Source organism: Pipistrellus hanaki (genome assembly GCF_964339955.1).
Source record: "Pipistrellus hanaki genome assembly, chromosome: 5".
NCBI classification, from domain to species: Eukaryota; Metazoa; Chordata; class Mammalia; order Chiroptera; family Vespertilionidae; genus Pipistrellus; species Pipistrellus hanaki.
Window position 1 is genome coordinate 99,761,739 of NC_140507.1, and position 141,658 is coordinate 99,903,396.

At 50.7% G+C, this 141,658-nt stretch overlaps 3 protein-coding genes across 12 annotated transcripts in view; 2 read left to right on the top strand and 1 right to left on the bottom strand.

Moving 5' to 3' along the window:
• Positions 1-5,977: 5,977 nt before the first annotated feature.
• On the bottom strand, positions 5,978-73,072 carry ZGRF1 (zinc finger GRF-type containing 1). 8 transcript variants are annotated; one of them, XM_084883319.1, is made up of 29 exons: positions 72,088-72,265; positions 70,879-71,235; positions 70,657-70,751; positions 68,722-68,802; positions 59,421-59,480; positions 57,674-57,859; positions 55,170-57,357; positions 52,790-52,860; positions 48,941-49,003; positions 47,638-47,721; positions 45,542-45,727; positions 42,214-42,337; positions 39,844-40,469; positions 38,149-38,287; positions 37,551-37,735; positions 35,869-36,065; positions 34,041-34,180; positions 23,294-23,437; positions 21,837-21,951; positions 20,145-20,407; positions 16,759-16,921; positions 14,046-14,123; positions 13,703-13,850; positions 12,883-13,010; positions 10,895-11,018; positions 9,037-9,213; positions 8,789-8,923; positions 7,867-8,128; positions 5,978-7,702 (listed from the first exon to the last, which is right to left on the bottom strand). In XM_084883319.1, the coding sequence occupies exons 3-29, from the start codon at positions 70,675-70,677 to the stop codon at positions 7,524-7,526; spliced, it is 6,267 nt and encodes a 2,088-aa protein (XP_084739445.1). In that variant the 5' UTR covers positions 70,678-70,751; positions 70,879-71,235; positions 72,088-72,265; the 3' UTR covers positions 5,978-7,523. The 8 variants fall into 8 exon arrangements, with proteins under 8 accessions (XP_084739445.1, XP_084739443.1, XP_084739444.1 ...); XM_084883317.1 differs by lacking the exons at positions 70,879-71,235; positions 72,088-72,265 and adding an exon at positions 72,967-73,072; XM_084883318.1 differs by lacking the exons at positions 70,879-71,235; positions 72,088-72,265 and adding an exon at positions 72,967-73,067 and having other exon boundaries at positions 70,657-70,746.
• On the top strand, positions 72,941-89,931 carry LARP7 (La ribonucleoprotein 7, transcriptional regulator). Of its 3 annotated transcripts, XM_084883334.1 has the most exons (13): positions 72,941-73,101; positions 78,021-78,224; positions 78,739-78,839; positions 78,914-78,997; positions 79,083-79,247; positions 79,337-79,430; positions 79,506-79,856; positions 79,930-80,074; positions 81,537-81,688; positions 82,481-82,599; positions 85,332-85,491; positions 85,699-85,790; positions 89,653-89,931. In XM_084883334.1, the coding sequence occupies exons 2-13, from the start codon at positions 78,023-78,025 to the stop codon at positions 89,731-89,733; spliced, it is 1,746 nt and encodes a 581-aa protein (XP_084739460.1). In that variant the 5' UTR covers positions 72,941-73,101; positions 78,021-78,022; the 3' UTR covers positions 89,734-89,931. The 3 variants fall into 3 exon arrangements, with proteins under 3 accessions (XP_084739460.1, XP_084739458.1, XP_084739459.1); XM_084883332.1 differs by having other exon boundaries at positions 79,337-79,856; XM_084883333.1 differs by lacking the exon at positions 72,941-73,101 and adding an exon at positions 73,293-73,496 and having other exon boundaries at positions 79,337-79,856.
• A 40,525-nt stretch (positions 89,932-130,456) lies between these two features.
• ANK2 (ankyrin 2) overlaps positions 130,457-141,658 on the top strand; it is a 277,590-nt gene continuing 266,388 nt past the window's right edge. Inside the window, exon 1 of the mRNA XM_084883347.1 lies at positions 130,457-130,620. The gene's annotated coding sequence lies outside the window, so the exon portion shown is untranslated. The remainder of the gene's footprint in view (positions 130,621-141,658) is intronic.

Below are 141,658 nucleotides of genomic sequence, written 5' to 3' on the forward strand. Positions count from 1 at the left end.
GTTACCCCCACCCTTCACAGCTGGTTACCCCCATCCTCTCACAGCTGGTTACCCCCACCCTTCACAGCTGGTTACCCCCATAATCTCACAGCTGGTTACCCCCATCCTCTCACAGCTGGTTACCCCCCACCCTTCACAGCTGGTTACCCCCATAATCTCACAGCTGGTTACCCCCACCCTTCACAGCTGGTTACCCCCATAATCTCACAGCTGGTTACCCCCATCCTCTCACAGCTGGTTACCCCCCATCCTCTCACAGCTGGTTACCCCCATCCTCTCACAGCTGGTTACCCCATCCTCTCACAGCTGGTTACCCCCCACCCTTCACAGCTGGTTACCCCATCCTCTCACAGCTGGTTACCCCATCCTCTCACAGCTGGTTACCCCCATCCTCACACAGCTGTATCCGTGGTCAGCAGTGCAGCATCTACAGAGGAGGGGGACACGCCTGGTGCCCCCTCTCTCACTTCCGGTCCGTCCGCATGGTGTACATGAGTTAGAATTTCACAAAAGCTTCGGACCCAGGGCGAGAGCAGACAGGGTGAGACACCAGAAGTTCCACTGGGCGACCCGCACACGTCAGCACTGCCTTTACCGGGGTTTCCCTTCCGGCAGCACCTCCAAAGCCCTCCGGGGTCTGGGCTCCCGGGCCCAGATGGAAGGAGCCCCAGGAATGGCAGGGACTTGGTGCTGGGAGCCGGCACCCAGCTGCCCGCGCAGCAGAGCCCGGTGCGGGCGGGTCCACCACAGGCGGGGACACCGCACACGGGCACCCTGGCTTGGCTGTTACTGCAGTGGGGCTCACCACCCCACTACCTCTTCTCCCAGACCGTGTGCCTTTGTGTGGCCTGGAGGTGCATGCGGGCCCTCGGAGGTCCGTGGTGCACAGGGAAGTGTGTCCGGCATGAGCCGCGAAGTATTGTCTGGGCACATCGCACGTTTCTGATTCCAGAGAGTTCCTTCAAACCGAGCAAATATGCCAAGAAACGTGCGATTTCACACCTGCCGTGGTCACTGTGAGCGTGGAGATGCAGCGGGCTTGTGGCATCCGTGAGGCTGCGGCCGCCTGCGGAGCCTCAGGAGGGCTCTGCGCTGCAGCCGGGGGAGCAGCGCCTCTGATGCCAGACACTTGGGGAAACTTCTCTGAGCAGAGGTCAGCTGCAGGGGATCGCCCCCAGCAGGCTAGAGGCGGTTTGGCTGGAGGAAAGCCACGGGCGTGCCCCGCGCACACACCTGAAGTGGACTCGAGGCGCTTGTGTGGTCCCCGCCTGTCCCAGGGGTCACACTGCGTCCCCAGCCCCCGGCACCGCGCTCCCCTTAAAGGGAACAAAGGCTCCAGCGGGCGGTGGTCGGACGGGCTCGGCTCCGGCTGCGGCTGCGGGAGGGCCGGGCAGGGCAGGAGGCCGCCTGTCGTCTTTGTTGCTCTGAGGAGCCTGACTCCGCAGGTGGGTGTTGCCGCGGGGCCGCCAGGACAAGCGCCCACACTTCCCCTCACAGATGGCCAAGCAACCCTCAGGCCACAGGCTGGGCACCCCTCACTGGGATGGGCGCAGCGGCTGCCACCCACCCGGGAGCCACGCGTGATGGTGTCCAAGAGCGCGGTGGAGCCGAAACCGGTGTGGCTCAGTGGATAGGGCGTTGGTCTGTGGACTGAAAGGTCCCAGGTTCGATTCCGGTCAGGGGCATGTACGTTGGTTGCGGCACATCCCTGGTAGGGGGTGTGCAAGAGGCAGCTGGTCGGTGTTTCTCTCTCATCGACGTTTCTAGCTCTCTCTCCCTTCCTCTCTAAAAAATCAATAAAAATATATATATTTTTAAAATGTACATTAAAGAACGCGGTGGAGACCAGCGGCTGCACTTCCTTGTGCAAACTGAGGTGGCAACTGGTCCTGAACATTCGGGTCCCTGTGGCCCCCAACACCCCCACCTGGGCGGGCGAGGCCTAGGCAGTGGGTGGAAGAGCCCGGCCATCGCTGGTGTCACACTTGTTAGATGACATGGCACTGCCAGTGTGATGACGCTCCCTCGCGTGCCCAGCGCTGGCGGGGGTGGGGGGGGTAAGGGTGGAGTCCCCACGGAGGCGGGCCGAGCCCACGGGAGGCGGCGGTCCAGGGCCTCTAAGTGCTCCTGCACACCAGGATGCCCGTGGCGAGTGCCCGCAGCCTGACCCTGGGGCAGCCCAAACCCCTCAGCCCTGGCGGCAAGGCGGCCTGGCCCAGACCTTAGCCCTGAGGGGTTGCCTGGCCCAGGAGGGTGCCCACTTGGCCTGGCATTTCTGTTCTGCTGAGTCATCGTGTCAAAGGCAGGGCTTGCAGGCTGCCTTAGGTTCCGCCCCTGACCTAGCCTCCACCCCTAGCCCGTTTCCATCGCTTTCCCCCAAAATTTACTCTCCTCCACGTTCTCAGGCAAATTGTGCTTTCTTTTTCTATTTTTATTGATCTCAGAGAGGAAGGGAGAGGGAGAGAGAGAAACATCGATGATGGGCGAGTATCAGGAATCGTTGCCTCTTGCACGCCCCACACTGGGGATGGAGCCCGCAACTGGGCATGTGCCCTGAGCAGAATCAAACCCGGGACCCTTCTGTCTACAGGCCCTGCTCTGTCTGCCAGCCGCGCTGGCCAGGCCTGTATTTTATCTTCTTGTCCGAATCTGCCTTTGGCTTCAGTCTTATGGAACTGGCATCAGCAATGCTTACTTTTCCCCATTCAGATGCTTGGAAACAGTAAGGAATAGCGTCTGAGAGTAACAGCCTCCCCCAACCCAGAAGCTCAGTGCGTTCCCCCTTCCTCACAAAACAGGTGAAGGCAAGAACGCCACAGAGAATTCTAAGCCAACAGGGACCTCACAGTCATGTCCCAGCTCCAGGCATCGGCCGAGGGGAATCCTCGGGGCTCCCATCAGCTTGCTGGCCTCCGCATTCCCTCAGCCTCGGTGTTTAGCGGGGCGCGAAGGCTGCCATCCCCGTAGGGCACAGTTAGCACTCAGGCCAGCTCTCCCCGTGCCACGCGCCCCGACAGGCCTGCCCTTTGAAGAAGTGGCTTCTTTCGCAGTTTTTCTCCAGATGTTTGGGCTGCAGGGAGGCCGCCAGCGGTGACTGGGCGCTCTCTGAGGCGCCGGGCAGATTCCTGAGGCAAAGGGAGGGAGCAGGGCTGGGTGTGCAGGGACGCAGACGGCCTAGCAGGCCTGGGCCAGGAGCCATCCCGTTCGCTCAGTCCTCACTGGATCCCCAAGGACAACAGCCATTCCACAGATAGGAAACCGCTGCCCAAGGTCAGTGCTGCCCCAGGCTGGGCTTCTGCTCGCAGGCTGTGCCCTTCTCTAGAGCAGCGTGTCGGTCACCCTTCTGGAAAGGAAGACTCCGTGGCCCCTCGGTGCAGAGGCCACGACTGTTCCCTGAGACGTGAGACATGAGCGTGGGGTGAGCGCCTGTGCCTCTCTCTCTCGGGCAGCCACGAACACCAACAAAACGCACATGAACACAAACACACTTCGTATGAAGGCAATTCCATCCAAACGGATATGACCTCAAGGGGTAGGTCATACACACACGCAGGCACATCTGTTCTAAATATCTGAGACACTCATGGCTGGGCCCCTCACGTCACGGCTGCCAGCGCTTTGCTGTCAGATGCTGAGAAATCTAGTGTCACTGGCTGTCATCAAGTGTCAACAAAGGACATACATACTCTGTTCCCTTCTTACTGGCTTTTAAGTCACCACTTTCAGTTGTGATCAGAAACGTTAAGTGCACACAGGTCACAAGTACCTCCCGTGACCAGTGGCCACAGAGACCCCGTGTCCTCGCAGACTCATGCTCAGGCCCATGGTCCACACACTCTGGGAACGCCCTGAAATGATGGAAATACCTCTCCTGACAGGACTGAATGGGCCCTCTGAGGACACAGCGGGGATGAGCCGTCCCTCTCCCTACAGGACGGGCCCTGCTGCCAGCGGGGTGCCTGCTGCCAGCGGGGTGCCTACTGCCAGCGGGTGCCTACCGCTCCCGTCGTGCAGCCAGTTCTGACAATGAGGTGGAACAGAAGTGGTCTATGCAATTGCAGTCGTTTTTGTTTGTTTTTAAAATTAACTAGATTAGGGTGACATTGGTTAGTAAAATTATGTAAGTCTCATGTAAACATGTCTATGATACTTGCCCTGTATACTGCATGGTGTGTGCCTCCACCCAGTCAGATCACCTGTCACCATATAGTTGGCCCACAGTCACACACACACACACACACACACACACACACACACCTTCACTTGGGGAAGTAGGACCAGCGTTGTCTGGTCAGAAAGGCCCCGCACGGAGAATCAGAGATTAGGAGAGGTGCTCCAGACGCCGCCTCCCTCGTGCTTCAAGAGGAGCTCGGGGTGGCAGAGGCGCTGGGTGGTGCCCCTTCACTTTAGAAGGATGGCGAGCTGACCTAAACCAAAGCACAAATACAGTTCACTCAGGACTAGTTACAAAGCAAGCATCTCAAATCAGCGTGAGCTAACGTTTTTAGAACAGTTATTTAATTTTCAGGATCCAATATCTGTCAAGTAAACCGCCGATTTCTGTTTAGTTCGTGTTGAATGGGAAGATTGGGTTAGCACCAGCTGCTCGCAGCTGCCTTCCGCCGGCGGCAGAGGGCGGCTGTGGTCTCCAGCTCTCTTCTGCTCAGACAATGAAGAACTCCCAAGCTTATGTTTTATTATGAGGTTAGGTTCCATCTCGGACTGTAAGCTGATTTTTCACTCCAAAGCTGAAATGCCTGTCCATGAGAAGTTGGCTGAGCTGAGAAACTTATTTCCCAATGGACTGTTGATGTGAAAAGAATTGCCAGCTTAGCTGTTAACACATTTGTTATCAGTTTTTCTCACAATAACTAGCAAACCGGATCTTCTCACAGAAAACGCAGACCTGACCACATCCGAAGGGAAGTCATAATGCCGCTTCTCCAGTGAGGTCCATGGCCAGGAAGCGGGGGGGGGGGGGGGGGGAGCAGGAACTGAGGACGATGGACAGACAGGCCGGTGGTGAGGGAATGGTGCGAGGCCTGGCGTGGGGCTGCATGCTCACCTCCAGGTGCAGGTGGCGGGCGAGCTGGCAGCTGCTCTCCTGGCAGGTCAGGTGGGTCTCGCTTCGATGTCTGACCTTGGCCTCATCGGTTATAGCGGGAAAGTGCTGTCCTCCGCCCTCCGGGAGAAGGCCTGGCCCCAACCTCTCCGTCTCCCCCATTCACCCACACACTCGCCTCGGCCTCTCCTGCAGGGCCTATGTGGCCAGCACAGCCGGCATGGCAGCCCAGAGCGATCCTGGCCATCAATGCTGTCCTGTCCATCAGGCCTTAGCACACTGGTACGCTAGAGCTCACTCGCCATAAATCACACAGCTCACGCCCATGTCACTGCAGCATCCGGTCCGGTGCCTGGCCGGAGCAGGCCAGGTGTCTGCCAATGGGTGAGTGAATAAAGATGTGCATCTGCATCATATTTGTACACACACAACGGACTATCACTCAGCTATAAAACAGAATGAAATCTTGCCATTTGCGACATGGATGAACCGTGAGGGCATTATAGTGAAGTGAGTCAGAGGAGACAAACCCGTTTGGCCTCACTTATGTGTGGAATCCAAAACAAGCAAGCAAGAACAAGCACAGACACACACAGAACGGGCTGGTGGTTGCCAGGGCTGGGGTAGAAATGGGTGAAGGGAAGGGGTCAAAGGGTAAAAAGAAAAAAACAACACCTGAACATCAACTTATCAAAAAAGAAAAAAAAGATTTTGCCTTAAAGAAAAAATAAGTACGTATTCTATAAATAGAAAAGTAGTTGTCATAAGACAGAGCCACTCCCAGGCCTAAACAGTCTGTCCGCCACCGAGCCTTTCCACGCCACATCGGACCATCCTGTTCTGGGCAGGAGCATCGCTGAGGAGCGGGAGTGCTCTCGGAGGCCAGGCGTCCTATGTGGAGGCGGCCCTCGCACGCCTGCGCACCGGCGATTGTGCGCTCAGAGCTGGCGCCCGCAAGGTGCCAGGAACCGAGGACGGGCCCCCTGCCCTGTGGGACCAAACCCCTCTGGGTGCAGTTGCCTCTCTGGAAACAGGTGGGAGGCTGGGCCCGGCTACTCAGGACACGCGACAACGTCTGGGACATTTCTAGGTATCACAACGTGGGCAAGTACGATGGCATCTAGTGGGCAGAGGCAGAGGTGCTGAGGCCCAGGGCAGCTGCCCAGAGCTCTCCCTCCCGGTGTTGGACAGGACATAGCACCTCCCCTCGCGGCAGAGAGCACTCTTCTTGGAAACTGGGGCAAGGAGGCGCGTGGGTGAACTGATGCCAGCACACCAGTGTCACCAGACTGGACTCTGTCATCCAGCTGCACCTGAGAAGGGGCTCGAGTGTCATCAGATGTCAGGTGTGGCCAGGAACTCCCAGGAGGGCCCTCAGGCTGCCTCCTGTGATGGCGTGCAGACTGAAGGGTCACAGGCTGTGTCCCCGGCCCTGGTTGGGTACATGCAGCAACCAATTGATCTGTCTCTCTCACATCCATGTTTTTCTCGTCTCTCCCCCTGCCTTCCACTCTCCCTAAAAACCAATGGAAAACATATTCTTAGGTGAAGATTAACAGAAAATAAATAAATAATAGCTCCAGCCAGTTTGGCTCCGGGACTGGGTTTGATTCCAGTCAATGGCACGTATCTCAGTTGGGCTCTATCCCTGGCCCTGGTCGGGGTGCATGCAGGAGGCAACCAACCGATGTGGTCTCTCTTGCATTGTTTCTCTCACTCTGTCTCCCTTCCCCTTTCTCTAAAAATCAATGGAGAAATTAATACTCTGGTGAGGATTAACATAAACAATAAATCACGACAAATTGTTTAATTTACTCTCACACACACAAACATAGAACATAGCATAGAAAAAGGATGGAGACAGTAAGTTAGCAATGGTTTTCTGTAAGCAGGTGAATTCTAAATTTTTATAATATTTTTTAAAAAAATCGATTATATACTATATACATTGGGCAAATAAACGCATAGGAAAAGGCCCAAGGCAGGCAGTTCTTCCTTCACTGTCCACCAGGGGCCGCCCGGCCGGGCCTGGGCACTGCCTCTCCACCAGTGAGCTCCATGCTTCTCCTCGGGGCAGGTGGGCCTCAGCGAGAGCCCTGCTTGCTACTGTGGCAGGCGACGGGCCCAAGCTGATGGAGCCATGGCTCAGGAGGGCGCCGGCAGAGCCGGCCCCACTCACAGGTGAGCTGAGAGACTGGCTCACTTTTGAAGCAACAGTGAAAAGCCATAAGGCTGACCCTGCCCCATGTAAAACCTACTTTTTAAGCAAATTCTTAATTTTTAGAAAAAAATATTTATTATAAGCTTTTATGTCACCATCAACAGCTTATTTCAGTGTAAGTAATGTGGACTCTTGCAGAGAGTTTATGTGCATTTATCTGGTGTGACTGACACAGCACGAGTCTTTTTTGAGAATGGGTCTGGGGTAATAGAAACAGTGAGTGTGAGGGGGCCTGCGCCCCTAACACAGAGGCCCTATTCCAGGCCCATTCGTTTGCGAACGAGACGCATCTTGACGTCTGTCTCTCCCACTGGCTTTCCTCTGCTTTTCTTCGGCGAGCTTCTCGGCGGCGTGCTCCGCCAGGAGCCGCCTCAGCTGCGGCTCACACTGGCTGGCCTGCTGCAGTCCGTCCTCCCTCCCTACAAGGCACGCGTGAGGCAGGTTACAGCCGCCCTGGCTTCAGCCACTCCTGCGAGGCAGGCGAGCTGCTCCCCCCGAACCCGTCAAGCTCCAACCCCGAGGCCAGATTTCATTCCAAGGGCTCAGGTCACCCGTCCCAGCACCCTGGAGGCGCAGCACCTACCTTGGCAGTGCTGGATCACGCGGCCCCACAGCCGGTTCCTCCGCAGGCAGGCCAGGTGTCCCACGATCAGCAGGTGCCGCCTCCCTCGGGTCAGGGCCACGTTCACGCGCTGCTCTGAGTCGATGAAGCCCACCTGCCGGGTGCGCACGCAGGACAGCACGACCACCTCCTTCTCGGCCCCCTGGAAGGCGTCCACGGTGGACACCTGCACGGTCGCGAGGTGTGGGCGGTCCAGGTCCACGGCCCCGAGCAGCTGGCACAGCTGTGGGGAGAGACGGGTCACGCATGTAGGAGCCGTGGGGAAGCGGCCGAGCCGTCACAGCACGTTTTAATCCGAGTGGAAAGTTCACTGTCTTCTGGGGCGCCACGGATCTGCCTGGTTCTAAAGTAAGTACGTAACTAGATGACAACATAAATCAAACAATGAATAATGATTTATCTGTTGCAGGGAGCTCATTTATATATGCTAATTTGGGGTTGATAAAATAATGAAACATGGAAAGTACTAAAAAATTAAAAATTAACAAAAATGTTATAATAATGGACTCATATATACATGAATATCGGGTATCTATCTTTTGTTTACTGGTAAAAGGTAGTAACAATAATGAGGGATAGTTTGGGAAACAGAGATCCAATCCCATCTTCTCAAAACACAAAGCACACGCCACATTTCCTTCCCTCTAATTCGTTTATTTGCATTTTTGCCCCAACAGCTGTAAATGGAATTTCATTAAACCTTGTTAGGTTTACATTTAATTATACAGAAAAAAGCCAGACAGCCAAAACTCAGAATGCTTTTTTCTGAATGCATTCATTGTGGTCCCAAAAGATTTTCAAGCACCAAGTCAAACTCTTACAAATATAATGTCAAACGCTGCGATAGAAAACGAGAACGTTTGGTACAGGATGGGATGCAAACCTTGCCCAGCTGGGACTTGTACAGCGTTATCACCCCGATCATGGTGCCTGGGACTCCGCCTGCAACCAGAGCGCGAATCAGCATCAGGGTGAAAGCGGCTTCCGCCTCATTGTGAAAGCTGTTACCTCCTTCCATCTGGAATGAAAAACAGACCCAAAATTACATTTCCCAGAAAGGCAAGCAAGGCTGAGACAGTCACACCACAACCACAGACAACGGGCGGGCTGCGGGCCTGCGGACGCACGCACCTGCTCCTGCCCCGGGACGTTGTAGAAGCACAGCGTGGGCAGCCAGGAGAGCAGCGGGCCCCTCTCGGCCGGCAAGACGCCATTCCTGAGGCCACCGCCGTAGAACAGGTCGTTAGCCACAGCAGCGATGGCCGGGTGGCAACGGTACTGGGTTCTCAGCAGGACCGGCTTGTGGCCCTAAGAAGTTTAAATGAAGAAAAGTAAAAACTTAAAACAGCACCTTTTTCTTAAGGGAAAAAATATAATATTTTCAAAGTTAAAAGTATTGCCGTATTGTGCTCTGACTAAATGAATTAGAAACATAATAGAGTAGACCACTGGTCGGCAAACTGCTGCTCGTAATCCACATGCGGCTCTTTGGCCCCTTGAGTGTGGCTCTTCCACAAACACCACGTGTAGGCGCGCGATTGAAACTTCGTGGCCCATGCGCAGAAGTTGGTTTTCGACCTGGGTGAGTCTATTTTGAAGAAGTGGCATTAAAAGAATTATAAGTTTAAAAAATTTTGCTCTCAAAAGAAATTTCAATCGTTGTACTGTTGATATTTGGCTCTGTTGACTAATGAGTTTGCCGACCACTGGAGTAGACAGTAAATAAAATTTTTAATTACTAAAAGTATTCTCGTGGTAAATGATTACCACACCACAAAATCATAAAATATAAAACACATCAAACCTGAGACTCATGATCTAACAAGCAACATGAGAAAATCTTCATTTCCGATCTGCCCCGCCCGCCATGAACCAGCCCTTCGCTCAGCGCGTCCCCCTGCGGACACCGCCCGCCCACGAGTCACTCAGCCTGTTACCCAATGGGCTACCACAGTGCACGGGGCTTGTGCTCACGTCACCCCGATTTCCTAATAATGGGCCCCAAAGCACAGGATGCTGGCAATCTGCATATGCCACGGAGCCATAAGTGCACATGTGCAGGAAAAAACACGGTGTGTATAGGGCTCGGATCGCAGTGGCAGGCATCCCTGGGGACTTGGAGGGTACCCCCTCGGATAAGGAGACCATAATGTAACAGTACGACATGTGCTACAATGTGGAGGGGCCTCAAGGACGTGCTGAGTGGAAGAAGCCAGGCACAGGAAGTCACAGGTGCATGGTTCAAGCTGCCTGGTGTGAGGGTGGTGAGCGTGAAACATGAAGCACCCAGAGGGGACAAGCCCACAGACAGAGCAGACTGTAGGGGCTGGGCAGGAGGGAGGGAATGTGTTTGGGATCAGACAGAGGACTGGGAATGTAGTGAATGCCACCTAAGTTAATGTGGCTAATTCTATGTTATGTGAACGTCACCTCAGTTACAAATAGATAAATGGTTCATTTGTTAAATTTTTAATGTGAAGTAGAGCTCTAAAACAGAGCATGGGTAATAGAGCATAGGTGTTTATTTTTATTTTAGAGCAAAAGCAATATACTTTCTTCCAACTACTAAAATATACATAAAAACGGTTCATTTTATAAAGGAGCACTTAAATTATGGGGTTCTGCTTTTCTTTAGAATGAGTGCTTTATTTTTATTTCTAAAAACTTTTTATTGATTTCAGAGAGGAAGGGAGAGGAAGAGAGAGATAGAAGCATCATGATGAGAGAGAATCATGGATCGCTTTCTGCATGCCCCACACTGGGGATCAAGTCTGAAACCCGGGCCTGTGTCCTGACGAGGAATCGAACCCTGACCTCCTGGTTCATAGGTAGACGCTCAACCACTGAGCTATGCCAGCTGGGCGAGATGAGCACTTTCTAAACGACTCCAATCACAACTGTTTTAGGACAGGACTCGGTCTTCTTTCCTACCAGCCTACGCAGTTAGACCAGGACGTGATCATGCTGTGAGACTGGCGGCAGTGCCTACCATTAAGCAGAGTCGATCAAACAGAGTTTGCTCCAACCCGTTTTCATGAGCCGCGTCCGATCCCTGGATAGTGGGGGGAAGCTGCTTGGGATCCCCAACGAGAACCAGCTTTTCACACCCAAACCTAAACACAGATCCAAAAGTTAAATGGAGCGACAGGAAGCATGACATATACTGTTTTCTAAAATGCATTTCAAAGAATCTGAGGACTGTTCTGTTCGTGGTGTGAAGTGTATTCCAAGGGCCCGAGGCGATGAGTGAAGAAACCCGTATGTAACTTTGTTTTCCCACATAAGCCCTACGTAGTGTCCACTCCTCTGCACAGAAGCAGCCTTTCCCAGAACGCACTCTGAGAAACAGTGACTTCAGAATTTATAACTGTAGACTTAGGAGCTTGTCTTGGGAAAAATCTAGTTTAAACTACTGCAAGGAGATGTTAGGCTCTCAGGCTTAATGTCCTTCCAAATAGGAGCAAAGTGGGGAGACGGGGAAGGGGGGGATGCCTGTGTTTGGTGGAAAACAGCGGATTTGTGAGCACCAGAACTGCATGTGGTCACTCAGATGACCAGTCTGCCGTACGTACTTGGTCTCGCCCACAATTCCTGCTCGAACCCTGGAAACCCTGGAGTTTCCCAAGAGGTGAAAGGGATCAGGTCCTTTGTTCTGTGGAGAAGGCGACCTCAGCACAGCACCCAAGGCGGGCTGGTTGCCAGGGGACTCTGGGATTGAGGGATGGGGCTTCCAGTCCCAGCCCCAACCCCCGACCTCCAGAAAGCTGACTTGGCTCAACAGTGGTCAGAGAGCTAATCCATCACACGCAGGTATGAGCCTCCATGGGAACAGGAGGGTTCGGAGCTGGGGGTGAGGGCGAGGAGTGGGGAGGCAAAAGAGGGTGAACTGGGGATCAGGAGATAACATGTTTCTCCGAGTTCTGCAAATGCTCTGGCAAACTAATGGAACCCAAGAAAATCAAGGAAACCTCTGGTTTATGGCCAGTCTGTCAGAAGTCCAGGTACCAGGCTAGACCTGACACCGGCACTGAGTTGGAACCTCCGTCTGCACCCAGTAGGTCAGCAGCCTAGGCCTCGCCCTGGCGTCGGAAGTGGGTCTGGAGGACAGCCCTCACCATGCGGCTCTGCGGGTGACCATGTCAGAGCTGAGGGCAGGTTTTGGTCCCTGCTGGTGTCGGAGGGCTGCTTGCTGGAGGGGTGGGGAACCCTCCCCCGTCCCACACCAGGAACTGGGTCTGAGAACCCCTATTTCAAACACCTACGTTCACATCCCAGCTCTATGACCCTCTATGAACACGTAGGTTATCTATGTGAGCATGAGCACTCAGCAGTGACCTGGATGTGACCATGCCTGTAAGGCCGTGGTGAGGACGTAACAAAGCACATGGACAATGTGTCAGTATGCAATGGGTGCTCCAGAGAGTGACTCCTCTGTCCCTGGCTCCTGGCGGGGAGACTAATCCTCCTCCTCCGTCCAGGACAGGAACCTGCCGTCCCGGCCAAGTGCGACAACTGGGACCAACGCCCCCTCACCTGGGGACAGGCCTCCTCCCGCCACCTCGGGATTCATGAGTGAGAGATGCTTTAAAAGCACGTTTCAGTGGCGGAGATAGCTTAGAAAATGTCAGTCTTCTACATTTTACGACAAATTGTCATTTTTATTTATTTTTATCTCCTTGATATCCTTTCATAATCTAAAAGCTATTTTTAGAAGTTGAGCAGGGGAATGAGATGCAGGGAGGTAACTGAAGGAGAGCCTAGAGCTGGGTCCTCAGATGGCGGCTAGAGGCACCTTCCACAGTGAGCAGCCCGGAAGTGCAGGGCCATCCTCGGGGGCCTACATGGCCCCTAACAAAACACTGGTACATTAGCCCTCCAAATCCCGCCCCCCCCCCCCCCCCCCCGGGTTCTTTAAGACATCAGTGTAGCACTTGAATTGCCAAGGATTTCCACCAGAGCTGACGTGCCTGCGGTTACCTGGCGATGGGGAGGAGGGAGGCGGGCTCTGTCATCTGGCTGCTCTCATCCAGCACCACCAGGGGGAACCGCAGGCCGGCCATGCAGGGGAACAGGCAGGCTGCGCAGGTGGCGCCCACCACACGGACCTGGGCACAGGGATGTGAGCGTCATCAGCTACTTAGAAAACAAGAGGGCATATCTACCAAAGAGCCTGCAGGTGGGATCAGAACTGAAGGTGGGAATCCCTGCACTCAGGGACACAGGCCTCTCTGTCCACTGCCCTCTGTCCCACCTGAGAAATGGGAACAGGCACAGCTCCCAAAGCACCGCCTACTGGCAGGACACAGGCACTCAGACACTCAGAGGGAAGCTGTTACAATCCAGGGTGTTACATGTCAGGGTCCACCCACACTTCATCCTCCAGCTGAGGCTGAACACTCAGCACAGCCGCGTTCTCCGCGGACGCACTGGACACGCGGGCGGACGGGCCTGCTCACGGTCAAGTACACCCCTAACCTGACTCGCTAAGAAGGAATTCCAACAACACATTCCACGCACTGGCAGTTGTAAGTGTATTTGCATCTCACAGACTTAGACATTACACAGAATACCATTATTCCCAAGGCAAAATGCCCAGTAAAAGCTGATAATCTCTGGATTTAAATATAAAAAAGAGGAAAATCAATGAATTTTCTAATTGGATATGGTCACTGGCCTTCATCAGCAGGAATATAAGGAACCTGAGATTTCTGTAAACTCAGACCAAAGTGAGGCAGCAGTTCCCTCCCCCCTGCCCAGCAGTCATGTCCACCCCTTTCTCCCCCAGCAGTTCCCTCACCTGCCCCAAGAGGGTCCTGTTGGTCCCCAGTTTATGCTGCTCGATGCTTCTCCTCACATAGACTCTTTCCATGGGGGTCAGGTCTTCTTTCATCAGTGCGTGAAGTTCCTTCAATTGCTCACTGGCATTTTCTGAGCCAGCGTGCAAGCTAAGAAAGAATAAAATACCCTTCTTCATTCCATTTCCAAAACATTACAAAAAAGTGAAAAACAGATTTCCTAAGTTAACCAAGAAAAAGATAAAGCTTTCTCTCTTCTTCCTCAAAAGACATTTAAGGTAAGAGTTATATAAAATGACTGTGTTTCTGTGAGCACGCTGTGACTTTGGAATTATGATTTCTTACCTGTAAGGTAGGACCGGCTTGGCTATCTTCCTAACACACCCCACTCTGACAAACTTTTCAAATCCGAGACTGAGAAGCCTTTAAACAAAACAGTAAAAGAGAATCTGGTTGTTTAAAAAGCAGAGTACAAAACAAAGTTCCATGTAATATTTATTAAAATTAGTTGGTGTAACAGCATCTTTTAGTTTTGTAAGTCAATGTGAAATGCTTAAGCTCAATGTGAATGCAATATGGCTGAACAAGTTTTAATATAACACATTCTACAGAGGACTTAAAACATGTACTCTTACCTTTACTCAGAAAGTCTGGATAAAGTGTAAGCTTACACAGTATATTCCTATCTTTTATTCTAGGCTGAGGACTTTTTCCAAAGAGAAAATCAGAATAGGAGAAAAAAAACTTATGTTTGAGGATCTTTGTCACCATGATATTTATAACTAGAGGCCCAGTGCACAAAATTCGTGCATGGTGTGTGTGTATCCCTCAGCCCAGCCTACACCCTCTCCAATCTGGGACCCCTTGAGGGATGTCTAACTGCCAGAGCCTAAATGGGAAGTCAGACATCCCTCTCACAATCCAGGACTGCTATCTCTCAACCACTTGCCTGCCTGCCTGACTCACCTAACCACTTTTGCCTGCCAGCCTGATCACCTACTAACCACTCCCCTGCCAGCCTGATCGACACCTAACTGCTCCCCTGCCAACCCAATTGCCCCTAACTGCCCTCCCCTGCCAGCCTGGTTGCCTACAACTGCCCTTCCATGCTGGCCATCTTGTGGGTTGCAGTGACAATTTGCACATTACCTCTTTATTATATAGGAGGATGGGGAACACTTGGAAAGAAGGGCTGACTTAAAGTGTGATATAAGCAAATCACTGCATATACTAGAGCTATCAAAAGTATGTTTTCTAAGATTTAAAAGCAAGACACAAACATATACTGATCATACCAAGTTGGAAAACAAAGTATATGTATAAAACATTTGTGAAGAAATATAATATCTGTACAGATGGTATATTTTCACCATAAAGTTGAGTTTTTTTAAGTCTACATCCTACCTAATAAAAGAATGATATGCAAATTAACCACCACTCTGCTCAAGCCACACCCACCAGCCAATCAGAGGGAGTATGCAAATTAACCCCAACCAATATGGCTACAACCACAGAGAGCAGTTGAGAGGCTTGGGTTTCCCTGGTAACAGAAGCCAAGCTTTCCACACACCCTGGCCAGCCTAGGCCTCGACTCAAGGATACAAAGTTTTAATTATAGAAGATACATAAAACCAGCTGGAGCAAGCAGGAGGTTTGGCTCCACTAAAGGCTACAGAGTTTCAATTGTAGAAGGTAAATAAATTCCAGATATCAGGGCCTCGGCTTGGGTCGCCAGGGGGCGTGGCTGGCCTGCAAACCACCACAGGCCCCTCGCCCAGGCAACCCCAGGCCCCAAGGGAACCCCCACCTTGATCTGGGACACCCTTCAGGGCAAACCAACTGACCTCCATCCACACACCAGGCCTCTATCCTGTTCAATAACAGTAACATACAATATGGCTGCCCCCATGTGGACACAAGGTGGCCAGCAGAGGAGGGCAGTTGGGAGGCACCAAGCCTGCAAAGGAGGGCAGTTGAGAGGGACCAGGTCTACAAAGGAGGGCAGTTGGAGGCAATCAACCCTATAGGGGAGGGCAGTTAGGGGTGGCCAGGCTGGCAGAGGAGGGAAATTGGGGGCAAACAGGCTTGCAAGGGAGCAGTTAGGTGTCGATCAGGCTGGCATGGGAGTGATTAGGGGGTTATCAGGCTGGCAGGCAGAAGCGGTTAGAGGCAATCAGGAAGGCAGGCAGGTGAGCAGTTTGGGAGCCAGCAATCATGAATTGTGAGAGATGTCTGACTGCCCACTTTAACATCCCTTGAGGGGTCCCAGATTGGAGAGGGTGCAGGCTGGGCTGCAGAACACCCCCCCCACCCCATGCACAAATTTCATGCACTGGGCCTCTAGTTTATACATAAAGATTTCTCCTAATCAAATTTTTCATTTATGTTGAAATTCAGATCATTAAACATGGGTGAATGCGTATGTAATCTTTGTTTGGGTTTGCAATAGAATCTTAACCACAAGCACTTTGCAGAACAGGCCGTGCTATTGCTTCCTCAGAGCCTCTGACTGACTCAGAGGCGCAACTCAAGCTGTTCACCTCTGCACTGTGCAGTTCCTGCACCTGCACTTCAGCTCCTTCCGGGCATAGACCCCACGGCACAGGCAGGGCCTCCAAGTTGTCCCAAGGGAGCCCGCACATGCAACAGCCTGGGCGGCCAGAGGAACAGGAGCGTGTGGACCCAGGAGTTTAGATGTGACAAGCAGTGGGCAGACTCTGTCCTGGAGGGAGGCTCCAACTCCTCTGTGGGCGGCTGCCACGACCCTGAGCCGAGGCCTATCTGGGGTTAGGAGATCAGGGCCCCGAGTCCATCTCTCAGCCCATGTGCTTCCTGCTATATTCTTTTGTCACACGGGCGGACATCCTATCCTTGTGCCAAGGCTGTCAGGTCTTAAATCTGATTTCCTACGACTTACAAACGAGCAAGTAGCCTGTTACTATCTCATGGATATGGCTCAAGTCAGAGACAGAGGTATCACATCTGGGCCCAAGGTAGATGGCCCCTCTCAACAACAGACCTCCACCACCAGCTCCTCACGCTCACGTGACATACCCACCCGAGGAGCACTCTGTCCACAGCTACGTTAGTGGAAGAAGAAACCAGCACTTTCCACGGCCGTGCACTTCCCACGGTGGGAGCGTCACTCTTTTCAAACAGCTGCACCAAAAACAGAATCACCACTGCCAGCAAGTAGCTCTTTCCTGCTCCAAAAACTCCTACTTGTTTGGAAGGAAGAGGAAAATAAAGGCAGAATCATAAGTAATTTTTGAAAGCACAAGAAATAATGTCACCATCTCCCTTTCCTTCATTTAACTAATTCATTACGAAAAACATGAACAGCTGAAACCAGTTTGGCTCAATGGATAGAGCATTGGCCTTGGGATTGAAAAGTCCCAGGTTCAATTCTGGTCAAGGACATGTACCTTGGTTGCGGGCACACCCTCAGTCCGATTTCAACCAATAGGGATGACATAAGGTTCAGGTGTACAGGTTGTCACTTGACATCTGTGTGCCGAGTCCAGTTTCCTCCCATCACACTCATCTGACCCCTTTGGCCACTTCTTCCCCCACATGTCATGTCATTACTGTTCCTTCCCTATCCAATCAGAGCCAGTAGGGGGTGTGCAAGAGGCAGCTGATCGATGCTTCTCTCTTATCAATGTTTCTAACTCTCTATCACTCTCTCTTCCTCTCTGTAAAAAAAATCAATAAAATATATATTTTTAAAAACCATGAACTTAATAATATAAATAAAAAAGTAGAGTTTAAATTTGCCTCAGAAAAAATCTAGAGGACAGAATTGAAGCTCTAAATTGATTATGTCTTGTATTTTTCTTAGAAATGTAAAGTGTTATTAATCTAGGAAATGCAAAATATATTTGACTTGCGAGCTTTAAAAGTTCAAAGTGCAAATTAAATGGGGAGAAAATTATATAGTTAAGATGTATTTTCTCCAGTAATTAAGAATTCAAAATAAGTTGCTTATTATTGGTCAAATTAAAAAAGAGGATTAATTCTGTGATCTCAACCAAAAATTTTCTATGCAAAAACTAGTCTAAATCTAATTGATATTTTAAGATAATAATAAAAGGGATTATAATATTTAAGTCATATATGGATATAGATTTGTGCTCAGCACCAGGATAAACAGATGAGTAACCCAAAGGCCTCCTAGTGAGACCACAGTGTACTTAGGAAGACAGCCAGGGAAGGAACAGTAATGACATGACATGTGGGGGAAGAAGTGGCCAAAGGGGTCAGATGAGTGTGATGGGAGGAAACTGGACTCGGCACACAGATGTCAAGTAACAATCTGTACACCTGAACCTTATGTCATGCTCTGAGTGTTGCCCCATGTGTTTAATACAAAGTAGTAACCTGGGAGGTAACACCGTGACTGCATCAGAGCAGGAACACCTTTCTAATCTGGCGGAGCTGGGAACGCTTCCCACAAACAAGCAGAACTGAGTCGCCCGGAGTAAGACACACAAACCCCGGAAGCCAAGGTCCTTCCAGCAGAGGCTGGAGAAGCTCACAGGCCAGAGGCGAGGCTGAGAGGGAGGTGAGGGGCAAGTCCCAGAGCTCTGCTTGCTGTGGGTAAAAGTAAACTTTGTCCTGAAGACTGGGGAGTCCCTGAAGCATCTTAAGGAGGAAACTGACTTACTTAGAGTGTTTAGGTAAAACTAGTTGAGTGGAGATATGAAGTGTGAATCCTGAGAAAGAAAACAGCTACTAAGAAGTGCTCCTGGCAGCTAACTGGTTCAATAAAAGAAAAGGAAGGAAAAAAAAAAGCTTTGCAGCCATTTCTACAGGGGCTTTCCTGAGCACTGCCCTTCAGGGAGCAGCCTGCCCAGGGCCCTGCAGCGGAGCAAGCCCTTATAAAGCACTTCCTGGCGTCCAATTTCAACCAATAGGACTAAGGCTCTCACCATCCAATCAGAGCTGAGCAGCTCTGACCAACCAGTGTGGCTCTATTCTGACCAATCAGGGCAGTGCCTTTGGACCAATCACACTTTGAGGATTTTGAGTCCTCATTTGCATGAGAACAAACCAATTGGGGGCCAGGGGTGGGGGTTCTTTCCACAGAAGTCACTCCCCTCTGGCTCTGGGAGCCCTTGCCCTTTCCAGCCACACTGACCAGCGGCTCCCTGGCTGAGCCAGGATGGCTCAGGGGGCAGAGCAGAGCTCCTGAGCCAGAGGGCTGGCCTAGGGCTGCCCCGAGTCACTGTCCTCACAGCCCTGCTGTCACCATGGAGCTGTTTTCCCTGAAGGAAGTCTCCTCCACCGCGTCCCAGAATGAGGGTTCCTATTGGTGTTGGATTGACACCAGTGACCATGAGCTGACAGACGGGTAAAACTCAATTAGAGCAGTGTGAGGGGATCATGATGATAACACATGCCCACTTTACCAGGTGCCTCCCACATGTCAGGACGAACCCAAGCCTTTACCTAAGTCAATACGTCAATCCTCAACCCGAGGAGACAGAGGCTCTTAGTAACCCGTGTAACTAGGCACACAATAAAGTAGGAATTAAAGCTATGAGGTGAGTAACCTGCCCAAGATCGCAGCACTAATAGGTGATGGAGCTGGGACGGAGTCCAGGATTCCAGCGCCAGGGCCCAGTCTCACTCACTAGGAATGTGGAGGTAGGTGGAGGCTTGGATTGAGGGGTGCAGGTGACCTGATGGGAATCATCATAAAAGACAGAAACAACACATCTCAGTGACTCATCTGATGGGGAGGGATGAACAGGAAGGAGGGTTGAGAGAAAGTCACTTCATCAGCGAGAGACTCACTGAGGATGGATACCTGGTGTCCAGCTTGGTCCATAGGGTGATGTGATACAAACCTTCAGACCAGGACAGAGTGGGATCACTTTGGGGTGCAGGTCTGAGAGGAAAGGGTTGAGGGGGGACAGAATCCAGCTGGAGTGTTATCTCTGCGGCAGAAAAAGTCAAGCTCCTCATGGAGATGAAGCCCAGAGATAAGAACAGGGCAAAGGTAGGTGCGGAGGAGTCTGCTTTGAGCTGCACACCCTGTCTCAGGGCTGGGGCAGGAGCCAGCATGGCCAGGACGGAGGAAGATTTGGGACAGCTGCTGGGAGGATGGGGAGTGAGCTGACCAGGAGTTCATAACAGCTTTGCTCGTCAAAACTGATGCCCCCCATGACAGCCACATGCTGGCATCGCTGTGACCGCTCTAGGCCGATGTCTGGGTCAAACCTGAATACGCCAGTGATGGGCGCAGCACTATTCATGCCCACGCTGCTCTGGCAACTTCTAAAGTGGGTCCAAACATCTCTTAGAGACCTTTGGGATCGCATTTGACTAGGAAGGGGCAAAGGAGCAGACCAAGTCACAGAGACTTATATATGACCAAGTGCTGGTTGCAGGGGGTTCCACACAGCCAGGTGTTGCCTGGCACCCTCCACTGACCCTTACCGTGGACGATGGTGATGGGCAGGGTGCCGGCGGGCAGCCCCTTCCCTTCCTCGGCAGGCCCGCGCGATGCCACCATGCCTGCTATCTGGGTGAGAGCTGAAGCTTGGTCCTCATTCAACTGGTGTGCCTGGATGAACTCCCTGGCTAGCTGCAGGGCTGCTCCTGGGCCGGGTAGCTCACAGTTTGTCTTGGTGTTGGAGAAGGCTGGTGGGACAAATGTTCTTTTATCCACTCTCTTACTGCTAACTGTGGTTGATGAAGGCCTAGTAAAAAGGAGCAATAAAATCAAGGAAAAAGGAGGGGCTTTTGACACTCTTTATAACTTAACCTTCACTTTACCAGCACCTCAGAGAACGTCCTTTTGTGAGCACAAAAGAGAAAAGAGCGAACATTTATTGAATACCTACTACGTGCAGACACTATGGGATCTTCACAACGCTAGCAAGCAGTTAATCTACCCAAATAGAGAGACACAAATAGTAAATGTTTCTTGCCACAAGTACCAGCTACCATGTGGTGTGCTGACATGGAGCCCAGGCTTCATTATGCAGGCTGGCTCAGGAATTCATACAGCCTCTCCTTCAAGTAAAACTGTCAGAAATTAGTTGGCTTTAGTACTATAAAGACAGAGTTCATTTCAAAGCAGAAAAATAAAATATTAAAAGTACATGGATTTTTTTTAAACCCAAGACATCACTGTGGTAAGAAGAATGAAACCAAATAGACGATCACATTCCAAATTCAAAACTAGTTTTGTCACTTTAATTTAATATCACTTCCTATTTTTTTAAAGGCATGATACTTGAGAAACTAAAAATGAGATAAAGATTATGTCAAAGACAAAACTAGTACCAATGTACATGCTAGATTCAAACTGTAAATAATTATTTAAAAGTTTAGTCCAGCTGGTGTAGCTCAGTGGTTGAGTCGATTCCGGGTCAGGGCACAGGCCCTGGTAGTGGGCTCATACCTAGTGTGGGGCGTGCAGAAGGCAGCCAATCTATGTTTCTCTCTCATCATTGATGTTTCTCTCTCTCTCCCACCTCCATCTCCTCTCTGATAAAAAAAAAATATATATATATATATATATATATATATATATATATATATATATAAAAGATTTTTTTAAAAATATATTTTATTGATTTTTTACAGAGAGGAAGGGAGAGAGATAGAGAGCTAGAAACGTTGATGAGAGAGAAACATTGACCAGCTGCCTCTTGCACATGCCCCGCAACCAACATACATGCCCTTGACTGGAATCGAACCCGGGACCTTTCAGTCCGCAGACCGACGCTCTACCACTGAGCCAAACCGGTTTCAGCATAAAAAAGATTTTTAATTGAATAAATCTGACATATAACATAGAAAATAAATTTAAGGTGTGTAATATGATACTTTGATAATGTAAAATTATTCTTTTAAATGTTACATAATTTATGGAATAAAAATACACAAGAATAAAAAAAAATACTCAAATGATCTTAAGAAGTTATCCTGACATGGGAAAATAATTTGCAGTGGCCTCTATTAGCCCAACCACAACGGGGCTAGAGGAACGGATGGTGATGGGAACAGTGTGTGCCTCCCGCAGTCCTCTCACACCAGTAGTCTCGGAGAGACGATGACATTTTGTTGCCAAATGTACGGGATGTACTTTTCCTGGAGACCCACGCCCCGGGAAGGACTTACATGGCCAACAGGTGCTGCGTCAGAGGCAGGGTCGCGGGGTTGAAGTGCTCCTGCATGTTTCTCAGGGTGGTCAGCTCGGTGCTGGCGTTGCAGACCCACAGCGCGTGGACAACTGCTGCGGAGAGGGCGTGGAGAGGGGCGTCAGTGCACAGGACAAGACCGTCAGCACCTCAGTGTCCACGCAGCTCAGAGCCGTGCTGAACCAGTCCCAGGCTGCAGCAAGCCCTCGGCACACGCGCTCCGTGCTGTCGTCTGCACAGGCACACTGTGGGTGGGTCTGTGACTGTACCCTGAGGGGCGCGGGCCACACACAGCAGTCGATGGACAGACGAACAGAAACTGTGGAGTCACATGGTTGACATGCGCAGCTACTCAGCATCCCGCCCTGTCCCTGCAGCATCTGTGTCATTTCTGAGCACTTGGCTGCATTTCTTCAGTTACTTCATAGAGCGATATGGGATGCAGGAAATTAGTGAGATTGCTGAGGACTCTGAAGTGACCGATGTTCACTTCACTAGACAACTCCAGCTGTCCACTCCGTTCCCACAGGAAATATGGAGTTAGCCTGGCCGACAGCTTAGTGCTTGGAGTGTCGGCCTGCGCACCAGAGCGTCTTGGGTTCCATTCCCAGGCAAGGGCATGTACCTGGGTTGCAGGTCCCATCACATCCCAGTGGGGTGGGTGCGGGCTGCAACCAATCGATGTGTCCCCTCACATTGATGTTTCTCTCTCACTTTCCATCCCCCCTTCCATTCTCTCCTCGGGTGAGGATTCACACACACTCTCTCACACACACACACATTAAAACTTATATGAAATACGTGAATGAGTCACTAAATGTTATGTCTTTAATTAGTCATGGGCCAAATCCTGGACGTCAGAAATCCCAGAGCTGCCAATGCAGGAGACCCCAGGTTCACCAACGGTGGCACTGGCCCTCCAGTGAATGTGGCTGATGGCCTGGCCTCACCAGGAGCTCCCAGGGCTAAAGCAACATCCCTCCACATAAAACACCCTCCGCTCACCTGCTCTCCAAATTCCTTGCAAAATCTGAGGACTACTTCCGATGTGAAAGTAAATTATTTGTTTATAATGAGCCTGACTAGAATAAGGAACCAAGGAAATTAAGTAAATTAAGTAAACCAAGAGAATAAAACTTAATACAAGAAATTATTTGACAAAATTCTTGTTTAAAAATCAGGTATATGCCCTGTAAATGCAACCTCAACAAAGTACCTCAGTGAGGGTCAGGGGGTTTGGGCGTTGATAGCACTCTGGGGCTTGAACTGCAGGAACATTTACAGCGTCACCTGTCACACAGGTTTCTAGGGACACAATACAGGAGGCAGAAGTGGGTGCTTTTTCTCGGCTCTAATCAAAGAACCCCAGGATGAGCACTCCAGCTCGCAGCGCCTCACACCTGTCCTCTCTGGTAAATGAGGCGTGGCCATACTCACTGTCTGTGGGCCACCGGGAGGGGAAGTAGCCTTTCAGAGGAAGCAGCTCCACCTCGTTGGCGGACGAGGGCCCGAAGAAAGCACTGCAGGCAATGAACGTGTCCAGCTGGAAGTCCAAGGTTTTGGAGACCACCCACAGATCGTCTGAAAACAGACATGGAAAGGACTCGGGACTATGCTCAATCCAGAGCTACTTAGATTTCTTAGGTGCCTAGTCTGACACTATTTTCAAAAAACAAAATTGGTATTGTCATCTGCAAGATTCCACCCAAATGAGGACCTGAACATATACCACTTTATGTTTTTAATTAGATTACTTTCATGGTTTTAAAGTTATTATAAAAAAGTGTAAATAAAGCAGACAACATCTGACTCCTCTCTTCTAGAACAGCCTTATAGCTACATCAGACTTTCCCCACATATACCATTAGTCTAGAGCAGCGATTTTCATCTCATGGCACACATAAACTAATTATTATACTAAGATTCGGTGTGGCACACACAAAATATTAAAAAAAAAAAAATAGGTTACAATTTTAAATCACTCACACTGGATGGCTATTGTTGGTGGGCTATTGTCAATTTTTATCTGACAATCTGAGGGAAAAGAGGTCAGTGCCCCTGACTCAATAGGCAGGAACTGCAGGTTTTAAACATTCTGCGGCACACAGGTTGAAAACCGCTGGTCTAGAGATGCTCTGCGGGATAGTGGTTTCCATGCTCAGAAAAGGTTGACAATCCATGGATGGAATGCAGTCTCTTCCCAGACGTCTGCTAGCTGCAGAGAATGAACAGTTTGCCTTCTCTCTGTAGAGCCTGCCCACCCATCCCCAGCGCACACTGTGACCCCGCGGCCAGCAGGCCACTGCACGAACATCTGAGCACAGTTTCTACCACCACCAGAATTAAGGCTTGCAAAGAGTCAACTCTAGCCCTGGCTGGTGGCTCAGTTAGTTAAGCATCACCATGTGCACTGAAAGGGCACCTATTCGATTCCTGGTCTGGGCACACATCCAGGTAGCAGGTTTGATCCACAACTGAAGTGTGCATGAGAGGCAATCAATAAATGTTTCTCTTTCACACTGATGTTTTTTTCCTTGCTCTCTATCTCAAATCAATAAAAACATATTTTTTTTAAAGAAAGTTAAAAAAGAGTCAACTGTATTTGTCTTTTTTAAAACTGTGTTAGTTCTAAAACTTATTTATACCAGTTGTATCTGTTATTATAATCATATAACTTAATCCTGTATTATTTCAGCCATTATTAACATGAAGAAAAAAACTGTTTTAAGAAAATCTAAGCAAACAATTTAGAAAGACTTAATTTAAAGGATTTGCTAAAGAAAGGGACCCAGAGAGAAACCAAGATGGCAGCAAAGGTAAACAACTAATCTGCCGCCTCGCACAACGATTTCAAAACTATAACTAAAAGACAAAACGTCATCACCCAGAACCACGGGAAAGCTGGCTGAACGGAAGTCTTACAACTAGAAGGAAAGAGAAAGGAGCACAAGCGCTGAAAAGCTGAGGCACAGAGGCACGCAACTGGGGCTGGTGGCGAGAAACTGGGCACACAGCTTTTTTTTAACCTGAAGGGAAACAAGCTCCCCATCACTTTGAAATCCAGTTTCTGGGGACACACGGGGTATACAGACATCTACGGGGAGAAGCTGGTCTGTCGGCCATTGGGTCCCAAAGTGAGGGTGACTCTTTTGCAGAGGTGCGTGCAGCAATCATTGTTTACTGCATTGGAGCACCAGGACGTGGGGACTTGGACACGCGGAAAGGCAGAGACAGCTGCTGGCAGCCATTGCTTAGTGACACCCGGAGACCCCACCCTGCCCCGCCCTAAGGCCTCACCCCGCACATTCTACACCCCGCACATTCTACAAGCCCAGGCTCCACACAGCACTTTTGCATATAAATGGCCTGCACTGTGGCAGCTTAAAGAAATAAACTGCAGCTCCAAACCCGCCAAGTCCCAAGCAAAGAGAAGAAAACTGTAGTTCCTGCTGGATGGCCTAGACCACATGTGTCAAACACAAGGCCCGCGGGCCAAATCCAGCCCGCCAGGCTTTGCAATGTGGCCCGCACCGCACTGTCATCACTGCACTCCGCTGTCAGTTTATGACATTGTCAGTTTATGACTGTTCAGTAAACCATTCGGCCCGCGATTTAGGCTGGATTTTAGATTTTGGCCCCTTCTCTGATTGAGTTCGACACCCCTAGCCTAGACAGTAACTGACCTGTACCCCATTGGAGACCCAGAAACTAGTGTATCTAGTGGTCAGTGTGAAACGACACCAGATTTCAACTACTCTCATAAGGGACACATTCAAGAGGCAGACTCAGTGAGCACAAAGCCCTACTGGAACAAGTCCTGCCCCATAAACATGTCTCCAGCACAGCAATTATTCCATTATAGACACAGCAGGTCCTCACAGCCAATTGGCCTGGAGGTCAATTCCTCCCAGTGACACCAACAGCAATCAAGACTTAACTACAATAAGGCTGTACACACACTCCACAAAGGGGTGCACCAAGAGTGTCCACATCAGGTAACTGGGAGGCTGACCCATTGAACCATATAGGACACCAAGCACACAAAGCTACCCTACCAACTCAGGGAAGCAGCGAAAATGAGGAGACAAGGAAACAGATCACAAACGAAAGAAATGGAGGATAACAAATGACTGGACATAGAGTTCAAAACCTATAAGGTTTTTCAAGAATTTCCTAGAAAAGGCCAATAAATTTAGCGAGACCCTTGAGGATTTGAAAGAGACCCTTGAGGAAATGGAAAAGGACCAACTAGAAATTAAACATACACTGACTGAAATAAAAAATATTATACAGAGACCCAACAGCAGACTAGAAGAATGCAAGAATCAAGTCAAAGATTTGGAATACAAAGAGGCAAAGGACACTTCTCCAGAGAAGCAAGAAGAGAAGAGGATCCAGAAAGTTGAAGATAGTGTAAGAAGCCTCTGGGACTTCAAGCGTACCAACATCAGAATTAGGAATGGGGGGAGGGGGCGCTAGAAAAAGAGAGAGAGCAAGGCACTGAAAACCTATTTGAAGAAATAATGACCAAAAACTTCCCCCACCTGGTGAAAGAAATAGACTTAAAAGTCCAGGAAGCACACAGAACCCCAAACAAAAGGGATCCAAAGAGGACCACACCAAGACACATCATAATTAAAGTGCCAAGAGCAAAAGACAAAGAGAGAATCTTACAAGCAACAAAAGAAAAACAGTTATCTACAAGGAGCACCCATACGATTATCAGCTGATTTCTCAACAGAAACTATGCAGGCCAGACATTAGTGGCAAAAAATATTCAAAGTGATGAATAGCAAGAACCTACAACCAAGATTACTCTACCCAGCAAAGCTATCATTCAGAATTGAAGGAGAGATAAAAAGCTTCACAGATCAGCAGAAACTGGTTTGGCTCAGTGGTCAGTGGTAGAGCATCGGTCTGCGGACTGAAAGGTTCCAGGTTCGATTCCGGTCAGGGGCATGTACGTTGGTTGCGGGCACATCCCTGGTGGGGGGTGTGTGCAAGAGGCAACTGGTCAGTGTTTCTCTCTCATCGATGTTTCTAGCTCTCTAAATCTCTCCCTTCCTCTCTGTGAAAAATCAATAAAATATATTTTTTTAAAAAAACAATTTTAAAAATTAAAATATATTAAAAAAAAAAAAAAAAAGAAAAGCTAAAGGAGTTCATCATCACCAAACAAGTATTATATGAAATGCTAAAAGGTGTTCTTTAAAAAGAGGAAAAAGAAGAAAAAAGTAAAGATAAAAATTATGAACAACAAATATGTATCTATCAATAAGTGAATCTAAAAGTCAAGTGAATTAAAAATCTGAGGAACAGAATAAACTGGTGAATATAATAGAATCAGGGACATAAAATGGAAGGGGATTGATAATTCTCAGGGGGAAAGGGGTGTCTGAGTCTGGGTATGGGAAGAGACTGGACAAAAATCATACACCTATAGATGAGGACAGCGGGGAGAGGTAAGGGCATAGGGTGGGGTGGGGACGGGTGGAGGGGAGCTATGGGGGGTAAAAAAAGGAGAAACAATTGTAATAATCTAAACAATAAAGATTTATTAAATTTAAAAAGAAAAGAAAAGAAAAGAAAAGAAAAGAAAAGAAAAGAAAAGAAAAGAAAAGAAAAGAAAAGAAAAGAAAGGGACCCAGCCCTAACCGTTTTTTGGCTCAGTGGATAGAGCATCAGCCTCCAGACTGAAAGGTCCCAGGTTCAATTCCAGTAAAGGGCATGTACCTTGGTTGCCGGCACATCCCTAGTAGGAGGTGTGCAGAAGGCAGTTGATCAATGTTTCTCTCTCATCAATGTTTCTAGCTCTCTATCCCTCTCTCTTTCTCTGTAAAAAATCAATAAAATATATTTAAAAAGAAAGGGAACCAAAACACAAAAAAATACTTCTGATTCAAGTACAGAGGAGATCAGTGTACAACGTGAGAAAAGAGAGTGAGCAAATGGAAATTGCTTTCCACTCAGACTGCTTCCAAGGCGTGTGCATGCTTGCCCAGGTCCGAAGGCATGTTCGTGGCGGTGCCCTGTGGGGATGGTTATACAAAAACCCACATCTGAACAAAAGCCTTGACTCTGTCAAAATCTCATTAAATAAAAATGTTCATCCATTTTAAGATAAAATGCTTACTGTTCATATGCATTCTTTATAATCCTGATCTAAACAACTTTTACAATTAACTGATCCAGCGAGGCTCATCGGCCTCAGGAAGACGGCTCGCAGGCGCAGTGCCACCCAGGGAAGCCCAGCGCACAGCAGCACCGCGAGGCTGGCAGGCCTGGCTGAGCCTGTGTTAACTCGGCCCTTTCCCAGCCCATCCAGCCGCAGGCCCCCTTTTCTTTACGATCACTCATCATTGCCCCCTGAGAACTGCCATTTCAGTAAATATGTTTAGGAAACTATTTTAGAAAAAGCTGAGCTACCCTACAGTATATTTTACACCGAATTTATTTTAAAGTATTTTCCAATTGAGGTAACATATCAAAACAATTTATTCCCATTTGCTAATATTTACTTTCTTAAACATTTGTAGAAAGATGTCTGCTTCACGACAGCTGACAGGAGAAGTGTGTTCCCGCTCCGTTCTCCGACGTCCCACTGCAATGACCGCACAGACCAGGGCCGCGCAGGAGACCACCCCCACTTCTAGGAAGGGAGATTCTTATGGAATGATAAAATCTACAAAGCTTGGAAACTACTAATCCCTGCAGATGATGGGAAGGAATTCTGGGAGGAAAGAGAAAAGACAGAGAGAATTTTTTCGGGGGACTTCAGGAAACCCCCAAGCTCAGCAGCCACGGGAAGCTGTGGCTGTGGTTGTGGGAAGTGAGTGGGGCATCACTCCTGAGCCACTGACTCCAGGGTCTGTCCTGAGACTGAAACTGGGCATGTGAACCCTCAACATAGAGGCTCAGGGCCAACTCCGGGGGCAGTGACCAGGGAGGGATGTGAGTGAGGAGGGGCGGCCACATGCATGAGTACTGGGCACCATGACCAGCGATCTGCAGGTCTCAATCGACGGGATTTGCTGCTACGAAGACACACTAGCCTATGTTATATTCTAGGCCAACAGGCACTGTACATGTCAGGTAGGTGTGATTACTATGATTCTCTGGACAGACGTTAAGTAAATTATCCACAGACAGAGGCCATAAACGGAGCCTGGGGCTGAGCCACCTCCCTGAGTCATGGGAGCAGTGAGCCCGGCCAGCCTCCCGGACGCACTGCCAGAGAACAGCTGAGATCCCAGGGAACAGGTCACAAGCCAACACAATGACCACTGAAGGGGCACAGGACCCTGAATAGAAACCCTGGGCCTCAGAGCCCTTCAGAGAAGGAGACAGCAGACAGATGGGCACAGCAGGCAGTGAGCCTGGGGAAGAGGGAAACGAGGGAAGGTGCAGCAATGCAAACAGGAGCAAGAACCCCTGAAAAGGAAAGGAACAACAGTATTCGTATGGAAAAATATGGTAATTAAAGTGTAATCAAGGGGATAAAAAGCAAGCAATTTAGAAGGAAGACAACAAAAACCCAGACAATGTAAAAGAAATGTGAAGATATTTAGAGATTAGATTCATAAGTCCTGACATCTGAATAATAAAAGTCCTAGTGAAATAAATATAAAGAAGAGGGAGATTATCTGAAGAAATAATAGAGATCAGCATTTCCCTATACGCAGTGTCGATCAGGCCTCCCATTGCAATTACCATGAAGGCACAGCATGATGTGCCTTGGTGAGAAAAGACCAGGGAGCCAAAATATTGCCAAAGAAACCAGGAAGTAATTCAAAAGAAAAATAGGCAAGATGGAGCCTGGACCAGAAGCTGTGACTGTTCCAAATCCCCCCTTAAGCCTTGAACAGGACTTTGAGTCCCCTCTGAACCCCAGAAGCCCCTGCTGACCCAAAAACGGAAGTGTGGCTTCACACAAAGAGAAGAGTCCTTAACGTGGAGAGCTACCTGGAGGGGAGGGCGTGGTGATGCGGCACGAAGGAAAGGCTAAGCAGGCCGCCCTGCCCGAGGACAATGACCTTGGTGACATCTTCACTGGAAATGCCAAGCAGACTTGAAAAAGGAAAGCAGTTGCCAGTGTTCGGTTTTGGAACAAAAATCCGCCTAAAAAGTGTTCCCTGAGGAGACATACTTGAAACCTGTCAGGGTAAAAGAAATGACCGAGGAGAAACCAAGCTGGTGGCATAGGTAACCACCTAACTGCAGCCTCACACAACAATTTCAAAAAATACAACTAAAATATAAAGTGGACATTATCCAGAACTACAGGAAAGTTGACTGACTGGAAATTCTACAATGAGAAGGAAAGAGAAAACCAGAAGGAAAATCAGAAGAGCTGTAAAAACCTAAGGTACGGAGACACGTTGCGTGCGCAGAGAGGACTGAGCCGGAGAGGAGGGGCAGCTGAGTGCCTGGCTGGCGTTCCCTAGCAGGAAGGAGATAAAAGCTCCGGAATGTGCTGAACCCCAGTTCTGACAGCACTGAACCCCAGTTCTGAGCGAGACCCTGGGGACCCAGACACATACAGAGGGAATCTGGGCTATAAGGCGGGAAGCTCAGGGGAGCGGCGAAAGGCAGAATCCCGGAGTCGCCCACATTGCACGCAGAGGATTGACTGTTGACTGTGCTGCTACATTGCCCGAGCGGGAAGGAGACAAAAGCTCCGGACTGTGCTGAGTCCCAGTTCCGACAACACGAAACCCCAGTTCTGGGCGAGACCCTCGGGCCCCAGGCTCATACAGAGGGAATCTGGGCTGTAAGGCGGAAGCTCAGGGGAGCTGCAAAAGGCAGAGCCCCTGAGTCGTGCACATTTCACGCAGCGGACAGACTGTTGATTGAGCTGCTGGATTGCCCTAGCGGGAAGGAGACATAAGCTCCGGACTGCTCTTAACCCCACTTCCAACTGCACTGAACCCCAGTTGCGGGCTCGTTGAGGGAGAGACTAGACTGTCTGGTAGCAGGCGAAACTCTAGGGCACCTTTTTCTCAGAGGTGCTTGCAGCAAGGACCAAAGGACACTGAGGAACACTGAGACTCAGGAACCTCATAGGGCGGGGCTAACCAGAAACCAAGGCTGTAGGCTCCACCCTGAAACTCCGCCCCATCCAAGCTGAGCACAGAGGCTCTTGCAGTTTTCCAAGTCTAGTCGAATAAGGCTGTCTCCTGGCATAGATACAGCTAATCCACCCACCCTACCAACTCAGGGAAGCAGCGAAAATGCCGAGACAAGGAAACAGATCACAAACAAAAGAAATGGAGGACAAAAAGCGACTGGATATAGAGTTCAAAACCACGCTTATACGGTTTTTCAAGAATCTCCTAGAAAAGGCCGATAAAAATAAACAAGACCTATGAAGATATGAAAAGGGATCAACTAGAAATAATAAAGGATCAACTAGAAATAATAAGGGATCAACAAGAAATAATAAGGGGTCAACAAGAAATAAAGAATACATTCTCTGAATTAAAAAATATTATACAGAGTCCTAAAAACAGAATGGAAGATTGCAAGAATCAAGTCAAAGATTTGGAACACAAAGAGCCAGAGGACACTCCTCTGCAGAAGCAAGAAGACAAGAGAATCCAGAAAGTTGGAGATAGTGTAAGAAACCTCTGGGACAACTTCAGGCGAACCAACATCAGAATTATGGGCATCCCAGAAGGTGACAGAGAGCAAGATACAGAAAACATATTGAAAGAAATGGTGACAGAAAACTTCCCCCACCTGGTGAAAGAAATAGACTTACAAGTCCAGGAAGCACACAGAACCCCAAACAAAAGGAATCCAAAGAGGACCACACCAAGACACATCATAATTAAAATCCCAAGAGCAAAATACAAAGAGAGAATAGTAAAAGCAGCAAGAGAAAAGCAGGTAGTTACCTATAAAGGAGCACCCATACGATTGTCAGCTGATTTCTCCACAGAAACCATGCAGGCCAGACGGGAATGGCAAGAAATATTCAAGGTGATGAATAACAAGAACCTACAGCCAAAAATAATCTACCCAGCAAAGCTATCTCTCAGAATCAAAGGCCAGATAAAGAGCTTCACTAATAAAAAAAAAAAGCTAAAGGAGTTCATCACTGCCAAACCAGAATTATATGAATTGCTGAAGGGGGTTCTTTAGGAAGAGGAAGAAAATAAAGATAAAAATTATGAACAACAAATATGTAACTATCAACAAGTGAATCTAAAAACCAAGGGAATTAAAAAACCCGATGAACAATATTAACTGTTGAATATAATAGAATCAGAGGTACGGAAAGGGAGTGGACTGACAATTCTCGGGGGAAAAGAGGAGGGGGGGGTGTGGGAAGAGACTGAACATAAACTGAACACCTATGGATGAGGACAAGGGGGGTGGGGAAAGGGAACCTGGTGGAAGAGAAAAAAATGAGGAACTTTTGTAATAATATGAACAATAAAGATTTATTTTTTTTAAAAATGACCGAAACAAGCCAGGGAAGTGGTGAGCACATTTGAATCAGAGCTTTTCCACTCACCTGGATCAAAGAGCTTGGGAAGAAATCAGAGAACAGCCCTCAGCAGTTTGGCTCAGTGGATGGAGCATCGGCCTGTGGACTGAAAGGTCCCAGGTTCGATTTCGGTCAAGGGCACATCCCCAGTAGGGATGTGCAGAAGGCAGCTGATGGATGTTTCTCTCTCATTGATGTTTCTAATTCTCTATCCGTCTCCCTTCCTCTCTGTAAAAAATCAATATACTTTTTAAAAAGAAAGAAATCAGAGAACAGGCTCTGAAAGCAAAACCCAGGTTTTCAGAAGAAGGAACCTCAATTCAAGCGTCAGCTTGCCAGAAACACAGAGGACTTGGACACTCAAAACAGACACTGCTGCTGCTGTCCTCCTGGGGCCGGCAGGAGGCTGGAGGGACAGCATCAGAACTTGCTGTGCTCCCAGGGAAAAGCCACATGTGATGACTGAACTTGACCATCTAAAAATTCTTTTTCTGCCTTTGTTTTTTTTTTAACAAGCCCATTATTTAAACTCCTATTTGAATAAATCTCTTTTGAGGATAGAAATATTTTACTTTTTAAAGCTACTCATGTCTTAAAAATATAATTAATTTTAGAGAGAAAGATAAATCAGTGTGAGAGAGAAACACCTATCGGTTTTGCCTTCTGTACACAACCCACCACTGGGCATTGGGGATCGAACCCACAACCTGGGCATGTGCCCTGACCTGGAATTGAGGCAGTGCATGGGCTGATGCTCAACCAACTGAGCTACCTGGCCAGGCAAGCTTGTTGTCTGTTTCTTTTTTAAGTGTGTTCAAATTAGGCTTATATAAAAAACTGAGAAAACATAAGCTTTTCTCATTTCCCTTTTCATTAATTTTATTGGAGTAGCATCGGTTATATAAATTGATTTTTTAAAATATGCCCCATCTGTTTCCTTTAGAAATGAAATATGAGGTTATAATTCTGATTTTCTCATCTGTGCTTATCATGAAGTGAATTAGTCTGTTTCTTTGCTTGAAAATAAATGTTGAGATACATATAACATAATAATGAAATATGAGGAAATTACAGCTATTTAAAATAGATCACCTTTGCTAAAAGTTGTTGTTAGCATAACTAAGATTAAGATATAATGTTTATTATGAGTATGCAGATAATAAATTATATAACTAAATATTAATTTTTATTATAGTTTTAAATATTTGTGATTTTGTACTTTTTGACTGTTTTAGTTTTCCAGGACAAATTTGGATTTCTGAGTTATATTCCAATTATTTAGGAAACATACATTGTTTAAAGGTAGCAATACAATCAAAAACTGGTTTTATATTTCACTGCATATAAACATTTCTGTTAAATCAGAATGTACAACACCCAATTACTCGGCTACATGTGCTTAAGAGACATTTTGAGGAGCCGCAGGTTGGGATTCAGGTGAATCAGCTGTGTGTGAGGGTGGGGTGGGGGGCATGTCCACTGACAGCGGAGGTGGCTCACTGCGGAAGGGACTGCACTAAGCACCCTAGTCCTGCTCCTAAAAGGAACAGGACTTTAATCCCTTCCAGTCACTTCCGCTGCTCTGAGGGAAATTAACGGTTCTTGGTTAATTAAGTAAAAGTAACAAAATTTGAAAGATAAATATAGAGAGCGTACAGAGCCTGAGGCATCGACACGATCAAACCAACCTACCTTTGCTATAAGCTGAAGAACTTTCCTTCCGACTCAGCTTGAGATACAGTTTGCTTTTAGGTTCATTATACAAGTCAGGATTTACGGTCATAAACTTCTTTAGTTTGCCACACTGTTTTCTTTGAAAATCAAATCCTTTTCTGCAAAATGAGTAAAAAAAAACAAAAATGAATTTGAATATTAAGGTACAAATTTTTTGTTGATTGAAATATAACTGGCACATATTTCATATTAGCTTCAGGGGTACAGCGCAGCAATTCTTATAGACAGTGACAAGACTACTGTGGTAAGTCTACATAACATATGTAGTTACATTTTTTCTTGTGATGAGAACTTTTAAGATTTACCCTCTTAGCAACTTTTAAACAGACTGTATACAGTATTGCTAACCACAGTCAGCATGCTGGACATGACACCCCCAGGACTAATTTATTTTATAACTGAAACCTGAAAGCACAACTGTTTTAAAATACAGTAGGCTAAGAACCAGGATATATGTATGCTCACGTTCTTTCAGACATACATACAAATAAAAACGTACTGTGTCAAAGGAAGGCGGCAGTAGCCCTCCTGTTTTACAAGAGACTGAGATAGAAAAGGCATCTCAGCGTAAGGAGTGTGTGACTGTCAAATGGAAATAACAAGTCAGCCCCTGATTCCCATCTTAGAGGTGAGTATGAGGACTGATAGACACTCAAAGTGCTTAGCAGAGTGCCCAGCACATGGGAGCTCCAGTGCACACTGTTCTTACTGTGAAAGAAAAGAGCCACATGCTAACCTGACAAGCTCAGAGGAGGCCTGTGTGGCAGTCTTGCAAACTCAGAGATCTAAAATAACCACAAAAGATGGTTTGAAAATTAAATATCTAACTACAAACAGGTTATAGTGAGTAGTCATGTCCTAAACCGGTATTTCACCTGACAAAGATCAACTTAGATCTTCTTTCCAGAGCCCATTTGCCTTTTTGCCTCTAAGATAATATATCTGTGAGATGTCTGGGTAACTTGTAACTTCCTTTTTACCCTGGAACTTTCAGGGCACAACAAATAGCCTCGAGACATTCCCTCATTGTTATTGTTATCAAGTTAATTGTCAACTGTTATCAAGTTAATTGTCAACTGTTATTTACGTTAGAGTATCCTGTATCCATCTCTGTGAAAGAAGCTCATGTCCATCATTCACCTTTTACCCTATCCCAGAGGTTTCCCCACTTTGCTCTTTCCCACCTCCCTAATCTATCACCAATGAATGTCATGTAACTCCCCTACGTCCCCTTCCTTTGATTTCAGTGTATAAATATAGAAATGTAACCCGCCATTCTTCAGAGCATTCTCTCAACCCGTTGAGGTTCTGCTTCCCAGCATATGTCAACAGTTTGGCTCAAATAAACTCACTAAAATTCTTTATAGGTTTCAGTGGGTTTTTTCTTCCGTTAACATTACTAAATTATCATGCACATGCTCAGTATAGCTCCCTTTTGGGCAGTCCTGCTGCTATGAAACATGTTTTCAAACGCAGCACTTGCTACCTACATGGGCTGTGGCAGGCCACCACCTATGGCCGACCCTGCCCTCATCAAAGCCACGCTGTGGCTGCTTCAGCAGAGTTTCCCTTGGGATTGGGACTATGTATAAGAACGATTAGAAAAATAACATGCCTGCAGTTACCTGGTATCGCTGGATGCAGAGAGGGGCCAGCATGGCGTTAGGGCACTGTTCCCCTCAGCAGGAAGCACGAAGTGTGCTTCTAGGCACCTTATCTCCTCAGCCTCCCTCGGAACCTAGGGGACCGCTCTCTGTTAGAGACGCTGTTTGCTATGAGAACACACCTCACGGAAAGCTGGCACTCCTCGTAGAGGGCGATGCTCTGGCTCCGGAAGTACAAGCCAATGCTCTTCACGTCACTGAGCACCAGGGCGGGTGCAGAGTCCTCCTGTGTGACGTGTCCTGGGGTCGCTTCTTCAAACCACTTAAAAAAGTTACACCTGTCAGCTCTGGGTGCATCACAGGTATAAAAGAGACGACCCTAAGGAGAAGATAATACAATTCAGTGGGAAAAAATGTTTCTACTTTATACTGTTTTTTTAAAAAGGAAAGTCCTTTTTTAAAAAATTATTGATTTGAGGAGAGGGAAGAGAGAGGGAAGGGAAGGAGGGAGGGAGGGAGGGAGAAAGAGAGAGAGAGAACCGTCAACTTATCTTCCACTTATTTATGCACTCACTGGTTGCTTCCTGCAGGTGCCCTGACCCAGTATGGAACTTGCAGCCTTGGCAAATTGGGATGACGATCTAATCAATGAGCAACCTGGCCAGGGCTTGTATTATGTTTGTTGAGACTCTTCACAAAGTGTTTGGCATTAATGCACTTCAATAAGTTAGTCATCACACAACTCAATTTTTTCATTAGTTTAAATAATAAATTTAAATTTAAAACCAGCTAGTTTTCCACTTGTTTTTTCCCTTATCAAAAAGTAACGTTACATTATTCTGAGAATATAAGTTTGTTTGAAAAATACAATGTACTTTTTTTCTGATTTAAAGTGATCAGGGCTGCCGAAACCGGTTTGGCTCAGTGGACAGAGCATCAGCCTGCAGACTGAAAGGTCCCAGGTTCGATTCCGGTGAAGGGCATGGACCTTGGTTGCGGGCACATCCCCAGTAGGGGGTGTGCAAGAGGCAGCTGATCGATGTCTCTCTCTCATCGATGTTTCTGACTCTCTATCCCTCTCTCTTCCTCTCTGTAAAAAATCAATAAAATATATTTAAAAAATTAAAAAAATAAAGTGATCACTACCGATAGCCAGCCTGTGAGCTGACCAAGCAGCTGCAGATGTGGGAGCACCTGGTGCCCTTCTCACAGCTCAATGATCTGCACATGCGCACACGATACACGTGTATAGATTGCTCTGCTCTTTAAAATAACCCTTATACCAACAACATACTACTAGTATGACAACTATGTCATCAAATAATATTTTAAAAATGAGTGGCTCCATAACATTTTATTCCATGGTTCTAATATTGTTTATGAACTCTCAGTTTTGACAACTATATTTAAACCAAGTTTACGTGCTCAGCATGCAGACAAGGGAGGAAAACTTGTTACTGTTCGAGTCGGGTCCTATAAGGAGAACGCACCACACACTGACAGACATTTCACTGTCTCCCATTGCTGTGCGTATTTAGCAAAATAAACAAGTCGGGGTGTGTTCTGTCCTCTGCCCTGGGGAGTCCCTTCCTCCTGACCTTCAGGCTCTCCCTGGGGCTGTGCATGTTCCTCCTGCCTTACCTACCACGGTGTAACCTTCCTTCCGTCCCTCTCCACCCACCACTGAGCTTTCAGTTCCTAAGCGATCTGAAGGTGGGCCTTCATTCATAGTTTTGTATCCCTGAGCACAGATCATCCTTCGATGCTACTATCGTTTGGGTTAGTTACTAAAGCCCAGGTAGAGGCTCCTGAACCTTTAAGGAGACAATGTTCATGGACAACAGGAGGGAAGAGGGAGCGAGACCTTGTTGGGACCCTCCTTCTTCACCATGACGAGCTTCGCGGGCCGCTGATGGCGGCAGGACGGCACACTGTTTCCCACAGTGCTCCCTCCCTCTCCGTGTGACGACGTGTAAAATGATATGTCGACTGCAGAAAGAGCTTTGTGCAGCCTCTGTGCCAACCCGCACAGCAGTATGTTCAGATGTTCTACGAAAAGCAAGGTGGAAATTAATCACAAAACAATGGCATGTCTGCATCCCATGGCGCTGCTTGTTAACCTGGAAAGAGCCTGTGAGCAGAGAACTAAGGTAACACTGAGCTTAAGGGCACGGCTTGCCCATGGACAGTAGAACGAGCATCCAATCAGGCATCAGACTTAAACTCCCTCCTAACAGAACCACCTGTAACACTCGGAGTTTAAGAGAAAATAAAAAATTATAACTTAAAACAGAATACTTTTCCCATTTCTAAAACAATCTGGATCTGATACTAAGTTACTGTCACGCTCGGGAGTAAATATGGGTGAAAACACACTCCGAGGAGTTTGCCACGAAAGCTCACACGGCAGACACCAGGGCCCACCGCCCACCCCGCACAGAACACAGACAGGGCAGCCGTACCCACGAGACAGGCGGTGAAGACCTGCTTGTAGTGCGCGGGAGACCGGAAGGAGGCAGGCATGCGGGTCTGCCTTCGGGGAAGGAGAGCAGACCGCATCTCCCACCCACTGGGGAAGCACAGCTCAGAGACGTTTATCTCCTGCAACGGAGTCACTCAGGTTAATACAACAACTAAAAATGCTGATTACTAGTGAGTAAGTTATTTCCTATAGACATGTTCAAGAAAATAAGCAATTTTTAAAATTTTTCCAGAAACCTTGAAAATAATTTCCTAAGTTTAAATGAGAAACCAGTAATGGGGAGAATGGCCATGGGAGGTACTGTTACTAATAGGACTTTTTTTTTTTTTTTTAATATTGATTTTTTACAGAGAGGGAGAGAGATAGAGAGCTAGAAACATCGATGAGAGAGAAACATCGATCAGTTGCCTCCTGCACACCCCCCACTGGGGATGTGCCCGCAACCAATGTACATGCCCTTGACCGGAATCAAACCTAGGACCTTTCAGTCCGCAGGCCGACGCTCTATCCACTGAGCCAAACCGGTTTTGGCAGGACTAACTTTTCTTGTAGGCCCCTCGCTAAGTTTTAAATAGTTTTTGGGAGAAAAAGTTAGTAGATGTGAGTAGATCACTATCTTTGCTACGATTGTAATAAAAATTGCTGCTTGGCTGGTGTGGCTCAGTGGTTGAGCTTTGACCCATGAACCAGGAGGTCATGATTCCTGAACAGGCAGGCACATGCCCAGGTTTCAGTCTCAGTCCCCAGGAGCGGGCATGCAGGGGGCAGCTGACAGATGTCTATCATCATGTATGTGTCTATCTCCCTCTCCCTCTCCCTCTCTCTTCCATCAATAAAGATATCTTAAAAAAACAAACAAACAAAAAAAAACACAATTGCTCACGTGTGTGAGATGTACCTTTACCTCAATGATAATCTGATCAATGAATGGAGCTGAGTAAAATAAAGTCATAGTATGGCAGTACTGCGGGTGGCGTGGAACAGTCGGATCAATGGTTAAGAACCACTGTGGCCCAGGCAGGTGTAGCTCAGTGGTTGAGCATCGAACCAGGAACCAAGAGGTCACCGGTTCGATTCCTGGTCAGGGCATATGCCCAGGTTGTGGGCTCGGATCCCCAGTTGGGGGGTAGGGTTGCAGGAGGCAGTCAATCAATGATTCTCTCTCATCATTAATGTTTCTATCTCTCTCTCCCTCTGGAGAGATAGCATCTGGCTAAATGTTGCACCAGATGCTTCCCAATGTGGAATTTCTCTTAACACTCACAACTACTAGGAAAGACCTTAAATCAAAGCAGATGTTATAGAAAACTCAAAAACATAAAGCCTTGCCAAAACCGGTTTGGTTCAGTGGATAGAGCGTCGGTCTGCAGACTGAGAGGTCCCAGGTTTAATTCTGGTCAAGGGCATGTACCTTGGTTGTGGGCACATCCCCGGTAGGGGGTGTACAGGAGGCAGCTGGTCCATGCTTCTCTCATCGTTTCTAGCTCTCTATCCCTCTCCCTTCCTTTCTGTGGAAAATCAATAAAATATATTTAAAAAATAAATATAAACTGACTCTCTCCATTCCGCAATTCATCCTTTAAAAAAACACACATAGCCATCAGCTCCAAGAGTAAATCCTTTCTCTGTTGAAATTCAGACCATACCTACTGGGAGCACTAGGACACGTCCTCACCTGTGAGCCGGTGGCACAGGCAGACTCTTCCCACACATCCCGAACGTCCTCAGCCTTGGATGCAGACTGCAGCCTCACAGACAGTGCTTTCCTGCGGCAAACAAGGTCCCGGGCGCCCGCACCCTGCTGCTGCCGCTGCCGGAGCTCGCCCCTCACCCTCTGCAGAGGCGTGGGGCCCGCGGAGCTGGCCCCGGCATCGCTGCGTCTCTCACCTGCGTCACCAAGACACATCCCCATGGCCGTGGCAGGGCAGCCGTCTGTGCCACTCGCCTCCGCTGGGCTTGGAGTCGGCAAGGCACACGGGGGCGTGCTTTGGTATTTCAGCCACCTGCTGTGAGCAGACATTCGATGGAGAAGTGAGACACCCCCTGGGGGCGCTTCCATGGACACCTGACACAAAAGGGTTTCACTCTGGTCCTCGGGCCCAGAGCTGGGAGGAAGGACGGCTGGCTCCTCACACAGGCTGAACGGGGGAGATCCAGGAGGCGGCTGCCAGCCCCGGGCGGCACAGGCCGCAGGGTCACGGTCAGGTGGCCCAGCAGCTGGGGGCACAGTAGCGAGGGCAGCGAGGGCTCCACTGACTAAAGGAAGGTGCTGGTCCTCCAGGGAACTGAATCTTCCCATCCCTGGAAAAAAGCCAATTATTTAGAAGTGTATTAAATCATTGCTGAGACTCTAAAAAATTGTGGGTATCTACACAAAACAGCAAAAAATACTTTAACTTGCCTTTTCAAAATCATTTAATTTTATTTCTTTTTAAAATAAAACTTTAATGGTTTTAGTCTCAAGGAAAGATTTCAAAGATGAATTAAAAGACTCTGAGCCTGGCAGGTATAGCTCAGTGGTTGAGCATGGACCTATGACCCAGGTTCTATTCCCAGTCAGGGACTATGCCTAGGCTGTAAGTTCTAGCCCCGGTGTGGGCGAGCAGGAGGCAGCTGATCTATGATTTTTCTCTCATCATTTGTGTTTCTGTCCCTCCCTCTCCCTTCTTGTCTGAAATCAATAAAAATATATCTTAAAAACATATTTTAAGAAAAGACTAAAACTATTTTAAGGTTGATGAACTTGAAACTTTTTCTTTTTCCCTTCAGCAAATTATTTCCCCCCAATTAGTACATTCTATTTACATGGCACTGACTTTTTCAGAGAACTTTCAGTCAAGAGGGGAATCATCACCCATTTCACGGACGAGATAATCGAGGCCCAGAGGTAACAAGACCAACTGGCACTCAGGATGAAAACCCAGACAGACTGTCCTCAACTTTACATTCCTTCTCCAGAGACTGAAGTTTGGGGTTCGTTTATCCTTGTCACTGTAACTTCCTTTACATATTTATTACACTCACTAATTAATACGTTGACCGTAAGGGGAAAGATTTTTAGCTTTAGTTTGATCTATTGGTATGTGATACGAGTTTTGGCAGATTTTGGATGAGTGTAATAACAGATAGAGCCCTGAAAAGGTAGAAGGCAGTGATGTGAATAAACGAATGGTGAGAACATACAAGCTTAAGTTTTACCAGATGGCGCCTTTTCCTGTTTGATAACAATGTGCCTCCTGGGAGGTTTCTGTTTTTTGGAAATAAACTGGAGTTCACTTGGGAAGCTAGAAAAGCGGTACTCTTTCAATAAGCCATCAAGCAACACGATGGAGAAGGTAAGGCCGGGGAAATGCAGCGGCTCCTGGTGCGACTATGGAGACACCTATCAGCCTGTCTCAGGTGGCTCCTCTGTCTCAGGTGACTCCTCTGCACTGTTTGCTCTACCAGCCACATCCACGAAACCTGCTCCAAACACCCAGGCACATTGCAACGCTTTTTCATATCATCCACCCCCGAACAAAGTCAGCCCATGCCGCCGCCTCACCCAGAACTTCAGGACCAGGAAGATGCATGGAGATCACGGGAGAGGACAGGTGGGGAGGGTCCTGCGGAAAGCAGGGTTATCGAGAAGCGGGCGCCACTCACAGGAAGGTCGGGGTGCGGGAACCAGGCCGGCACGCCAGGGCAGCAGCAGCTGGAGCGCTGGCTGAGCCTGCCAGGACCCCAGAGCAGAGGAGGGAAGCCCGTCATGCGGGTAACTGATGGCGTAGACCAGACACTCCCGCAGAGGGCGGATCTGGGTTATGCTGGGGTTCTGGGTGCCCAGGAGCTGAGAGGAACCAGCGCCAGAGGGAGGAGAGAGCCACCTGCCACAGGAGAGCCCCGAGGCAGGCAGGCAGGCAGGCGGGGACGGCTTCAGGACGGCATGGGATCTGGTCCAACGTGTTCTTAGCTGGTAACCATCTCTCAAAAAGAAAGCTTCCTTTCACGGCAGACAGACATGAGCTTCTGGAACAACTGTGCAAGCGGAGGAAGGGAAGGCCACCTGGTGAAGGTCTTGCTTGCAGGGCCCCCTCGGGGACTTCTAGCAGGAAGGCCTCATCTTGTGAGCGCAGAGAGAGAGAGGAGGCGGGGCTTGGTGCTGAGCCCTCCTGTGCTGGCGGGGGCACCTGTTCAGAGAGAAACAAGGCTGCAGGCTGGAGGCCTGGCTGCACTCCCAGGCTGAGCGAGCCAGGGATCCACACGGTGACGCCGCCTCGGCCACACCATGCAGATGGAGTGCAGTGGGCAGACTCTCCCGCAGGACAGGGCAGGAGAAACTCACCCAAATCAGCCAGACCAGGGCCCAGTGATAAAGGCCCCAAGGGCTGGGAACCCTGAAACCGTGGATTACCAATTCTGCTCTGAGACATGCATTATTACACAGTTTTTCTAGAAGCTCTGCATCTACCACAAGAATGGAACACGCTGTATGCAGACCTCAGGCCCGTGGTGGGAAGCAACACAGCACACTTCTCGGTGCCTGGGCCAGCCTGGCTTGCTGGCACCCGCTCCAGCACAGCTGGTGCTCACTGCTCCTGAACATGCACGTGCTGCCCTGGACCCTGGGCCCTCAGCGGAGCCTACAATGCCAAACTCAGACACTATCTGCAGGAAACCTTCGTTGACTTTTTTATGGTATCCAAACACTGTGATCGCAAAGAGCCCAACTGACCCAAAACCACGAATCTGTAAGAGTGGCTGGTTTGGAAGGAGACAAGCCAGAGGGTGCCGGCTGCACAATTCCACAGGCCCACGGGCTATGGTCTCTTGCACGTGCCCTAGAGCAGTGGTCGGCAAACTGCGGCCAGCCGAGGTTTGGCTCAGTTGACTAATGGGTTTGCCGACCACTGCCTTAGAGAAAAACACTTAAAAAACATTTTAGCAATGTACTAATGTCTTTAACCTGAAGTCAAAACGTCTGGGTAAGGGTAATGCCTTAGCAATGGTCAGCAAACTCATTAGTCAACAGAGCGGCAAACTGCCCTAGAGGCGATTCGACCTGAGTGATTTGGCATTTCTTCCATTGGCCCCGAGAAAACAGTTCATTTATTTATTTTTTAATATATCTGTATTGATTTCAGAGAGGAAGAAACATCAATGAGAGGGAATCATGGATTGGCTACCTCCTGCACATCCCCTTCCCCCCAATGTGCCCTGATTGGGAATCGATCAGAGACCTCTTGGTTCATAGGCCAACGTTCAACTATGAGCCATACCTATCAGGCAGAAGGCCCGTTTCTGAGGATTAGCACACATTTATTCTTTTCATTTCATTCCTGTCTCCTGTCCAAGTGAAACGATTGTCACTAAGACCATGTACTTAGTACTTACTAATATACTATTTGTTACTTAAAAACAACACTTTAAAGTGAACTACAGAACGTAAAACCTGTTGGTTTTCCTTGAAACATGACAGACTCTGACTTGAACTGACTGGGTCATGGGGTTTGTTCTGAGGATCCATGTCCAGCCTGAGGGGCTCAGGCCAAGATGGCCTGTCCGGAGCAGGAAGACCAAGGACTGAGCAGCTCCCATGATGTCCTCAGAGACCTAAACTTCAAGGTACCGCTCCCAAATGAGTGACCTTTTTGGATATGTCCCAGAACTCAATAGTCATCTTCTTTAGGAGTCTTTAATTTTGTTGTCGCTTCCAGAGATCAATCATCTTAAAATCTAACATGGCTGATGTATGGCCCCCAAATTCATGTGGAAGCCAAGTGCATGTGCCTGTATTTGGAAATAGGGCCTATAACAGGTAAAAAGCTAAATGAACTCACAGGCTAAGTGAGAGGCCCTGATAGGAGAGAATGAGTGCCTTCTCTACCCCCTCCCCCACCCCCGCTCCCATCCACACACACAAGGAATGGTCATGTGAGCGCACAGAGTGGGCAGCCACCTATGAGCCAGAAGGACTCAAGAGAAAACCAAATCAGCCAGAACCTGGAGCTTGGACTTCAGCCTCAGAAATGTGAGCAATAAATTTATGTAAAACGCGCGGGCTGTGGCCCTCTGTGCAGCAGCCAGAGCTGACCGACATCCCTCCCCTTACTCACCTGGGAACCACCTTGGTCCCCACCTTCGGAATCAGGAGTCTCTCTCCCTGTCTTCCCTCCACCCTCCACATCCAATCCAGCAGCATCCACTTCTCCTCCGAATGATACCCGTGTCCCTGTCAAGTCCTCTGCATGCTTCCTGATAAAACCTGCACTTCAAGTCGCTGTCATCCGGGCTCCCTGCTCCCCCTGCCCACCCATCAGATCCCCCACGGCATGTAAATCAAGTCCCAGGACTTTGTGCTGACGCCCCTTCAGGGACAACCCCACACTGTTACCCTCACAGGCAGGACTTGGTGTGCCTGGCCCGCTCCTAGTCCCCATCGCCTCCCCTCTCACTGACCGTCAGCTGGGGGCGCCCACCCACCAGTTCTGCAATCTCAGGGAAGCAGGAGGCCTTGTCCCCTAGAAGTGAGACAGGAAATCCTGCTTCTAGATCGTGTGACTAACAGAAGATGCCTTGTGGGCATGTGTTCACGACACCACATGGATGTTCGCAGCAGCATGAGCCATCAGAGGCATAGATGAGCTGGGGGCATACAATGGCACACGCACCAGCCCAGGGAACGAGTAACTACACCCACAGGCAACAGCAGCGATGGATTTCAAGACTACTTGCTACTTATATACAACTTTAAAAGCAAAACGGAGAGGGGACTGCTGGGAGGCTGGTCCTGCCGTTTCCTAAGGATGGATTCGCTCTGAGATCATTCCTGAGCTGTGTGCTTATTCTGTACATGTGTAGTGATTAATAAAAAGGAAATTTAAACATCTTCTTAACAGACACTGCTCAAATACACCCAGGCATGACTTCTAGCTGGTAGCAATGCGAGGGACTTGGTGTCATACTTGGGGGGGAAACAGAAGGAAAAAAAATCTACCAGCTGCTAAACAAATGTAACCTGCCTGTATGCTATTGTCATAAATTCCCAGAAAATTTCACTTTCTCTGAAGTGAAAAGTGATCTTTTAAATTCCTAATCCTACAAAAGCAATAAATCTTCCACATAAAATGTTTTGCCCTATTTAGTTTGATTTGAGATGTTATGTTTCTTGTCAATTTACTGAATTCCTTTTCAATTTACAACTGTACAAAGATTTAAACATGCTCCCTTTATAAAATTTAGCACTGACATACCAGAAATGATTTTGGGAGATGCAACTAGTATAAAAAGTTTTCTCATGGGGCGAGGGGGGGAGGGCTAGAGGAAAAAGGAGAGCATATGTAATACTTTCAACAATAAAGATTATAAAATTATAAAAACAAAAACCTTTTTACCTGCAAGAAGTCAACTTGCACACGAGTGCGAGGCAGCTCAGTCGCCCAAGCATAGGTGTCGGCCGTGGAACTGTTGTGCTCGGAGTGACCGGGGAGCTGGCTACACCCCAGCGGCAGGCAGTGCCCTCGGACCATCACAGCACTGGTCGCAGATCCCTGCACTTGATGCCCTTGGAACTCAACAGGCTACAGGGAAGTTAGTAACAATGGGTACAAATGTTTCACAATGTAATTATACAGAGAAAACAATACCTAAGTCAGCTTTCTGTTAATATTATTTTTAAAAAATATTTTATTGATTTTTTACAGAGAGGAAGGGAGAGAGCGAGCTAGAAACATCGAGAAACATCGACCAGCTGCCTCCTGCACACCCCCTACTGGGGATGTGCCTGCAACCAAGATACATGCCCTTGACCGGAATAGAACCTGGGACCCTTGTGTCCGCAGTTAGGGCTCTATTAATATTATTAATGTAAATAAGGACGAAGGAACTAATGCTCTTATCCTACGACTTGCTAAAGGTAACTGAAGTGCACTGATTTAACTGGGTTCCAGTTCAACAGCAACAAGTGTGAATTTTATTATGACACAGAAGTGCACTCCTAATGAGCTAACTGAGCCAGGAGCACACGGCTGCCCCTCTCTCTGCCCTTCACCGCCCACTGCAGGACGTCCCACTGCAGACGTGCTGGTCACTGCGGCCAGTTTCTGCTACCGGAACCAGCTCTGCTGGAGCACCCGAGGACAGGCCCTTTGTTCCACTGGCGCCCGTGAATCCTCACACCAAGCTTGGCAGAGGGGCCAGCAAGAAATACGACGACAGAAGGGGAAGGGACACGGAGCGCTTTTCCTGAAGTTTTGTAAATAATCAGGCTTCACTCTGAGGATCTGCCTCCCAAAGATTTTATCCCCTGCTTGAGAGCAAAGGCCTGATGTGACCCCAACAGAGGCTGCAGGCTCTCAGGCTGCAGCCTTCTCTGCTGCCCCCCGGAGGGCGCTGGTGTTGTCACACCAGCCCGAGCCTCCCCAGAACTGGAAAAGTACTACTGTGTTTCCCCGAAAATAAGACATCCTCCGAAAATAAGACCTACCGCATGGAAAGATAAGACATCCCCTGAAAATAAGACCTTGTGCAACTTTGGGAGAAAAAATTAATATAAGCCGAAACCGGTTTGGCTCAATGAATAGAGCGTCGGCTTGGGGACTGAAGGGACCCGGGTTCGATTCCTGTCAAGGGCATGTACCTTGGTTGCGGGCATATCCCCAGTAGGGAGTGTGCAAGAGGCAGCTGATCGATGACTCTCTCTCATCGATGTTTCTAGCTCTCTATCTCTCTCCCTTCCTCTCTGAACAAAATCAATAAAATATTTTTTTTAAAAATTAATATACGACACTGTCTTATTTTCGGGGAAACAGGGTAGTAAGAAGGCTAATCGTGCCAAAGAAATGTACCTAGAGGACATATTTATTCCTAACTGACAAATGAACAAAATGACCATGAGGCAAATGAATATTCTTAGTTAAAAATGAATATTCTAAAAAAAAAAAAAAAAAAAAAAAAAAAAAATGAATATTCTAAGGCACACATTTGTAAGGAAAACCAAATCCAAAATGTCCCAGGACTTTTGTTGGCAACATTACTCTGAATTTTAAAAACACACATTCCAATGTACAAAGTCTGCTGTGCTGGGCGAAGGCCGTCTCCACTGCACAGAGGTCTTGTTCTCTGTGCCTGCGGCTCCCTCCCCTCCTGGAGCCGCTGGGTGTAGGAGTCGTCAGCTGGAGGCCAGGCGGGGTGTGGCTCTCCAGTGCCCCAGTGCTGGGCTATGGGCCCTTGTGTGGGCGCTTCGGTCACGGCTGTGAAGAGCTGTCATTAACTGCACTTCACAGCCCTTCACGGCCTCCTGTTAGGCCACTAGTGACACAGAGGGCTCAAGACCAAACACAGGTCAGAACCTTCTCGTTTCTCCTATTCTTAAGCCCAGGGAGGGGTTCGCATTATCTCACCAACCTCTGCCTGTGAAAACTCTAAAGACTGTAAAGAACCGCAGGAAAACACACTCAGTTAGAAAATCAATGTTCTTCACAGGTTTTACCTGAGGGTCCCAGGTTGTTCTCTCCATCTGTGTAGGAGTAACAGCTGGAAAAATGGTCTCTTCTCCACTTTCCAAGGAAAAGGACTAGAATAAAAGACCAGTAAGTATGTTAAGAGTTTGATGGGAAAGCTGGAAGTTAGGATTGCCCTTTGAAAAACACTTGTCGTTTCTATCTCCCTTCTTTCTCTCTAGACATGTAACAAGCCACCACTGGCAAAAGGTACCTCTAAAGGAGGCACCATGCTAATTAACCTTAAAACACATGGGAAAATCCTGATTCTAAAACTTTAATTGAACCTTTAACACTAGAAAAAATTACTGGGTACAGTATAAATCAGTCGTCAAACCTGAAGCTGATGTTAATGAGAATTATTTAATTCAAAGATTAGTATGAAATTAAAGGAGGAAAAATTGTAAACAGGGTAACAGTTTATTTAAAGAAGGAATCATCTAGCAACCAAAAAACACAAGATATTGACAACATTTTAATTTCAAGACAGCTGTAGTGAGTGTAGTAGGAAAGTAATTACAGAAATAAAGATTAAAATTTTACTTTGAAAGACTGTAAGACCTTTCCCATGACTGTAAGATTACAGCAGATTTCTAAAAAAAAAATATGGGGCTAACGTGGCTTAGTGGTTCAGTGTCGCCACCAGGTCATGGTTTGATTCCCAGTTAGGGCACATGCCCAGGTTTCTGGCTCGATCTCCAGTAGGGGTGTGGAGGAGGCAGCCAATTGATGTTTCTCTTCTTTCCTTTCCTCTCCCTCTCAAACCAAATATATACATAAATGGCAACCTATTCTGGAGGAAAATACAGTGATGGTGTTTATTTGCAGTTTATACTTGGTAATAACTGTCCTTGAAAAAGTTTAAACATTTTTTTTCAGTGGGAAAAGAACAACAACAAAGTGATCACTTATAAGTTATATGATGCAATTGCTGACTGCCAATGATCCTATCATATACGGTGATAATGCTCAAGTCACCACAGCACGGATTTATTTGTCCTGCTTGGTTTTAGGCAGCAAAGCTGTGAGTGCAGCTGTAACCGCCAATGACAATGTGTGGATCAGGTGATGCTTGTGTGTTTGCAAAATTAGCTTAATGAAAAAGACTATTTACCTAATCCTATAGACAACATGGGGCATTTACACAAAAGACAGCAGGTTCAGCTAATGAGCATATCTGGTAAATACAAGTAATTTGAAAACTGACAGTGTAAAAAATAACATAAAATTATACGCCACGTCCACATGCACAAATGTAGCTTTGGCAACGTTGCGTTTTATAAGTTAACTCGCCTGCAGAGACTGCAGTGGTCCACTTTGGTCAACGTCACTTTCTCTCATCATGGAGGCAGAACACTATTATAAGAGAAACCAAAGGCAACAGCAAGTTACAAACAGCACACAAACTTTAGACATATATGTGAGAACACCACAGTAATCTAATGAATAAAAACTAAATTTGATTAAAGACTACTTTCACATTGCAAGAATTTGAAAAGACTTCAACAGTACTGATGACAATGAAGTTAAATATTCATATTGTAAACAGAAAGATTTTTAGGTTTGACAATTGATCTCAAGAACCTAGGAAAGTTGTTCTTAGCCTTTCAGGTTAGTTACACTTCTGGGAATCCAATCTCAGAAAGTAACTTAAATGTAAACAATGATTTGTATGTAAAAACCTTTACTAGCCGAAACTGGTTTGGCTCAGTGGTAGAGCGTCGGTCTGCGCACTGAAATGTCCCGCAGTCGATTCTGGTCAAGGGCATGTACCTTGGTTGCGGGCACATCCCCGGTGGGGGGGTGTGCAAGAGGCAGCTGGTCGATGTTTCTCTCTCATCGACGTTTCTAGCTCTCTCTCTCCCTTCCTCTCTGTAAAAAATCAATAAAATATATTAAAAAAACCCACAAAAAACCTTTACTAAAGTAATGCTGTACATCAGGCATGTCAAACTCAAAGGCTAACATGAACCAAATAAACAAGATTTAAGTTTATATGGGCTGCAAAAAAAGCAAAAGCTTCAATTTTCATAGAAACGTAGGTTTATTTCTATAGAGACATGCTGAATACAAAGGCTAAAATAAATGAGTAGTCGTTAACATAAAATAATAGAACATTTTAATAAAAATATTTTTTCTTGAACATTAATTTACCAGATACTGAATAACTGCACAAATTAACAAGTATACCGCAAGTAAACCTATTTACTTGTTTCCTGAAAGAAAAATATTTCCTGTTGTGCACACCAAACAAGTCAGTATAAGACTAATGATGTGGCAACTGGCTGCTAAAATACTCGCTGCTGATATTAGTGGAGAGAAAAATGGTGTGCCTGCGCCTAAGACACTTAAGGCAAATGAATGCAACATTATAGTAATCAGTCGTTAGTGAATGTTGTAGTTCATTAATAACCCTATATAATGAAAGCCTAATATGCTAAGTGTCCAGTCATCTGTTCAACCAAAGTATAATATGCTAACGATATGCATATATCGTTAGCATATTATACTTGCTCAACTGCTTGCTATGACATGCACTGACCACCAGGGGGCAGTCAGCTGGTTGACCAGTCACTATGCACTGACCACCAGGGGGCACACACTTAGACTGATAGTTTAGCTTGCTGCTGGGGTATGGCTGATTGGGACTGGGTGAGACGGGGACAGACACACCCTAAAGCCCTCCTGCTGGCCAACCCCCACATCTCTCCCTGGTTCCAATTGTGCATCCGTGGGGTTCCTTAGCCTGGCCTGCGCCATCTCGTAATCCAGGACCCCTCAGGGGATGTCGGAGAGCCGGTTTCAGCTTGATCCTGCAGGCCAGGCCAAAGGACCCCACTGGTGCACAAATTTGTACACCGGGCCTCTAGTCCTATATAATAAAAGACTAATATGCAAATTGACCAAACAGCAGATTGAAAACCAGGGGGCAGATGCTCAATGCAGGAGCTGCCCACTTGTGGTCAGTGGCCTCCCACAGGGACAGTGCCACTCAGCAAGAAAGCAAGCTCACAGCTGGCAGAGCACATGGCAATGGCGGGAGCCTTTCCTGCCTCTGCGGCAGCACTAAGGATGTCCAACTGCTGGCTTAGGCCCACTCTCCAAGTCAGTTGGACATCCCCTGAGGGCTTCCAGACTGCAAGAGGGCAGAGGCCGGGCAGAGGGATCCCCGAGTGCATGAATTTCATGCACTGGGCCTCTTATTTATAACAGGATATTGTAAAAATTAAGTCATAAAATTTTTATTAAATCATTTCTTCTATACTGTTATATTGGCTGGGCTGCAAAAATATTCAAGGTGGGCTGCATGCGGCCCGTAACCTGTGAGTTTGACATACTTGCTATACATAATCAAAATGTTCAAAAATAGTGATCTGGCCGAAGCCGGTTTGGCCAAGTGGATAGAGCGTCGGTCTGCGGACTGAAAGGTCCCAGGTTCGACTCCAGTCAAGGGCAGGTACCTTGGTTGCAAGCACATCCCCAGTAGGGGGTGTGCAAGAGGCAGCTGGTGGATGTTTCTCTTCTCATTGACGTTTCTAGCTCTCTCTCTCTCTCCCTTTCTCTCTATTAAAAATCAATAAAATATATATATTTTTTAAAATAGTGATCTTTTTGTCCAAAGCATAGGGTAACCACAGGATGAGATACTAAATAACCTGTGAAAGATATTTATGGCCCTGGCCAGGTACCTCAGTTTTTTAAAGGATTGTCCCAACATGCCTAGGTTTCAGGTTCAATCTCCAGTCAGGACACATATAGGAAGCAACCAGTGAGTGAATGGGTAAGTGGAACAAATCATTTCTCTCAAAAATAAATCAATTAAAAATAAAATAAAAATTCTCTTTAAAGGAAGAAAGATATTTTTAATGTTTTTAGTAATGTGAGGAATGACAGGATATAGAACTATATGTACAAATCAATCTGACCATATTTTTTTAAATTTCCCAAAAGCTGGAAATGTTAATAATTAACTCTGTATTTAAAAAAGGGAGGGAAATCCAGATGCAGAGAAAAAAGACCAACAACATGAAAACTAGAGTAAAATACAAAACTGGGACAAGTGGAACATTTCGCCTTTTTCTCAATGTCTGCTCGGAAGAGCAGTGCCATGCACTGAAAGAACTGTCCTCGAAAGGTGCTGAGGGCCCACTGAGCGCTTATCTAGATGACTAATTCCAGAGCTTCGATTCATCCTGGCAGAGCAGGTACTATGTTACTGCCATGGTTCCCCGAATAGTACTTTGGGCTTCTGCAGATGTTTTACATCTGAGCCAAGTACAGTGTCACCCAACATGTCAGACACTGAGAAAACTAAGTCAAGGTCAGATCTCACGTTATTTCTTTCAATGACAGCACACCCATGTGAAGCTGGGTTTTAGGAAATTGCTATAGGAATCAGTTCCCATGCAGGAATCAATGTGGAGCAAGAAATCTAACCTGGTCCCAGGTTTGAGCAGCTGTGCAGTGCCCAAGTGCACACATACTATTAGAAACCGTGTCTATGCAAAAATAAAACGCTTATGGTAATCAGTTCACAATGTACATATGTACCACTTTACCTTGCATTCCTCCTACTAATGCAATGGTACATGTCAATCGTATCTCAATAAAACATGGAAAAAGAAAGAAAAAATGCCTACTGAGTTACTAGGACACCAGCTAAACAATAAGTCAGCGTTTTTCAACCGCTGTTCCGCGGCACATGTTGCCTGGTGTGCCGTAGGTGCAGACAAGACAAGAATTTTATAATTTTTCACTATTTTGTTTACTTAATATTTCATAATAAAGTAATTATAAAATACTTTCTTTGTGTTTATTTGATTCCTATTCAAGAGAATTACTTTATATATAGTCAATATAGGCACAGAGTTAAATTTTTTAACATTTTCTAATGGTGGTGTGCCTCGTGATTTTTTTCATGAAACAAGTGTGCCTTTGCCCAAAAAAGGTTGAAAAACACTGCAATAAGTGAACTGCTGGGTATTTCTTTTGGCCAAGAGATGAAAACATTATTACAACATAAGATACAAGATGAGGTTATGAACCTAGATTAGCTTGGGATTCTCTATATATTATAATCTCATTATAACTACAGAACATTCTATATCAAAATAAAAGATGGTGATAGAAGAAGTAATGTACCAGTTGAGACTCCTGGTTCAGACGAGGAAACTGTAGAACGGCTGGCAAAATTGGAACCAATGGCTTCCCAGCTATAACAGACAATGCCCAATGATTTTACTCAACATACATACAGCAGTGCTTTAACATTTTACTTAAAACGTATTTCTAAAACTAAATGAAACAAGGAATAAAATTTAAATTTTAAGATGTGGCAAAGTCTTGATAACTGTTAAAAAAATCTTCAGCCCTAACCGGTTTGGCTCAGTGGATAGAGCGTCAGCCTGTGGACTGAAGGGTCCCAGGTTTGATTCCGGTCAAGAGCATGTACCTTGCTTGTGGGCACATCCCAGGATGGAGTGTGCAGGAGGCAGCTGATCGATGTTTCTCTCATCGATGTTTCTCTCTATACCTCTCCCTTCCTCTCTGTAAAAAAAAAAAAAAATCAATGGAATATATTTTTAAAAATATTAATAAAATAAAATAAAAAGGAACTGGACATCCCAATAGTGTTGCTTAGTTGGTTGAATGCCGTCCTGTGCACCATAAGGTCGCCAGTTCCATTCCCAGTCAGGGCACAGGTTTTAGGGTTTGATCATGGTCATGGCCATACAGAAAGGCAACCGATTAATGTTTCTCTCTCCCACTCATATCTCCCTCTCCCCCTCTCTCTCAGCATGTCCTCAGGTGAGGGTTTTTACTAGTAAAAAGGCACTGGATAAAAACTGTTTTTCCTTTACCATTTTCACCCAGGGGAAAAATTCTAAATTAGCTTGTTTCAGCTCTTCTACTGTAAACAGTCTTTCTCCTAGTCTATTTTCCAATTTTTATCATAGTGCTGTTGGCTGACTTCGCTGTTAATGAATCAACAATTACAGGACTAACACAGGACTTTTATTAATTGGCTTATGACAATGTTCTGACCTGAGGTCTGAAGGAACCTAATTCTGTATTTCCCCTGAAAGTTATGGCTCATCGGTCACTAAGTGTTTGCAGTGACTTTATGTAACAACTACTGCGGGTAAAGAGAATGACTGGGACCCTCCTTTCCACCTTGATGAGGAAAAGAGATTTCCCAAAATTAAATTCTAAAATTCTTAAATCTTCATAGTAGGAATTTATATCCTTATGGCATTATATAATTACATCTATCCATATTTATTTTCCAGGCTTTTTCCTGATTTTTAATTTTTTAGAAAACAAACTGTAATGATCATCATCAAATTTAACTACATTTTAAAGAAACATTTAGCAGTTATAATAATTTATTCCTATTTTCTCATCAATTTCTTAAACTAGCCAACTAAAAGATCAATTTTAACTTTTCTTTGAGTATCGTAAAATACACCATTCACATTCAGGTGTACATAATATTTACTGTTTTACCAATGTTCTGTATTATTTCTTTTTAAAAATACTATTGTTGGCAACATACCATAAGCAAAGTAAAAAGACCAATGATATACTGAAAGAAAATATTTACAACATAGGTATATCACAGGTAATGGGCTAATACATAATATATAAAAAAATGTATAAATCAATAAGAAAAATCACCATTAAAAATCTGACAAGGGGTGTAAGACATGAAAAAAATATATATACAAATGCTGCTTACATATATGAAAAGTGGATCTATTTCCTTTGTAGTAATAGAAACACAAATGTAAATGCACTGAAATACCACTTTTCATCCATTAGACTGGCAAGGCTGTGGAGAAACAGGCACTGCCATGCATGCCAAAAGGGAGGGCGGGGGGCGGGGCAAGTAGAAATAGTGTGATTGTGAAGTACTTATAGACATTTCCACCCAGCAATCCCAACAATATGCAGAAATCCCACATACTTATATGGACACATAAGGTGACTTATTGTCACATGATTTGTGACAGAAAACACCAGAGACTGGCTGCATAAATGATGGCCATCCACACAGGAGCCTCCTCAGAGCTGTAAACAGAACGATGAGGCCTATGAAGGAGTGACTCCCAGGAGGCACTGCCAGGTGAGAAGCAAGGTGCTAAGGAATACAGAGCACGGTGCCTCCGTAGAACAAGGGACAATAAGATGCTGTGGAGCTGTTTGTTTGCAAAAGGGGGCTCGGGTATGACACAGAGGCTACCTACACACACACACACACACACACACACACACACACACACACACACGTTTGCTTACGTGTCTTCAGACATGCAGAGGACCCTTCTTGTGGGAACCGCACTGAGCAGGCTGGGGGAGTGTTCTCCTCTCAGCCTATACTACCCTCCATTGGAATGGTTTCCAAGGACATGTAGTACCTATTTGAATGCTATGTGATTCCTTAGTGTAGCCTCCAGAGCCAGGGTCTCCTCACCCTTTAAACTCTAAAGAGAACAATCCAAAGCAGACATGCCATTCTGACCTTCAGGGCTGCTCTCCAGCAGTGTCTCCAGTGTTCCTTGTTTAAAGGCAGAATTTTTCTTTTTCAACACTTCCAAGCCTTCTAAAGCTGTACTGTGTTCAGACAATGACTTTAAAAGGGAAATATTATTTACTAATCCAGAAAGTTCTGAAGAATTCCTAGGAGGATTCCAGTACTGTCTGCTTGCTCCAGCAGTATCTACTTCAACATGGTCAAGGGGTAAACTTGGAATCCCTCCCAAATCTTCAGATTCAGGGTTATGTGCTCCTGTGTCTTTGGAAATAGGACGCTTTGTTCCCAGAGGGTAAAACAAAGAATTGGAAACTTGGGGGTTTGATTTATCAAGAGTAATGCATTCGTCAAAGTGACTCTGACTGGCATTTAATCGTGGGCTACTGCCATCACTGCCAGAGGTTGACATTAAAACCTGTTCATCATTTGTATCTAAGTCACATCTCATAAAAAAAGGCTGAGATTGAGTCTGTTCTGAAAATAGATTGCTTTCGGGAGTTTGATTACTGTCTATGCTTAAAAAATGAGGACTATATAAATATGAATTTATACCTTTAAATTTATTCGGGAGTGAAGCAAAATCACAGTGACTTCTGACTTTTTGGATAGGGCTACTAACAGCTGCATTACCTGAACACACATCATCGGTCCACCCTACCGTGGAGTCACCACACCCGGCCACTTCTTCTCCAGTGGGTCCAGCTGCACCACCAGGCGGTGCCGGCAGGGTCGCTGGGGTAGGAAACGGCTCTGCAGGTTTGCCGGCAGCAGGCGTTGAGAGAGGCCAGGGTGCACCGTCATGCTCCTCACAGCGCACACCCTCACGTCTCCTCTGAACTCCTGAACCGCAGGCATCGGCCAAGGCCTCCCTCTCCCCAGCCTCTGGGTCCTGAGACATTTTGTTGCTTTGTTGGGATTCCTCTTCCGTGTCACTGGTTTCAAAATTGTTCAGATTAAAATTTACCTCCAAAACTGGCTGTGTTACATGACTCCCGGGTGCATGAATACTGAGACTTTTACTGTCAGTATTAGCCCTAGAAGACGTGTCAGAAACGGCTTCAGAGATCTCAGAGCTGTCATTCAGGGAAGATTCAGGTTGGAGAGGTTCGGATTCTGGCAGGTGAGACAATGCTTGTTTATACTCCCTTGCTGGCGTCCCACACGTATCTATCTCCTGAACATTTTCTCTGGTAAGAAAGAATCTTTTCACGCACACCTGGTCATTTTGATTAACAGGCATTGGAATATTTCCTTGCATGTCAGATTCTGACACTAAGCTATCCTTTCCCAAATTGCCACAGGTAACAGAAAAGCTTTCACTGAATGAGGGAATTTCCAATTTTACTTCCTGGTCCCAGGATGAATCAGCGTCGTCTATCAGCTTGCCTCCATTAAACTGTTCGACGTTTTCAGCACCTATTTCAAATAACTGGATCCTTTTTTGTCCCAAAAAGTCTCTCAGATTTAAACTGACGTCACCTTCCTGAGCCTGGGCCTGCCTTTCTAGCTCATCTCCAGCTACAGCGGAACGAGCAGGTGACAGCCGTGAGGATAAGCACTCAGCCCAGCGGCTGTCACTGCTCCCAGTGCTTTCCGGTGGTGGCTGGCACTGCAAGCTTTCTGTTCTCCCTGCAGCACCTGCTCCCTGTTTCGTGAAGCACTCTGGGTTAGCAGGGACTTGTAAGCTTTCCTGTGGTTGTACTTTAGGGACAAGACCTGACATCTCAGCGTCCACTTCCTCAGACAGACTGGCTGGCTTGGACTTCAGAAGAGCTAGGATCTGTGCTTTGCTCCTGATGTTTTGTGTGACTCCTAAACAGCGAGGTGCCAAGCGATGTCCTTTCGTGGGCTCGTCAGGCAGTAAAGAAACGGTGGCCTCGACTGCAGAACTGACAGGAGAGCAAAGATGACCCTCCTCCCTCAGCCCCTCGGAGGGGGCAGAGCCAATGGGAGAAACCGGCGGGCCACTCCTCCTGCTGTCCTTGCAGACGACAAGGCTCCTGAGGTCTGCTGGCACGCTGTTTACTTCTTTCCTGCCAGCAGCAGAAAACAGAGGTGCGCTCGAGAACAGAGAGGGAAGAGCAGGGCCAGGGGCTGCAGCATCAAGTGACGCGGCTGATTCACCATTATCCGTAGTAACCATTTTCTTTGGCTCTTGTCGTGGACCTTGAAAACCCTAAAAATATTAAAACAGTTATTAGCTGTTCTATTGCCTACAAAGAAAACATGCAATGTACCAGCTGGGAGAAAAAAAAAAAAGAGAGAAAAATGAATATGTATGTTTTGTAAGGTAAAGTAAAAACATATAAAATTCACAAAGTTGAAATGTAAACTCATTTTTATTAAGATTTTTCCTAATTAGGGTTTACTTTCTACCTATGCATATACTATAAAGTACCATATTAATGAGATTACAACAACTTCAAAATTCACGACTTCTTGAAATGACTTACAGGTACATACTGATTCGTTATTTTCACAGAGAAACTTACAGTAAACTTCCTTTTCAAACCTGCAGGCTGACACCTGAGGGACCAGCCGCAGGGCATGGACCGCAGCGGACGGGGCCCTCGTGCTTCCTGAATGTCCTCCTGGCTAACAGCTGTGCTCCCAGCAGCTCTCGCCTCCTCCACTGTGATCAAGTATCGCTCACTTTCTAAGTCGTCTCCAGGTTTTACCTAGATGTTAAAGAATAAAAGTCAAAATCGCATACACCTAATTATTTGACGGTCTATGAATTCTTGTAAACTTATAGCACTAGTAAGACACAATGGATACTCAATAAAGTTATTGGGTGACTCAATCAATAACAAGTTCTTTACGTATTATTATGTACTAGTTAAGTACCAACACGCACAAAAAAGAACAATAATACAGCAAAAGTTTAACTAATTCATTTATTCAACAAACATATGAGGGACCTAGGTGAGGTCCTTTGTTACCTGCTGGGGATTCGGACAGGAGCAAAAATATGCCTCCAAGGACCTCTTTTAGAATCCATACAACTAAATGTAATTTTTAAAAATTAGAGCTATTAAATATCAACTATGTATCTTTAAATATCACAAGTTAAATACTACTATAAATTAGTAGTTGCTTAAACAATTGTATTCCAAAAAAAGAATCTTAATCACCTAAGTATAGCACTTGCCACATCTCTGACTGCAGTATAAAAATAATCAACCTACTTGATAAAAATCTGTGTATTTTCACAGATAATATGCTTAATTAGTGAAATTATTCTAAATGAAATAATAACAATAGTTACCACCAATGAGTTACCTATTAAAACAGTGCTTTTAGACCCTCTTTAGATAAATATAAATACCACAAGCACTATTAGTGTCATATAAAATTTAAACGTAGATTGAATACCAAGGCCCGAACCAGCACAATGACAAGATGCATCATAGCACTTCAGAGTCATTGCACTAAACGGCTGGGCACCTTACAAGAGCTCTTCCCAGCGCAGAGCCCAGCCCAGCCCAGCGTCTGCCCACGCCTGTGTGTCACAGCAGAGTTAGGTGCCGGCTGAGCTGCAGGAGTATCTGAAAGTGGGAAATGACCTGGAATGCATAATCTGTTATCCTTACTCATTGCACTAAAAATGCTTTTAGTTGCCCTCCTTTTTCCTCCAACAGGGAAAAACACGGGATCAATGCATGAAACAAGATTTTACATAGGAATAATTCCACAAAACAGTTCCCTCTGTTGTTCTCTGCCTATCAAAACCACATAATAGAGTCGGACTAGAGTCACGCCTAGGCCCACCGCAGCCCCGCCAGGGCCCCGCTAATGTGGGCAAGCTACCTAAACTTCAGAGCGGTACTCCTAACCTGCAATCACAGGGCTATATAAACATCAAATCAGACATATAAAAGCTTTTAGCACAGAATCTGGCTAATAATAAATGCTCAGTAAACACTAGCTAGAATTATTAGTATTAGTATCTTGACTATACTTTTTAACATTCATAAAAAAATATTTAAAGAGATACCTTAAAACATAACTTAAAACTAAGTAGACAACCATGGCCAAGTAGCTCAGTTGGTTAGAGCATTATTCTGATACACCAAGGCTTTGGGTTCGATTCCCCATCAGGGCACATATACGAATCAACCAAAGAATGCATGAATGGTGGAACAATAGATCAACATTCTCTCTCCCTCTCTCACTCCTTCCTCTCTCTAAAATCAATAAGAAAAAGTTAAGAAAAATAAGATAGACACATTAAAATACCTTAAGCCGCGTCAAAAATAAACTCTCCAAGCATTCTCCTTTGTCATCATATAAAATTGCCTATATTAAAACAAAATAAACATTAAAATGGGGCACAACATAATTCTGCTTTTCATAAACATCTTCAATAGAAAATCTAAGACTGTTCTGTAAGTAAACCATGTAAGGAAAGGATCACTCAGCCAATGTGGCTCAGTGATTGTCAACATGTGACCCAGGAGGTCATGGTTCAATTCTGGGTCAGGGCACATACCCGGGTTGCGGGCTCCCACCCTAGTGTGGGGCATGCAGGAAGCAGCAGGAAAGGACCACCCACTTTGTTAGTTGGGTTACACAGTGTGTCTGTCTGAAATGTCCCTTCCTCTGTGAAGAGAGCTTCGAAGGCACACACAAGAAACTAAAAAGTTAGTCCCTACCCAGATCTTGGGGTGGAACTGGGAAGCGCCAGAAGAGGAATGTGAGAAACTGCTGCAGTCCGGGGGAGAGCAGGATGGAGACAAGGGCTTGCAGGAAGTCCCTGTGTGTGAGGTACTCATAGAACTTGTGCTTGGGGACAAGGAGAAAAGGAAGCCAATGAGATTTCTCCTTGCGTCTCTGTAGCCATTCACAGCAGTTTCTCACTAGCCCTTTAAATATTGCTGTTCCGAGGGAATCCAAGATGGCTGCTCGGGTAGGCACCTAGCCGCAGCCGCACGCAACAATTTCAATAAAATACAACTAAAATATAAAATGGACATTACCCAGAACTACAGGAAAGTCAACTGACTGGAAATTCTACAACGAGAAGCAAGGAGAAAACCAGAAGGAAGCGCGGAGGAGCTGTAAAAGCCCAAGGTACGGAGACACGCGGCGCGCGGAGAGGACGGAGCCGGAGAGGAGGGAGGCCGAGTGCCTGGCTGGCGTTCCCTAGCGGGAAGGAGATAAACACTTGGACTGTGCTGGGCCCCCAACTGCTCTGAACCCCCGTTCTAGGCCAGACCCCGGGGACCCAGGCTCATCCAGAGGGAGCTGGGCTGTAAGGCGGTACTCGGGGAAGCAGCGAAAGGAGGTCCCAGAGGCGCGCACACAGCGCGCAGAGAAGGGCCGGCCGGCTGTGCCGTAGGACTGCCCTGGCGGGAAGGAGACAGGCTCCAGACTGCTCTGAACGCCACCTCCAAATCCACTTACAACTGAACTGAACCCCAGTTTCGGGCCCATTGCGGGAGAGCTTACATTGTTTGGTAGCAGGCGAAAATCGAAGGCATCTTTCTCTCAGAGGCGCTTGCAACAAGTACGGAAGGACCCTGAGTCTCAGGAGTCGCATAGGGCGGGGCTGACGGAAGCCAAGGCTGTAGGCTCCACCCTGAAACCCCGCCCCATCAGGAAAGCTGCCTGGGAAAATGCCTAAACCAAATAGATCACAAACGAAAGAAATGGAGGACAAAAAGAGACTGGATATAGAGTTCAAAACCACACTTATAGGGTTTTTCAAGAGACTCCTAGAAAAGGCCGATAAAATAAATGAGACCTATGAGGATATGAAAAGGGATCAACAAGAAATGCTAAGGGATCAACAAGAAATAAAGAATACATTGTCTGAAATAAAAAATATTCTACAGAGTCCTAAAAACAGAATAGAAGATCGCAAGAATCAAGTCAAAGATTTGGAACATAAAGAGCCAGAAGACACTCCTCTGCAGAAGCTAGAAGGCAAGAGAATCCAGAAAATTGAAGATAATGTAAGAAACCTCTGGGACAACTTCAAACGATCCAACATCAGAATCATGGGGGTCCCAGAAGATGAGAGAGAGCAAGATATCGAAAACATACTGAAAAAAATAGTGACAGAAAACTTCCCCCACCTGGGGAAAGAATTGGACTTACAAGTCCAGGAAGCACACAGAACTCCAAATAAGAGGAATCCAAAGAGGACCACACCAAGACAAATCATAATTAAGATTCCAAGAGCAAAGGACAAAGAGAGAATATTAAAAGCAGCAAGAGCTAAGCAGGTGGTTACCTATAAAGGAGCACCTATACGATTGTCAGCTGATTTCTCAACAGAAACCATGCAGGCCAGACGGGAATGGCAAGAAATATTCAGGGTGATGAATAGCAAGAACCTACAGCCAAAAATACTCTACCCAGCAAAGCTATCACTCAGAATCGAAGGTCAGATAAAGAGCTTCACTAATAAAAAAAAGCTAAAGGAGTTCATCACCACCAAACCAGAATTATATGAATTGCTGAAGGGGGTTCTTTCAGAAGAGAAAGTAAATAAAGATAAAAATTATGAACAACAAATACGTAACTATCAACAAGTGAATCCAAAAACCAAGGAAATTAAAAAAAAAATCTGATGAACAATATTAACTGTTGAATATAATAGAATCAGAGGTATGGAAGGGGAGTGAACTGATGATTCTTGGGGAAAAGGGGAGTGGGGGATGTGGGAAGAGACTGAACATAAACTGTGCACCTATGGATGAGGACAATGGGGAGTGGGGAAAGGGCAGAGGGTGGGGTGGGAAGGGGGGGGAAAGGAACACTTGTAATAATATGAACAATAAAAATTTATTTAAAAATAAATAAATAAATAAATAAATAAATAAATAAATATTGCTGTTCCCATCACTTTGGGAGTTTGACAGTTTTTTTGTTTTGTTTTGTTTTTTAAATCAATCTTTATTGTTCATATTATTACAAAGGTTCCTCATTTCTTCCCCCCTCCACCAGGTTCCCACCCCACCCTCCGCCCCCTCCCCATCCCCCATTGTCCTCATCCATAGGTGCAGTTTATGTTCAGTCTCTTCCTCCCTCCCTTTCCCCGATAGTAAATCGCTTTTCAGATAGTAAATCAGTTACTTAGCATTTTCTCATATCAATAATACCTCCACATGCCCAATGATACATTTCACACAAAAGACATTTCCAAATAGGTCAACCAGCCTCATCCAGGCCCCACCCAAGGCACTCACAGATCAACACCCCAGCCCTATACTAACTCAACACATCCAGATCTAAGCCTTCATCACTTGATTCAGCAGACCCTCAAGTTCCCACAAAAGTTTCCAGCCATGTCTGAGAGGCAGCTAGCGAGCTGTTCCGGGCCTGGCTGCTCCGGGCCTGGCCTCTGTTGCTCTGGTTCGTTCCACAACCAGCTGCTCCGGGTCTGGTCACTGCCGCTCCTGACCTAGTTGCTCTGGACTTGGCTGCTGCTGCTCCAGGCCTGGCCGCACCCGACCCGGCTGCTCTGGGCCCGGCTGCTATGGGCCCGGCCGCTCCGGGCCTGGTCGCTCCCAGCTTGGCAGCTGCTGCTCCGGGCCTGGCCGCACCCGACCAGGCTGCTCCGGGCCTGGATGCTCCCAGCCTGGCAACCGCTGCTTCAGGCCTGGCCGCATCAGACCTGGCCGCTCCCAGCCTGGCAGCTGCTGCTCCGAGCCTGGCCACACCAGATCCGGCTGCTCCGGGCTTGGCTGCTCCCAGCCTGGCAACCGCTGCTTCAGGCCTGGCCGCACCAGACCCGGCTGCTTCGAGCCTGGCTGCTCCCAGCCTGGCAGCCGCTGCTCTGGGCCTGGCCGCACCCGACCCGGCTGCTCCGGGCCTGGCCGCTCCCAGCCTGGCAGCTGCTGCTCCGGGCCTGGCCGCACCAGACCCGGCTGCTCCGGGCCTGGCCGCTCCCAGCCTGTCAGCCACTGCTCCTGGCCTGGCTGCTCCCAGCCTGGCAGCCGCTGCTCCATGCCTGGCCGCACCCGACCCGGCTGCTCCGGGCCTGGCCGCTCCCAGCCTGGCAACCGCTGCTTTGGGCCTGGCCGCACAAGACCCGGCTGCTTCAAGCCTGGCCGCTCCCAGCCTGGCAGCTGCTGCTCCGGGCCTGTCCGCTCCGGGCCTGGCAGCCGCTGCTCCTGGCCTGGCCGCTCCCAGCCTGGCAACCGCTGCTCCGGGCCTGGCCGCACTAGACCCGGCTTCTCCGGGCCTGGCTGCTCCCAGCCTGGCAGCCGCTGCTCCGGGCCTGGCCGCACCAGACCCGGCTGCTCCGGGCCTGGCAGCTCCCAGCCTGGCAGCTGCTGCTCCGGGCCTGGCCGCACCCGACCCGGCTGCTCTGGGCCCAGCTGGCCGCTCCCAGCCTGGATGCTCCGGGCTTGGCTACTGCTGTTCTGGGCCTGGCTGCTCTCAACCCGGCTGCTCTGGGCCCGGCTTCTCTGGGCCCGGCCACTCCGGGTCTGGATGTTCCTGGCCACCCTGGGCTTGGCTGCCTCCGCCTCAGGCCTGGCTGCCACTGCCCCAGGTCTGGCTGCTCCAGTGCTGGCTGTTGTTGCTCTGGTTCTGGCTGCTGCTGCTCTGGGGCCTGGCCATTGCTGCTCCGGGCCCGGTTGCCACTGCCTTGTGCCTGGGCACTCTAGGCCTGGCCGCCGCTGTTCCAACATTCTGTCCTTTTTTTTTAAACGCATATATGTTGCAATGTTGGCTGGTGACTGACTTAGTCTTTGATTTTTCAAGATCTTCTTTGTATTCTTTCTTAAGTAATTTTACTATCTTTTGCTCTCACTTGATTTCTTCACATTGAGAACTTCTTTGGTTTCTTCCTCCTTGTCCTGGGAGCTCAGCAGGTTGGCCTATGGCACCCCTTTGTTCTCCACGGGCTCCCGCGCTGCTCCAGCCTGTTGCTAGGGTCGGCGCCGCCCAGGAAGCAGCCCAAGGCCTTGGCTCCGTTGCCCGAGCTCAGAGGTCGAAGGCTCAGGGGCACCCCATCCCGCTGGGGGCCCCGTCGCCCGGGCTCCCTGCCGGCGCCCGGCTGGCCAGTGTTTGGCAGGGGCTCCTGCTCCCTGTCGCATTCCTCCAGTCTGGAGCTTTTTTTTCTCCTTCCCGCTAGGGGAGTCTAGGATCAGAGTCAACAGACTGTCCTCTGCGCGCAGTGCGCGCGATTCTGGGGGCTCCGCTTTTCACCACTCCCCTGGGATTCCGCCTCACAGCCCCGTCTCCCCCTGCTCGAGCCTGGGTCCCCAGGGTCTGGTCCAGAACTGGGGTTCAGAGCAGTCGAAACTGGGGCCCAACACAGCCGGGGCTCCCGTTTCCTTCCCTCCAGGGCAATCCCTCATCAGAGTCAACATTCCTTCCCTTGCAAGCAATGTGCGCGACTCCGGGGGCTCGGCCTTTCGCCGCTCTCCCAGGACTCCACCTCATAGCCCCGTCTCCCTCTACTTGAGCCTGGGTCCCCAGGGATTGGCCCAGAACTGGGGTTCAGAGCAGTCCGGACTGAGGCTCAGCGCCGCCGGAGGCCCTGTTCCTTCCGGCTAGAGTAATCCAGCATCAGAGTCAACATTCAGTCCTCTTCGCGCAATGTCCGCGCGACTCCGGGGGCCCTGCTTTTCGCTGCTCGCCTGGGATTCCACCTCACAGCCCCGTCTCCCCCTGCCAGAGCCTGGGTCCCCAGGGTCTGGCCCATAACTTGGGGCTCAGCGCTGCCGGTTCGGGGGTTCAGCCCAGGCTGGGGGTTTTATTTCCTTCCTGCTAGGGAATGCCGGGCAGCACCCAGCCCTCTTCTCCTCTCCGGCTGCGACCTCTCCGCGCGCGTGCGTGCAAGCACACAGCATGTCTCCGTACCTTAGGCTTTTTTTCAGCTCCCCTGATTTTCCTTCTGGTTTTCTCTTTCCTTCTTGTTGTAGAATTTTCAGTCAGTCGACTACCTGTGGCTCTGGGCGATGTCCACTCTACATTTTAGTTGTATTCCATTGAAATTGTTGTGTGCTGCTGCGGTTAGGTGTCTACCCGAGCAGCGATCTTGGATTCTCCGAGTTTGACAGGTCTTTAAACAATTAAACATAGAGCAATTCCACAGCTGGGTAGGTAGAGAAATGAAAACATGTTTCCAAATAACTTGCACACAGATGTTCACACTAGCATTATTCCTAAAAGTCAAAAAGTGGAAACAACTCAAATGTATGTCATATGATGAATGGATAAGGAAAATCCATACAATAGAACAGTGTTTCCCAAAGTGTGGTACGCATACCCCCAGGGGTGCGGTAAGAGTTTGGTGGGGGTATGTGTTGCACCGGAGTTTGGTGGGGATATGCACTGCACCATGCTTAGCTGCGCCTAATTCTACGTTCTCATGAGTATGAGAGGTACTCAGCGTTACGAAAATTATAGAAGGGGTACACATATGTCAAAAGTTTGGGAAACACTGCAATAGAACATTACTCAGCATTAAAAAGGAATAAAGCATTGATACAGTCAACATGGACGAACACTGAAGCATGACAACAAAAGAAGCTCCCAAAGGTCCTCAAGGTCTGTGACTGCACTCACGTGACAGGCCCAGAACAGGCAAAGCTGCCGGCAGTGAGCAGATCAGTGGTTGGCTAGGCTGGAATCACATACTGAGTACTGACTACCAATGGGTATGGGATTTCTTTTGTGTGAGTGACAAAAATGCCCTAAAATTATATCGTGATTGCAAAGCTCTCTGAATATACTTAGACTCATTGAACTGTCTACTCTAAATGGGAATTGAAAAGTGTGTATCCCGGCTGGTGTGGCTCAATGGCTGTCAACCTATAAACCAGGAGGTCACAGTTTGATTCCCAGTCGGGACACGTGCCAGGTTGTGGGGCTTGATCCCCAGAGCCAATCAATGATTCTCTCTCTCATTCTTCCTATCTCACTCTCTACCTCTCCTTCCTTTCTGAAATCAATAAAAAAATCTTTAAAAAGCAAAGTGTGTGAATTGTATGTCAGTAAAGCTGTTAAAAAAAAAAACTGGTGTTTCCAAGGGCTCTCTCCTCTCCCCTTTCCATGCTATCCCCGCCCTGAACATCATCACCCACAAACATCAGATGCGGTCACGTTTCTGCTCCATCCTCCCAGAGTCACCACAGCCCCCACAGAATGAGAGCACAAGTCCTCACAATGGCCAGGAAAGCCCCCGGAGTACAAATCACATGTCCATTCTCACCCTTGCTCCCCTACTCCTGGTGGTTTGCTTAACCCACTGGACATGTGGTCTGTCTCCTCCATGTGACTTCCACAAAGTCAGGGGTTTATCTCTGCTCCCTGCGGCATCCCTCAGAACGGTGTGTAACTCAGAACAGAAGCTCAAAAACTGCTGAGCAAATGAACCAATGAATCCACTCCAGGAGCTGCAAGCATCACCAAAAGCCACACACTCCTCCAGCTGCCAGGACTCTCCTGAGTCCCAGGCTTCCAGGCCCATTACCTGAATGTTTCCATGACCGTGAAATTCAGTACGTTCAAAACAGAACTCAACATCTTCTGAGTTCCCGCCAACCTGGCGCTCCTTTTGGAGACACCCTACCTAGTACATTAATCATACAGGAACTGGAAACTAATTTTGGAGTCTCCTTACCTTCCGCATCGAGACCTGAAGACTGTGATCGTTTCCTAACTTCTCGCCAGTCATCCCCCTCTCACTGTCACCGCTTAGTCAGTCCCCATCACTTTCTGTCTGTATTACTGCTGTCCCTTCACTACAACTGTTTCCCAAAGTCCAGTCTGACTTTCATCCTTCGGAACTTATTGTAAAAGTTCTGTTTGACACTGTTGCCAAAATAATTTCCTAAAATAGAACATGGTTGTAGCTCTTCTGCTGTTCTTCCCTGCTCCTCGAACTGCGCTCTCCGTCCATCATGATGTGGCGGCTGCCACTGCCCAGCAAGGGCCTCACTCCAGCCACAACCTTCGCCTGTAGCCCCCACACTGCCTGCTGGTCTGTACCTCTGTGTTGTAGCTACAGCATCATTTTCAGCCCCTCTTCCCTCAACCTATCAATTTGGTGTATAAGGCAAACCCTTCATCTGGGAAGACTCCTAAACCAGAGTCAGATTTTGATGTTTCTCCTTTGTAATCAGAGCCCTAAACATGTATGTGTACATGGTATGATCCGTATGCTCTTAGATAAATTCCCCCAAAGACAAAAACTACAAAAGTTACCATCCAATGCATGCTCACAACGGGCCAGACACTTTGTTTAGGTTTACATGTTTTCTCATTTAACCCTCTGGACAAGTTCACAAGGTATCACTGTCCCCATTTAGAAAGACACTGGAAGCCTGAGAAGCTAAATAACTTGCCAAGGTTACGCACCCACCAGGTGAAGAGCCAGGCCGCCAGCGAGGTCTGCCTGGCATGACAGCTCTTTACGCTGACTCCATGGCTGACCTCACTTTCCCCACCGCCGACATGCTTGCTGGGCGATGACGCCATTAACGGGAGAGAGAAAGGTTTGGATAGACAGACAAAAGGCATTATGACAGCAAGAGAAGCACTGTAAGTAGTGGCTGAGGACAGACTGATGTTATTACCTCTCCTGCGTCAGAGAATCTCTGGTGCTACCTTGAATTCATCTTATTTTCTTATAACCTACCAGTATGAGGTGCACAATGAACACAATAAACACATGTGACAACTGAAGATAAAGTTAGAGCCAAAACCGGTTTGGCTCAGTGGATAGAGCGTCGGCCTGCGGACTAAAAGGTCCCAGGTTCGATTTTGGTCAAGGGCATGTACCTTGGTTGAGGGCACATCCCCAGTAGGGAGTGTGCAAGAGGTAGCTGATCGATGATTCTCTCTCATCGATGTTTCTAACTCTCTATCTCTCTCTCTTCCTCTCTGTAAAAAAATCAATAAAATATATTATTTAAAAAAAGGTGGATACTCCTAGCCTGACGTAGTATGATTTTGTATCACAAGAAGACATGATGGATATTCAGAATCCAATTAGATTTATATAAAAGGCTAAGCTCCAACCAACCTATCGGCCGGTACATATGACACGCACTGGCAATTTAAAAATAAACACTGACTCACGCATGGTGCCAATCACTTGTGTATGCTTCGATCTGTCATTGTCAATCGTGAATTTGGTTGACACTTCTATTATAGAGAAAGGGTAAATAGCTATATTAAAATATTTCTTCTAATTAATTTCCTTTCAATGTGCATGAATCTGTGCACCAGGCCACTATAAGACTAAATCTATAGTATTTTGAAGACTTGATCCTAAACAAAAAGAAACTATTACACAGAAAAACATCAAACAGTGAATGAATGTATTAGTTTAAGATAAATGAATAAAAAAATTTAGGAGGGAGAAGGCTAAACATTCATCTGTTTAAATGAGAAGAATTAACCAATGTTACCCCAATAAATTCAATTTTAAAAAGGATAGTAACATTACTTGAACGTGGAGATGTCCAGTATGGGACTGACCCTCTCCACATGGCATAGCCTCCTTATACAGACTGCTGTTACTGAAACTAAACACAGCTTTGGATTCTGTCTTTGGCTGCTTTGCACTTACTTTGTTTCCTAGGTGAGCGATCTTCAAAATCCCATCTTGCCACACTTTTGACTTCTTAGTCTTCTGATGAGTATACAGTACCTATTTCCAAATACAAAGTGAAGAAATGATTTCTAACCTATATAATTCCTATGTAATAAAGAGCTAATATGCAAATGGTCATCACGCCCTCACGCCATCATACCATAACGGCTCAGACACTCAACACTGGGGAGAGATGAATGGGAACCAGACAGACACAAATGAGCTCACAATAGAGTAAGGGGGACCAGCCAAGCTGTGGCCTGTGGCACGGTTCCGGGCACCAACAGCTGCGCCTGCGGCCAAGGGAAAGCTGCACGCCCACGGTCCACTGCGGCTGCAGCCAGCCCGAGTCCCAGGTGTGGGATGAGGCAGACGTGGTTAGGGGTGATCAAGCCAGTAGAGGAGCGGTTAGGGGCAATCAGGCAGGCAGGCAGGCAGGCAGAGGTGGTTGGGGATGATCAGGCAGGTGAGCAGTTAGGAGCCAGTGATCCCGGATTGTTGAGAGGCAGTCAGATATCCCCCAAGGGGTCCTGGATTGGAGAGGGTATAGACCAGGCTGAGGGGACCCACCCGCCCCCGCCCTGTGTTTGAATTTCATGCACCGGACCTCTAGTGTATACATATTAAACATTTCATATTTTATACCCTTCTACCAAAAAAAATATTTAGGATATCTTTTACCAATATAAAAGCACAGACAGCATAACAATAAAAAAAAAAATCCAATGAAAAAACAAACTAGGCAGTAAAAGGCAAGTGGGTGGAGAAAGGAGAAGTAAATTCTAAATAAGAACTGAAGATAACTGGTAATAAAAGTAATTTGGAGCTTCTCAGTCATCAGTGGGAAAGGGAAAATGTGTTGGGTTCACAGCACTCATGGTCTGTGCAGTTCTCCAAGGGCAGTCCAGAGACGCCTGCAGGTCCCCAAGACGCCTCACGGGCCTGTGAGGGCAGAACTATTTTCACGAATCTACTTGCCTTCTCTCTCATTCCTTCAGGGAAGCACAGTGGAATTAAGTGCAGGTTATTTACCCTTTGCACTCCGCTGTCCCCTCTCAGGGGACATCGGAATTCTAGCATATCACTCGGATGTCCCCTCTCAGGGAAGATTGCAGTTTATTAGTGATTACGGGGAATTGAGTTTCCGCCGCAAAGTAGCGTCGAGTAGCTGGTAGCCAATGTCCAGAATGGTTCAGAGTGCAAAAGGTTTATGTGCAAGAATGTAAGATTCAATTTCAGATTTCACGCAGAAGCAGAGAATTAAATCCAATGTTAAAAGGACATGCAAAAAAATGTACATCGATGCTACTCTTGTCAATGTTTCTTGATTATTGTTTTGGAAAATATAGCTATTTTCTTTAAAAAATGTAATTTATGTTAAATCTAATGAGTTTATTATTTTTAGTAAATGAGTACCGTATTTTTTAAACTTCCTGTTATAATTTCTAATATGAAAGACAGTGACATAATCCCTATAATAAAAAATTATTTGATATAATCGCCATAATCAAAAGTCCGCAATAATTTTCAAGAGTAGAAAAAAGACCAAATAATTTGAGACTACTGATGCACATGAGGCGTGTCAGTTCGTCAAAAGAAAGATTTCCTGGTCCCATGCTTCCTGAGATTTTATTCCAACGGACTTTGTGTAACAAATGTGAATAGGTGACAAGAGAGAGGGCTGCCAGTTAAAATACAGGGCAACACTTGAGACATACACACTTATACTAAAAAACTTTCAGTTTATCTAAAGTCCACATTTAACTGATTGTCCTGCTTTAGGTTTTGAGTTTTCGGAGGGTTTGTTTGTTTGAAAGATTTTTGTGTCTTGTTTTGTTTTTTTTCTCCATCTGGCAACTTTAGCAACATTTGTTAAATGTGGAAGAAAAAAAAATAGTGGTTAAGACTTACAATAAATTCTTGGCTTTCCATTGTTTCTTCTGAAGTTATAAACCAGTCAGGTCCAGAAATAATCAGTGGTTATTCAACTATTTATAACACCTAAACTGAAAAATGACAAAGAATATTCAACTCTGACAAAATAAGTATCAAATACAATTTCCTCACAAACTCTTGACCCAAGAGAAAAATCTGAGTTCTAACTGTCAAGGGAAACAGGTGCAGTCAAATTACCTGCCACTGAGGACACGTGATACCCACCGTGGGAAAGGAATGTGTCAGTCAGAGGAACGAAGTAGAAATGAAGTGCTGAGGAGTCCCCAGGGCCTTGGATGTATCAGAGATGATTCCCCTGCCCCACTGGGTTCCTGATAGAACGAGCTTGGGTTTTTAGTTTCTGGATTGCTATGGTCACCACAAGAGGGCCCCCTTGTTTTTTACATGTTTCCTTTTACATCTTTTTTTTTTTTTTTATAGAACCTGGGACCCTTCAGTCCGCAGACGCTCTACCACTGAGCCAAACCGGTTTTGGCTCCTTTTACATCTTACAGTCAACATACCAGTACCCAAGACCAGATATATGTAATTCCTCTGCAAGGAAAAGGGTCTTTTCAATGCTGTGGCAATGAGTTCTGTAATTATTCCATGCCACGGGATAAAATTATTGTTGGAAAATGTGGAAATCTAAAATCATTGCTGGCAAAGAAGTGAATAGAGAGGATAAAAGAAAATTATTTTTTTTCCCCTAAAGCCTTGGTTGCAAAGCCATGACCCCTGGACCGACAGCATCGGCATCAGCTATAAACTAGAAATTCAAATTCTTGGTTTCCACCGACTTACTAAACAGGAAGTGTGGGGTCAGGCCCCACAATGTCTCAAGTGCTAGTGATGCACGCTTGAGTTTGGGCACCGGCCCTAAAAGCCCTAGGAGGGGTTCCATAAAGCTTCGACCTGCGGTTCTGGGTTCCATTTCTCATTTACACATGATAACAGATCACCTACACATTACTTACAAATTTATTTGGCTCTTACTAGGTGTCAAGAGTAAAATGTGGGGCATGCAAGAGGCAAACAATGAATAATTTTCTCTCACCATTGATGTTTCTCCCTTCCTGTCTGACATCAATAAAAAACATAAACATTTTTTTTTAATGTGACAGGCAGGCAACCCTCTTGGGTCCCCTGCGCAGGAAGCTTTTCTGTAGTAAAACTGATTTTGTTTTAAAAAACAAACAAAAAAAAAAAAAACGGTGGCCCTGGCCGGTGTTGCTCAGTGGTTAGAGCTCAGCCTGTGGTTCTGGGTTCGAGTCCCGGTCAAGAGCACTTGCTCCATGGCCTCCTTCTCCAGACAGATGCAGGCCTTTCAGAGCTATAACCCCATATCCTGCATTCTAGGCAGGGCGGTGCAGGACCGTCCCCCAGCCCCCGGCTACCCACACCTACCAGCCAGCAACTTCAAGGCCGCCCCCCGCCCCGCTAATGGGCTTCCCACGGGTTAGGGGACCCCTTTCCCGGAGAACCACGGAAGTGAGGCGCCCAGCACGCCCACGTGACTGTGCCCTCAGGACATGGCGGCCTCTGTTCCCGGGTTTGTGGTCTTCCTCCCCAACCTATCAACTGCCAGAGCCACGAACCCAATGTCCTGCCCAGAAACCACATCCCGCGCCAGTGTGGCGCCTTGGTTGAACTTCGACCCTTGAACCGCGAGGTCGCGGGTGGATTCCGGTCAGGGCACTTGCTCGGATTGCGGGCTCCATTCCCACTGGGGGGCGTGCAGGAGGCAGTCCATCCGTGGTCTCTCTCATCACTGATGTTTCTCTCTCTCCCTCTCCCTTGGTCTCTGAAATCAATAAGGAATATTTATTTCAAAAACCCCAAAACTACAATTTTTTTAAAAAGCCACATCACAATAAGGAGAAGCCCTATCTCATTGGCCGAGACCCTGTGTAACCGGTGACGGTGAAGACGGACCCTCCCACCTCAAACATCGGGGGCTGCGACCCGGGACCACCGGCTGCAGGGCGTCCTCACCGGCCGCTCGGGGCGGCTCTCTCGTCCCTTCCCCAGAGCAGGAACGCCGCCTCGGCTCCGCGCCCTCAGTCCCGGGAGCCGGGAACCGTCCGCCTTTTCCAAGCCTCACGCAAAACCCGCTTCCAATTCTCCCGCCAAACGTCGTGACGTCGCTACCGAGCCACCAATAGCGCCAGCCCAACGCTCCGCTCGCGCCGCCGACTCTGCCCGCCAATCAAGCTCCTCATTGGCCGCATGCCCCGAGGCCCCGCCCCGCGGGCCGCACGCCAGAGACGTAGCGGCGCACGGCACTTTGGAGCGTCTAGGAGGCGCCCGGAGAGCCGTGTCGCGCGTCCTATGACGCTTCACATCCTCGACCGTGAGTTTCGGGAGACGGAAAGGGCTGGAGGACGCAGGCTCTGGCCTGTGTTTTGGAGACTGAACGGAGTAAGTTCCGAGGGGACTCTGGGGCTGCCGAGGGGAGCTGAGGTCCGTGCGCCCTGCCGTCTGTCTCCCTCGTGCTCCGCCCCTTCCCGCCGCCCTCGAGCCCGTCAGTGCGCACGCGCGGAGTTGGCGAGAAGGGGCGGCTTGGGGGGGAGGGGGGACGCGGAAGTTACGTTGCGTCACGGACTTGCGCTTTGGCGCTAGGATCACGGAGGAAGACCCGTGTCCTCTAACCCAGGCCTTTTTTCCTAGGACTCGAGCCCTTGACCTCATGAGCGCTGCGTGCGGGGCCTGGTGCCTCGCGCACCTGCTTGGGGGCCGAAACGGGTCCGAGGGCGGCGCCCCGCGCGGCAGCCGCAGCCCGGGGGTGGGTCCAGGCCTTGGAAGTTGAGCCGAGGGTGAGGAGGCGGGTCGCCCGGGCTCGGGGTCCTCGGCCTTTGAGCGCACCATCACCCTTAAAAACCATCAGGCCATGGATGGGCCTCCCCGGGGGAATGCTTACAGGTCTAAACACTGTACACACAACTTGTCAGCAAAAATTGTGAGCCTTAGGAATGGCCTGGAGAGGAAGACGCTAGCTGGCTGGTCCAGTGCTCTTCCCAGGCCTGGGTGCCTCGGGGCCGCTGCGCTGGGTGACTCGGGGAAGATGGTAGCTGCGAGTGGGCCTTGAGCTCATTCTGCAGTTATTGCCCTGACCAGTTTTGCATCAATTAACGAACTTATTTCCGCCTTCAGATACATTGCTTATATTCGTGCGTCTGGTTTTTTAATTTTCCTTTAAACTGGTTTTAACACTTAACTAGTTCCCAGGTTAAATACTTGAAAATCGTGGACAGGTGTTCATTTTGTACAATATATGTACAAGACTAGTGACTACCTTTTCATTATAATGTATCATGTAAGAAGTTCATGGGATTCCCAAGAATTCCTAAAGGCCTCCAATTCCAGCCAGAACACAGACTGAGGCGTGGGGGCAGGAGCGATAGACGGTCCCCCAGCTCCCTGTGCTGTGTCCTATCTCGGCCTCCAGCCTCTGTATCAAGAAATTGAAAGAAAACCGCTTGTGGGATTGTAAGGAGTTAAAAATAATCTGTGTGAACTGATTGGCGCTGTCAAGTTTTATTCCTTGTTTAAAGCCAGTTAGCTGTCACCGCTTCATTTAACAGTTTTTGGAAAATGCATATTCTGCTATAAGATGGTGTTAAGGAATTTGGAGTGAATGTTTTAACATCCAAGTCACCCAGAGAAGTGCGTTTTAGTTGCACGGCTCCTGGGAAGAACGGACGCCGTTCGGACAGTTTATAAACAGTTCCGTGTTACAGTGACCGTGGTTGCAGAGAACACTGGATGCACATGAGAGCCGTTCCCTGGACGATGCTAGGACATGGGGACAGATTGCTAAAGGATAATGGTTCCATGTTACTGAGTGTGTGCTATGTAGCAGCTATTTGGAGTGCTTTATGCACACTTTTTAATATATTTTTATTGATTTCAGAAAGGAAGAGGGGGAGAGAGAAACATCAGTGGTGAGAAGATCATTGATCAGGTGCCTCCTGCATGCCCCCACTGGAGATGAGTCCAAAACCCAGGCACGTGCCCTTGACCAGAACTGAACCCGGGATCCTTCATTCCCCAGGCCGATGCTCTATCTACTGAGCCATACCGGCTAGGGCACATATACATTATTTTGATTAATCTTCATGAAACCCTACTACATAGGCATGGTTTTTATCCACATTTTATACAGCTCATAGAGAGATAGTGAGATAATGTGCTCAGAACCCATACAGCTAGTGAATAGTTTGGCTGATTAACTCAGCAGACATGGATCCTTCAGTAAGAAGAACAGGCCTGAGTAGGAAAGATGATGATTTGGAATGGGATGGATGTGGCAACACACCTACCCTGTTTCCCCGAAAATAAGACAGTGTCTTATATTAATTTTTGCTCCCAAAGATGCGCTAGGTCTTATTTTCAGGAATGACTTATCTTTCTATGTGGTAGGTCTTATTTTCGGAGGATGTCTTATTTTCGGGGAAACACAGTATTTGTTATCCCAGGATGGTGGCAAGTAGGCGTTGAGGATCAAGCAAGTCTGTGTAGCTTCGGGTCTTTCCCAGCTGCTGTGTAGGGACGGTAAATTGTGCCAGGCTGTTGCCTTCTGTTTAATCCATGGCTTCCTCTAAAGTGAAGGCATGTTTGTTTGTCTACAGAGTACAATTGCAGGCATGTATTGTGTACCCAGGCTAGAGTTTCTGACTTGATTCTCCAAGCCCAATATGGATCCTTAGGAGAAGGAATGAAGAAGGTTCTCGGGCTGAGATACCAGGACGGTGGGAAGAGTCTGGTGTCTGGGAGAATTGGACTTTCTGTGCTTGTGCAGATCTGCTGCTGCTTCCTCAGAGGGCGGCTTTCAGCGGAGGAATTGGAGAGCTGGTGACCTGCCCTTTGTAATTTCTAGTTTGTTCTGGAAGGGAAGTGAGCCCTGGATCCTGCTTAGTAATAAGCATTTAATTAAAATTCATTTCAATTCTTCCCCACCCCCTACAAAAAGAATTTGTAATGCTTAATACTTGACAGTTTGTAAAATCCTTTAAAATACATTATTTATTCAACAGACGCATAGGTTATGGCCAAGCTCAAGTCCCTACGCTGACAGTATTTTCAGTCTGTGGGAGACAGACAGGATCAAAAGTGGTGACAGGGGTTGTGTTAGGGTTAAGGTTAGAAGGAAGGGAATATATTCGATTTGGTCAGAGAGAAAGCCTCTGAGCAGGTGACCTTTGCAGGGGCCTGAATGAACCGGGAAGCAATACCTGTGGATGTGCAGGCCTTGAGGTGGGAATGGCCTTCGCCTTTAAGCCCCATGTCCTGGTGGCCGTGAGCCTGGAAGCAATTGTAAGAGATAAAGTTAGACACCCCAGGGCAGATGGACTGGGGCCTTGTAGGCCTCCGTAGGGCTGTGGGTTTTATTCTGTGTGATCTGAAGCCGAGGGTTTTGTGCCACAGGCGGACATGCCCTGCTCTACATTCTTAGATGCTTGTCCTGGCTGTAGTCCGGTGGAGGAGGCGGAGGCAGGCCTTTGCTTGGGCCTCCGGGTAGTTGCGGCAGGGCACGTGCTCGCTTGGCCCTCATGGTCCTGATGCTGAGGAGCTGCCTGTTTGCTGTGAGGAAAGGATTAGGACATTCAAGGGCTTTGCGCTCTTGCTGTTCTTACTTGGGTTTCTGAGGTGTGGGACACTAGACAAAACCCAAGTTTGTTAACACTTGAGTCCAACTTTTCCCATTGTAAACTTGAGATGCAGTTCAGATGAACAAGTGGAGACATCGCCCAGACAGTTGAATGTTAGAATGGGGAGCCCAGGGGAGAAGTAAGGGCTGGAGAATTCAGGTGTAAATTGTTAGCATAGAGTCAAGCAGCTTAAAGCTGGGGCCCTCGGAAAGGATTCGTGTGAGTCAGAAGGGAGCCCAACTGAGCCCAGGGGGGCAGGGAGAGGGGCCAGAAAAGGGACCCTCCTCAAGCTGCAGGAGGAAGCGGCCTCAGGGAATCCACTCCAGCTGCTGAGGGTCAGAGCGGATCTGATGTGTCAGGTCACCTGAATGGCCAGGGGAGGCACCAGAGGAGGGATGAGGCTGCAGCTCTAGGACACCTGATTGTTTCTGACAACTAGCTCTGACCTGGAGTGCCATCTGTGTGTGATGTAAATTAATACTTACATGTCTGCATTAAAATCCACACCAGGAAGCCTGTGCTAAGAGTGCGAGTTCTCTCTTGCTGACCTGGGAGAATGAAGGGGCTCTGCCCGCTGTCCCTGCATCTGCTGCCCTCGAGGACAGGTCCTTGCTGAGACTGAGGTGCAAATGGGCCTCTTTACTGAGCTTTTCAGGAGGGCACAGGCAGCACAGAGAGCAGGGCACGTCCTGCCTCAGGGCGGCCTGCCCGCCCCAGCACTTCCCAGGCCGCACTGCCCCCACATCCACTGCCTCACCTGCCACTGGCCTGTGGCGTCCACTGATAAAGGCCAAAGTGTTGAGGTCACTCTGGTACGTGAAAGCTTTAGCCCCCCTTTACCTTCCAGTCTGTTATGTCATTCTGGTCATGCATGCCAGCCAAGAGGGGCTAAAGAGACGTGTGTCTTAACTCTCCTGTTTCCAAGAAAAGCATTTTACGTGAGACTGGTTATTTTCAGGCAGGCTGCATCATCCCAGACCCAGATAAGCCTTTGGTCGTGTGATCATTTGTGTGCAAGTATCTCTAGTGACTTCCTTAAGAAGACAAAATTCAGTCAACGAACGTTTGAGTGACTCTATGTGCCAGGGACTGGGGATGGATGCATCAGTAACTAATACAAAAAGCACTGATTCCCTCCATCCCACACTCTAGGGAGGGTAAAGGACAAACAAGTAAACTGAGTGGGTGCGATGGGCAGGAAGGGTGGGGAGACAAACTGTCCAGAAATGTGTGGTTTTAAATACAGTTGTGAGGTCTAAGGACCTCACTGGAGAGGCGTTTGAACAAGACTTCAGCAAGGGAGGGAGCAAGCCATGTTGCCTGGGGAGTGTTTCAGATCAGAATCCAGAGCAGCCAAGGCCTGCAGCTGGAGCCCAGGGGCAGAAGAGATGGGGGGGCGGGGAGCGCGCATAATTTGAAAGGAGGGGTTTGGGAATTGGTGCCTAAGAAGTAAATTCTGGATGGGATGGTCACCTGAAAAGGGCTGATTCTACAGCTTACCTGTTAACTAAGTGACAAAGATTTTATATAGAATAATCTAGTGTTGCAGTTTAAAAGGCCTAAAAAGTAAAGCTGATTTAGCAAGGTATTCTAAAGCTTAAAATTTTTAAATGAACTGCCAGCCAATGAAAGTTTATTCAACTGATTAACTTCTATTACCAGACTTACACATTTACTTCTAATTCACAGGAATGGAAACTGAAAGAGGAAAACCAGAGAAGGCAATGGAAGCGGAAAGTGCTGAAAACAAAAAAGAGGTAGAGAAAAAGAAGCGGTCCCGAGTGAAACAGGTGCTCGCAGACATCACCAAGCAGGTTGACTTCTGGTTTGGAGATGCAAATCTTCACAAGGATAGATTTCTTCGAGAACAGATAGAAAAATCTAGAGATGGATGTAAGTTTGCTCAGTATATAATGGAGAGATGGATGTAAGTTTGCTCAGTATATAATGGAACCAATTTTCAGCTGCACTGCCATTGATTTGCTAACTTGTTTGCTTCTGAAATAGTATGTATTAATTGGTGTACCTGTGTAGTGTCTTAACACTATTCTTTAGTATTACTGTTTTTATACTATGCTATATATACACTATATTATATATATATTTTAAACTGTGCACACTAGACTTGATTAAAAGGTGGAGAAGGGGAGGTAGAGGGTGCGGACATACATGGACAGGAATTGTGCTCCTATGAAAAGACTTTAAAAGACTTTTTAAAAAACCCAATTAATTCACCCACCCACTAGAGGCCTGTCCCAAGAAAGCATTTTACAAATTACAAAATCATAAACTTTTATTAGTTTTAAAGGAGGCATGTAAGAATTCAAATGGGATAGGGATTTTCAACCATGACTGTAACAGGAACAGTTTGAAATTTCATTTATTCTCACTTTTACATTTTTATTAGATGTTGATATATCACTTCTGGTGTCTTTTAACAAAATGAAAAAATTGACCACTGACAAAAAGTTAATAGCCAGAGCACTGAAGAGTTCAGCTGTTGTAGAGGTAAGAGGTGGTTTTCTATCCCATAAATCCCCACAGTCACACAAGCTTCAGCCCACTGACTGTGTGCTTTGCAGCTGGACTTGGAAGGCAGCAGGATCAGGAGGAAGCAGCCTCTGGGGGAGAGACCCAAGGATGAGGACGAGCGGACCGTGTACGTGGTAAGCCTGTTCTGGAATACAAGTAAGCACATGATGGCCGTGAGTACGAAACAGAAGCATTAACAATGTAACTGATTTATTGTAGGAGTTACTTCCCAAAAATGTGAATCACAGCTGGATTGAGAGAGTGTTTGGGAAATGTGGCAATGTCGTTTACGTGAGTATCCCGCACTACAAGTCTACGGGAGACCCGAAGGGATTTGCCTTTGTGGAATTTGAGACAAAAGAACAGGCGGCAAAAGCTATTGAGGTAGGTCCAGAACCTAAAAAGAAAAGAATTAGCAAAAGAAAATTATCACGCGTTTTAATTAGACAAAATTTTTGCTGATTTCATTTCAGTTTCTTAACAACCCACCCGAGGAAGCACCAAGGAAACCTGGGATATTTCCTAAAACAGTAAAAAATAAGCCCATTCCTGCCCTGGGAGCAGCTGGTGAGTGTGTAAGTAAACATACTGTAAGTGGATGCACATGCAGCCAGGGGGAAGCTGATGGCAGCGTTGTTACAGAAGAAAAGAAAAAGAGGAAGAAGAAGAAAGGCCGGGCAAAGAAGGAAGACAGCAGCCAGGCCAAGGAGGCACGCGTGGACACAGGCAAGGAGAGCAGCGCCGCGGAGGCGAAGGAGCCCAGGGCCCCGTCGGACGGCTCCGAAGGGGAGGGTGCTGAGCCCCAAAAGCCACCCTCAAAGAAGAAGAAAAAGCGGGCCAGAGCTGAGGCGGCCGGCATTCCTCCAGTGCGAGCAGAGAAGAGGAAGCGAAGCAGCTCGGAGGACGCAGGATGCCCGGCTCCCAAGTCCAAAGTCCGGAAGACGGCCCAGAAGGCCGGCCTGAAGGCCTCCCAGGCGGCCCGAGAACACAAAGGTGCGCTGGCTCTTACCGTGGGGCTCGGCAAACACAGCTGGCGGGACCCCTGATTTCTGTGTTGTCCTTACAGAGGTAGAGGTCTCCACGGAAGAGGAAAAGGAAGCGGGAGACATGAAAGACGGGTCGCTCCTAAAAGCCAAGCGGAAGCACAAGAAGAAGCACAAGGAGCGGCACAAGATGGGGGAGGAGGTCATCCCCCTGCGCGTGCTGTCCAAGTGAGTGGCGGCGGCGCGGCCGGCACCATTGCTAAAGTGCAATTCCAGCTTGTGTACAGAGTTGCATGTTAGCAACAGTCACGGCCTGCGCCCAGGTCTGCGCACGGCGGGTCTGATGGGTACCAAGCAACAACCACACTAAAACATGGAAGCACTTACTTCCGTCTGTCAAGCAAATGCCTCCATGTTAAAGGGGTGGGTGTTGTTAGGAGACGAAAGGGTTCTGCTCAGATACACCCAACTGCAGGTGAGGCTTTGCGCCTGGGGAAATGCACAGCAAGACTTACCATCACTGAAACATGGAAGCACTTACTTGTTTTATTCCAAAGCAAGTACATCCACGTTTAAGTGGTGGGGAGCCCAGTCCTGGAGAGCCTTGCACGGCGGACCTGGCTTTAACCTGTAAGTAAAGGGCCCCAAACGCTGTGGGTTTGGAGACGCCTCCACTGAAACATGGAAGCACTTACTTTTCCGTGACACAGCAGGTGCCTCCAGGTTAAAGCAGAGGAGTCCCCGTGGCCTCTGGAGACAGACTGAGTTCCTGTGTGGCAGCAGGGGGATCACTGGACTCACTTCTACTAAAACATGGAAGCACTTACTACACAGGCCACAGAGAGCATTTCCATGTTAAAGTGGAAGGGAGCCCGCGGACGCTGGGTGGGAGCCTAGGAGGGCGAAGCAAACGGCATACCTTTCGGAAGAAAGTTGTTCCCGAAGTGCAGTCCTCCTGGGAAAGCTAAGAGGACTTGGGGCTCCTGTATTTATAGGATCCTTAGCTCTGCATTCCTCCTGCCTTTATCTTAGGGAATCATTAAGGGCCTTTTGTTATTCTAATGACTCATCTTGGGAAGGTAGGATCCTGGGTGGGTCGGATTTTTTTTTTTTTTTTTTTTTTTTTTTTTTTTTTTGAAGTCTACAGATGCCACTGCTAACAGCTAAACCCATCACCAGCAGATCTCCTCCTCCTCAAACTCTGCTATCTGCGTGTTTGATGGCCTAGATTAGGGCCGACAATGAGCGCTGCCCGGAGCCCAGAGGGCCATTGTGTTCCTCTCGGGAGGAGCTCAAGCTGTTCGGGGGAAGCATCCACAAGTTAAATGCATGTAAATAGGTTGCTTCCAGGGGGTGTTTTTTCCCTCTTAGAAATTCCTTTTCATTCTAGTAAATACTAAGGAATGTTATCTCTGAAATTGGGAGCAGTTTAACAAGTAATCCAAGTCATCTTTAAATTTCAGTCAACCCTTTTCTCCCAGAGACAACTGTTTTAGTAAATGTTACCAGTTAATTAACTCAAAACCTTCATTTCCAAAAGTCAAATGGTTGACGTATACTCAGGAACTGACCTGGCAAATTGAAGCCGGTTCCTCTGGGTGCTGCTTGCTGCGTGAGGTGAACTCAGAATCGTTGTGAGGGGACATCCTTAATCATCTGTTGTTTCTAATGTATTTTTCTTTTATTACAGGAGTGAATGGATGGATTTGAAAAAAGAGTATTTAGCCCTGCAAAAAGCCAGTATGGCTTCTTTAAAAAAAACAATATCCCAAATAAAATCGGAGTCAGAAATGGAAATAGACCGTGGAGTAACTAATAAATCTGGACTGAAAAATGAAAAAAGTAAAATTATAGTTTTTTTACCTTATACACTAAAATACTATTTCAGAGTTATAGGATGAACTTTAATTTTTAGAAACTTAATTATACAATAATCATTACAGAAATTACTCATTTGGCAAGTTATTCAGATGTGAGACTTATTCTTGATATAAGAACACTTGAAGGGCTCATTTAAACAGTATGTTTTCTAATTATTTAAATTTTTTCTAGTTCTCATTGTTAGATTAGTAATGAATGTCTACTTTATGAATTAAGTTTGTAACTTAATTACAAAGATTGTAATTTCACACTTGTAAATTTATTTCATAGTATTAACCACCGGCAGAAATAACACAAAATAAGATTCTTAGGAAATTTATATTGGGATATATGTTAAATTCCTATAATGAAAATTAATTTTCACATCTGAATTATAGAATATTTTATAGCACTTCATGCCTGTTTATCTACTTTTATTAGGTACTTTTTGTTTTTTGGTTCAGGGAAAATGGGCATTTTGTGGGGAAGATGTTACAAGTGTTATAAAAGTGACAGTTTGCATTTACAGTAATTACAGTTGTATATTTTATTTCATGGTAATTTGCTATTAAGCAGTGTGATTTTTGACTGGGAGGCCCAATGATCTAAAATGTATAACTTCCTTAATTACACAAATTAGGTTACAATAAGTTTTAAATTAAGTAAATTACTTTTTAAGTAACCTAAGAAACAATGATGTCGGTGTTAAGAGGCCCAAGTGTTAAGTGACTAAGTGTGATAGTTCTTTCTGGTCTTTTTCTGCCCGATGAGCAGCGAGCAGTGAGGAGGGCCGTCCCCCGGAGAAGGCCCAGGCGGCAGGGCCACAGTTCACCGCGGGCGTGATTGTGAAGATCGTCAGCCCGGAGCCTCTGCCCGGCAGGAAGCTCATCAGGGTGAGCCTGGGGTCCCGGCTGCTTGTACTCTTCTCCTCAGGGACAACGGGTGGTGTTTGGAAAACACAGCCAACCCAGTTAGAGCCTGTTCCTCTGTGGTCAAGTCTTTGCAGGGTTTGATTCCAGAGAGACTGAAATGTGACCGAAGCAGAATCCAAAGACTGAATTCTTGGGGATGGCAGTGCTGTGTGCACATCCTCCTGCAGGAGGTCTGCAGCGTCTGTCTGTCCGTCCACGGCGCCTCTGGCGGGTGGCTGTGGACTGACTCTGTCCTCCTTAACGGAGGCGGGAGGCAGCGGAGCACCTCCCTGCGCTCTCCCCGCGGCTTCTGTTCCGAGAGCGGGTTTAGAAGAGGAATGCCACGTGCGCTGATTCCCTCAGCAGATCGAGTCTGAAATTATCCTAAGATCCTAAGCAGCTGATGTCAGGTTTTGGAACAAGCTAGAGAATTGGTGATTTGTTTTCATTGGCACTCAGCTTTTAACAGACCCCCTCAATATTCTTTTGCCTGAAGACAAAATTGTTTTGGAATAAAAGAGATAATATGTATATTTTTTTTCTTTGCATGAATTTAGTTTATTTTTGTCTGCTAATGAATTAAAATGGAACATTTTTTTCTGAGAGAGAAATGTAGGGTGTTTTGAAAAAAAGCCTTAATTTTATGTTTAACTTTTTAATATTTTCAATTCATGCCAATTGTTTAAGAAATTTGAAACAATTACAGAAAAGTGTAAAGTATTGAAAAACTACAGAAGTTTTGCATGCATGTGCAAATATACTCAGTTCTACATAATTTACATCGCAAATACTGTTTGACAGTCTGTCTCCTTACTTCACTTTCTCTGATTGACGAACAGCCTTTGTGCACCAGCACAGCAGTATTCTCTCTTGTTCGTGTGTTCTGTAGGGGGCAGTGCCATGTATTATTTACCCTTCGTTAGCCTGCCACCCAGATAGGTGAGACACTGTCTTCAAACGACGCAGATCTTCTGTGACATAGCCCATGTGTTTACATTTTGACCCTGACTTTCCTGCTCATACCAGTCACATTTCACCGCACCGCCTTTGAGGTTGCTCACTGTGATCAGATGGAATGCTTTCCTGCAATTCCGCAGCTCACTGACACCTAGGTGAGCTCTCCCAGCTGTGGGTGAGGGTGAGGGTGAGGGCCGAGCTGTGGCAGGGAGAACTCCACACACTGGGATGAGCTTGGAGATGCTGCTGCGATTGGTGCGGCTGGTTGAGTTGGTTGGTTTTTCCATTAAGATTTAATAGAAAAATTATTTGGTTTGTTATTTGGAATGCATAGCATAAATTTATATCGATTGAAAAATCTGCATTTATGATCATTGAAATCATAAAATAACTATTAATCAAATTCCTAGTTACTTACAGTTTGCTGGAACAAACCTGAACGAGGAGGGTGTTGGTGGAGGTTTGTGCCTTCCCAGTACGATTGCCAGGCTAATTGTCATTCTGAGGTCACCCTGACATAATGGTGGCTGTTTAGTAAATGTCTTTTGAAAGGTACGGAAATTAAATACTGTAAACAGCCACATAAACCAATCACATGGCTATGCTGCCATTGAAGAGTCCAACTTCTTCAACTTGAAACTGTTTTTCTTGCTTAGTCTCTAAACTTAGTACCGTTAACTAAAGAAATGGGAAGAATGACAAGTAAATTGCTTCTCTCTTTAATTGAATTAGCAAACTTTAGGTACCTCTAGTGTGATAGGCAGGATGATGGGGATGGGATGAGTTAAGACTTAGTTCCTGTTTCTACACACTCACAGGTTTTTACATATGTAAGCTTCATTATTAACTAATAAACTTTTCTCTTATACTATGATGAAGTAATATTTCCGTGTGTTTCTCAGTTCTGTGTAAATCATACTTTAAAAATCCAACATCTAAAAGTAACCTGAAATTACTTATGGCTTGAATCTTTGGGTCAAAACTGAAGGGGACGAGATGGATAAGGCCCTGTTTTGGGCTGAGAATCCTTAGTTATTTGTTTAGCTTCAAGAACGGAGACTGATAAATTAAGACCTGGTATAACATTCCTGCATAATTGCCTGTGTTTGCTGAGGGGCCTGCTGTGAATGCAGGAATCTTGTTAATTTGCCCTCCCTGCAGGGGAGGTGGGGAACTTCCCCTGGGTTTGGGTGACAGGACTTGTTAGCAGAGGTTGTTTAGGTATTTCATCAAACAGGAAGAGCTTTTGAGCTATATTTTCAAAGACCCACTCAGGGACCTAGGATTTGTGTAGGTTCAGTGAAACTTTTTTTTGCATGAGTTGTTATAAGAAGTTGAATGTTTTCATATATGTTTTAGGTCAGAAGTCATAAGTGTACAGGTGAGGGGTAACACACCTCTTCCCCAGTCCATGGAGGCGCTTTCTATTTTGTTTTTAATCCCAGCCCTTATTCTGACTGCTCCCGGACGGGATGCCCCTCTTGTTGATGGCGGGAGGGTGGGGTGCGCTCTGTGCTCCCCAGACAGGTCTCCCCTCTGGGAGCTGTGAAGGGTGTGGCGGGTAAGGGAAGATATGGTTAGAGGCGGTGTTGAGTGGGTTCTCAGGTGTGTCCGTATTAGATTTTAAGAGCATCTGCATGTATTTCAGAAGAAATGTTTAATGGAGAGTAGTTCTCATTTAAGCTTCTGGTGGCATAACATTCTGACATAGCCAGGGGGCGACGTTCTATTCCTATTCCCTCTCTTCTGTGCGGCAGGACACGCTGGCCGCTGTCTCAGAAGTTGTGTATGTGGATTTGTTGGAAGGAGATACCGAGTGCCATGCGAGGTTTAAGTCTCCTGAGGATGCTCAAGCCGTCATGCACGCATGTGCGGAAATTAAAAAGAAGCACTGCTGGAAACTCGAGATTCTCTCTGGTAAAACTTCATGGGCCTTCCTTTTCACCAAGCCGATTGGGGGTGACTGTGATGCTGTCTGAGCTTGGCTAATGAAACTAGACCCTTTTGTGCTCTTAACATGTATCGAATTTAAAGCATTAAACTTTAGTTCTGTGGAGAGCGTAGTGCCCTGAGTGTGTTTCTCCTACGTGCCTTGTATGCAGAGCTCCATGTTCTGTTTTCCAGGTGACCATGAACAGAGGTACTGGCAGAAGATTCTGGTAGACAGGCAGGCCAAACTGAACCAGCCTCGCGAGAAGAAAAGAGGCACTGAGAAGGTAGCTGGTTGATTTTATTTAGTTTCGTTACTTTTTGCTTGGTCTCGGGGGCGCTGGGGAGCAGCCTAATCCTTTCCGAAGGCTGACTCGCCTCTGAAAGTCACGTGCAGGTGTAAAATAGGATGGTTCTGTAGGAGGGGGCCAGTTTACGTGGCGGGCACTGAGCTTTAGGTGGGAAGGGAACACTTATTCTCTAGAAGTTGAGTTACACAAAATTAGAATTATTTTCCCCACGAGGGTGCATGGTTTTCATTTGGAGTTTTCCCTTTGGCCTTTTTCTTTTTTTAACTTGAGTGCTGACGTAAAGCAGTCCTGCTTTCTGGCCACTGGGTTTTCAGCTGGGTGGCAGGTGATTCTTGAAACATTCTCTAAAGCAGTGTTTCCCAAACTTCTCTCATGATGAGAATCACCTGGTGGAGTTGTTAAACTACAGATTCCTGAATCCCAACTAAGAGGTGCTAAACTAGAATGTTTGGGAGCATATAGGTAAAATTGTATACTTAACTTAGTGCTCTGTACAATTTTACCTATATGCTCCCCAAAATTCTAGTTTAGCACCTCTTAGTTGGGATTCAGGAATCTGTAGTTTAACAACTCCACCAGGTGATTCTCATCATGAGAGAAGTTTGGGAAACACTGCTCTAAAGGTGAAAAACACCATGTCTGTGGAATGTGGTCTGTGAGGACCGGAGCCTCCGGAGATAGGAGTGAGAGCCTCTCTACGTGGCGCTCCCTAAAATGTGATAAGCTGTGTTACTTTCTCTGAATAGTCAAGTGATATAAACAACTTTAAATACGTTAAGTAATTTAAAGCAAGCTCTTATTCATTAATTTTATTTTAAATGACACTGAGGAACTTATTAAACCATTGTTGTTTCTAGTGAGATGTCAAATTTATTATTTTAAACCAAATTATTATACATGTAAAGGATAGTGCATCTTAAAATGCTTAGAAAGAACAGGTCACATAATAACTAAATTACTATTATCAAAATTTTGAATGTATATTGTAAAACTCAGAAAAACCTACAGAGATATACATTCTTTGGTCATTGAATGGCACTTGAAAAGTCTGCTTTCTGTATTCCAGGGGTGATGGCTTGGATTCCTATTTACAAAGTTCTTTTTCCTTAACCTTCCCTCCGCCCAGCCTCGGGCACCCATTGGAATGTAGATGATGGGGGAGGTGTCCCTGGTCTTTGTGAATCTGTCTCTGAAGGCTGAAGCAGCTGGGGGCCTCCTTCCGCCCTGGGCCAGGCTCTGGGAGGCGCTAATTGGAAAGCCTGCTGGAGGCCATTGAAATGTTAAAGTCACTAATCCTGAGCTCGGCCCTGAATGAAACCACTTTGTTAAATGATATTTATCTTCCAATTGGTGTGTCGTTTCATTTAAATTTTATGTTTGTAGAACTAGAATTAGTGGTTTTTTCCCCCAGAAAGACCTCATTTTCCTAAGGCCAGGAAAAGGTTCGCTCGGGCGTTTTGTGAATGGGCTTGGCCCCAGCGAGGGCAGCGGCTCTTTTCCCACCCCTGCCTGCTGCCCTCGGCCCTCCGCTCCAGCCAGTGGGCTCTGCCTCAGCCAGACAGCAGCCACAGCCTCGGTGCCGAGGAGCGGCTACGCCGGGACTCGCTGCAGCCACCTTTTTGGTTGTTCATTTTGTTAATGTCTCCCACTGCCCGTTGGCGTTAGCCACTCTTGAGGACCCAGCACGAGCGGCGCGTAGTGGTGGCGACAGTGCTGTGCGGAGTAGACGAGGGCCCGGGGGCTTCTCACCCACTGGGCTGGTCCTGCGTCTCCACGGCCTCGGCGGAGGGAGCGGGAGGCCCGGGGGCCGGGGCGGTGCCGCTGGGGAGCTGGAGCAGGCCTCTCGGTCAGGGGAGCTGAGGGTCCCCAGAAGGTTTGCCAGACGGTGAGACAGACCTACTGACTCCCAGGGTCTGCAAGGGAGAGAAAAGCGCTACCGTGACCCTGGTCTTCATTTCCCATCACGGTGCAGCCAGTGGGACTGTGTCCTCAGTCCTGGTGGGCATAGGCAAAGAGGAAAGGAAGCGGCAAAGGCACGTTACTGCTCCACGTGGAGCCCTCAAACAGGAGCCGGGAGCGGGAGGTGGGATGGAGAGCTCTGGCAGGGCAGCGAGAGGCGGAGAGAGCTGCCGCACGGCCTCCGCGTTCCTCCAGACAGGCATGTGGCCATCACTTGGAGCACATGGTATAAAATGGGGTTCTCTCCTTCCCCTTTAGCTTTTAGGGTATCTTTTAATATTTTTTAACCTTCATTGTTGAAAGTAGTACCTTTGTCCCCTTTTTCCCCCCATTAACCCTCTCCAACATGCCCCCACCCCACTCCAGGCTCACCACCTAATCGTCCCTGCCCATGGCTATGGACATACACATAAGAGGTCTTTGGTTGGTTCCCTCCCACCCCCTCACCCTCCCTCTTTTAATTTTGTGTTGCTTTTTATCATAATGGTTTTTTTCCTTACACACAGCTGATAGGGAGAAAGAGAGACAAGTGTGAGAAAGAAACTTCAATTGGTTGCCCAGCTCTGACCAAGGATCAAACTCGCAGCCTGACTGGGAATTGAACATGCAACCTTTGGGGGTGTGGAGTGACATTCCAACCAACTGAGCCTCCCAGCCAGGCCTGTGTTTGAGATTTTGGTTTCAAATTTGTAAGCAAACCCTTGAGTGAGCGCTCTGCCTGCAGTACGCCGTCTTGTTCCAGTAGCACATGATTCTCGAGCTCAGAGTCGTGATGACCACAGGGCCTGCAAGGAGTGACTTAGTGGCCAGACTGACACGGGGGTAGGAAACAGCAGCCAGTAGGGTGGTCCTGACCCGCAGGTAACAAAAGTGGCCTGCATGGAGTGTGGCTCCTTTTAATTGAAAAGTGGTTCTTAATCTGGAACCAAAGTGGGAGGGTTTTGGATAATTGAAAAAGTGAGTACCTATCCTATCTAATAAAAGAGTAATATGCAAATTAACCATCACTCCGTGACAAAAATGGTAGCCCCCATAGCCACAAGATGGTGGAGCCGAGTCCCCTCAGCCTCACTGCTGCAATATCTGGGCCTGTCAGCCCTGCCGGGATTCCTGGGACCAAGCAAAGAGGCTGGATCTGCCCCCAGACACTGCAGACAGTGTCCGGACAGCAGGGCTTGGGGGCTTCCTTGGCATGGTGGCAGCGGGGAAGGCCCAGGCCCGGCAGACAGAATCCGGACAGCAGGGTTTGGGGGCTTCCCAAGAGTGGCAATGGCGGGGAAGTCCCCAGACATGGCAGACAGAGCCCAGGCAGCAGGGCATGGGGGCTTCCTTAGCACAGAGGCGGCAGGAACACCCCAGGCCTGGCAGACAGAGCCCAGACCGCAGGGCTTGAGGGCTCCATAGTGTCTCGGTGTCAGGGAAGCCCCAGGCCTGGCAGACAGAGCACCCTGCAGGGCTTCTTTGAATGGCACATGGTAGCAGGCAGGCAGAGAGCAGTCAGGAGGGCATGGGGCTTCATCTCCATGGCTGCAGCAAGACCCCAGGCTCACAGAGAGCAGAGAACCATGGGGAGTGGGCCTGAGCCAGCAGTAGGACATCCCCTGAGAGCTCCTGGATTGTAGAGGGTGCAGGCTGGGCTGAGGGACCATGTGCACGAATTTCATGCACCGGGCCTCTAGTTATGCTATAAACCATACCTGATAATTATTTCTGTGATTGATTTGGCCTAAGCCTAATTTTCTCATTTGTCTTCCTCTCGCCCTTTTGGAAATATTTTATTCAAGCTGATGATAGTTGTGAAATTTTTTAGACATAATTATATTTTATTTGTTTTTAGGTATCCAATACATTCTAATCTCTCATTTTTTTCTCTCCATAGTTAATCACCAAAGCTGAAAAGATTAGACTCGAAAAGACTCAACAAGCAAGTAAACATATTAGATTTTCTCAATATAATTGAAAAAAACTTTGGTTCACCTCTTAAGATTTCACTGGATGCTGGAGCTGTTGAAGAAATCCATTTTTATTATGCTAGTAATGCCTAATGAACGTTTTTATTAAACCCACATGTACCTAAAATAACTTGTTAAGATTTTATTTTTAGAGACAAGAACATTGTATACTAGCATTTTTTCATTAAACATTTTATTTGTTGAAATGCTTACATAAATCTCATTGATTTAGTGAGTGCTTTGAACATTATCATTAATTTCTTTTATATTACTAAAACAATAATGTGCGGAAAAAATCAGTACTACGTTAAGATGTAGTTTAGCCGAAACCAATTTGGCTCAGTGGATGGAGCGTCAGCCTGTGGACTGAAGGGTCCCAGGTTCGATTCTTGTCAAGAGCATGTACCTTGGTTGCAGGCACATCCCCTGGGGGGGGGGGGGCGTGCAGGAGGCAGCTGATCGATGTTACTCTTTCATCAATGTTTCTAGCTCTTTATTCTTCTCCCTTTCTCTCTGTAAAAAATCAATAAAATATATTAAAAAAGAAAAACTGATCCCACGATTTTAAAAAAAAAAGATGTAATTTAGATAAGTGTGTAGGCTCTCGCTGTTCTTACCATCTTGTAGCTTTTTCCACTTCCAGTGTCCTGTCAGGCTGGTGTGTGCAGACAGATGTGTAATCTTTTTGTTCTGTGCACTGTTCTCTGCCCCTCCGTGTTACCGCTGCTGAGCAGGCCACATGAACTGTTTCCAATTAAAATGTTAAATTTTAAAAGTATTAAGTTTGTATTCCATAAATGAAGACAAAAATAAAATGTTCAAACACTATTAATTAACTAGTTAACTACCACACATCCAAAATGGAAACCATCCCCACACACCAAGATATTTTGAATTTAATTGCGTCTGTACACACCAATGGCATTCAAAGGGTTGTTAACGAAAAAAAAAAACATTGAAACCTGTAAAGAATTTTTTTTTTTTTTTTTTTTTTTTTGAGAGAGAGAGAGTTAGAAACATCGATGAGAGAGAGTCATCGATCAGCTGCCTCTTGCACACCCCCTACTGGGGATATGCCCGCAACCAATGTACATGCCCTTGACCAGAATCGAACCCGGGACCTTTCAGTCCCCAAGCCGACGCTCTATCCATTGAGCCAAACCGGTTTTGGCAGAAACCTGTAAAGAATTTTTATGAGTTTATCTGAGCCACACTGTCGACATGTGCCAGGAAGCAGAACCTCAGTGGTTGAGATGATGCCCCGGAGAATGCAGGGTTACATCTATATTCATACATTGCAATCAGAGGAAAGGGACATAGGGGAGTTACATGAAATTCATTGGTGATAGATTAGGGGGGTCAGCCAAAGGGAAGCGGGGAAACCTGGGATAGGGTAAAAGGTGAAATGATGGACATGAGCTTCTTTCACAGAGATGGATATAGGGTACTCAACAGTTGATCAGCTTAACAATAACCCACAACAACTAACATAATTAACAGTTGACAATTAACTTGATAACAACAATAATGAGGGAATGTCTCAGTGCCATTTATTGTGCCCTGAGGGATCCGGGGTAAAAAGGAAGTTACAAGTTACCCGGACATCTCACAGGTATGTTATCTTAGAGGCAAAAAGGCATATGGGCTCTGGAAAGAATATCTACAGGTAAGTTGATCTTTGTCAGAGAAAATATCGGCCTAGGACATGACTACCCACTATAACCTGTTTGTAGTTAAATATTTAATTTTAAAACCATCTTTTGTGGTTATTTTAGGTCTCTGCGTTTGCAAGACTGCCACGCAGGCCTCCCCTGAGCTTGTCAGGTTAGCATGTGGCTCCTTATGTCCACAGGGTTATAGACACGGGGGAGAACATGGAGTAATCCACGTGAGGCCGTCCAGCAATGGCCCTCCATCCGGCTGCCTCTTCCCACCTCACACCAGCCTGTGGTCAGAGCTCGGAGGGGGCCACCCCTTGTTGGGGTGATATTAGTTTTACTACCACAGAGAGGTGTCCTGATAACTCATCCACTTGCCTCTCCACGAAGGAAAGCCAGCAGACAGCTGGAGGCAGAGAGACCTGAAGTAGTTACTGATGGAGCCTCCCTTCCCCCAGCTGGAGGGCGGCGAATGGCGTAACCTGCACCTGCAGCCCGAACATTCCTGAGCACCTAACCAGGCACCTTACATGGATTGTACATTGAACCACCATCAGCACCTGCCAAATACCCTAAGTCCCCGATTCCTAAGTCCCTAGGTCCCTAATCATGTGCCTTATATGAAGCCACCAATCAGCGTGTGCTGAGTATCCTAAGCCCCATCATCCTCTGGGATAGAATAAAAAGTGAAATGATGGACATGTGCTGCTTTTACAGAGATGGATACAGGATACTTTAACGTAATTAACAGTTGACAATTAACTTGATAACAATAACATGTGGCTCTGGTCCCTTGAGTGTGGCTCTTCCACAAAATACCACAAGTCTTTTTTGGTATTTGGACGAGTCTATTTTGAAGAAGTGGCACTAAAAATTTAAATTTAAAGAATTTGGCTCTCAAAAGGAATTTCAGTCATTGTACTGTTGATATTTGGCTCTGCCGACCACTAGCCTAGCTCATCACTGAGCTGCATAAAGCGTCAGGGTTTAAATCCTCAAACAGCAGCAGTGCTAACAGCTACCATCCAGTGTCTTCCTGAAGCCCATGTGCACTTCAGAGTGTCAGTGAGGATTTCACAAAAGCAACACACGTGGGTAGCAGCACCCCCGACAAGCAGCACGTGACTCCTGGCAGGTGGCTCAGCTGGCGAGAGCATTGTCCCGATGCAACAAGATTGGGGGTTGAGCATTGACCTATGAGCCAGGAGGTCCCAGATCAATTCCCAGGTCGAGGCACAAGCCCACATTGCAGGCTCGATCCCCAGTGCGGGGCATACAGAAGGCAGCCCATCGATGATATTCTCTGTCATAACTCATCACTGATGTTTCTATTTCTCATTCCTTCCTCTCTGAAGTCAATAAAAAATAATTAAAAATGAATAAGTAGATAAAAGCATGTGTCCTGTGTGTGCTGCAATAACATTGAATACGTGTTAGAATGACACAGGAAGTTGATCCCAAGGACACGGTTGGTGAAGAGCTGGAGTAAAGGTGGACACTTGCATGTCTTTTTGTCCTGCTTCCATGTTTTCCTGAATGTGCATCTCTGTTTGATTTTAAAAACGTGAACAGGCAGGTGAAGAAGCCTTCAAATGCACTCTCCGCTTCCTGGCGCCCTGGCTGACCTGGCACTTACATTGCAGTTTTGAACAGTTCTACGCATTCCAGTAGGAACCGGTGACCCACTTAAATGTGTTGGATTAAGCTGTTAAAATTGTTGGTGTGGCTCAGTGGATAGAGCATCAGCCTGTGGGCTGAAGGGTCCCGGGTTCGATTCCGGCCAGGGCACATGTTTCGGACTCCATCCCCAGTGGGGGGCATGCAGGAGGCAGCTGCTCAATGATTCTCTCTCATCCTTGATGTTTCTATCTCTCCCCCTCTCCCTTCCTCTCTGAAGTCAATAAAAATACATTTTTAAGAAATAAAATTGTGGGCTTTGGATCCGGTGGTTTTCACGGTCCTCATGTTAAGCTCCTAGGACGGAGCGAGCTCGTTGGTATGCACCGCTCTTAGGCAGGAAGCCCGGCTCCGGGGGTGATGAACAGAGCAGAGCGGAGAGGATGTTTGGGAGCTGCCGCCCCTGTCACCGAGGAAACCAGCTCTGTCTGCCCTCTCTGGACTTGTTTAAAAAGCCAAAACGTCAGATAAGAAGTAAGGAAGTAAGTAAATAAAGGAACGAATTTAAATTATCTGAAGTACTGAAAAACGACTGAAATTTCTATTTAAAAATTGTTCCCATTGTTATATTTCTTTACATAACAGGTTTTTAAGGAAAAAAATAGAAAATTCGTAAGGACAAGAAAGAAAAGAAAGGCAGCAAATTTCTACGCATTCCACTATTTCATAACTTTGTTCACTGAACAGTGTGCTATAAAGATTTTCTGTCAGTAATTCCTGTCTTCAGTCAGGTGCTTACTGTGCACGAGAGGTATGCTGGCTTCTGCCGAGGACGCGTGTGCATCTGTACTCTCGCCCAGCGTCTCCCCCAAACAGCTCCGTTGCTTTTAACAGCCTTGGTGTTGCCTGCTACCTTATCAATCGGTCCATGGCTCAGCACTGAACTTCCTGCTTGTGATCACTGTAAATATCTGTGTGCTTAGGACAAACTCCCAGGAGTGTTCCTGGCAGCACACGGGAAGGCCGAGCATTCTGAGGGAGGCCTGCGCAGTGTTCTGAGAGCTGTGCTGTGCTGTGACTGTCCCTGTACCTTCGCTGAGGTGGGTGCCAGGCTCGTCCAGAGCCTCCCCTGCTCTCAGGACCATGGCTGCCGAGGCTGGTGCCAAAGGCAGAGGTGCTTGGGCTGGACGGGGGTCCGGTCCCTGGGGAGGGGGAGCCCAGGCCCTCAGTGGGCTTCACTGCCCCGGGCAGGCTGACCTCTGCAGTGAGCTGTGGTCACCTAGAGCGGCCTCCGCCACCTGCAAAGTGCAACCGGAGAAGCCGGAGGAAGGAGCGCCACTCGGTTTTACTTTGTTCTTGATGTTTTTTATTGTTTTGATAGGTTTTAGAGAGGGGACTGTTAGGTGGAGGCAGGGGGGAAGCCCAGAGCCCATGCAAGCATCTGCGAGGTAGATGGTGACACAGATAGCTGGCGCCTTCCTAGACCCCGGCCTGAGGCAGGAATTCCACCCCTCTCATGCCCTCGCCCTCCCCTCAGAAACAGCTGTATGAAAGAAGTACCTGGGCCGCCTTTTGGCGAGACCTTCCCTGGCCCGCCCACCCTCGCACCAGCGAGCTTCGCCCCGGAGCGCAGATTGAAACCTCCCCCCTTTCAGTCGCCTGGACTCGGTGTCTTGCTTCGGTGTCGCAAACCTTACAGGGACGGGAGAGAGAGACAGAGAGGGACATCAACGATGAGAGAGAATTGTGGATGGGCTGCCTCCTGCACATCCCCTCTGGGGATCAATCCCACAACCCGGTGTGTGCCCTGACCAGGAACCAACGTGGCCTCCTGGTTCATAGGCCAATGCTCAACCCCTGAGCCACTCCAGCTGGGCAGGAGCTCAGTGTTTCTGAGCTCTGAAACGTGTCCGGCCTGCAGCCCAGCTCCTGCAGCCCCCCAGCGTGGGCTGTTTTTGCCCCGCGCTCCACACGCACCCCGCAGCCCCCCGGCCTCGGGCCTGCTCTCTGCCCCGGGGTCACAGTTGGCTGGATGTCTGGGCATCAGTCAGTTTCATCTGTCATCTGACTCTCCTAGAAGACTCTAAAGAAGAGCTGCCTCCGTGAGGCCAGTGAGGCACTAGATTCACCATCTCACCCGTGGCCGTCGTCTCTATGGCCTTCTCCCCACGCAGACGCACTGGGCCTGGCTCTGCAGGCGCCTGCCCTCATCTCCCCGTCCTCCCACAGGAGAGTGCCTGGGGTGGGGCCTAACTCTGCCTGTGGGGGCCTCCTGGGAGGCCCCGGACATGAGAGGGGCCATGAACCAGGAGGCCACATTGGTTCCTGGTCAGGGCACACGCCGGGTTGTGGGATTGATCCCCAGAGGGGATGTGCAGGAGAGAGAATCATCTATCAGCTGCCTGCAGCACACCCCCCACTGGGGACGTGTCCGCAACCAAGGTACATGCCCTCGACGGGAATCGAACCTGGGACCCTTCAGTCCGCAGGCTGACGCTCTATCCACTGAGCCAAACCAGTTTCGGCAGAGTAAGCCTATTATATTTTAATTACCTCAGGAATAAACTAGTTTTGATTACTTAAAAAACATCCATTTGGAGATTTTTATGCTATAAGTGAAATAGGCCAGTCAGAGAAAGAAAGACAAATGCCACATGATCTCACCCAGATGTAGAATCTAATGAACAAAATAAACTGAGGAACAAAATAGAACTAGGGGCATGGGTACCTGGGACAGACTGACAGAGGTCAGAGGGGAGGGGTGGGGGACTGGATAAAAGAAGGTGGAGGGATTAGCCAAAGAACATAGATGCAGAATCTATGGACACAAACAACAGTGGCCAGAGAGGGAGGGGTCGGGGCGGCTGGGGAGAGGTGGGTAAAGGGGGGAGTTGGGGGGCATCTGTAATGTCAACAATAAAAAGAAATAAATATCCATTTACATACCATGTGATATTGATTTCAGAGCGAACCTCCTAGTGACAGCCTCGCACACTGTCACTGTATCTTGAAGCACTGCCAAGGAGCGTGTGCCCAAATAGAGACTAACGCTCCTCTGCCTCTAAGGCAGATGCTGGCCAATTCAAACATCTTTCCCACTGATCTACCCGGTGGGGCCACCCAGTGCAGTCCCAGGCCAGCATGTTGACTGTAGACCTGGGGTCTTCTGGATATTTCTCCCCTTAGACAGCGAGCTTGGCAGCCTAATCAGGGAACATTACATGAAGTTTCTGATCTGGACTGCAATCCCTGTCCTGCTCTTGGTAGCTAAATGATTTTGGTCAGGCTGGCCGGTGTGGCTCAGAGGTTAAGCATCGACCTAGGAACCAGAAGGTCAGGGTTTGATTCCTGGTCAGGGCACATGCCCAGGTTTCAGGCTCAATCCTCAGTGTGGGGTGTGCAGGAAGCAGCTGATCCATGATTCTCTCTCATCATGGGTGATTCTCTCACTTCCTCTCTAAAATCAATAAAAAAAAAATTTTTTAAAACAATAAAAAACACCCATATTTCTAAGGGCTGCTCCAGTGACAGAGGGAGGATGTGGGGCTGGTGGGGGTGAGGGCTCAGCGAGGAGGGAGTCCCAGCTGGTGCCCGCAGAGCCCAGGAAACCGGGACTGGCTGCGGGCGAGGGCTGCTCAGACACAGCTCTGCCCGGCACCGCGGGGACAGTGTCCGCGCGGGGACAGGGCGGGCGCGGGGAAGGGCGCGCGGGGACAGTGTCCGTGCGGGGACAGGGCGCGCGCGGGGAAGGGCGCGCGGGGACAGGGTGTGCGGGGGGACAGTGTCCTCGGGGTGCGGTCGGAGGCCCGGGCGGCACTGAAGTCTGGCGGGAGGAGCAGGAGCCATGCTGTCCGGCTCCTCACAGCCGCTCTCCCTTCAGGCGTTGCAGGGCAGCAGCACCCCCCGCGGTGCCCCCTCCTTCTGCGCTCCCCTCACTGCTCTCAGACCGTCACCGCCTGGGGTGTGTCCCCACCGGAATGGAACCCGGAGCTCCTGGCTCCTAGGTCAACGCCAACCACTGAGCCTCGCCAGCCGGGATGAAACTAGAAGGCTGTCGGAGGGGAGCTGCCCGGCCAGACTGAGGGCCTGGTGGGGGCTCCCCGTGTCCTGTGAGGACAGCACATCAGCACCGCCATGTGTCCCCGCGGCAGCGGTCACCGTCACGGTCACGGTGGCCTGCCTGTGACACCAGCTGCACTTGGAAAGCAGGGTCCAGGCCACTTTAAATTCTCTCCTCCTGTGGCGGCTCTGAGTCTGTAACCTCCCCAGCAAGGTGGCCGGGATGCCGCCTGACCCCGGGGCGGGCGCTATATTTAGCCAGTCACTCCCTCTGCCTGCCAGTCCTTTCCCCCTCTCTGCTGCCCTGTGAGGCAGAGGGCGGCATGGTGGCATGAGTGGACAGAGGCCACAGAAGGGGCAGTGCAGCTGGAAACGGGTCGGGTAGTCCCCTAGGGGCCCGGAGGCAGTGGCCTGGACCATGTGGGGGAAGGAGCTGTTCTGGACCTGCAGACGGCACCTGTGCCGCCCCCTGTCCCCCCCGGGCTGGCCTCTCCGACTCCAGGCTCTGTCCAGATGCCCTGCGGTGGTGTGTGCTTTTCTTAAACACTTCCCGCCTGGCCGCATGCTCAGTGGCTGGACATCGACCTAGGAACCAGGAGGTCAGGGTTCAATTCCTGCTCAGGGCACAGGCCCGGGTTGCGGGCTCCATCCCCAGTGTGGGGCGTGCAGGAGGCAGCCGATCCTTGATTCTCTCTCATCACTGATGTTTCTCTCTCCCTCTCCCTTCCTCTCTGACATCAGTAAAAATAGATTTTAAAAATGCTTGCCTGGATCCTCCATCACCAACGGTGACAGGAGGATGTGTGTGGCCAGCACTCTCAGTGCAGCTCGGGGATGCATGTCAGTGACAACGGCAAACGCCTGTCCTTGCTGAGCTCACACTCTTCTAGTGAGGGAGGCGTGTGAGCACATGTAACCGCCTGGGTGTGTGAACACATGTACCATGTTGGGTCAGGATATAGTCTGTGGAGAAAAAGAAAGCCCAGAAGGGAGAAGGAGCTGGAGGGAGTAGGGTGTGTGCACATATTTTATTTTTTACTTTATTTAATATATTTTTATTGATGTCAGAGAGGAAGGGAGAGGGAAAGAGAGAAACATCAGTGATGAGAGAGAATCATGGATCAGCTGCCTCCTGCATGCCCCTCATGGGGATGGAGCCCCTAAACCAGGCATGTGCCCTGACCGGGAATCAAGCCGTGACCTCCTGGGTCATAGGTTGATGCTCACCCACTGAGTCACGCCAGCTGGGAGGCTGCACATATTTAATTTATTTATTTATTTATTTATTTATTTATATTTTATTGATTTTTTTTAAAGAGAGGAAGGGAGAGGGAGTTAGAAATATTGATGAGAGAGAAACATCAATCAGCTGCTTCCTGTACACCCCCCACTGTGGATGGAGCCCCCAACCCAGGCTTGTATCTTGATGGGAATAGAACCTGGGACCCTTGAGTCTGCAGGCGGATGCTCTATCCACTGAGCAAACCTGTTAGGGCGGCTGCACATATTTGAAGTCGAGCGCTTGGGGTTGGGCTCCCTGAGAAGAGCACACGTGAGCCGAAGGGCCTGAGCAGGGAGCTGCCGTCAAGCCCAGGAACAGCAGGTGCCAAGGCCCCGGACGCTGAGGTGCAAGCATGCCGCACTGCTGGGGGGCAGGAGTGTGGGGAGAGAGGCAGGACGGGAGCCCGGTGCCACTGACGGTCCAAGGGGGGCCTGGGGTCACCCTGAGGAATCTATTTTGATTCTGAGGGAGAGGAGAAGCCACCCCGGAGGTGACCAGGCTCTGGGAGCCCAAGGCGGAGAGGAGTCATCCTCTTGGGCACCTGCCCGGCGGCTCCGCTGAGACCGCTGAGCTGGGTGGGGCATGTCAGCCCAGGAATCTTTGGGGTCTGAGAAAATGTCTCTTCTATTGCATTTGTTTGTTTGTTTAAATATATAGATCTTTTTTATTGACTTCAGAGAGGAAGGAGAGAGAGAGAGACAGAAACATCACTGATGAGAGAGAAGCCACTGGGGCTGGAGCCGTCCTTGGGTGTGGAGTCCAGGTCCGGCGGAGGCCTGAGAAAGCTCCGCCCTCCGGCTCAGCTCTCCGCAGGGGCCCCCTTTCCAGTCAGCCTCGCTGGGAATCGCAGGCCCCTCAGCCCCCAGGCTAGGGCTCAGCGCAAACATTAGAGGAGGTAACCCGGATGTAGGTGCGACTCGGCGTGTGGATGTCGAAGTGTTCACAGACACACGCGGAGGCAATGACGAACCGTCTGCTTTCCCTTCACTTTGGAAATTGGCGATCGAAAGCACTTCCAGCCCAGCACTGACGGGGCCCAGCGAGAAGCTGCTGTCGGCAGGCACATCACTGAGTTGTCAAGAGAAATGTTTAATTTCTCGAAGAGCTTTCAAGAGAAATTATTCAAGAGAAATGTATTCTTTGGCCTAGATGCTCCATTTCTAGATTTTTTTCTTCCAAAGACAATAATCAGGTGTGTGGGCCCGCCGGGACCTGCCGGAAACCAGAGGGGACGGCAGGAAGCTGTGCACACGTGTTCAGCCACCAGGCTTTAATTTCGTGGTGGGGACATCACTTTTTCATCAAATTTTCTTCATTCTCTCAAAAGAAATGCATGTCAAATGCATGTTAGTTGTATAATCAGAAAACACATCCCGGAGAACTGTGCCGTGACATCCACAAGACGGAAGGCTGTCTCCCGTCTCTGTCAGCCTGGGGGTGTGCAGGGAAGGGGTGGAGGGAGGAGACCAAGGCAGCCTGGCCAGCGTGCTTCAGAGGTTTCATGTCCACCTTGAATCAGGAGGTCAGGGTTCTATTCCCGGTCAAGGGCACACACCCAGGGGGCGGCTTGATCCCCAGTGTGAGGCGTCAGGAGGCAGCCGATCCATGATTCCCTCTCATCATTGATGTTTCTCTCTCTCTCTCTCTCATCCTCTCTTCCCCCAAAAAATCAATTTAAAAAATATTAAAAAAATAAAAGAAAGAGACCAAGTCCTGGCTCTCGGGCCACTGTCACGCCCAGGCCCTCTCAGACCCCTCCTCCCTCCCCACTGTGTGACCTGGGACTCCCCTGGTCTGAGCTCCGCGAGGGACAGCAGCCCTCGGGTCCCCACTTCCACTCCTGCCACTGCAGACCCTCCCAGAGCAGAGCGGTGCTCAGCACTGCCCCTCCGCCAGAGGTCCTCCCATGGCCTGAGGTGCCCGGCCCGCCCCACCTCCTCCTCTGCCCGGGCTGGCCCTGCGGGCACACGCGGGGGTCATGTGCGCCTCCCGCTGCTGGACACCCTCCCCAGTGACTGCCAGGCTGCGTGTCCTTCCGTCCCCATCACCTGTCAGCCCAGGAACCATCCCAGGTCCTCGGGTTAAATATAGCAGCACCTCCATCCATCACTCTGTCATTCAGTGTGTCTGTCCACTCGTCTTTCCTCAGAGCCCCTGACCCCTGAGGACGCATGTCCGTGCCACGTCCCCTCCCCTCCGGCTGCAGCGGGACCCTGAAAGCAGCCTGTGGTCTGTGCATCCGGACACAAGGGATGCTCTGAAAGTCAAACACATTCTTCCAAAAGATTGCCGCTGTGCTCTCCCCTCCGAGCTGCCTCACCACTAGAGGGAAGGGCGCCTTCACCCGTTTCCGCTGGAACTTCCCGTGCGGTGCCCGGAGAACGGCAGACCCTGGCCCCTGGCGCTCAGGCAGCTTGTATCAGGGCCAGAAGAGGAAGTTTTAAAATCCATTTCTACCATTTCAGAGAGGACGAAGAAGGAGAGAGAGAAACATCAGTGATCGGCTGCCTCCTGCACGCCCCGCACCGGGGCCTGTGCCCTGACGGGGATCGAACCGTGGCCCCCTGGCTCATAGGTCGAAGCCCAGCCACTGAGCCACGCCGGCCGGGCCACAATAGAGCTCTTAGGCCGCTCCCACACACTGGGCTGCACCGGCTAACACCGGCTCCTGGACCGGGGCAGTGTGGGAGGAGGTGCGGCTGAGGGCCTTTGCTGCCTCTTCCCTGGCTGCGGCTCCGATGGACCCCTGTGGGCCACCAGCTGCCTCGGGGGCCGGGGGACCCGCTGTCACAGCCGGCCACTGTGCCCCTTCCGATGGCTCGGCTCCTCACTGCTGTCATCTCTGCCAGACCTCAGCGGCCTTGTCTGCAAAACGGGGGCAATGGCAGCAGGTGACTCTCATGTGGAGACTGGTCACAAGAGACCTGTCACGTGCTGAGCGCAGCCCGGAACTGCGCACAGTCCCTGTGCTGCTCTCACCGAGCCGCGGCCCTGAGGAGGCGTGCCCGGGGTGCCCAGCTGAGCCGGCAGGAAGAGCGGGCTCCCTGGCAGCCAGGAAGGACTCCCCTGCTAACGCGGGCAAGGCCTGTTAAAGATCACGCAGGCTTTCTGAAGTGGCTGGAAAGGCTGCTCATGCAGACCCTCGCTGCTGGGGGAATATGATTTTGTAAAAGGGAGGGGGGAGAGAGAGAGAGAGAGAGAGAGAGAGAGAGAGAGACAGAGAGAGAGACAGAGAGAGAGAGAGAGAGAGAGAGAAACATCAATGATATCAATGATGAGAGAGAACCATGGATCGGCTGCCTCTTACACACTCCACACTGGGGATGGAGCCCACAGCCCGGGCCTGTGCCCTGACCTGTGCCCTGACCTGTGACCACCGGGTTCATAGGCTGATGCTCAACCATTGAGCCACCCTGGCCGGGCTACAGTTAACTCTTGAACAACATCGGAGCCAGAAGCACTGAACCCCCTGACACACAAAAATCAGTGTGACTTCCCCAAAACTTAACTACGAAGAGCCCCTGCTAACCACAAGACCTACCGATGGCAGCCAATGAGCACACACTCTGCACTCTGTACGACTGTGTGCCGTATTTTTCCAATACCGGAGCAGGAGGGAGGGGGCACGCCAGGCAGGGGAGGGTGGCGGCTCAGGCTCAGGAACCGAGTGAGCGGCCACTGGCTGGAGTCTGTAGGAGGTGGAGCCAACAGGACTTGGTTTGGATCAAACCTGAGACGCAGCAAAGATGTAGAGCAGCGTTTTTCAACCGCTGTTCCGCGGCACACTAGTGTGCCGCGAGATGTTGCCTGGTGTGCCGTAGGTGCAGACAAGACAAGAATTTTATAATTTTTCACTATTTTGTTTACTTAATATTTCATAATAAAGTAATTATAAAATACTTTCTTTGTGTTTATTTGATTCCTATTCAAGAGAATTACTTTATATATAGTCAATATAGGCACAGAGTTAAATTTTTTAACATTTTCTAATGGTGGTGTGCCTCGTGATTTTTTTCATGAAACAAGTGTGCCTTTGCCCAAAAAAGGTTGAAAAACACTGATGTAGAGTGTCCCGCCTGGTGGCGTGGCTCCTTGGCTGAGCATCGACCTCTGAGCCAGGAGGTCACAGTTCCATTCTCAGTCAGGCACCTGCCCAGATCCCTGAAGGGGCAGCTAATCGATGATTTTCTCTCATCATTGACTTTTCTCTCTCTCCCCCAGCCATGGTTTCCCTACCTGCACCCAGAGACCTAGCGGCACCCACAGGCTCACCCTGGCCCATCGATCCTCACACAGACCTGGGTGACAAGGCCTGGCTCCGCCCCCTGAGTGCTCATGGGCACAGAGAACTCTGCCCGGTGCCACTTTGTCACGTGCAGAGTGTGGGAGGGGCTCCCCAAGCACCAAAGCCCTGACACCGCCAGCTGGACAGGGCCTAGGTCCCCGTGCGGTTCACACCGCACTCACAGAATAACCAATCCCAAGGGTGCCTCTGAAGGGTGTGCAAGGAGGAGTGAGTGTGCAGAGGAGTGGGTGTGCATGGAGGAGTGAGTGTGCATGGAGGAGTGAGTGGGTGGAGGAGTGAGTGTGGGTGGAGGAGTGAGTGTGGATTGAGGAGTGAGTGGGTGGAGGGGACAGTGTGCAAGGTGGAGACAGTGTGCAGGGAGGGGCAGTGTGCAGGGAGGGGCAGTGCGCAGGGAGGGGCAGTGTGCAGGGAGGGGACAGTGTGCAAGGTGGAGACAGTGTGCAGGGAGGGGCAGTGTGCAGGGAGGGGCAGTGCTCAGGGAGGGGCAGTGTGCAGGGAGGGGCAGTGCGCAGGGAGGGGCTGTGTGCAGGGAGGGGCAGTGTGCAGGGAGGGGCTGTGTGCAGGGAGGGGCAGTGTGCAGGGAGGGGCTGTGTGCAGGGAGGGGCAGTGCGCAGGGAGGGGCAGAGTCCCAGTAGGGGCTGTGTGCAGGGAGGGGCAGTGCGCAGGGAGGGGACAGTGTGCAAGGTGGAGACAGTGTGCAGGGAGGGGCAATGTCCCGGTAGGGGCTGTGTGCAGGGAGGGGACAGTGTGCAGGGAGGGGACAGTGCGCAGGGAGGGGCAGTGCGCAGGGAGGGGCAGTGCGCAGGGAGGGGCAGTGTGCAGGGAGGGGACAGTGTGCAAGGTGGAGACAGTGTGCAGGGAGGGGACAGTGCACAGGGAGGGGCAGTGCGCAGGGAGGGGCAGTGCGCAGGGAGGGGCAGTGCGCAGGGAGGGGCAGTGTGCAGGGAGGGGACAGTGTGCAAGGTGGAGACAGTGTGCAGGGAGGGGACAGTGCGCAGGGAGGGGACAGTGCGCAGGGAGGGGCAGTGCGCAGGGAGGGGCAGTGTGCAGGGAGGGGACAGTGTGCAAGGTGGAGACAGTGTGCAGGGAGGGGCAGTGTCCCGGTAGGGGCTGTGTGCAGGGAGGGGACAGTGTGCAGGGAGGGGCAGTGCGCAGGGAGGGGCAGTGTGCAGGGAGGGGACAGTGTGCAAGGTGGAGACAGTGTGCAGGGAGGGGACAGTGTGCAGGGAGGGGACAGTGCGCAGGGAGGGGCAGTGCGCAGGGAGGGGCAGTGCGCAGGGAGGGGCAGTGTGCAGGGAGGGGACAGTGTGCAAGGTGGAGACAGTGTGCAGGGAGGGGCAGTGTGCAGGGAGGGGCAGTGTGCAGGGAGGGGACAGTGCGCAGGGAGGGGACAGTGCGCAGGGAGGGGCAGTGCGCAGGGAGGGGCAGTGTGCAGGGAGGGGCAGTGTGCAGGGAGGGGCTGTGTGCAGGGAGGGGCAGTGTGCAGGGAGGGGACAGTGTGCAGGGAGGGGACAGTGTGCAGGGAGGGGCAGTGCGCAGGGAGGGGACAGTGTGCAGGGAGGGGACAGTGTGCAGGGAGGGGCAGTGCGCAGGGAGGGGACAGTGTGCAGGGAGGGGACAGTGTGCAGGGAGGGGCAGTGTGCAGGGAGGGGCTGTGTGCAGGGAGGGGACAGTGCGCAGGGAGGGGCAGTGCGCAGGGAGGGGACAGTGCGCAGGGAGGGGACAGTGCGCAGGGAGGGGCAGTGCGCAGGGAGGGACAGTGTGCAGGGAGGGGACAGTGCGCAGGGAGGGGCAGTGTGCAGGGAGGGGCTGTGTGCAGGGAGGGGCTGTGTGCAGGGAGGGACAGTGCGCAGGGAGGGGACAGTGCGCAGGGAGGGGACAGTGCGCAGGGAGGGGCAGTGCGCAGGGAGGGGCAGTGCGCAGGGAGGGGCAGTGTGCAGGGAGGGGCTGTGTGCAGGGAGGGGCTGTGTGCAGGGAGGGGACAGTGTGCAGGGAGGGGCAGTGTGCAGGGAGGGGCAGTGCGCAGGGAGGGGCAGTGCGCAGGGAGGGCAGTTGCCCGGAGCGGTGGGAGCCCCCTCCCGCGGCGCGGGGAGCGGTGGGAGGGCGGGCGGGGCGGGCCGGAGCGCAGGGAGCGGCGGCCAGCGGGGGTGACGGCGGGGGTGACCCAGAGCCGGCGGCCGGCGGCCGCTCCGCGGGAGGCTGAGCTCGGGCGCCGGAGGCGGCGCAGAGGATGGCGGCGCCCCCCGGCCCGGCCCGCCCGCCGAGCCCCCCGCGGCTGTGCCAGGTGGGTGCGCGGTGCCGCGCCGCCCCGGAGGTGGTGCCGGGGCGGAGGGGGCTGTGCGCCGGGGCCGCCCCGCCGCCCAGCCTCCCGCTTAGGGACCCACAGGGCGCGCACTCACACGTGCGCGCTCCCACCGGGCGCGGTCACACCCGGGACACGCGGCGGCGGCGGCAGGTGCACCCGCTGCGCGTGACTCTGCGTTCCCCGGAGCCGGGTTCCCGGGGACACGCACCCCCACCCGCACCGGGCGGGAGGGCGGCACCACCGCAGCGCCCCCTGCCGGGGGCTCCCCGCCGCGGGGTCTCTGAGCGGGACGTGGCCGTGGAGACGCTGCGGCTGCGGCCGGCCGGCGGCGCCCTGGCCCTTAGGTCCCCGGGGGGTGGGGGGCGCCCCGGGCGCCGCGGGTGCTGAGCCCGGCGGGAGGCGCGGCGGCCTCGCTCGGGTGGGGATCCCGGGTCCGGCCTCCGAGGCCGGGAACGCGGGGCGGGAAGGTGCACCAGCCGGGCCGCTGCCATGGTTGGGTTTAATATGCGCTTCAGGGACAGCCTGGCCGAGGCGCGCTTTCACGCAGACTGGAAATGGATGTGCACGTGAAAACAGGCCCTTTGTGTCCCAGAGTGAGGGCTTAGGGTTTTATTCTCTAAGTCCAGGACTGACGTTATGACAATGCAGTTTTAGTGGCGCTCAGAGCTGTTTTCCCCCGAGCAGCGTGGCGGCAGGCATCATGCAATCTGTGTCTGTGCTATTTATGCACCTAAGAACGAAGGTGAGATTGTTGCTATTTTCAATGTAAGAGAAATCACATGCTATGCAAAAAAACCAGGTGTAGATCTCATTGGCCATGTATGTAAGTATGACTGTGTCCGTGGACTTGCAGGAGCGCGGAAGAAGTAGGGAAACTCTGCGGATTTAGATAGAATGCATGCACTGCACACCCAGACACCGCATTCTATATTTAGATGCTGCCATTGATCTCAGGCAGGGTGTGAAATCAGTTACTAGAAAATATTTGCAGGCAGTCACGTTGGCGTGGAGGGGCTGAGAGGTGCTATTTAAAGGCGCGCAGAAATAGCAGCGTCCAATGTGACCCGGCCTCGCTCAGACTGGCTGTGTGCGACCTTCCAGGGCCTCCCTGTGCGGGCCGCGCATCATTAGACAGAGTGCGGGGATTGCTGGTCACACTGTCAGCCCCGTTCACCCAGGGGGGCCAGAGCACTGACAGCTCACCTTGCCTGCCAGCGATTTTGAGCAAATTAGAAGTGAAAGGAAAAGAGGGGGCGGGTGAGAGCGCGGTGGTGAAGTATTGGGGCCCATCCCCGTGCCTTTTAAAGGGATCCCCGTGCCCAGACCTGCTTCTCCAGCTCTTTCACCATCTTTGTTCAAGTCAATCTGGGCTGACTCAGAATTGAATGAAAATAGGAACTGGTTTTCTCTTTCTTTGTAAAACATGGTGGAGAGGAAAGTATGATTGAAAAAGCGCAGATCCAAAGGAGCGGGAGACTTAATTAAAGGCATTACATGGTCATAATTTATTGGTCATAATTTTAATTCTATGTGGAAATTTTATATATATATATATTTTATTGATTTTGTACAGAGAGGAAAGGAGAGAGATAGAGAGTTAGAAACATCGATGAGAGAGAGTCATCGATCAGCTGCCTCTTGCACACCCCGTACTGGGGATATGCCCACAACCAAGGTACATGCCCTTGACCGGAATCGAACCCGGGACCCTTCAGTCCCCAAGCCGACGCTCTATCCATTGAGCCAAACCGGTTTCGGCTCTATGTGGAAATTTTTAATATTTTTGTTAATCTTTAGCCGAGGATATTTTTTCCATTAATTTTTAGACAGAGTGGAAGGTAAGAGGAGAGAGAGAGAGAGAGAGAGAGAGAGAGAGAGAGAGAGAGAGAGAGAGAGAGAGAGAGAGAGACATTGATGTGAGAGATGTGAGTCACATCGATTGGTTGCCTTCCACACATATCCTGACAGGGCAGGGATCCAGCCTTCAACCAAGGATTGAACCCACTACCCTTCAGTCCGAGGGCCGATGCTCTATCCACTGAGCCCAACCAGCTAGGCCTTTCTATGGAAATTTAGGAATAAAAATATTAGAAAGGCTTTTGGTGACTATAAATATGATTAGTTGATAAATTAGTATATTTGACTGCTAATTTTCATGAAAAGATTCATTTACTCAACTTAAAGTAATATTTCATGCCCTAAAGCAAAGAAATGAAGTGGATAAAGATCTTACCCGTGAGCAGTGCAGGTATTTTAATGAGGACAAGTAGTAAAGTATTTGAAGTTTGAATTGTCATAGGGTTATTTCCCCCCAGTATTTATTTCCCAGCTTTATGTTTTGATTATTCCTATAATAACAAGCCTGAAAAGTTTGCATAGACTTAAAAAGTCACTGTGTGACTGAATTTATGTTTGCATCTGTTTGCTATATTTCTGATATATCTGCAACATTATAATTACCTAATATATTATTACAATACATATCACAAACTATGTATTATTTTTATAACTAGATCTTTTGGACAAAGATTTTTTTAGTAAGCTTTTGGAAAATGCTGATAATACAGCTTACCACGTTAACATAGTCCAGGCCCACTTTGTGTGGCTAGAACCTAGGTTTCCAACTCTTTTTAAGAAAAGGTGTATTTCTTTGTTTTCTAACAAAAGATGATGAAATTCCAGAAGCTTGCTGACATTTTAAAGCTTTAAGTCAAACCAGTTACCAAGTAGAAGGCACATTTTCAGGGTTTCAGCCTGTGCTATTCATTGTCTGACTTTGTGAAAGAAAGTATGAAGAAATGGCAGTTCTGCTCGGCTGGCGTGCGGCTGGCGAGGCTCAGCAGTTGAGTGCCAACCTATGAACCAGGAGGTCACTGTTTGATTCCCAGTCAGGCCAGAGGCCTGGGTTGCAGGCTTGAGCCCTAGTGTGGGGTGTGCAGGAGGCAGCCGGTCCATGATTCTCTCTCATCATGGATATTTCTCTTTCTCCCTCTTGCTTCCTCTCTGAAATAAAAAAAGAAGAAGAAGAAAAAAGGATAATTGACGCTGACAGTAAAGGGATGGGAGAAAAAGGCAATAAATGGATGTAACAATTCATCAGCATAATTGGTTTTGATTTTTTAAATTGATGTTTAATTTACAGACCGCACAATTTACTGACACTGTGAAAAATTCCCAAACACCCCCCTTCACCCCACCCCCCCTCCCCCAAACACCCGGGGCTAATGCATTGGAGAGAATCGCTGATGGGCTGGCTCCTGCACGCCCCACACGGGGGATGGCTCCTGCAACCCGGGCATGTGCTCTGACTGGGAATCGAACCCGGGACCCTTCAGTTCGCAGGCCGCCACTCTGTCCACTGAGCCAAACCTGCTAGGGCCAGAATATAACCTTTGGAAGTGGACTTTCCTCACTCAGCATAGTGCCTTTAGTACTCTTCTAGCTCCCACATGCCAGGATTCCGTCCCTCCGGTGTGAGCCGTGTCTCCATGTGGTGGACAGACCGCTGCTTAGCCGGCCAGGAGGAGGCCGTCTGGTGACACTAGGCTGCAGCGGCCGTGACCAAAGCTGCTGTGGAACATGTGCTACGGGTCTCGGGTGGACGTGGGTTTTCATTTCTCTGGACGTGCCCTGGGCATGGGGGCTGCTGGTCACAGGTAGGTGCGTGGTTCCCATCCTCCGCGGCCTGCGGTTCCCGCTGCGGCCTCGCCTCTCTGGCTGCTGCGGTGGCGGTTCTGGTTTCTGGGCTCCTAGGGTTGCAGAGGTGTCTCCTTGGGTTGTGATTTATATTTCCCTCAGGAACACTTTGTGCGCTTATTTGCCATCCTTACACGTTCTCTGTTCACACGTTCCAATATTTTGTCCTTTTATTTTTTTATTTAAAAAATGTATTTTTATTGCTGTCAGAGAGGAAGGGAGAGGAACAGAGAAATGGAAACATCGATGAGAGATACTCACTGATCGGCTGCCTCCTGCACACCCCACACTGGGGATCGAGCCCACAACCTGGGCTTGTGCCTTGACCCGGAATTGAACCCCGACCTCCTGGTTCATAGATCAACACTCCACCTCTGAGCCACCGGGCCGCTGTTCTGGCCATCCTTTAAATGGGTTGCTGTGTTCTGATGGTGAGGTCAGTGTCTGTGTGTTCCGGTGCAGGCTCTTTGCTAGGTGTGTGGCTGAAACGCTTTCTCCGCCCAGTTCCGTCCAGGCTCCTCAGTGGCCGCCTCCGAGCAGAGGCGGGCGCTTTGGGTCGGGTCCAGTTACCAGAGTTGTTTCCGTTACAGGTTGTGCTTTTATCACCTTTCAGAACTGCTTCCCTGAGCCAAAGTCAGTTCCCATGTTTTCCCTTACTGTCAATCACTCTGCTTTGCCTATTAAATTGTGTTTGAATCTTTATTCAGAAATCAATGGGGGGAAATCAGTGGACATATTGGCACAAGTTCATTTCTGGGCTCTATTCTCTGGAGTTAGGTATTTGGAATTTTTCAGATTTTAGGGAAGCTATGTGTTATGTAGATTTCAAGACAGTTGTAATGATAGTAATATGCCCTTGGCTTTGTTTAAAAACATTTACCTAATTTCCAGTGTAAACATCATGCAAAGGTGGAGGGAGGGCCTTTGTGAAAGCGGGATGTGTCCAGGAAAACCAAGAAGACAGGGAGAGACAGAATTCTCTCTCTGCCCCCTGCGCCCCTGCCCCGCGGCTTCCAGCAGTTTGGGCGGCTGCGCTGGGCCCGGGCGGGGCCTGGGCCTGAGGTGGGGCACACGGGGCCTCAGCTCCTTCACGGCTCCGGAGGATGCACGGGCCTGCTCCTGAAGGCTGTCACGAGGGGAGAAGGGGATTTTCAGCCCCGAGGGAGCAATGACCTGTGCCCGGTGGCACCTGCGGCCTTGCTTTCAGCAGTCTGTGTGCCTGGCTTGTGTGGCAAGGACGTGTCATATAGTCCCAGGGGTTGGGCAGGAGGTGACCGGGCAGGGCAGGAGGTGACCCGGGGCAGGAGGTGACCTGGGGCAGGAGGTGACCGGGCTGGGCAGGAGGTGACCTGGGGCAGGAGGTGACCGGGCTGGGCAGGAGGTGACCTGGGGCAGGAGGTGACCCGGGGCAGGAGGTGACCTGGGGCAGGAGGTGACCTGGCTGGGCAGGAGGTGACCTGGGGCAGAAGGTGACCTGGGGCAGGAGGTGACCTGGCTGGGCAGGAGGTGACCTGGGGCAGGAGGTGACCTGGGGCAGGAGGTGACCGGGCTGGGCAGGAGGTGACCCGGGGCAGGAGGTGACCTGGGGCAGGAGGTGACCTGGGGCAGAAGGTGACCGGGCCGGGCAGGAGGTGACCCGGGCAGAAGGTGACCTGGGGCAGGAGGTGACCCGGGGCAGGAGGTGACCTGGGGCAGGAGGTGACCCGGGGCAGGAGGTGACCTGGGGCAGGAGGTGACCCGGGGCAGGAGGTGACCTGGGGCAGGAGGTGACCTGGCTGGGCAGGAGGTGACCTGGGGCAGAAGGTGACCTGGGGCAGGAGGTGACCTGGCTGGGCAGGAGGTGACCTGGGGCAGGAGGTGACCTGGGGCAGGAGGTGACCGGGCTGGGCAGGAGGTGACCTGGGGCAGAAGGTGACCGGGCCGGGCAGGAGGTGACCCGGGGCAGGAGGTGACCAGGCTGGGCAGGAGGTGACCGGGCTGGGCAGGAGGTGACAGGGCCGGGCAGGAGGTGACCTGTGGCAGGAGGTGACAGGGCTGGGCAGGAGGTGGCTTACTGGCTTGCCTCCCGGGCCCAGATGCCCTCCCCAGGGCGGGGCAGCCGAGCTGAGGCCTGGCGTCTGGGAGGCGGGAGCGGGGAAAGCAGGTGATCCGGCAGAGGTGGCAGTGGGCCAGTGCCCTGAGCTCTGGGCCGGGAGGCGAGGGAGGCACCCGCGGCGCGCAGAGTGGGGCGGGCGGGCAGTTTCGGGGTGTAGTTTCTGTGCTGCTAGCAGTGCCAGTCGTTGGAAAGCAGGGGGTCCCATTGGCCTGAGACCCACCCGTGAGGTAATGGGCGCAGGCAGCCCCCCTTCCCCCTCTCGCCTTCTCTTAAGGGAACATTTCCCCCAAAGCCCGATCCCAGAAAGGAGGCTCCGGGGGACCGGCTCTCGGAAGGTAAGGATCAGAGCCGGCTTCCTGCCCTGGCCTGGTGGCCGCTGGCAAAGCTGCCGGAGCCTCCCGGCCGTGGGGTCAGCTGCAGCTCGCGGTGGACTTGAGCATAACACGGAGCGACACGTGTGAGGCCCCCGGCTGTGCTTCTGTGTGACGGGGAAGGGCATCGCATTCAGCCCCAGGGCCAGGTCAGCCCCCGAGGGGTGGGATCGCACCCCAGGACGCTCCAGGCCGGCTGAGAGCGGGCGGGGCTCCAGCCAGGGCTGCGAGAGGACAGAAGGCCGGAGGGATGGCCCATTCCTCCGCGGTCTCGGCACCCACAGCCACGCTCCCGGGAGGTCGGGGAGGGTTGGTGGTGAAGGCATCAGGGGCAGAGGACAGGATGTGTGTTCACGGGGGACCCGGAGGGCGAGGGGGGGAGCGTGGCCCCACCACGCACTCAGTCATTCTGAAAACGCTTGTGAGCAGTCCGAACCAGAGGACCTGCTGCCTTGTGAGTGCGTGTTTGTGTGTGTGTGTGATTGTGTGAGACTGTGTATGTGTGTGTGTGTGAGTGTGAGTGTGTGTGAATGTGTGTGTATGTGTGAGTGTGTGTGTATTTATGTGTGTGTGAGTGTGTGTGTGAGTGTGTATTTGTGTGTGTGTGAGTGTGTGACCTGCTGTCGTGAGTGTGTGTTTGTGTGTGTGAGAGTGTGTGTGATTGTGTGAGACTGTGTATGTGTGTGTGAGTGTGAGTATGTGTGTGTGTGTATGTGTGAGTGTGTGTGTATTTATGTGTGTGTGAGTGTGAGTGTGTGTGTGTGTATTTGTGTGTGTGTGTGAGTGTGTGACCTGCTGCCATGTGAGTGTGTGTTTGTGTGTGTGTGTGAGTGTGTGAGAGTGTGTGTGTGAGACTGTGTGTATGTGAGTGTGTGTGAGTGTGTGACGTGCTGCCGTGTGTGTGTGTGTGTGAGAGTGTGTGTGATTGTGTGAGACTGTGTGTGTGTGTGTGTGTGTGAGTGTGTGTGTGTGAGTGTGTGAGTGTGTATTTATGTGTGTGTGCGTGTGTGTGTGTGAGTGTGTGTGAATGTGTGTGAGTGTGTGTGTGTGAATGTGTGTGATTGTGTATGTGTGTGATTGTGTGTGTGAGTGTGTGTTTGTGAATGTGTGTGTATGTGTGTGAGTATGTGTATGTGTGTGAGTGTGTATGTGTGTGTATGTGAGTGTGCATGTGACTGTGCGTGTGAGTGTGTGAGTCTGTGTAAGTGTGAGTTAGTGTGGCAGTCAGTGTGAGTGTGGCAGTGAGTGTGTGAATGTGGCAGTGAGTGTGTGAATGTGGCAGTGAGTGTGAGTGTGGCAGTGAGTGTGAGTATGGCAGTGAGTGAGTGTGAGTGTGGCAGTGAGTATGAGTATGGCAGTGCGTGTGTATGACTGTGTGTGTGTGTGAGTGAGAGTGTGTGAGTGTGTGTGAGTGTGTGTGTGATGGTGTGAGTGTGTGAGTGTGTGTGTATGTGTATGTGTGAGTGTGTGAGTGTGTGTATTTATGTGTGTGTGCGTGTGTGTGTGTGTGAGTGTGAGTGTGTGAATGTGTGTGTGTATGTGTGTGATTGTGTGTGTGTGTTTGTCAATGTGTATGTATGTGTGTGTATGTGTGTGAGTGTGTATGTGTGTGTGAGTGTGCATGTGACTGTGCGTGTGAGTGTGTGAGTGTGTGAGTGTTAGTGTGGCAGTGAGTGTGGCAGTGAGTGTGAGTGTGGCAGTGAGTGTGAGTGTGGCAGTGATTGTGGCAGTGAGTGTGAGTGTGGCAGTGAGTGTGAGTGTGGCAGTGAGTGTGGCAGTGAGTGTGAGTGTGGCAGTGAGTGTGAGTGTGGAAATGAGTGAGTGTGTGTGTGTGGTAGTGAGTGTGTGTGAGTGTGGCAGTGAGTGAGTGTGGCAGTGAGTGTGAGTGTAGAAGTGAGTGTGAGTTTGGTAGTGAGTGTGTGTGTGTGTGGCAGTGAGTGTGGCAGTGAGTGTGTGTGAGTGGCAGTGAGTGTGACTGTGGCAGCGAATGTTGTGAGTGTGGCAGTGAGTGTGAGTGTGGCAGTGAGTGTGGGTGTGGCAGTGAGTGTGGCAGTGAGTGTGGGTGTGGCAGTGAGTGTGAGTGTGGCAGTGAGTGTGAGTGTGGCAGTGAGTGTGGCAGTGAGTGTGAGTGTGGCAGTGAGTGTGGGTGTGGCAGTGAGTGTGAGTGTGGCAGTGAGTGTGAGTGTGGCAGTGAGTGGCAGTGAGTGTGGGTGTGGCAGTGAGTGTGAGTGTGGCAGTGAGTGTGGCAGTGTGTGTGAGTGTGGCAGTGTGTGTGAGTGTGGCAGTGAGTGTGGCAGTGAGTGTGGGTGTGGCAGTGAGTGTGAGTGTGGCAGTGAGTGTGGCAATGAGTGTGGGTGTGGCAGTGAGTGTGGCAGTGTGTGTGAGTGTGGCAGTGAGTGTGAGCGTGGCAGTGTGTGTGAGTGTGGCAGTGTGTGAGCGTGGCAGTGAGTGTGGGTGTGGCAGTGAGTGTGAGTGTGGCAGTGAGTGTGGCAGTGAGTATGAGTGTGGCAGTGAGTGTGGCAGTGTGTGTGAGTGTGGCAGTGAGTGTGAGTGTGAGTGTGGCAGTGTGTGTGAGTGTGGCAGTGAGTGTGAGTGTGAGTGTGGCAGTGTGTGTGAGTGTGGCAGTGAGTGTGAGTGTGAGTGTGGCAGTGAGTGTGAGTGTGGCAGTGAGGTGTGGGGTGCAGGCTGAGCAGAGGCTTAGATGAGGCTGCTAAGGCCTGTTTGCCTTGCTGGAGGACTGGCTCCCTCTCTTGGACAGCGGTGACCTGTGTCCATGGCGTGGTGAACTGAGCAGATTTTCTTTGTTTGAAGAAAAACAAAGTAAAACTTCAGTTGAATGAAACCCCCCAAATGAAATGCCAGCTGACCCAAGTCACATCACCACAGTCCATAGCAGCGTTAGGGTCCTGATCCCCATCCCCTGAGCTCGGAGAGGCGGGCTGGCGGCACCCCTCAGCCCCTGCTGCCAGCTCAGCAGCTCTGGAGGGGGCCTGGCTGGAGGGGGGCTGGCTGGAGGGGGGGCTGGCTGGAGGGGGGGCTGGCTGGAGAGGGGAAGGCTGGAGGGGGGCTGGCTGGAGAGGGGAAGGCTGGAGGGGGCCTGGCTGGAGGGGGGCTGGCTGGAGGGGGGAAGGCTGGAGGGGGGGCTGGCTGGAGAGGGGAAGGCTGGAGGGGGGGCTGGCTGGAGGGGGGCTGGCTGGAGGGGGCCTGGCTGGAGGGGGGCTGGCTGGAGGGGGCCTTTGCTGGAGGGGGACTGGCTGGAGGGGGCCTGTGGCTGCATGGTGGGGGTTCTGGCTGGAGGGGGCCTGGCGAACTTGTGGGGACAGGCGTGGAAGGCTGTGGCTCCCACAGGCCCACTTTGTCCGTTACACAGTGTCATTCCCCCACTTTCTGTCAGTTCTCAGATGCGTTTCACTGAGAAGGAAGCACAGCGCGGTGTGCCTCCTAGAGCGTCCCCAGCGGAGCTGGACAAGGGGCCGCGGGCCTGGGCGACTCTGCTCGCGAGACACGGTGCTGCCCCACGCTGCCACTCACCCCCGTGCGCTGTGTCTTCTGCTTCCCTTGGAACCTTCGGGACGAAACGGCAGACAGCTGCTCCCTGGCTCTGGAGAACTGACTGCCGTGGTGGCTCATCCTGCTTTTCAGGGTGTCTCCCTCGCCCCCACTCCACGCTCAGGAGGAGAGCCAGGCAGGACTGGGCTGCACTGTGCACCCCGAGTGTCAGCACATGGTGCTGGGTGTCCCCACAGTCAGGCACAGCTCTCACGTCCGCCTGCAGAGCCTGCGACAGCGAGAAACTTCGGTGTGAGAGAGACACGTTGATTGGATGCCTCCTGCAGGAGCCCTGAGTGGGCCCGGGCCGAGGAGGAGCCTGCAACCGAGGTCCATGTGCCCTTGACCGGAATCGAACCTGGGACCCTTCGGTCCCTCCACTGAACCAAACCAGCCAGGCCTCACTCGTTTTTGTCTTTGACAATCTGGCGAACACGTGTTCCTTCCCTTGTCACGTGAGCTTCGAGGTTTCCTCTCCTGGCTGGCAAGGCTGCCCGCTCCCCTGCAGGGCCGTCCCTCCCTGGTGACTGGCGAGGTCCCCTGTGTAACCGTGGCCACGCCTTCCTCCGGCTGGAGTGGGACTTCACATCCCACTGAGCATGTTGCTTTACTTTATTGATAAGTTGGTGGTCAAAGTTATCAGCCTTTCCCTTCCTTCACTGCTTCCTCCTGATTCTTACAAAACGTACAGATAGTCACCTGCCGGGCAGGCCACGACACACGCATCAGGAAGGACTTTCTGAAAGGGAGAGTACATTTGCTGTTTGCAAGACAGTATAAATCCTGCCACCTCCCCCTCACCCCTCACACACACTCCAGCTATGTAAAGGAATCTACGACTTTTCATTTCGCAGTGGCTGTGACGTCAGAAGTTCCTGGGTAAGATTCCACACATTTGGAGGCCTGTGTGGCCAGCTTTTGTTGATCAATAAAATGCACCATCCTGGCTAGTTTGGCTCAGTGGATAGAGTGTCGGCCTGCAGACCAAAGGGCCCCGGGTTCGATTCTGGTCAAGGGCACATGGACCTCGTTTGCAGGCTCCTCCCGGGCCTGGGCCTGAGTTGGGGCTCATGCAGGAGGCAACCAATGGATGTGTTTCTCTCACATCCACATTTCTCTCCATCTTTTCCTCTCTCTTTCGCTGTCTCTAAAAATCAATGGGAAAATATCCTCGGATGAGGATTAACAAAAACAAAAATAAAGTAAAAGTGGAATGTACCAGGACGAATGCTATTGTGTGAAGAGCCGTCTTCTGAGTGTATTCAATCTGACCTCACTCGCTGCGATGGAAGGCCGTGCCCTGTATTTACCAGGATTGGGGTACCGCGCAGCCAACAGCCGTCAGTGTCTGCTGCTCGCCCGGCGGCCACGCCCCGGCTCTCCCCACGCGGGGCCCGGCGGACATCCCGGTTCCCTCGGCGTCTGTAGCTCCTGGCAGAGCCGCGCTGACTCCGGGCTGCACGCGCCTTTGCGGGCGGGACTGTCCCAGACCCATCTGGACAGAACGGCTCTGGTGCACGCAGCTCCCTGCCACTGTCCACGTTCAGGGTTTAAAATGTCTAATGCTCTGTGTGAATGTCTGAGAGATTCCTCCACGGACGCCTGCATCCTGTGGAAGATCTTCCGTTTTATCCCGTCTGCTCTCTCAGTTGTGGGGTCAAACCCTGGGTTCAAAATAAGACCACCGGAGGCTGATGATGGATTAAAAAAAGCATGCAAGGGTTTACTGAACCGGCCAGGAGGCCGCGAGCACTACACGCAGGTGCCACACTCACCGCGCCGCTGCAGGTGCAGGCCTTGTCCCTGTCCCGTTTGGGCAGATCTTCAGAGAAACCACCTTCTTCAGCGAGGAGCCCACGAGGGGGAGCGCCCCCGTAAACCACAGGAATTTTCCTCTGTTCTGAACTCTAAACTCGATAGGCCGGGAAAGCCCGCAGGGTCCTTCCCAGTCGGAATGTGGCCCTATCTTGCGATAGTAGATAGTATGGAAGCAGAGCTCAGCGGTTAATCTCTAAAGCTTATCTGCAGTTTCTGCTCCTGGGGCTACTGAGTCAGTGGGAGTCAGTCTCCTGTGGGCCTGGTCCCAGGCACAGGAAAACTGCCTCAGCCTCCAGGTCTCCACCCGGAAGCTGAGGCAACTACCCTATGTTCAAGCGAGTCAGCGAGTGCCGGAGCCAGAATAGCGGGTAAAATTCAAACAGCGGTTTTTACCGAAGCACTGCTGCTACCATACTTCATCTCGAGTCCCTTCCTGACTTGGAGCCGTGGCCTCAGCAGAGCGGGGCCGTCAGGTCCCATGACCCACAGGATGCAGCCCCGCCCCACGCTCAGGCCACATCCGCGGGCTGCGTGGTGAGCAGCTGCTCCTTTTCCCTCCCTCCTTCCGAAGAGGTCGGCATTTCATTCTCCTCTCACAGCGGAAACAACAGCCACACACAGATCAGTAGTCGCCCGGGGCCACGGGGACTGCTCCCGCCTGATTGGGACGGGCCAGGCGGAGAGGACCCTGACGCCCGCCCCGTCCTGAGCCGGCCGCTGGGAGTTGGGCCTCATGTGCCCACGCGCATGTCTGGTTCTGACCCAAGGCCGTGCTCAGGCCCGGACAAGCCCAGCCGGCTTCTCGTTGCTTCCAGGAGTGACTGTGTTGCTGACAACGGCCATTAAGATGATAATGGGTCGAAAAATCTGTTTTTTGTTTTTTCCCCCCAAATCTATCTTAGAAGCCTGTTGTTGTGTTTGACTTTGGCTGAAACTGGCTTTTTTGGCTCTTGCCTCTGATACAGATAGAGGGGGGTGTGAGCTGTGGGGATGCAAGGCGGAGGGCCCCACCCCCGCGGCTTTCCAGGTGCAGTTGGGGGGGGGGGGGGCTCCTGAGTGCAGCAGGAGCGCCCCCTCGTGGGCTCCTCACTGAAGAAGATGGTTTCTCTGAAGATCTGCCCGAACGGGACAAGCGCCTGGCACCTTGTCCAGGGAAGGTCCTGGCAGCTGGAGGTGCTGCGTTGTACGCTGTACCGCTCACAGCGGAGGCCGTGCTCACAGTGGAGGGAGGCCGGGCAGCCGACGAAGCCATCTGCTATCTGACCACAGACACAGGATCTGACCACACACACAGGATCTGACCACACACACAGGATCTGACCACACACACAGGATCAGACACAGGATCTGACCACACACACAGGATCTGACCACACATACAGGATCAGACACAGAATCTGACCACACACACAGGATCAGACACAGGATCTTACCACACACACAGGATCAGACACAGGATCTGACCACACACACAGGATCTGACCACACACACAGGATCTGACCACACACACAGGATCTGACCACACACACAGGATCAGACACAGGATCTGAGCACACACACAGGATCTGACCACACACACAGGATCAGACACAGGATCAGGCCACAGACACAGGATCTGACCACACACACAGGATCTGACCACACACACAGGATCAGACACAGGATCAGGCCACAGACACAGGATCTGACCACACACACAGGATCTGACCACACACACAGGATCTGACCACACACACAGGATCAGACACAGGATCTGACCACACACACAGGATCAGACACAGGATCTGACCACACACACAGGATCTGAGCACACACACAGCATCAGACACAGGATCTGACCACAGACACAGGATCTGACCACAGACACGGCTTCTTTCTCTGCACGTGCATCCGGCAGCGGCCCCGTGCACCCCAGAACCCGCCTGGTGCAGGGTGTGTCTGGTGGAGATGCTCCCACAGGCAGTCCCAGAGCTCAGAGGGCTGCCAGGGGGCGCAGCCGAGGCCTGCATTCCTCACCCAGAGCTCTGAGGACTTTCAAAGTGAGAAATTCTTTGTGTCTTTGAAACCAGGAAAATCAAAGGAATGTCTTTTAATCCGGCTTACACTGGGCCAGTGAGTGGCACTAATTAGGAACAAACACATTAGCACCAAAAGGAAATGGTAATTAGAAGCGAAATGTTAATCTGGGGACCCCAGGTGTGTGTGTGTGGGGGGGCTAAAGCCTGCCCCCCCTTTCAATGTAAAAACCGCATTCACACTGCAGGGTGGCACACAGCGGGGTTTGCCTGTGGAAATGGCGGTTTGGCTGCTGTGGGAGAGGAAGGTGTGTGTCGGGAGGTGGGGAGCAGGAGGAGTGGCTGGCTGGTCAAACGAGTGCTGGGCGGGTGATCCTGCTCCGGGGTCGATGCCCACGGCAGGCCCCAATTCCTGGTTCCCCGCTGCCCTGGATGCAGGATAAGGCCGAGGAGTGGGCAGTGGTGGGCGGGCATCAGCCCGGAGCAGACGCAAGAGGTGGCTGCCCAGACGGCCTGAGCTGGGGCTTGCCAGCCGCCTACCTCCGGAAGGGCCGGCCGAAGGGGTGGCCACGGGCTCCCTGTGCGCTGCGCGGAGGAGAGGACCAGGGGCCGGGCGCTGGGGCTGCGTTGGTGCCGGGTGTGGGGAGGCCTCCCGCTGCCCCGAGCTCGTGGGGTTACAGGTGGGGGTGGGCACTGAGTGCCCCCTGGAAGCCCACGCGAAAGGGACGCCCCAGCCCAGAGCGGGGGTTCCGCTGGCAGCCGAGTGCCACCGAGCACTCACTGCGTCCTCGTTGTTAGTGAGAAGCACGGGCACGGGGGCTTTACAGAGCGAATGTGCACAGTCAGAAGCAGACTCTGAGCCTGGCCGGTGTGGTTCAGTGGATAGAGCGTCGGCCTGCGACCATTCCTGGTCAGGGCACAGGCCCGGGTTGTGGGCTTGATCCTCTGTGTGGGGCGTGCGGGGGGCAGCCGATCGGTGATTCTCTCTCCTCGTGGATGTCTCTCTCCCTCTCCCTTCCGCTCTGAGATCAGTAACAATATTTTTAAAAAGAAACAATCTCCGAGGCCCCCAGTCTGGCTGCAAGAAGGCCTTGCGTTGGGAGGACGGAGGTGAGGAGGTGGGGAGCAGGGTGCAGCGGAAGCACCACAGGAGGAGTGGGCTGAGTGTCAGCCTCGAGAGCGGACCGCTGGACGGCTGATTCTGCTCTGGTCCACGGGGCGGAGAAGGCGAGGTTGTGTTTGCTGTGTGTTTATTACCTGGGAGATTCAGCGTGGGGCTCAGGCTGGCGTGGGGCAGGGCCCCCCGAGGGGTGTGAGTGGCCAGTGTCCTGACTGAGAGGCTGGCCCGGAGCCCGTGTCCAGCTGCTTTGCCTCTGCCCGAACCCTGGCTTCTGAGTCCTCCCCTCTGCCCGGGGCTGCGCCGTGGGGGTGCAGGGCCTGGAAGCGGGCGGCTGGAAGGGACGGGGCTGGAGAGGTGCGGCTGACGGGGCCCGCGCAGCCACGTCTTTGAATGGTGACGCTGCTTCCGTGGGCAATCTGAAAGGCAAAGCAGACGGACAGACTCACAGACAGAGAGGACAGGTGAGGGGGTGGGGGGAGAGGGGAAGGATTGAGGGGGACAGGCTGGGAGTGTTTGCACAGCGCAGGGCGGGAACACGCTGGGGCAGGCGGACACTGGAACTGTCAGGGTGATTGCTTCGTGAGACATGTAATTGTCTAACCTCTGAGCTGTACCCTGAGACTAACATAAGATTGTATGCCTCCTGCAACTGGAAAAAAATATAAAGAAAGAAAACCCAAAAAGTAAATAAGCAGGCCTGACCTTCAGTCTGCTCGCGGGGCGCCCCAGCGGAGCCGCCTGCTGGTCCCTGCCACGTGCTCGTGAGGAGTTCAAGTTTCTGGAAAAGCTGTCTTGAGTGAGTTTGCACTTAGGTATCTAAACAGATCCACAGATATTTTTTAAAATGTATTTTTATCGATTTCAAAGAGGAAGGGAGAGGGAGAGAGAGAAACACCAATAATGAGAGAGAATCATGGATCTGCTGCCTCCTGCACGCCCCACACTAAGGATCTGTGCCCACCACCCGGGCCTGTGCCCTGACCAGAATCAAACCTGGGACCCTTCAGTCCACAGGCCAACACTCTCCACTGAGCCTCGCAGTCGGGCCAGACCCATAAGTATTCATGGCAAGCAGTTGTTTGTGGGCCCGGATAAACTCCGGAGTCGGGAGAAATGCTACATTCAGGAAATGTAGGGCAGAGCGGGCTGTTTGCTCTCAGGCGTTCCGGTCAGCGGCCCGCCCGCGGAGCCCGAGGGGAGGGGACGGCTGCTGCTGAATGGAGTCGCTGGATCGGAAGCGGCTGCAGCAGTGTTTTCTGGGAAGCGCCAGGGAGTCTGTTATTGTTAATCCTCACCCAGGATATTTTCCCACTGATCGTTAGAGAGAGTGGAAGGGAGGGGGAGAGACAGAGAGAAACATCGATGTGAGAGAGACACATGGATTGGTTGCCTCCTGCACACGCCCTGACCAGGGCTGGGGATTGAGCCTGCAACTGAGGTACGTGCCCTTGACCGGAATTGAACCCAGGGCCCTTCAGTCTGCAGGCTGACGCTCTGTCCATCGAGCCACACTGGCCAGGGCAGAAAGCAGCTTTTGACATTGAGATTTATGCTCACCTATGAAAGGGGCTCATTTCAGGACAATTCAACTGTAAGCACCTTCTAACTTTATTTTCTTCTAGATGTCCCAAACCGAGCTTCTTTATGACCTGGCGCCCACGAGTGAGAAAGACCCAAACAGAGAGTGTGAGCGCGTGACGCCTGGGGTGCAGGCGGAGGCTGCTTCCCCGCAGGGACGTGCTCCGTGCGGGAGGCAGGCCTGGAGGCAGCCCCGTGAGGGAAGCCGTCAGAACCCCGCTCCAGGTGCTGTGGTCCCTCAGAGAGGAGAGAAAGGATGGGCCCAGACAGCAGCTCCCCACTGGGGCGGGGGGGAGGGTCAGGTCCACTTTGTGATGTACTGGTTTTGCCGTGTGTGTGTGTGTGTGTGTGTGTGTGTGTGTGTGTGTGTGATGTATGATATGAGTGTGTGTGTTGTGAGTGTGTGAGTGTGATGTGAGTGTGTGAGTGTGTGTGTGAGTGTGTGGTGGTGCACGTGTCCTTGGGCCTGGAGATTTCTCCAAAGCCCTTTCACCGCCTGCACATGCAAGTCCCTGCAAACCTCACAGATGAGCTCCGCCCGGAGGCCGGAGCCGCAGCTGCTCCGCAGGAGGAGGGGCCTGGCTGAGGGGACCAGGCTGGGTCAGTCACCGTGGACACTTGCAGACGGGAAGGCGGGTGGGACAGGTGCCCGCCGGGCTGCTGCTGAGGGGCGCGGCTGGTGCCCCTGTGCTGGTGCCCCTGGCCCCCCACAGGCCGCCGCCGGGGAGGGCGCCCGCGGGGGGAGGGCAGGGTGACTCAGCACCAGCAGGACGGAGATGCACGGACCAGGGGCCCCTGCGCCTGGCAAAGGGGCAGGTGCTGGGCGTGAGGTCCGCTGGGCATGCGGAGTCTTGGCTCTGGGCTGCTGACCCGCTGAAACAATCCTAAAGAGCACAGGCCGCACGGCTGAGAGTGAGAGGGACTCGTTTCTGTCCTGGGGCAGCCAGCCCTGGCCCCGCCCCCAGGGGCCCAGGCCCCCCTCTGCTGCCCAGAACTGCGCCAGGGCCCTCCTCATGTGCCCCTTCCCTGGGCCTCCTGCCCGTGGACCCCCTCCCAGCCGGCTCCCCCAGTCCCTGACATTCCCGCCACAGCCACGCTTCCTGCTTCAACTCCAACACCAAGCCTCCTTCCCGGCCTCGGTGCTTGCCCCCGCGGCCCCGCACATGCTGTGGTCGGTGCGGTGGCTTTCAGAGCTGCCAGACTCCGAGGACTTAAAGGCCGAGCGCTGGGCTCGCCTCGGCCGCCTGCCCCCGCGTTTGGCACCCTGGATGCCACAGCTCTTCCCGGTCCTGTCCTTGCAGGCACGGCCCCGCCTGCATCTCCTGGGGACGGGGGTGAGGGTGGGGGACAGGGACAGCAGGAGGGTGAGCAGAGCTGAGGCTGACCCTGGGCACTGGGCTGGAGACCCGGGATGGGGGTCTGAGAGCCATGGCGAGGCGTCCTCAGCTCCCTGTCTGTCCCCTGGTCAGGCTGTCACCGCACAGCCTTCACCCGACCGCAGGGCTCCCACGTCCTCCCCGCACCTGGCCACCTCCGAAGCCCTCCCCACCCAGCTCGGTGTGGCGGGAGGCAGAGAGCTCAGCCAGCGCAGGGCCGTGGTGGAGACAGGCACGCAGGCCCCGGTGAAAGGGCTCCGGTGAAGTGCGCGTCCCCAGCGTCGCTAAGAACAGCGGAGAGCCTGCCTCCGCCAGGCGGCGTGGCCGGGGCAGTCTGTGGCCGTGGGCAGGCGGGCCACGGGAAGGTCACAGGAGCAGGGCCCCGGCCCACGCCCTTTCCTGTCCTGTTACCTCACGGGCCCCTGAACCATCAGTGTAAACTTATGCAGACGGAAAAGGTGAGATTAAGCCACCAGTGAGATTTGCTAAATGTGTGACGCTAACCTGTGCTCTGTTTTGTGTTTAATAATTCAAAACTGAGGGGAAAGGTGGGAACGGACTCCCCTTGTCCCTGCCTCTGAGCGTGGGCGTCCCCTCGTGGCGGGAATGGGTAACACAGCCATTGTCTGCAGGCCCCTGTCCTGGGGAGCATGGCTGCCCACAAAGGAGCAGGGATTGGATGAGAGGGAGTAAAACTCCAGAAACACCTTTGTGTGCTCAGCGCTCACCTGAGGACCAGAACTGGCTGCACGGCTCAGAGGGGCCGCGCTGCAGTGCGGAGGGCAGGCAGGGATGGGAAGCACGGAAGCTTCCAGGAGCCCTAGCGTCAGACAAGGGATCCCAGCGCGGCGCAGCGGTGAGTCCCCAGCCTGCTGGCCTGCGGGGTGTGGCGACAGGGGACGTTGCTGCATTACCCTTCCCTTGACCTTGGATCCTGGCTTAAAGGAGAAGAGTTAAGTTGTAGCTCAGAGGTCAGCAAACTCATTAGTCCACAGAGCCAAATACCAACAGTACAACCATTGAAATTTCTTTTGAGAGCCAAATTTTTAAAACTTAAACTTCTTCTAACACCACTTCTTCAACATAGACTCGCTCAGGGCGTGGTATTTTATGGAAGAGTCGCGGTTTGCCAACCAGTGTCATAGGTTATAAGAACGAGAGGCCTGTAGGAGAGTAAGCTGCAGGAGGGGGCAGGTAGGCAAGGACCATAGAGGTGGGGGCAGGTAGGCGTGTACAATGGAGGTGGGGCAGGAGGCGTGTACAATGGAGGTGGGGCAGGAGGCGTGTACAATAGATGTGGGGCAGGAGGCGTGTACAATAGATGTGGGGCAGGTAGGCGTGTACAATGGAGGTGGGGCAGGTAGGCGTGTATGCTGGAGGTAGGGGTGATTGTGTGCTGATGCTGGGGCCCCTGACCAATCGCCTGGCACCTGCCTTGCCTGTTCTGGCGCCTGTGTGTCATAGTGGGCTTGTCCAGAAGTCCTCTGGACAGTCGTTCGGTCGATTTGCATATTACACTTCCATTATTATAGATATGGACACTGACCATAGAGTGGTGAAGGCCTGGGAGGGGGTGCAGGGTTGAAGGGGTAATTGGGAATAAACAAACAATTAAAGGGTCATTGTTAGTACTTTCCATAATAAAGAAAAAAGGGCGACCCTAAGAGGTGCTGCTCAGTGGATAGAGCCTTGGCCTGTGGACTGAAGGGTCCCAGGTTCGATTGCAGTCAGGGGCACAGGCCCCGTTGTGGGCTCGATCCCAGTAGGGAGTGTGCAGGAGGCAGCCCATCAGTGGTTCTCTCTCACCATTGATGTTTCTGTCTCTCCTCTCCCTTCCTCTCTGAGATCAATAAAGATGTACTTAAGAGAGAAGAAAAGAATTACCGTCCGTCTTAGCGAACCCGACACCGTGCATTTAGCTCCAGCTGCTCCTGCAGCGGGCCCTCGGGTCCTGGGCCTGGCTCTCGCTGGCGGAGGCCTCTGGCAGGGCAGGCGCTGTCAGTGAGGCAGCGGCCGCCGGATTGGTGCTCACCTCTCTCTTCACCGTTTCAGGGGGACGTGGGGGAGTGGGGACATGGTTTCTTTCTCACGTTGAGTGTCGTGGGGTTTTCCTGGGGTCAGCGGCATCCGCCCGCCGTGTTCTGTCTGATGCTGTGACAGACGTGTGTACCAGGGGGGTGCGGGTTTGGGCCCCGGGCCCTAATGTGACACGCACACGGCTCCTTCGCTGCTCGGCTCTCTGGGACGTGGGTTTTGGTGAAACCCAGCCCTGCGGGCCGCCCCGGCAGGAGCACATGGGAGAGGCAGCGATGCAGAGCCACGGGTCCACGCGCAGACTCTGGAGGAGCGAGAGCCTGGGAGCCCGGCCCCACTTCAGGTGCCGGCTGATGCGGTTGATGCGAACAGAGCGTTTGCGGGGAGAGGGGTGTGTAGCTGCGTCTGGCCCGGAGCAGGCGGGTGTGTGGGGAGCGGCCTCTGGGTGCCCAGGCCCTGCTTCGGGCAGGGCCACATCCTGGGCTCCCCTCACCCGTCCAGCCTCCGGTCTGACTCCGTTTCCTCACAGCTCCCACCCCCCCTTTCTAGGGGGCGGCGTTTCGGGCTCAGAGTGCGAACGCCAGGAACACGTGGTCCCAGCTCAGTGCTGAGCCTGTGGCCTCTGCGTGGAGCGACGGTAAGCAGGTCCCACCCCGGTGCGACTCCTGAGGGGGACAGACGGACAGCCAGAGCCACTCCGGAGGGGGACAGTCGGACAGCCGGTGGGACTCCTGAGGGGGACAGACCCACAGCCGGTGCCACTCCGGAGGGGGACAGACCGACAGCCGGAGCCACTCCGGAGGGGGACAGACGGACAGCCGGTGCCACTCCGGAGGGGGACAGACGGACAGCCGGTGCCACTCCGGAGGGGGACAGACGGACAGCCGGTGCCACTCCGGAGGGGGACAGACGGACAGCCGGTGCCACTCCGGAGGGGGACAGACGGACAGCCGGTGCCACTCCGGAGGGGGACAGACCGACAGCCGGTGCCACTCCGGAGGGGGACAGACGGACAGCCGGTGCCACTCCGGAGGGGGACAGACGGACAGCCGGTGCCACTCCGGAGGGGGACAGACGGACAGCCGGTGCCACTCCGGAGGGGGACAGACCGACAGCCGGTGCCACTCCGGAGGGGGACAGACGGACAGCCGGTGCCACTCCGGAGGGGGACAGACGGACAGCCGGTGCCACTCCGGAGGGGGACAGACCGACAGCCGGTGCCACTCCGGAGGGGGACAGACCGACAGCCGGTGCCACTCCGGAGGGGGACAGACCGACAGCCGGTGCCACTCCGGAGGGGGACAGACGGACAGCCGGTGCCACTCCGGAGGGGGACAGACCGACAGCCGGTGCCACTCCGGAGGGGGACAGACCGACAGCCGGTGCCACTCCGGAGGGGGACAGACCGACAGCCGGTGCCACTCCGGAGGGGGACAGACCGACAGCCGGTGCCACTCCGGAGGGGGACAGACCGACAGCCGGTGCCACTCCGGAGGGGGACAGATGCGGAGGGGGACAGACCGACAGCCGGTGCGACTCCGGAGGGGGACAGACGGACAGCCGGTGCCACTCCGGAGGGGGACAGATGGACAGCGGGGCCAGAGAGAACAATGTACTTTCCTCCTAGAGTCCTGTGAGTCTCAGGAGGAAAGGCCGCTCGGTCCTGTGGTTCTGGGGCCCCTTCTTCCCACACCTCTGCTCTTCGGGAGAGCGTCCCGCTGTGTGCGTGGATCCCGGTGTGTGGGGGTCCCGGTGTGTGGGGGTCCCGGTGTGTGTGGGTCCCGGTGTGTGGGGTCCCGGTGTGTGGGGTCCCGGTGTGTGGGGGTCCCGGTGTATGTGGATGCCGGTGTGTGGGGGTTCCGGTGTGGGTCCCGGTGTGTGTGGATGCCGGTGTGTGTGGGTCCCGGTGTGTGTGGGTCCCGGTGTGTGTGTGGGTCCCGGTGTGTGTGTGGGTCCCGGTGTGTGTGGGTCCCGGTGTGTGTGGGTCCCGGTGTGTGTGGGTCCCGACGTATGTGGATCCCGGTGTGTATGGTCCCAGTGTTTGGGGGTCTTGGTGTGTATGGGTCCCGGTGTGTGGGTGTCCCCGTGTGTGTGGGTCCCTGTATGTGTGGGTCCTGGTGTGTGGGGGGTCCCGGTGTGTGTGGGAGTCCAGGTGTGTGCGTGGATCTCGGTGTGTGTGGGTCCCGGTGTGTGTGGGTCCCGGTGTGTGTGGGTCCTGGTGTGTGGGGCATTCTGGTGTGTGTGGGAGTCCATGTGTGTGTGTGTCCCGGTGTGTGTGTTTGAATCTCGGTGTGTGGGGGTCCCGGTGTGTGTGGGTCCTGGTGTGTGTGGGTCTCCTTGTGTGGGGGTCCCGGTGTGTGTGTTTGAATTTCGGTGTTTGGGGGTCCCGGTGTGTGTGTATGGGTCCCGGTGTGTGACGGTCTCAGTGTGTGTGGTCCCGGTGTGTGGGGGTCCCTGTGTGTGTGGTCCCGGTGTGTGGGGGTCCCTGTGTGTGTGGGTCCCGGTGTGTGTGGGTCCCGGTGTGTGGGGGTCCCTGTGTGTGTGGGTCCTGGTGTGTGACGGTCTCGGTGTGTGAGGGTCTCAGTGTGTGTGGTCCCGGTGTGTGGGGGTCTCGGTGTGTGGGGGTCTCGGTGTGTGAAGGTCTCACTGTGGGGGTGTCCCTCTGTGGGGTGTTACAGTGTGGGGGGGGTCACAGTGGCCTGTGCTCAGCAGAGGGGAAGGATCGGGGTGAACATCTTGCAGGCAGAGAGGGTGTGGGGTGGGGCTGGTTGGCAGCACCCAGGACGGCAGCGGAAGCCAGTGGCGGAGGCTGGCCCTGCCTCTGGTCTGAGCTCCATCCGGGCCCGGCATCTGTCCTAGGGGGTGTCTGTCCAGGAGAGCGTGTCTGTTCCCGTAGCGCAGCCAGGAGCGTGGCCGGTGTTCCTTTCCCGAAAAAGTGCGGGGACAGCACTGTGGCCGAGGGTCTGCGCCGCGGCAGGAGAGAGGAGATGGAGGCCATTGGGGGGGGTGGTGTTTTGGTTGGTCCTCACCGAGGAGACATTTCTTCCCTCTGATGTTTACAGAGAGTAATAGGGACGAGGGGAGACAGAGAGACACACACATTGATGTGGAGGCAATCGATCTTTGGTTCTCTCTCACATGTGCTCCAACTGAGGCCGGGGAAGAACCTGCAACCAAACTTTGTGCCCTTGACTGGAATCGAACCCACCACCCTTCAGTCCAAGGGCCGACACTCTAACCACTGAGCCACACCAACAGGCGGTGGAAGGTTTAGGTGAAAGGATCAGTGCTGTTGGGAGGACAGTGAGCGCCTGCCCCACAGGAGACCCTGACGGTGGCCACTGATCCGGGCTCAGCGCCTGGGGGCCTCTCGGTGCTGGACGGAGCATGTTGTCTGAGAGATCCGACCGCCCTTTTCCTTCGCCTGCAGAGAGAGACGGTGACAGAGGGTCCGGGCTGTCCTAGCCAGGTTGGCTCAATGGATAGAGCGTCGCCTGCAGACCAGAGGGTCCGGGTTCGATTCTGGTCAAGGGCACATACCTTGGTTGCAGGCTTCCTCCCAGCCCAGGCCCTGGTTGGGGCTCATGCTGGAGACAACCAGTTGATGTGTCTCTCACATCAGTGTTTCTCTCTGTCTTCCCCTCTCTCTTCCACTCTCTCTAGAAATCAAGGAAAAATATCCTCAAGTGAGGATTAACAAAAAAAGAGGTCAGGGTTTTGGGACAGACAGATTCCTGGGGAGGGGTTATTTATTTTTATTTAAAAAAGATTTAAAAGACAATTAAATGTCTACTGTAAGCCCTTTTTAAAAAAAAACAAACAAAAACATTTTTATTGATTTCAGAGAGGAAGGGAGAGGGAGAGAGAGAAACATCAATGATGAGAGGGAATCATAGATCAGCTGCCTCCTGCACGCCCCACACTGGGGATCGAGCCCACAACTCAGGCCTGTGCCCTGACTGGGAATCGAACCCTGACCTCCTGGTTTATAGGTCAACACTCAACCACTGAGTCATGCCGGCCGCCCGGGAAGGTTATTTAAAATGTTCAAAGTTAATTCTATATATGAAGTAAAGATGAGCACAATGCCCACCGATTCTAACATTCCTCAAGTAGAAAAGATAGTCTCCTGTCCTTGTTTATGAATGTGCTCTTTCCCAAGGAACAAACACTGTAGCCACTGAGAACTGTTAGTTTTCCGTCTTTTGCCTTTTTTTCTTACTTTTAAAGTGGGTGGTGCTATTCTCTTACCCATATCCTTTTGGCTGTGGAAATAGTGCAAAGTAGTAATCATCTGTAGAATTATTTACCTCATAACCCAGGTGTCATCGATATATATAAAAGCCAAAGTGACTGAACAACCAAAGGATGGGTGGACCGGTCGCTATGACGCACACTGACCACCAGGGGGCAGGTATTCAGTGCAGGAGCTGCCCCTGGTGGTCAGTGCGCTCCCACAGGGGAGCGCCGCTCAGCGAGCTCATTGAACAGCAGGGTGGTGAAGCCGGGATGAGTGGAGTGATGTTCAGGCTCCTCCCGGCTGCCTGCCACCTCTCGCACTACTACATCCCTCAGGCCAAATCTGCACCCCACCCCCATCTGGCAGCATGTGGGGATCGGGCCAGAACGGTCAGTCTGACACCCCCAAGGGGTCCCGGGTTGCGAGGGCTCTGCATGAGTCTGTGCACCGGCCTCTAGTTTTACATACAACATCCAAGCCAGCTGCTTGGTTCTCATAAACTGTGCTTCACAAGAAGGTGACCCGTGGCTGGGACTGACATTTCACTCACCATTCCATGGGAAAGCAGACTTCCATTGGTCTCTGTGGGATTAAAGCGAATAAAGAATGAAACTGAGCCCGGCTGGAGTCCCAGGGGTTGAGTGTCGACCCATGAGCCAGAAGGTCACCATTCGATTCCCGGTCAGGGCACAGGCCTGGTCCCCAATGAGGGGTGTGCAGGAGGCAGCCGATCAGTGATTCTCTCTCATCGCTGATATTTCTCTCTCTCTCTCCCTTTCTCTCTGAAATCAATAGAAATATATTTGAAAATGAAAGAATCAAATGGAGTCGGTTTGTCGGTTCTCACTGTGATGTGAGAGTCACTGGGCGCGACACCGGAATGCCCGCGGGTCTGTTCATGCACGGGGAAGCCCAGCCGAAGCGGTGCAGGCAGCAGACGAGGAGGACCGCTGTCTGGCTTGCGGCCTGCCGGCTGCGAGGAGGCTTCGAGGAGCCTCGGGCTCGGGTTGTAACCCTGCCGTTGCATTGATTGCCCCCTCAGGATGCAGCAGGGGGAAGCGTGGTTTCATTAGGGCCCCAGACTCGGCGTCAGACCGTGTTGTAAGGGGTCTTGATGGAGGGATTGCCTCCCCGCCTGCTCGAATAGCTGCTCGCGGCGCCGAGGGCAGGGTTGTGACGAAGGCGGCGGTGTGCAGTCTGTCCGTCTGTCCTGGGGCTTCTCGGCGTGTTGCTGGGCGTGGCCCTGCCTCCTTGTGAGCTGGGGGGCGTGACGCACGCAGAGTCCAGGAGGAGCCCACGGGTGTTTTCGGACGCAAATGTGTGCACAGACCCTGAGGGGCGTCGCCCGCTGCCTCCTGCACACCCCACGCTGGGGATGGAGCCACAACCCGGGCCTGGGCCCTGACCGGAATCAACCGTGACCGCCTGGGTCCCAGGCTGATGCTCAGCCACTGAGCCACGCCAGCTCCCTTCTTGGACAGAGAAACGGGTAAAAAATATGTGCACCGACAAAACCGCAGTCCCTCCCCGTGCCACCTGCTCCCATCCATCCAGGCTCCGCTGGCGCTGGCTGCGCGGGCGGGCGGGGCTGGCGGGACGGTGATGTCAGCGGTCATGTGGTGCGCTGTGGGCAGCGGACTGGCCGCCCGGAGCACATGCACCGTCTCAGGCTGCAGCTGGAGTCACCGGCGGCTGTGCCTGGAGACCTCGGCGGAGCGGCTCCCGCGGCCGCGGCGGGCTCAGCGGGCGCACGGAGCGCACGGAGCGCCGCTCCCGTAAGTGCGGGCCCTCGGGGAGAGGGAGGTGCCGGCCCCGGGGCCTGTGTACGGCTCGCCCCGATCTGGGTGGGGCGCTGCTCCCCCTCCCAGGCTCCGGCCCCGGCCCCCGGCGGCGCCCACGCTGCCGCCCGCCCTGGTTTGGGGTGTGATTCCGGCGCGTCCTCACGCGATGGGTCTGGGGTTGGCGTTTCTGGCCGCGGCTCCAGGGCAGATCTGCCAGAGGCGTGGACGGGGGACGCAGCCTCCCACCCGCTGCTCTGTGAGCGGTGACCCGAGGGGCGGGGAGGCCCCTCTGTCACAGGCGACACACAGCCCGCGGCCCCCGGCCTGGGCCGGGGCGGAGAGAAAGGGGGCGACGGCTGTGGAGCGAGGAGCGCACGGGTCCTTGGCAGACGCCGCCGGACCCCTTTAGGGGTCCGGAGTCCGAGGGCGGCGGCCGGCCTGGCCGGGAGGTGATGGAATTCGCCCTCCTCTGGGAGGGGGCGCTGCCTGGAGCCCGGAGCCCTTCTCGCTGTGTTTTTGCTCCAAGGAGCATGGTCCCCATCGTCCCCCCCCACCCCCCCAGGGAAGGCCGGGCTCCTCTCTGCCATGTTGAGGTGTGGCCTCTGCAGAGCGAGCACGGCCACACCCCAGCGGGCACAGACCCGGCTGACGACAGGCCGGCGGCTGTGGGAGGTGCCGGCAGGCAGGTGTGGGGATGGAGCTGCCTCGCTTCCCGGGAGCAGGGCAGCTCTGGGCCCAGATGCTCCCCGGGAGACAATGAGCGAACACCCAGCACCAGGCTGCGCTCTGAGCCCCGAAAACGGCCTTTTGTTTGCCGAGTCCCCGGCTTTGGGGCAGGGCCTGGCTCCAGAACGTTGGGGCGTGGAGGACACTGGCTGGGCAGGGCCAGGCCTCAGTCCCATGATTTCGGGGACAGTCACGGAGCTGGGGCCCCATGTGGGCAGGAGCCGCCCCTCCCGCAGGGCCAGGCACTAAGTGTCCCCACATCAGATCCCCGCTGGCCAAGCAGGGCCCCAGTGAGCTGAACCACAGATACCGGCAGGTCCCACTGCCAACCGCCTCCCCCTACCCCCCCGCCCCCCCCCCCCCCCCCCCCCCGCCCCAGCTGTGGGGAGCTGGCTCTGAGCCGGGCTCCATCGCGTCCGTCCGTGTCGCTGCCACCTCCCTCCCCATCCCCACCTCGGAGGGGCGGGATATGGGACATCAGAGAGCTTTTCTTGCTCTTCTTACCCCCCAGCCCTCCCCGCCTTGCCCCAGGGAGGCCACACCCACTTTTGTGGCCACCGGCCAAAGCCCATCTCCCTGTGGCTGAGCCACGCCCAGGCCTGGGCACTGAGTCCTTGGCCATAACACCCAGGAGTCCTCTCCCCGCCAGCACCCACGCCTGCTTTTTGGGGATACAGATGCCTGCTGTGGGGGTCCTAGGGTTCCAACTCTTTAAAAATTAACACTGGCCGTGCACAGGAACACAGACAGCTGCTGCCGCAGTCTTCCTCCCGGCCTGCTCTGGTCTGGCTGCTCTCAGCGGCTGTGGTCCCCACAGAGGCCACGCCCCAGACCCCGCGCTGGGGGGGGGCCTCTGCAGCCAGGGGTGCTGCACACAGACTGACAGCTCCTCCTCTTCTCACAGAGGGGAGATGGGGCGCTGCCCATGTGATGAGGGACAGACCCCAGCTTCCCCTCAATGCACCCTGACCTCACAGCTCGGGGATCAGTTTTTCCCAGCCCAGGTCACGTGTTCTCAGCCGTGGCATCACGGAATATCTCGGAAGAGATGATAAGTGCTTAAAAAGGAAACTAAGCCCTAGCTGGTGTGGGTCAGTGGGTAGTGTTGGCCCGGGGACTGAAGGGTCCCAGGTTCAATTCAGTCAAGGCACGTATCTGTTGCTAGCTTGATCCCTGGCACTGGTCAGCGTATACGGGAGACAACCAATCGATGTGTCTCTCTCATATTGATGTTTCTCTCTCTGTCCCATCCCCTCCCTTTCCCTCTCTCTCTTAAAAAAAAAAATCAGTGGGAAAATATCCTCAGGTGAGGATTAAAAAAAAAAGGAAACTAATTCCCAATTCCTTAGGGAGGGGCCGGGCGTGGGCCTGGGGTCCTGGGAGAGGCCCACCCGTCCTCCCTCCTGCCTCCTGGGTGTGGGTGCCCGCCCAGCGGAGGCCCGAGCTCCCGAGGACCCCGAGGACCCCGAGGACGGGTCCGGAGCCCTGCGGCGAGGCGTGCTTTCCGCGTCGTATTAACGCTCTTTCTCTAGGCGGCCCCGGCGCCGAGGCAGGCTGAAAACCCTGCAATGGATGTTTAATTTTAAATCGGTTCCAGCTTAGCTACCGCTCTTTGGTTTAATGCTAGACCCCAACGAGATTTTCTTTTCTGAAATCTTTTTATTAGTTTCAGAGAGAGAGAGAGAGAGAGAGAAACATCCATGATGAGAGAGAATCATGGATTAGCTGCCTCCTGCACGCCCCACATTGGGGATCGGCCCGCAACCTGGGCATGTGCCCCGACCAGGAATTGAACTGTGACCTCCTGGTTCATAGGTCAAAGCTCAACCCCTGAGCCAAGCGGCCGGACTCCAAAAGCGATTTTCAAAAGCATGCCTGTTGGCTGAGTGGTCGGTGCCACCTGCTCGCTGTGGGTGTGGGGATCTGAGGTCAGCGCCGCCCCGGCCCGCACGGGATCACACCCTCACCTGGGAGCCGGCCGCCTGGTCCTGCTCGGGCGGGATTGACATGTTTGTTTGGGGCCAACACGAATGAGTAAATGTCCCGTGTGATGCGGCTACGCCAGTGCAGCTGGCAAGAGCGATGGACGCACACAAGCCTGGTGCTGGCAGGCAGTGGCGGAGACCTTGCCAGCGAGACCACGTCCCTCCTCTGCTTCAGCCCCGATGGGCAGGGACACAGACGCTGCGGGTGACATTGCCACGCGGTGACATACTCCAGGGCCCCGAGCGGACGGCTTCCTTCACGCTCCCGTGACGGAAAGGAAACCAGGAGCTCAGTTCAGGCCCCCTCTATGGAGAGACAGGCACAGCCTCTGGAAAAAGCTGTCACTGAGGAAATGCTAACCGGGGTCCAGGGAGCCTCCGTGGTGACCAACTGCTGTCCCCTTGCAAACATCACCCTTCAGATCTCGGTGCCTTTATGGGCTCCATCAGGCAGAAAGCACAGCAAATATCTATCTTTTTAAAAAACATATGCATTTCTTTATTGATTTCAGAGAGGAAGGGAGAGGGAGAGAGAGAAACATCAATGATGAGAGAATCATTGATCAGCTTCCTCTTGCACACCCTCTACCGGGGATCGAGCCTGCAACCTGGCCATGTGCCCTGGCTGGAATCGAGCCCGGGACTCTTCAGTGTGCAGGCTGAGGCTCTATGCACTGAGCCAAACTGGCCAGGGCAGCACATCTGAATCAACAGACGTAGTTAACGCTGAGGTGATCACAGCCAGAGCCAAAGCTCTCAGGGCTGTCCCAGCACAGTGGGCTCCGGTTCTTCATCAGGACTTCTAGCCTGGCCGCAGGCCTCAGGGGCTGAGCATCGCCCATGAACCAGGTCTGGTTCCCAGTCTGATTCCTGGTCAGGGCCCAGGATGTGGGCTCCATCCCCAGGTTGGGGCGCGCAGCAGGCAGCCGATCCATGATTCTATCTCATCACTGATGTGCATCTCTCTCTTCCTTTCCCCTCCTCTCTGAGATCTATGTATATATAGAGGCCCAGTCCACGAAATTATGCACGGGGGTGTGTGTCCCTCAGCCCAGCCTGCATCCTTTCCAATCTGGGATCCCTCGAGGGATATCTGAGGGCAGTCAGACACTCCTCTCACAATCCAGGACTGCTGGCTCCCAACTGCTCACCTGCCTGCCTTCCTGATTGTCCTTAACTGCTTCTGCCTGCCAGCCTGATCACCCCTAACCACTCCCCTGCTAACCTGATTGATGCCTAACTGCTCCCCTGCCAGCCTGTTTGTCCCTAACTGCCCTCCCCTGCCAACCCGGTCACCCTTAACTGTCCTCCCCTGCAATCTTGATCGCTCCCAACTGCCCTCCCTTGCAGGCCTGGTCCCTTCCAACTTCCCTCCCCTGCTGGCCATCTTGTGGTGGCCATCTTGTGTCCACATGGGGGCAGCCATCTTTGTGTGTTGGAGTGATGGTCAATTTGCATATTTCTCTTTTATTAGATAGGATTTGATAGGTTAGAGGCCTGGTGCACAGGTGGGGGCCAGCTGGTTTGCCCTGAAGGGTGTCCTGGATCAGGGTGGGGGTTCCTGTGGGGCATGGGGCAGCCTGGGTGAGGGGCCTGTGGTGGTTAGCAGGCCAGCCACTCTCCCCAGTGGCCCAAGAGGAGGCCCTGGGATCTGGGATTTATTTACCGTCTATAACTGAAACTTCGTAGCCTGGAGCGGAGGCCAGGGCGGGTGGGAAGCTTGGCTTCCTCCATTGCCAGGGGACATTCAAGCCTCCTGCTCTCTCCGGTTCTGTGGCTGTTGCCATTTTTGTTGGAATTTTTAATTGAAATTTTGTAACCTTGAGTGGAGACCTGAGCCGGCCAGAGTGTGCAGAAAGCTTGGCTTCCTCCATTGCCAGGGAAACACAAGCTTCCTGCTTGCTCCGTGGCCACAGCCATCTTGGTTGGTTTAATTTGCATACTTGCTCCTCAGTGGCTGGTGGGCATGGCTTGTGGGTGTAGTGGAGTGATGGTTAATTTGCATGTTACTCTTTCATTAGATAGGATTAGGTATTTTTAAAGGCCTTGCTCCAGGTAATGACATCACTCAGTGCTCTAGTAAAAACATTTCCCGGGACACCGTTGCTGAAAGTCTGCACTCCCTCAGTGCATCCATTCCGCACCCGCCCGGAAGGTCACCTGCCACTGACCCCCGGCTTCTCCAGGCCCCAGGGAACCGCTGGCTCCCCGTCTCCACAGGATGCCGCTTGGTCACAAAGCTGCGTCCACCCGGCAGCCTGGTGGCTGCAGGTAGCGAGTGTCTGTGACGCCCATGTAATCTCTGATGTTTAAGACAGTACATTGTGGAAAAGTGACAGAAACACAGGAAAAGCCTCTAAGCGAGCCGCCCGGAGCTGCGTGCGCCTTGGTTTCAGCAAAGCGATTTCTCAGGTCTGGGCCGGAGCCACATGGGCTGCTGTTGTCGGGGGTCCTCGGGGGACCCTTCACCGAGGGCAAAGGACACGGCGCCAGGCTCCGTGGCGAGAGTCCTTCTCACCGGCTTTTGGAGCAGTGGCTCAGCTCCTAGCTCTCCCAAAGCTTCTCCTCGTTTGGTCTTAGATAAAGGGAACATCCCCACCGCGGAACGAAGCTGAGTTAAAAAGTAGGTTTTGGCCCTGGCCAGTGTGCCTCAGTGGTAGAGCATCGGCCTGCACACCGAAGGGTCTCGGTTTCGATTCCAGATCTAGGGAAGGTGCCTGGGTTGCATGTTCAGCTCCTGGCCCTGGTTGGGGAGCCTTCGGGAGGCAGCCAATCGTCTCCCTCCCTCCCTCTCTCCCCTCCCTCCCCCTGCTTCTGCGCTCTCTAAAAAAAGTCAATGGCAAAAATATCCTCGGGTGAGGATTAACAACAACAACAACAACAAAAGTAGATTTTGTGTTATTTTACAGTCACATGCTCATTTTGTTTGCCCGGAAAAGATTATTGTTTTTCCATATTGTACATTTTATGCTTGCCCAAGCTTTATTTATGAAAGCATATTCCCTCTAGATATTAAGTTTCTTGTAGAATAATGCTGCAGCCTCTTAAACACCTCGTCCTGACCGTGTGCGGTGTTCGGCTTCAGGATAAATCCCGTGAGAACACGGGCCCGATGCCGCTAGCATGAAGCTGCTCTGACGTTCCCACGGCTGACAGCCAAGATTATCACACTTGCTTCGTCTTCCTCTGCGAGTGAGAAGAAGAATTTACTAAAAACAATTTAAAAGGAGATGGTGGGGAAAACGGGACATCTATAATAACATCAACAATAAAAAATACACTTAAAAAGCAGGAAAAGGAGGGTGTTGGTGCGTCAGCAGCTCCCGAAAGGCTGCCTCGGCTAAATCTAAATTGTTGCCGCAAAGAGACAGCCGTGTGTTTGTGTGGGGCGCCAGTCGGCCTGGATCCTGTGACATTTAATTTGGACAAAAGACGGTCCCCTGGTGTGCCAGCCGATCAGAGCTGGGCAGGGAGGGCACGGCCCGGCTGCGAGGAGGGCTCCGTGGAGGCGGCAGGCGGTGCCGGAAGGCGGCTCTGCCGAGAAGAAGACGGAAACGGGGCAGGTGTGAGGCAGAACAAGCCAGCCTGAGGCGGGAGGTCGGAGGGGTGGTGACCGTGGGTGCTGTCAGGCCACAGTCCCCCGGAACCCCAGAACCCTGAACGCAGGCAGGGCTGGCTGGCTGGAGAGGTCTGGCTTCGGACACCACCAGGCAGTTCTCCAGGTGAAATCCGGGGGGTCACCGTGTCAGGTTAACCTTAGCCCCAGTGACCGTCACAGCTGGCTAGTTCCGTGATACTGCATACACCCAGCGGCAGCCTGTTTTTCCCTTTTAATTTCTGGGTGATTTCTGTTTGTTTTTTTTTGTTTTTTTACATTCACCTAATTTTTTTTTAAAATAAATTTTTATTGTTCATATTATTACAAATGTTCCCCCCCCCCCTTGCTCTCCTCCACCAGGTTCCCATCCCACCCTCTGCCCTTTCCCCACCTCCCATTGTCCTCATCCATAGTGCACAGTTTATGTTCAGTCTCTTCCCACATCCCCCACTCCCCTTTTCCCCAAGAATTGTCAGTCCACTCCCCTTCCATACCTCTGATTCTATTATATTCAACAGTTAATATTGTTCATCAGATATTTTTTTTTAATTTCCTTGGTTTTTAGATTCACTTGTTGATAGTTACGTATTTGTTGTTCATAATTTTTATCTTTATTTACTTTCTCTTCCGAAAGAACCCCCTTTTCAGCAATTCATATAATTCTGGTTTGGTGGTGATGAACTCCTTTAGCTTTTTTTTTTTTTTATTAGTGAAGCTCTTTATCTGGCCTTTGATTCTGAGTGATAGCTTTGCTGGGTAGATTATCTTTGGCTGTAGGTTCTTACTATTCATCACCTTGAATATTTCTTGCCATTCCCGTCTGGCCTGCATGGTTTCTGTTGAGAAATCAGCTGACAATCATATGGGTGCTCCTTTATAGGTAACTACCTGCTTTGCTCTTGCTGCTTTTAATATTCTCTCTTTGTCTTTTGCTCTTGGAATTTTAATTATGATGTGTCTTGGTGTGGTCCTCTTTGGATTCCTTTTGTTTGGGGTTCTGTGCACTTCCTGGACTTGTAAGTCTAATTCTTTCACCAGGTGGGGGAAGTTTTCTGTCACTATTTCTTTCAGTATGTTTTCGATATCTTGCTCTCTCTCATCTTCTGGGACCCCCATAATTCTGATGTTGGTTTGCTTGAAGTTGTCCCAGAGGTTTCTTACATTATCTTCAATTTTCTGAATTCTCTTGTCTTCTTGCTTCTGCGGAGAAGTGTCTTCTGGCTCTTTATGTTCCAAATCTTTGACTTGATTCTTGCGATCTTCCATTCTGTTTTTAGGACTCTGTATAATATTTTTTATTTCAGACAATGTATTCTTTATTTCTTGTTGATCCCTTATCATTTCTTGTTGATTCCTTATTAATTCTAGTTGATCCCTTTTCATATCCTCATAGGTCTTATCAACCTTTTCTAGGAAATTCTTGAAAAACCTTATAAGCATAGATTTGAACTCTATATCCAGTCTCTTTTTGTCCTCCATTTCTTCGTTTGTGATCTATTTCGTTATCGCATTTTCACAGCTTCCCTGATGGGGCGGAGTTTCAGGGTGGAGCCTACAGCCTTGGCTTCCGTCAGCCCTGCCCTATGCGGCTCCTGAGTCTCAGGGTCCTTCAGTACTCGCTGCAAGCACCTCTGAGAGAAAGGTGCCCTCAATTTTCGCCTGCTACCAAACAGTCTAGGCTCTCCCCCAATGAGCCCGGAACTGGGGTTCAGTTCAGTTGGAAGTGGGATTGGAGGTGGCGTTCAGAGCAGTCTGGAGTCCCAGTCCCCTTCCTGCCAGGGCAATCCGGTGGCACAGCCAACCGTCTCTTCTCTGTGCTCAATGTGCGCGCCTCTGGAACCTTCTTTCGCCGCTCCCCCAGGGTTCTGCCTTACAGCCCAGCTCCCTATAGTTGAGCCTGGGTCCCCGGGGTCTGGCCTAGAACTGGGGTTCAGAGCAGTCAGAACTGGGGCCCAGCACAGTCGGAACTTTTATCTCCTTTCCGCTAGGGAACGCCAGCCAGGCAATCAGCCACCCCTCCTCTCCGGCTCCGTCCTCTCTGCGCTCGCCTTGTGTCTCCGTACCTTAGGCTTTTACAGCTCCTCTGCGCTTCCTTCTGGTTTTATCCTTGCTTCTAGTTGTAGAATTTCCAGTCAGTTGACTTTCCTGTAGTTCTGGGTAATGTCCATTTTATATTTTAGTTGTATTTTATTGAAATTGTTGTGTGCGGCTGTGGCTAGGTATTTACCTGTGCAGCCATCTTGGATTCTCCTCGATTTCTGTTTTTGAATATACACTACACTGCCCCCAATTCGAAGGATTCGTAATCATTACCAGTTAAAGGCAAGTTGCAGCATTCCCTACGTACCAGTGTTGCTCCATCAGTACACACATAGCTGCCTTATTCTTTAAAGACATGCTTCCTAGAAGGAATTTCAGATGAGAGAACCAAGGCAGTGGCATACACGTACGGTGGTAGGTAAGGGCGGTAGGTAAGGGTAGTAGGTAAGGGTGGTAGGTAAGGGTAGTAGGTAAGGGTGGGTGGTAGGTAAGGGTATGTAGGGAAGAGCGGTAGGGAAGGAGGGTAGGGAAGGATGATAGGGAAGGGAGGTAGGGAAGGAGAGTAGGTAGGGTGGTAGGGAAGGGTGGTAGGGAAGGAGGGTAGGTAGGGTGGTAGGGAAGGGCGGAAGGTAGGGAGGTAGGTAAGAACGGTAGGGAAGGGCGGTAGTGAAGGGCGGTAGGGAAGGGGAGGTGGTGGTGGCCGCAGGCACAAAACCCCACGTGGGACTTGTTCTCAATGCCAGGCCCCAGACGCTCCTAAAGTCTCAGTGCACTTTCTTTACTTCCCTAGTTGTAGGACTTCCATTCAGCCAGATTCCAGGTGGTTCTGAATGATGGTGGTTCTGGATTTTAATTGTAATTTTGGTGTGTTTATAGGAGGCAGTGAGTACAGTGTACATAGGAGGGGTGGAGGCGTGGAATAGGCTGGTTTGGCAACCACATGTGGTGTTTTTTCAATCAGGAGGGAGATCTTGGCTGCAGAGGCCTCCTGTGAGGGACAAGGGTCCCAGCCCAGGGTTCCAGAGCTGGGAAGAGAAGCCCCCATAACTTCAGGATGTAAAATCCAGCGGGATTGTGGCTAAGTGACATGGAGGCTGTTGGAGTCCCAGGTGTTCCTCTTAAAGGGCCAGTGTATGGACTTAAAAGTCCTGCTTCCTCTGAGCTCCAGTGCTGGGTGGGGACATTCGGGGAGGAACTGGATTGTCTGGCATCAGGGCAGGAACTTGGGAGGCAGCTTTCTCCCAGATGAGGCGGCTCACAGGAGTCATTGTTCCTGTGCTGAGACCTCCTCCATTTCGGCGTTGACTGGCAGCCATCTCTGAGTCTCCATCAGCCTGGCCCACACGGCTTGCTCTGCCTGGTGATTCTTAGAGAACTCGCCCCATCCAATTTTCAGCCCCACCAAGCTTTTTGTAGCAGCATTTCCATACGAATGGTCTGTCCTGACTCAGGCTTCAGATTTTTCTAAAATCTCTCAAACAAGCAGCAGCTGGTGACAGCATGCCCCATATCTGTCAATAAGAGGCCCAACACAGCTGGGACTCACTCAGGCACTTCCAGGCCCGACACAAGTGGCAGCCACCTGCAGGCCACTCTGTGGTTCCTGCCTGGTGGCCCCAGGCAGTGGCTGACTTTGTATTCCCCTGGAGGCCCCAGAGCCAGTGCACCTGGTGGGCAGCTTCAGACCACAGCAGGTTACAACTTTACATACAGACAACATACTCAAGGGGCGGACTCAGTGAGCACCAAAGTCCCACTGAAGCAAGTCCTGCCCCATAGGGGAGTCTCCTGCACAGCAGCTCTCCCACTGTAGTCACAGCTGGTCCCCACAGCCAGTTGGCCTGGAGCTCAATTCCTCCAGTGACACCACGGCAATCAACACTCCACTACAAGACTGCGTACACAGCCCACACCCAGGGGAACTTAGAGAGCCCAGCTCAGGGGACTGGGGAGGCTGAGCCACTGGGCCCTACAGGGTACCTACTACACAAGGCACTCTACCAATTCTAGGAGGCACAGCACTCCACCTGATACATAGACCCAAACACAAGGAAGCAGCCAAGATGCAGAGACAAAGAAACAAGTCACAAATGAAAGAAATGGAAGCAAGAAAACTACTGGATACAGAGTTCAAAATCATGGTTATAACGTTACTCAAGGATCTTAACGAGAACTTCAAGGGACTTGGTGAGATTTACAAGAATATTGTGATAATTTTAAAAACATGAAAAAAGGACCAGTCAGAAATTAAACATATGCTGAGATAAAGAATCATTTACAGGTGTTCAGCAGTAGAGTAGAGTATTCCAAGAATCAAATCAGTGATTTAGAATATGAGGAAGCAAAAAACACTCAATTAGAAGAGCAAAAAGAAAAAAAAAAAAATCCAAAAATATAAAGATAGTGTAAGGAGCCTCTGGGACAACTTTAAGCATAACAATATTCTCATCATGAGAGTGCTAGAAGGAGGGGAGAAAGAGCGAAGACATTGAAAACCTATTTGAAGAAATAATGACAGAAAACTTCCCCTACCTGGTGAAAGAAATAGACAAGTCCAGGAAGCACAGAGAGTCCCAAGAAAGAGGAATCCAAAGAGGCCCACGCCAAATGTGGGGACCCTATTCAGTGTACCCAAGGCCCTGCTGAGCATGGGAATCTTAATCAAAGTGCTCAGGTCACTTTG

Excerpts from the sequence above, each read along its gene's own strand:
- LARP7 (XM_084883332.1), top strand. The coding sequence starts at position 78,023 with ATGGAAACTGAAAGAGGAAAACCAGAGAAGGCAATGGAAGCGGAAAGT. Across the intron at positions 79,857-79,929 it reads GGCGGCCCGAGAACACAAAG|AGGTAGAGGTCTCCACGGAA; the intron begins GTGCGCTGGCTC and ends TTGTCCTTACAG. Across the intron at positions 85,791-89,652 it reads AGAAAAGAGGCACTGAGAAG|TTAATCACCAAAGCTGAAAA; the intron begins GTAGCTGGTTGA and ends TTCTCTCCATAG.
- ZGRF1 (XM_084883317.1), bottom strand. The coding sequence starts at position 70,677 with ATGGAAAGCCAAGAATTTATT. Across the intron at positions 45,728-47,637 it reads GAACAACCTGGGACCCTCAG|CCTGTTGAGTTCCAAGGGCA; the intron begins GTAAAACCTGTG and ends ACTTCCCTGTAG. Across the intron at positions 38,288-39,843 it reads CCTGTGCCACCGGCTCACAG|GAGATAAACGTCTCTGAGCT; the intron begins GTGAGGACGTGT and ends ACTCCGTTGCAG.